Source organism: Nycticebus coucang, chromosome 6 (assembly GCF_027406575.1).
Source record: "Nycticebus coucang isolate mNycCou1 chromosome 6, mNycCou1.pri, whole genome shotgun sequence".
In the NCBI taxonomy this organism is placed as follows: domain Eukaryota; kingdom Metazoa; phylum Chordata; class Mammalia; order Primates; family Lorisidae; genus Nycticebus; species Nycticebus coucang.
The window spans coordinates 80,885,263-81,029,441 of NC_069785.1; the positions used below are offsets into that span (position 1 = coordinate 80,885,263).

Consider the following 144,179-nt stretch of genomic DNA (forward strand, 5'->3'; position numbering starts at 1 on the left):
TCCTTCTCTCCTCTGAATACCTAAACCCACCCTTTCAGCCAGGTGATGTGGCTCACTTTTGTAATCCTTACACTCTGGGATGCCAAGGTGAGTGGATTGCTTGAGCTTGGGAATTCAAGACCAGACTGAGTGAGAGTGAGACACCCGGGCGGTGCCTGTGGCTCAGTGAGTCGGGCACCGGCCCCATATACCGAGGGTGGCGAGTTGGAACCCAGCCCTGGCCAAACTGCAACAAAAAAATAGCCGGGCGTTGTCTTGGGTGCCTGTGGTCCCAGCTACTTGGGAGGCTGAGGCAAGAAAATCGCCTAAGCCCAAGAGCTGGAGGTTGCTGTGAGCTGTGATGCCAACGCACTCTACCGAGGGTGACAAAGTGAAGCTCTGTCTCTAAAAACAAAAAAAAAAGTGAGACCCCCATCTCTACTAAAAATAGAAAAATTAGTCAGGCATTGTGACAGATGCCTATAGTCCCAGCTACTCAGGAGGCTGAGGCAAGAGGATTGCTTGAACCCAAATGTTTGAGGTTGCTGTGAGCTACAGTGACGTCACAGCACTCTAGCCTGGGGGACAGAGTCAGACTCTCAATAAATAAGTAAGCCCACCCTTTCTTCAAGGCCCATTTCAAATGTCAGTTGCTTTCTCTTTGTATAGTTCTCTTATGCCCTCTACTTGATAATGAGCTTCTCAGCCTAGGGGCTAGGTGCTATTCTAATACCCACTAGCCAATCAGTACTTGCCATAGAAAGTAGAATCTAATAATTACCATATCAGCACTGTTAAGTAATGGGGATATAGTAAGTTAAGTACTTTTTAATATATCAGCTCATTTAATCAAATAATATTATAAAGACAGTACTTTTTTTTACCCTTGTTTTATTTTGGCCAACTTCTTTCTCAGTTTTCTTAGATGCTTTCTCCTTTTCCACTGGGCTCTGCACATTGAGAATTCTACAGGCTCAAATCTGGGACCTTTTCTCCTGTCTCCACATTCTACCTCACTTGATGATCTTATCTGTTTCCCTGGCTTTAAATACCATCCATATACTGACAATAGCCAGATTCAGACTATCATCAGTGTCACTTGGACATTTCACCTAATATGTCCCAAACCATTTAATCCTCTTGATCTTCCCATCTCAGTCAATGGTATCACTGCCCAACTAATTACTCAAGCTAGAAACCAGGGAAGTCATCCTTAGTTCCTCCCTCAGCTTCATTCATCGTCTCCTTCAACTGTAAGTGCTATTTGCCTTAACTTTATCTTTAGTCCTATCCTATGTCTTTTCTCTGCTCCTACTCTATTCAAATGCACTTCTAGCTTAGACTCCTGTCTCTGCCTTTCAGCTGGGTCTCCTTCCCTGCACCCTCAAACATGCTCTGCAGTTAGTAGCCTTGGTGATCATCTTAAAACAGAAACCAGGCCAAGTGTGGTGGCCTGTAATCCTAGCACTCTGGGAGGCCAAGGTGGAGAATTGCTTGAGCTTGGGAGTTTGAGACCATCCTGAGCAAGAGCAAGACACTATTTCTACTAAATACAGAAAAAATTGCCAGAGTATAGTGGTACATGCCTGGAGTCCCAGCTACTCAGGAGGTTGAAGCAGGCGGATCACTTGAGCCCGGGAGTTTGAGGTTGCTGTGAGCTATGATGACGCCACTGCACTGTAGTCCAGGTGACAGAGTGAGACTCTATCTCAAAAACAAACAAAAACTAAAACTAAATCCCAAGTCCAAGTCCTTGCCATGATTCTCAAAGTGGCCCCTATCACCCTCAAAAACTCCACATCAAGCCCCTCCCACTTGCACACTAAATTCCAGCCACACTGGTCTTTTCAGAGCCCAGAACCACCAAGCCCGGGTCCTGCAAGGACCTTTACACTATTCCCTCTGTGGAAAAATCTTCCCTTTCTCCCCTGCTTAGCCTAACTCTTTGCCTCCTGTCATCACTTATGTGAAACCGACCTATGTAAATTTGGCCCTCCACCCTCTCTGCCTGTCATTCTTTTTTTTTTTTTTTTTGTAGAGACAGAGTCTCACTTTACCGCCCTGGGTAGAGTGCCATGACGTCACAGGACTCACAGCAACCTCCAGCTCTTGGGCTTCCGCGATTCTTCTGCATCAGCCTCCCGAGCAGCTGGGACTACAGGCGCCCGCCACAATGCCCGGCTATTTTTTGGTTGCAGTTTGGCCAAGGCCAGGTTTGAACCTGCCACCCTCGGTGTATGGGGCCAACGTCCTACCAACTGAGCCACAGGTGCCACCCTGCCTGTCATTCTTTATCACTGTCACCTGTTCCCTCCTTTCCCCACATTTGTTGGAATTTGCAATTGCACACATTTTAGTGTGTTAGTGTGCCTGATTCACCTTGTAGATAACTAGCCCGCTTTATTGAACACGTGGTAGACGCTCAGAATGCTTGTTGGACCAATAAATGAATATGAACTAGTCTGTCCAAGATTTCAGAACTAGTAAACTAGAAAATGGTGAGGAGGTCTGCAAATCCAGGTTGCCTGACTTTGAAGACTTAACCATTCAGGAAACTAAACACAGTCTCTGTCTTCAAGCCCTATTACTAGTCTTTAAAATGGTGCCATAAAATCTGCCTTGAGGAGGTAAAGTTTGTAAAGTCCTTAGCACGGTGCCCTGAGTGCTCAATGAATGGTAGCTAACACTATTTGGGTAGCAATTATTCTCTGCTTTCAAAATGATTAAGCAAAGGGCAATTGATGCTTCAGAGCTAAAAGAGAATAAATAGAAAGGGAATTAGGAGATCAAATAGAGAAATCGAAAATAAACATTGTCATCTGTGAGTGGTATGGCCTAATGAGTCATCTTTCATATCAATGTTGTTCACTTTTTCTTTTTTATAATGGGGTCAACGGAGCTAAAATTCAGAGAGAGGCAGCTTCTCTGAATCTCCCATTCAGCACTTCCGTTATGGCTTGGTGATAAATTCTGCTATGAGCCTTTAAGATGAAAGCCAAACTGGAAAGTTAATTAAAGATAAAAATGGATGCTGTCAATTTTACTGCTGAAATGAAATGCATTTTCTGTGAAGCATGTATTGATAGGATATTCAAATTCAATTTTTCAAATGAAATGATATAAAAAGAAAGATCTCTTCCAAGGGCTATTTCAAAGGCCACAATTAAAATGTAAAAGTACAGACATATTTTAATGTACAGAGTGTTAAGAAAGAAATTTAATTGGCCATGTTTTTATTAGACTGTAATAACTAAATAGTAGTGCATAGAATCAAATATCACAAAAATGTGAACCATGTATAAAACTGAGCTGTCCAAATAGAATTTAATAACATATATATGTCACAGACCAAATTACGAATAGAAAAAACACAAGCAAATAAGGAAATGTCAATTCAACTACAAAACAGAGTAAATCATAATGTATACTGGAGAAATACCAGTTCCTGTTAAAAATGATGACATTGTTTTCTACCTTAAGAAAGAACAATACATGTTCTAAATGTTGAAAGCTTTTAAATCTGGGAGTGATGAATCACATTATGGAAGAATTTTTCTTTTCTTTTTTTTTTTTTTTTGAGACAGAGTCTCACTCTATTGCCCTGGGTAGAGTGCCATGGCATAATAGCTCATAGCAGCCTCAAACTCCTGGGCTCAAGTAATCCTTTTACCCCATTCTCCTGAGTAGCTGAGACTACAGGCACCCCACAACACCTGACGAATTTTTTTTTCTTTCTTTTTTTTTTTTTATTAAATCATAGCTGTGTACATCAATATGATCATGGGGCACCACACACTTGGTTCACAGACCATGTGACACATTTTCATCACATTAGTTGACATAGCCCTCCTGGCATTTTCTTAGTTACTTTGCTAAGACATTTACGTTCCACATTTACCAAGCCTCACATATACCCTTGTAAGATGCACCACAGGTGTGATCCTTTCTTGCTCTTACTCAGACTGGTCTCAAACTCCTGAGCTCAGGCAATACACCTGCCTTGGCCTCCCAGAGTGCTAGGATTACAGGTGTGAGAATTGTGCCCAGCCAGAATTTTTCCTTTGAAGGCAAATATGAATTTTTGTAGATAAAATCCTTCAGCCAATTAGCAATTATTTAATATCCAAAAGTGCAACATTTGTATATGATAGACAACTTATTGGAAATGCAGAAATATATATTGTGTTAAGTAATCTATACTCCATAGATGGTATACTATTGTAAATTTTAAAAAGAAACTTGTGCTTTTAATTTAATATCTACAGGATACAATTGCAAATATTTAATTCTATGCAAAAGATAGAATTGAAATATTCTTACCAAATATATAGCCTGTACCTCCCTCTCAGGCTTTCTCTTCTGGATGTGACAGGCATTTATAGACATTGCTACAACTCTTAAAATGAGTCCAAAGTACGAATCATACAAATCATACTGCAGGTACGGGCCACAAATGTTCCACATACTTGTGGCTACACAGCAGGAGAACTGCCATCCTAGAATGTAATTCATTCATTGCCAATTTAATTGTTCCCAGATTTTTCCCACTTCAACCAAGGGATATTATGAAATTATCATCCGCAAAAGCATGAAAAGCATCAAAATGAAATATATTTTATCTCCATGTGTATTTTGCAAATTGCCAGATAACTCTTTTAGGGAAGTGAGGATAAAATAAAAGATGGAGGTGCTTCTCTAACATGGTTTGGAATCTCTGCTCTAATCCACTCCTCTAATGTATTTACCCACCCAGTTTCTTTACTCATGGAATACTAACTGATGTGAAGGTCTCTCCATAGATAGGAAACAAGACCAGATGAGAAACCTCTTAGCAACACAAAAAACTCCCTCTGAGGGTTAGTTATGTATGGCATTGATTGTTCCAGAGAATTGATTATCTCTAGCCTAATTAGAATTCTAAGCCACCTGATCCAAATCTCTTGAAATTGGAAATCATTTTGTAATTTCCAGTTCCACAGCTGTCTCACACAAGACACACTCTTTCCTTGCCCTTCTATTACATGTCTAATTAATTTTAGGTATTTTGAATTTTTTAAAAACTAAAGAATACTTGAAGTTGTCCACATGGAAGAGGAATATTTTGATCCTGGTTTATATCTGATCTCAATCATTGGTAAACCAGAGTTGATATTACTTGTGTTTCTAACACACACGTGATCTTTTCAATGCTCTGTGAGGTAAGAGATTAGGAAATACAGAAAGTTATTGGGGCTCAGTGCCTGTAGCTCAGTGGTTAGGACACAGGCCACATATACCGGGGCTGGCACGTTTGAAACCAGCCTTGGCCTGCTAAACAGCAATGACAACTACAACAACAACAACAAAAATAGCCAGGCATTGTGGCAGGCACCTATAGTCTCAGCTATTTGGCAGGCTGAGACAAGAGAATCACTTAAGCCCAGGAGCTGGAGGTTGATGTGAGCTGTGACACCATAGCACTCTACTGAGGGCAACATAGTGAGACTCTGCCTCAAAAAAAAGAAAGTTATTGGCATATTGAGAAGTGCACAGTCTTTGATCTCTGGAGTCGCATAAACATGAGTTTGAATCCTAGATGGTCATTCATTCATTCATTTCAACCAATATTGGAGAGTCAACTGCCATATATGCCAAATTCTAGTGAAGCACAGATAATTGTTCCTGCCTTTGGGCAGGAAGGCAGAGAATAGAAAGGTGAATGAGATAATTTCAGAATTGGTTAAGAATTGTTGAGGAACAAATAGAAAGTGATGGAGTAGGGGTGTGGGTTTTACTTTAGATGGGGTAGTCAGAAAATGCCTTTCTGACAAGGTAACCTGAGTCAGGACCAGAGATGGAGAAAGTGCCAAACTGGCAGGGTGCAGGGGAAGAGCATCCCAGATAGAGGGATAATCTGCTAAAAACCCTAAGGGATAAAGGAGCTTGTAGTGCAAGAGGGACAGAGAGGAATCAGGTACAGAGATGGGGGCATGGGGTGAGGAGCAGCTGTAGGTCAGAATGAAAAGGACAGAAAGCAGGGGGTGGCTCATGCCTGATATCCCAGCACTCTGGGAGGCTGAGGCAGGTGGATTGTTTGAGCTCAGGATTTGGGACTAGCTGGAGCAAGAGCGAGACCCCATCTCTACTTAAAAAAAAAAAAAAAAAAAAGATAAAGAAAAAGTACCCAGCCATTGTGGTGAGCATCTGTAGTCCCAGCTACTAAGGAGGCTGAGGCAAGAGGATCGCTTGAGCTCAAGAGTTTGAGGTTTCTATGAGCTGTGACACCACAGCCCTCTACCAAGGACAACAGAGTGAAACTCTTGTCTCAAAAAAAAAGGGTGGCTCAAAGGAATGGGGCTCAGGCCTCATGTACCAGAGGTGGCAGATTCAAACCTGGCCCCGGGCCGAAAACTGCAAAAAAAAAAAAAAAAAGAAAGAAAGAAAGCAATGGCTGATTCAGATTTATATTGAAGATTATATTTGGGGGCAGAAAGAGGGAGTTCTTTTTAAGCAAAGGAATATGAAATTTGGTGTGAAATTGAATATTTACTTAGAATTTTAGAAGTCTGAACAAATAACAATTTTTTAAAATGTTGACAAACATCATAGTATATAATTATAGTTTGATTAATGGCCTGACACAATACACATGGGGAGTTCTCCAACTGAAAATCTATGTGAGGTTTAAGATGTGGTCATGGACTCTGATTTACATACTAAGATCACTCTAGCAGTGAAGGGGAGCACAGGTTGGAGGGGGCAAGAGTGGGAGGCTGCTACTGAAGTCCAGGCAAGGGCTGATGGTCATGTCTTGCAGGGAAAGTTGGCCCTGGAGCTGTGTGACTTGGCACAGGTCACCTGCCTTTCTGAACTTTGGTGTTCCCAATTACACAATGGGAAGATTGCCTCCAAATCACTGAGCACAGAGTAGGCTCTCAGACACTGAGGGCTAGTTACAATCCCTGGCTTACAAAGTGGTGGTGAGAATTAACACTACATGTATAAAGTGCCTGGTACATACTATTCACTCAACAAATGATAGCTTTTGCTCTACTGGATAGAGAAACAGCACTTTTTAAGGGGACAAAATACTTTAGAAAAGCAATGAGAAGGAAAAAATATTTTTAAAATTCTCCTTTCAGAGTATTTTGAGGGCGGCGCTTGTGGCTCAGTGAGTAGGGCGCCGGTCCCATATGCCGGAGGTGGCAGGTTCAAACCCAGCCCCGGCCAAAAAAAAAAAAAAAAACCACACACAAAAAAAAAAGAGTATTTTGAAATAGCTCAGCTATAATTTGCTGAAGGTTACCTTCAGTATACCTTTTCAGCATCTAAACTGGGCCACTATAGATAAGTTCATAGTAGCTAACTCTGGTCAGACCTGGCAGTTTTTATTTTATTCATTGTGTATTTTCCAAAGTAATTGTGCATTGCTTTTTTGTAAAGTTATTTGATTGCTCAGGACTCAAAAGACAGTTTACCCTGGATTCTCCCATTTTGTGTGATTCTTAAGTTTTCAGAGAATGTTATTATATAAGGCTCTTAGGTACAGAATCAAAGACTTAGCTTCTCCTACTGTTAGGTATAAAGGAACTTAGAGGAAGCATTCTTCTGCCAAGATGAAAGGAAGCGAAAATCCTTTCCAACTGTGAGACCTACTTTAGTGGTAACAGATTCATATATATTTACTCAAATAGTCAACCCAATTCCCATTTTTAGTGGACTCTTACAAAAGAAAATAGGGGAAAGTAGACTCTTTAAAATCTCTATCACTAATATGAATGTACAGTATAAAGATGGATTAAAAATAAACCAAGATATCACCCCGAAATTCTACACTTCTAGGTATAGCTAAAAAGTAGAAAACACCCAGATGGATGGATAAATAAAATGTAGTATAATCAAACAATAGAATAAGTTCACAAACTTGCCACCCTGCATTTATGTTGGCAGCACTGTACAAACAACTTGGTAAGGTTTCATAACCTTGGGATATCAGTGTCTCACAGCTATGTTTGTGTGGATGTGTGGCAGTGTCTTGCTGAGTGGTGTTCATTATTGTTGCTGTGTGTTTTCATGTGCTGTTGCAAGAAAGGGCTTAAATTAGAGCAATAAACTAATATTTGTGAATTTCTTATTAAACTTGGCAAAAATGGAAATGAAGGGTGGCACCTGTGGCTTAAGGAGTAGGGCACTGGCCCCATATACCAGAGGTGGTGGGTTCAAACCCGGCCCCAGCCAAAAACTAAAAAAAAAAAAAAAAAAAAAAAAAAAAAACAAGAATGGAAATGAAATCAGGGACCTGTTAATCCAAGTTTATGGGGATAATATCACAAAGAAAACAAATCGATTAAATGTTTTTTTCTGAGAGGAGAGAAAGCATCATTGATGAAGAGAGGTCAGGGCAGCCAGTAATAAGCAGAACTGTTGAAAACATTGCAAAAGATCTCTGCATCAAAATTGTCTGCTGACTGTGAGAAGCCCAGCAGACCAAGTAAACATCGATAGAGAAACAGGAAAATCTTAATTGAAAATATTGGCCAACAGCTCATGGCTCTTGCATCATGAAAATGCACCAGCTTACACGGCACTGTCTATGAGAAAGTTTTTAGCCAGCAAACAAATAACTGTATGGGAACACCCTCCCTACCCATGTGATCTGGCCCCCAGTAACTTTTTTGTTTACCTGAAGATAAAGAAAATATTGAAAGGAAGACATTTTGATGACATTCAGGGCATCAAGGTATGTAATGCAACAACAGCTCTGATGGCCATTCCAGAAAGAGTCCCAAAATTGCTTTAAAAGGTGGACTAGGTGTTGGCATTGGTGCATAGCTTCCCAAGGGGAGCACCTCAAAGGTGACCGTAGTGATATTCAGCAAAGAGGCATGTAGCACTTTTTCTAGGACAAGTTCACCAACTTAATTGTAAGAACTTGTAAGAATGAATCTATGGTATTATTTCTCTAACCTAGTAAACAAATGGGCCAGGTGCAGTGGCCTACGCCTGTAATCCTAGCAATTTGGGAAGCCGAGGTGGGTGGATTACTGAAGCTCACGAGTTCAAGACCAGCCTGAGCAAAAGCAACACCCTCCCATCCCTACTAAAAATAGAAAAACTGAGGCAAGAGGATCACTTAAGCCTGAATGGGAGGTAGCCGTGAGGTATGACGCCACAGCACTCTACCCAGAGCAACAGCTTGAGACTGTCTCAAAATAAATAAATTAATTAAATAAAATAAACAAACAAATGAATTACTGACAAGGCTACAACATGGATGAACCTTGAAAACATTATGGTAAGTGAAAGAAGCCAGACTCAAATGACCACACACTGTGATATGAAATGTCCTGCTGATATGAAATGTCCAGAGCAGGCAAATCTGTAGGGAAAGAAAGTCTATCAGTAGTTAGTTGCCTAGGGCTGGGCAGCAACTTGGGGGTGATGGCTACCCTTAGGGGTTTCTTTTTGGGGCAATGAAAATGTTCAGTAATTGTGGTGATGATTGCACAACTCTGAATATACTAAAACCCATTGAACTGTATGCTTTAAATGAGTGAATTATATGGTATGTGAATTATATCTCAATAAGGCATTTATCAAAAAATAATAAAAATAAATTAATAAATCAATTAAGAAGGATAAACATTTTATTTCATGTAACTCTGAATCAACTCAAGAATGAACAATCCCCAGTCTGAAAAATGGAATTAAATTTGCATAATTAGTTTAAAGACTGCCTTTTACAAATTAACAATTATATATTTAAACTGTAAATCATAAAGATGACAAAATCACAAATGTACTAGAATAGTGTTGATATTTTTGGTATGCATAATCTTTATATGCATTATATTAACAATAAGAACTCTAAATGATAACTTTGCTTACATAAACACAAAAAACCCTTCTGTATATCAGTACCAAAAACAAAATAAAAATACAGATGCTAAAATGGGAAAACATTTGCAACATAGGTAATTTTATCCTGTATGCTAATCTCTCTTTTTTTTTTTTCCTTTTATTAAGCCATATACACATAGATCATGAATACATTTATGGATATGTGGGGTACAATGTGTTGATTTCTTTATACAATTTGGAGTGCTTATATCAAACTAATTAACATAGCTTTGCCTCATTTACTTGATTATTGTGTTAAGACATTTAAGTTCTATACTTGATAGATTTCACTTGTACCCTTGCAATGCTAATCTCTCTCTTCTTGTTTTTTTTGAGACAGAGTCTCACTATGTCACTCTCAGTAGAGTGCTATGGCATTACTGCTCACAGCATTCTTGGGCTTAAGCAATTCTCTTGCTTCAGCCTCCCAAGTAGCTGGGACTACAGGCGCATGCAACAAAGCCCAGCTATTTTTTTGTTATAGTTGACATTGTCGTTTAGCAGGCCTGGGCCAGGTTCAAACTCACCAGCCCTGGTGTATGAGGCTGGCGCCCTAACCATTGAGCTATGGGCGCCGAGCCTACCCTGTATGCTATTCTTTTTTTTTTTTTTTTTGTAGAGACAGAGTTTCACTTTATGGCCCTTAGTAGAGTGCCGTGGCATCACACAGCTCACAGCAACCTCCAACTCCTGGGCTTAAGGTATTACTCCTGCCTCAGCCTCCACAGGCGCCCGCCACAACGCCCGGCTATTTTTTGGTTGCAGTTCAGCCGGGGCCGGGCTTGAACCCGCTACCCACGGTATATGGGGCCGGTGCCTTACCGACTGAGCCACAGGCGCCGTGCCTGTATGCTATTCTTAAAAGAGCTCCTAAATGGGGTGGCGCCTGTGGCTCAAAGGGGTAGGGCACCAGTCCCAGAAGCCAAAGGTCGCGGGTTCAAACCCAGCCCCGGCCAAGAACTACAAAAAAAAAAGCTCCTAAATGAATAAATGAAGTCTTAAAGTTAAATACTCTGATAGAAAATTGGGCAAAGGAGATGAACAGACAGTGCTCCAGAATACAAATGAACAATATCTGGAATAAAAGTGAGAAATAGTTCTACATGTTTTATCCCAATGTGTGATGTGCAATGTTGTTTATAGTGTTTCCCAACGATAGATGTTATTTATACTTGATTTCAGGTTATAACAACAACAAAGACCTTAGAATTTTTAAGAGTAGTTCATCAGGGGCAGTGCCTGTGGCTCAAAGGAGTAGGGCGCTGGCCTCGTATACTGGAGGTGGCGGGTTCAAATTTGACCCTGGCCAACGAAAACTGCAAAAAAAAAAAAAAAAAGAGTAGTTCATCATGTTCACTGAATTTTTTAGATTACATTGTAACTACAGCTGCTCTTTTGGATCCCTCACGCTAGGCTAGCTTCCCCTCCTCTCTGTTCCTTTTACCACAGTCTTCGACTCTCATCCTTCCTTGCCTATTTTGGTAGCCTCCTAACATCTCCCTGCTTTCTGTCTCTCCCTCCTACTCCATCCATCTTCTGGACTCCCAGAATCCTTCTTGTTTTTTTTTTTTTTTTTTTTGAGACAGAGTCTCATTCTGTTGCCCTGGGTAGAGTGCAGTGGTGTCATAATTCACAGCAACTTCAAACTCTTGGGCTCAAGCGATCCTCCTGCCTCAGTCTCCTGAGTAGCTGGGAATACAGGCATCTGTCACAATGCTCAGCTAGTTTTTCTGTTTTTAGTACAGACAGGGTTTTACTCTTGCTCAGGTTGCTATCAAACTCCTGAGCTCAAGCAATCCACCTGCCTCAGCCTCCCAGAGTGCTAGGATTACAGTTGTTTTAAATGAGTTAGAGCAACTGTTTTTCTCATTCATTCAAAAATCTCAGCAGCCTCTACATTGTATAGAGTACAAACTCCAAACTTGTAAAGCTGCCTTCTCATCCTTGTGTATACATTTCCGACCTCATCTCTTTTTTTTTTTTTTTTTTTGTGGTTTTTGGCCGGGGCTGGGTTTGAACCCGCCACCTCCGGCATATGGGACCGGCGCCCTACTCACTGAGCCACAGGCGCCGCCCAGCGACCTCATCTCTTATTACTCCCCAGTGAGCTGTGCTCTAGCTCTGCTCAGCTACTGGACTCCCATAAATATGTGAAGCTTTCCCATTGCCAATTCATTAATTGCCAGCTTAATTGTTCCCAGATTATTTACACTTCAACCAGGGGATATTATGAAATTCTGATCCACAAAAGCATGAAAAGCATGAAAATGAAGTATTCATGTATAATTTGCAAACTGCCAGATAATTCATTTAGAGAAGTGAGGATAAAGTAAAGATGGAGGTGCTTACCCATTCAGCTTCATTTTTCACCATTGTGGCCCCTTCTGCCTTTATTCCCTAGTTTTCAGTATACTGTGCAGCTGTCTGGAGTCTAGCCCCCCTCCACAGTGCTAAGTAGTTGATTATAGCCCTGCCTTTCCTGCAAGACTGCAAGTTAAGAGCTGAGGACATGTCTTACTCACCCGTGTATTCCCATCACCCCAAAATACCAAGAACATGGGAAGTATTTAATAAAGAAATGAATCTACTTTCTGGTCTTGCTTTTCAGAGTTTGGAATATTTTTTCACTGCCAATACCAACTCTTTCATGGAACTTTTGAAGTGCTGAACTGTAGAAATTCCAGTCTTCCTTATTTTCTGATTAAGAAAAACATTATAAGTAAAATTATACACAGGAATATATAATTTTGTCACGATTTATTTTGTAACATGATTTGAAAGCTCACCAAAATGAAATCAACTCAAGAATTTGATGTTTTTAAAGCTTTGACTTAAGATGTAAAACTTACCTCGTTTTGATGCTCTATTTATTTTCACTTTGATGTTCTCTCTCTTGTGAGAACCTACGGGTTTTGCCCAGGTGACTTTAGCTGTTGGTGAAGGGCCCCTATTCGGGTGAGTGTTGCTAAGGCTGAATTTGGGAAGCACCACCCAATACCCTGGAAACCAGAGTCCTGCAACTTGCTTTAGACATGCCACAGAGCAGAGGAAAGCAGGGCTGGGGAGAATCTAGACTGGGCCATCTGTCCCAGAGTGGGGAAAAACCAGTCATGGAGTAGCCTTACCCTGGCACCACCACCTTTGTTTTTCCTCATGACACGGATTCATTTCAACCAGAAGGTGAATAATGTTCAATTTTACCTATTGTTAAGGTAAAATTCTGAAGACTAAAATCTACTGGGCTGTCTTATCCACTATAGCCTTTGAAAAAGATGTCATAACTTTTAGGCAGTGCTGAAGGGGTGGTCAAGATACAGAAAACCCACAATTCCTACTGACCTGAAAAGGGTATTTTTTAGGATTTTATTCCAGCATATCAAGGGTCACTATTTACATATTCATTGATATTTGTTGTCTAAGTGTACCAGTTTCTGTTCCAGGTACTAGGACACAGCTATTGAATAAAAACAAAGTCCCAGCTCTGAAAGCACATATTCCAGTGGGGGAGAAAGACAATGAACAGCCATGCCAGCTGGTGATGAGTACCATGGAGAAAAACTCAGCAGTGTTTGGAGGACAGAGAATATGACTGTACATTTCTCCTTTACACAAGCAGCTAAATAAGGACACATTCAAGCAGAAACCTGGAGATGAGGGAGGTGGCAATACAGTATTCAGGGGAAGAGTATTCCCAAGGCAGAGGAATTGGCAAGGACAGAAGAGGGCTCGGTGGGTCCAAGCAATGGTGAGAAGGCTCCTCGGATTAACCAGAAGAGAGGGAGGGAAGCACAGGCTGCCAAAGGTAGCATCAGGGCCAGGACACAGGGTGCTTCCTGAGCAGGGATAAGGAATTAGACTCTTCCTAAGCAAGATGGTGAGCCACTGGAGTTTTGAGTTAAGACATTGCTGCAACAGTCCAAGTATGAGATAGATGATGGTGTCTCGGTCCAAAGTCCCTGCTGTGGGAAGTGGTTAGATTCTGGATTGAGTACACTCTAGATTGAGTAAACAGGACTTACTGGCTCACTTCTCCATCTCCCTCTACTTCCAGGTGCAGTAAGACTGAAGGAGGATTTTTCTAAGCTGTACAGTTCATCTTCATTACTCACTTTCTGTACTTGTGAGTTTGCATCCTGGCTAAGTGGACTTGGGACACACAGTTCAGTGCCTGCTTTCAGACACTTGCAGACATGCAGAGAACAATGGAAATTCTCAGCAGCTGACACAGAACAAGGTAACACCCAGCCTTGTTTCAGCCCTCATCCTATAAGTGTCCTTATGGTCTTTCTTGGGCCATGCTTTTTGCATTTTGTGCTTTGGTTATTTCAATCTTTAAAATGGCCCAAGTGCTTTTTAGTGTTCCTAAGCACGAGAAGGCTTCAAGGTGCCTTATGGAGAAAATATATTCAAGAATAGTGTTGGTGGCTTTGAGTTCTGTCAGTGAATCAGCAGTATATATTAAATAAGGTGGGGCGGCGCCTGTGGCTCAGTCGGTAGGGCGCCGGCCCCATATACCGAAGGTGGCGGGTTCAAACCTGGCCCCGGCCAAACTGCAACAAAAAAATAGCCGGGCGTTGTGGCGGGCGGGCGCCTGTAGTCCCAGCTACTCGGGAGGCTGAGGCAAGAGAATCGCTTAAGCTCAGGAGTTGGAGGTTGCTGTGAGCTGTGTGAGGCCGCGGCACTCTACCGAGGGCCATAAAGTGAGACTCTGTCTCTACAAAATAAATAAATAAATAAGGTGTCTTTAAGTAGAAACAGACATAAAACAGGTTATGTACTGATCAGTTAATGAAAATGGTGTGACCAGAGCCTCAGAGGAACCTAATCCAGCACTTTCCCTATGCACAATGGTTCATTATTTGCTAATTCAGTGTTTGTGGTGACTTTTTAGAATATAATTACCAAAAATAAATAAGAGTAAAAGAATAATTTAGAAGGTTCAAAAAATCACTGTAAAGGGGTATGGTAAAACCTGAGCCTGCACAGAAAACGGCAAGAACCTGCTATTCCTCAAGAGATTTATGGATTAGGCTGGGATCCCCCTATTTCACTGTTTGACAACAGCTGAGAAAAGGGCAAGTATGGCTGTGTTCTCATCCAGGAATCACCTGAGTTTATGAAATGCTAACGCCTGGGTTCCACCCTAGAGGCTGACGTAATCTATTCAGGAGTACTGCCTCCATAACAAGTTTTAAAAGCTTTCTAGGTGATTTTTTTTGAGACAGTGTTTCTCTATTTGCTCCTCAGTAGAGTGCCATGGTGTCACAGCTCACAGCAACCTCAAAATCTTGGGCCCAAGTGATTCTCTTGCCTCAGCCTCCCAAGCAGCTGGGACTACAGGCGCCTGCCACAATGCCTGGCTATTTTTTGGTTGTAGATGTCATTGTTGTTTGGCAGTCCCGGGCTGGGTTCGAACCGGCCAGCTCCGGTGTATGTGGCCGGCGCCCTAGCTGCTGAGCCACCAGGTGATTTTTTTTAAGTATCACTCTGTCACCCAGCCTAATGCTGTGGCCTCAGCCTAGCTCACAGCAACCTCAAACTCTTGTGCTGAAGTGATCCTCCTGCCTCAGCCTCTTTAGTAGCTGGAATTGAACAGGCATCTGCCACAACTCTAAGTTAGTTTTTCTATTTTTAGCAGACAGTCTCATGCTTACTCAGGCTGATCTTGAACTCCTTGAGCTCAAATTTGAGTGTTCATAAGATCCACATGCAGAGCTTGTTAAGGGCGCCGGCCCCATATACCGAGGGTGGTGGGTTCAAACCCGGCCCCGGCCAAACTGCAACCAAAAAATAGCTGGGCGTTGTGGCAGGCGCCTGTAGTCCCAGCTACTCGGGAGGCTGAGGCAAGAGAATCACTTAAGCCCAGGAGTTGGAGGTTGCTGTGAGCTGTGTGAAGCCACGGCACTCTATTGAGGGCCATAAAGTGAGACTCTGTCTCTACAAAAAACAAAACAAAACAAAACAAAAACAGCTTGTTAAATCACTGGATTCCACTCTAAAGAGATTTTAATTCGGCAGGTATGGAATGGGACACCAGAATTTAATTCCCAGGTGATGCTCAAGCTTCACGGACCACCTTGAAGTAGCATTGCTCTGTATCACTTGTGTCACAAAGTCACAGACACCTCAGTGAACTCGGGTTGAGCAAAGCCCAGCAATGAAGCTGCCTGCAGCCAAAATTAAACTATTCCTGGTTCTGGCTTTCTTCTATGGCCTTAACTTCTCCTACACACCATCTTACATGTGGCTTGGGTTGTCATCTGTGGGCAGCCTCAGACCTACCTCGAGGATCCTTGACACTCTATTTTCACACCTGGATTTGCTCAGCCCATGCGTTCATTCTCAAACCAAACCCTGAAGACACAGCCAGGTAATCCGGCCAGCCCAAGGAAAGTGCCCACCTTTGTGAAAGGACTGTAAGCCACAGTGTAGATAAACCATGAAAAGATGATGTACCTACTATCCTCGGATATTTAACAATTATTGCTACAGAGAGTGTGTTCCATCACCATTTCCATTCTTTCCAAGTTTTATTCAAAAAAGGGGATGTGTGGGGAAGATTAAGATGTCCATGAAGAATATTCATCATCATTACAATAAAGTATTCAAGTGGACAAAAATGACAAGGACCCAATTCAGTAATATGTAATGTCCTATTTTTCCTCTGCACAAGTTAAAAAAGTCAAAGCCTTCTCAGTATGGAAGGTAGACATCTTTTACACTGAAATGGTACCCCAAAGGAGTTATAAAATCCCTGATTTTGTGTCCTATTTATCCTTTTCTTTCTGTTCTTTCTCTTTTTTCTCACGCTCAGCTTTAGCTTCTTCTTCCTCATGTTTTTTGATCAACTGTTCCACTTCCTTTTGTTTGAGAACTCTGATTATAGTCTTCCCATTCTCTCTTGTTAGTGTGGCAATTTCCACTGGAAACAAACACATAACATTTATATTATAGGCAGGCACACTTAGCAAACAAAACTTAACAGGCACTTGTGGGTTACTCTCTCCTCATGGGAGCCTTAGGTTTTGTGCTTATATATGATTCATGGGTATTTTTGGAACAAAACACCTTTGATCTTGTAACTTTTTTTCAAGTTTAAATCATTTTACATTTAAACACTGATTTTACAAATATAAAGGTGAACTAAATTTACAATCTAATTTGTTCAAGCAAATTGCCTTCAAAATTGCAGCTGTATATGAATTTTCAGCGAAGCAGCTGTTTTTCAATAAACTTGGCCAGCTTCACATCTCTTTTGGTCCACCAGACTCATGCATGATGGGAGTTCTCTTGACCCTGTGCACACTGAACCATCCTGGGTTGTGATTCTTCTTCTCTGTTTATAGGGCAACTTTCGATATAAAGGCTATGCCTGATTAAAATTTCTGAAGAATCTCTACAGATGGCATCTCTCTCAATTCTAACCATCCTGCTGCTAAGGTCAATTACCTCAATTAAGCCACTGTGTCTTCATTTAGAAAAGAGGCAGACAACTAACTCATGAGACTTGGTTCCTTTCCTCTGCTGTTAAGCAGTGAGCATCTGCTAACAGGGCTGCAGCCTCAAGCTGTGGCCCACAGCGCCACCACCACCAGGTGCCACATTCCTCTATCTTATAACATTATAATTACCATTTTTACTTAAATATCTTCCATTTCAGCAATCTCAACTTTTTTAGCAGCCATCTGTCACTTCCTTAAAAAAGTACAATCAGCCAATCGTTCTGGCTGTTCTAGCAGCTATGCTGACCAGAAACAACCACTATTTCCTAGTTGGAACCTCTGAAAGCTCAACCAGAATCTTTAACCAGTAATAGCACTTTTTATGGACTTATCAAAACAAAAACATGAAAAACAGCCATGGACAAAAAAAGAAGACTGATACTTAAAGGGGAAGGAATTTTTTTGTAGGGGAAATTGAGTGGTGCCTCCTTGGAGTTAGGTAGTAGACAACAGAGGGCAATCTGCAAGTTAATGGCGTTGTCTAAGGAATATCAGGAGCTAAATTACCCTCAACTAAATCAACGTTAATTTACCACAATTTCTGAAAACCATTATTTACAAATATTATCTTATACAGCCAGACAACTTAAGTTGAATAAAGTGTTTAGAATTGTTAATATGAGCTTAACACAAAAGATTAACACAGTAGTTCTCAACCTGTGGGTCACGGCCCCTTTGTAATAATGAAAATACATCCTGCATATCAAGTATTTACATTATGATTCATAACAATAGCAAAATTACATTTATGAAGTAGCAACGAAAATAATTTTATGGTTAGGGGTCAGCACAACATGAGGAACTGTATTAAAAGGTCGCGGCATCAGGAAGGTTGAGAACCACTGGATTAATACATTCAGAAGAAGAGAAGAGAGTAGCACAACACGTGGGAATGCTGTATTTCTGATAAAGCTTATTATACCAATGTAAAAATATACAGCTACATACAAATACTTTATTATACATACAATCACAGATCTCATGGGCATGAAGTCTTGATAACTGTTAACTAAAAGTAGCCTGAGCCACAATCTCTGAGTACTGAACATCCATTCTCCAAGTCCATAAGCTTGCAATGTAGTGTGGATTGTGGCTCTACAACTTACCAGTGCTCATCTTGGTCTAGTCACCTGATGGTGGCTCTACAACTTACCAGTGTTCATCTTGGTCTAGCCACTGTGTCTTCATTTAGGAAAGAGGCAGACAACTAACTCATGAGGCTGCTGTTCTAATAAACTAAAATAACATGTTAATGGCCTAATAGTAACTGCTCAATCACTTCCCCTCACTCAAGTGAACGAATCAGAGGAAAGGACATGAATTACCTTTTTCAGCAGATAATTTACTAACATCCATGGTCTTATTTAGCACTTTTATAGCTAAGGCAAGTGCTGACTTCAAAGTCATTTCCCCTTCTTTGTAGTCTTGTTTCAACATCGACACAGCGGCCTATAAAACAAAGAATCAACACAGAGAATTTCCTTTAAGTTTTTGCATTTTTTAGTAGTATGAATTGGTTTAGAAGAACAATGCCTGAATTATTATTGGCGTTACAACAGTGATGGCAGAGAAGGTAGATAAGGCATGGGGTGACAAGAGAGGGTAGTGACACTCTTTGAAGGGAGCCTTTAACCTGGGGTCCTCGTCCCCCAAGGGATCTGTCATAGAATCTGGGGGTGGGGGGTTTAAGAACTAGGATGTGAAACAAAACTACAACTTCAAATTGAAGATAAGCATTCAATCACCCAGGATAGCAGCAGTACCTTGTCACCAGCAGAAATCATAGACACACATATTTTCATATCATATTAAGGTTGTTGTGGCTATCTTAAAATATTGTTTACATTTGCTACTTCAAAATCATGGTAGCTATTAGATTTTACAGCACCACAAAGATACTTACAGCACTATTATTGCCAATGCATGTGGCTTTCCACCCCCCGTAATTTCCACTAGGGTCACTCTGATAGAGCTGAAAGCCATAGTGCTTATCCCAGCCAATGTACAGCAAAGAAACACCGAAGGGACGTTTTCCTTTAACAAAGAAAAAAAGCCAAACATAACAATTTAAACTTGGTATCACCACAGTACAATCCCTTGAGCTCAGTGAACGTGGCTAAGCCCTTTTCTGTGAAGTTAAGCATTCATAAACTGCTGTTTGTTCTGGCTGCCACAGATAAGCTCCATTACAAATTCAACATTTGGACATTGCCAGGAGAGGAAATAAAGACTGAGGACAGTGCTGAATCTCATTATCATGTAAAAAACAATTCCCACCCCCAGATTTGAAAGTATTATTTTGGATATATAGGACACCCAAAATAACAATCCGATAGTTATTTTCAATATCCTATTAATAAAATTTATACATGGTGGAAGCAAGTTCATTCACGAAGCATGGATGTATGGTCTAATGTTCTACAGCCCTGCAGGATGACTGTGGTATTAGACAATGTCACACGCATAGGAGGACATCACATGTTCCCAACACAAAGAAATGACAAATGTTTGAGATGATGAATACTAATCACCCTGATATAATCAGTATACTTTATATGTATTGAAACATCATTATACTCCCATGAATATTTACACTGTCAATTTTAAAAAATTAAAAACATGTCTATGAAAAAATGCTCATCATCATTTATCAAGGAAATGCAAATCAAAACCACAATGAGATATTATTTAACCCTAGTTATAATGGCCATTATTAAAAAGACAAAAAATAACAGATGCTAGTAAGGATGCAGAGAAAAGGGAACTCATCACTGCTGGTGGGAATGTAAATAAGCACAGGCACTATGAAAACGGTATGGAAATTTCTTTTAAAAAATTCAAAACAGGCGGCGCCTGTGGCTCAAGGAGTAAGGCGCCGGTCCCATATGCCAGAGGTGGCGGGTTCAAACCCAGCCCCGGCCAAAAAAAAAAAATTCAAAACAAAGGGCGGCACCTGTGGCTCAGTGGGAACGGTGCCGGGCCAATATGCTGAGGGTGGGGGGCTCAAACTGGGCCCGGCCCAACGGCAACAAAAAATAGCCGGGCCCTGTGGCGGGTACCTGTAGTCCCACCTACTTGGGAGGCAGAGGCAAGAGAATCGCCTAAGCCCAGGAGGTGGAGGTTGCTGTGAGCTGTGTGATGCCATGGCACTCTACCAAAGGCAATAAAGTGAGACTCTCTCTCTTAAAAAAAAAAAAAAAAAAAATTCAAAACAAAACTAGCACATGATCCAGTAATCCCATTAGTAGGCATTAATTCAAAGGGAAAGAAGTCAGCGTATCAAAGAGAATCTGCATATACTTTTATCACAGCACTATTCACAAAAGCAAAGATGTGGAATCAACCTAACTGTTCAGCAACAGACAAATGGATAAAGAAAATATGGTATATATACACAATGGAATACTATTTGGCCACAAAAAAGAATGAAATGTCATTTGCAGCAACATGGATAGAACTAGAGTTCATTTTGCTAAGTGAAATAAGCCAGTCACAGAAAAACAAATAATGCCTGTTCTCACTCATATGTGGAAACTATAAAAGCTGATCTCATGGAGATAAAGAAAATGATAAGATGCCAGAGGCTGACAGGGGGTATGTAGGTGGGAAAGGGGTATGAAGTGAGGTACAAACAGAGAGAGCAGCCAGGCATGATGGCTCACACCTGTAATCCTAGCACTCTGGGAGGCCAAGGCGGGTAGACCGGCTGAGCTCAGGAGTTTGAGACTAGCCTGAGATGGAGCAAAACCTCGTCTCTAAAAACAGGTGGGTGTTATGGTGGGATCTTGTAGTCCCAGCTACTTGGGAGGCTGAGGCAAGAGGATCACTTGAACCAAAGTGATTGCTAAAGTTGAGGTTGCTAAAGTGAAACTCTGTCTCAAACATAAAATAAAAACAAAACAGAGAGAAGTTATAAATTCTAATGTTTTGGCAGAGTAGGTGACTGGCTATAGTTAGCAACAATGTATTGTGTATTTTAAAGTAGTTATAAGAGTGGACTTGAAATGTTCCCAACACATGCAAATGATACTTAGTGATGGATACCTCCAATACCCTGACTTGATCATTACACATTTCATGCATGTTAACAAAATATCACATGTACCTCATAAATATGTAAAATATTCTGTATCAACTTAAAAAGAGAAAGTGTTTACGTAGTTTTCAATTTCTTCTTCCAGTCTCAAACAGGTCATTACTTAAACACATGTTTTAACTTTTGGAATAAAATCTCTGAAAAATTCAGTACCTCCAAACTGTGTATAAGCTTGTTTGATATCACACAGTGCTGTAACCAATTGCTCACAAGGAATTGGCTCCTGATACTGTAATAAATACCTAGGATAAAGAGATAGTCGTGTTAACAGTTTTTTCTAAAACACAGATACACTGTGAGGAAAATACCCTGAAAAGAAATCTATGCCATGGGGACAACCTAAAACTCCTTTGTATTTGAAAAGGAGGTTGGAAGGAAACATATATCTACATCCCAATATCCTTATGGTAAATAACATTTTATAAATTTGGTTAAAAAAAAAAATAAACCTGTAATTTTCAATTAATAGACTTTTAATGACCGTAGTCTTTGCAAAGGTGAACTACCCTTAAAAACATCTAATTTCTCTATCAGGTGTGCTATTTAGACTATACCATACCTTTGAGCAATGAGCCTCAGTTCATTAGTCAGAACATTAGCATCAGAAGTTATGCCTGCCACACTGCAAGCCATGTCCCTTAAAGAAAAGACAGACACTGATCTGAGAGCAGGAAAAATGCTGGCAAGGGGCATTTACAAGTATTAAAAAGCACCAAGCTCTAAGAGAAATTCACCATACTTGCATCACAGCTGCTACACCCTTCAGGAAAAACTACAGAAATTTTATCTTTGTAGGAGACATTTACTTGACGTCATTCAACATGAAAGATGAGCAAGTACAACCTTACGTTCTTCAACAGATGTATTTATCACAAGAGCTAACATCAAGAAGCTAAAATAAATCCCAAGAAGATTCAGCAACAAAGAAGAAAAAGATTTTGCTAGACAGATTACCCCATGATTTTGGGTAGTACTCTCACCTCCTAATGCCTGGCTTGATGGAAGTGAAGGTCAAGGATGAGGATGGGTGGGTGTTACAAGTCTGCCTAGGAAGTCCAGAGCTAGTCACCTAATACAAGTGCATTGTGGGTTTTTTGCCTGTTTTCTGAGAGGTGGCCTGGCTCTCCCAATAGCCTAGATACTCACTGTGACTATGTCCAGCCAAGCCTGCAAGCTGCTGAGTGGACCCAACAGAGGCTCAGTGGAGGGATGACACTACCTTGGACAAGTGGATCTAAAGGCCCGGATAACTGGCATTTAAGAGGCCACCAATAAAGGAAAAGACTCTAACTAGCATAGCCAGCTCTCCACTAGCTGGGAAGTTCTACAAATCCAAATATAAAAGAAACCTTGCAAAGTGTACAGGGCTTTGGCTAAACTGTCTTCAGACCTCCAAGAGACCTGTTCTTTTATAAGATTCAGTACAATTCAACAAAATTCCTGAGTAGCTATTCTACACAATACTTTAAGGATCTCCTGTGGTATTTCATTAAACTGCCACAATCCTTCTAGGATGCTCTCAGGTTCAATGATGTTAAAGGTCACACGAGGTCACACAGCTTATACAGATGGTATGGACTTGAATGTCAATCTGTGTGACTATTAAGTCTGTATTTGTGTCACTACACGATGCTGTTTCTCCACTAAGTGGTCATGGACTTAAGAGAAACAATACATAATACTGTGCCTCAAGGTTTCAAGCAAAATAAGTCAAAAGCACAAATTTTCACAAGTAAAAACATAATAAACTGTTCACTTCAATTCCATCATGTCCAATGAAAAGCCCTCCCAAATTATGCAGATTCCACTTGTGTGAGAAAGTGAGATATTAAAAACCTCACTTACTCATTGAGTTTATAAATTTTTTCAGAAAAAAAGACTTCATCAAGAAGCTTGTGGATGTTGCGTCTCTCTGCTGCAAGCAAAACACCATCGTTTGCTAAAATTCCCAAACAGGTGCCTGCATGTCCAATAGCTTCCATGGCATATTCAACTTGGTATAAGCGACCTACAAAACACAAGCAGTGAGAAGCCAGGACTTTCCACTCATCCAAGAGAAATCACCAAGGTCGCCAGCAGATACAAATAAGAGCCCCCCTTTTACTCTGGTATGATGCATGGCAATCGTAATTAATCCAAATTACAAAAAGGATGAACTCTGTTTCTCTACAAGAAAAATTTACTGATTTTTTTCCCCCACAAAAATCTAACACTTTAGAAGAATTTTTACTTGAGGCAGATTTGAACAATTTCTATTTTACCTTCTGGAGAAAATATAGTGGTCCTGGAGTCATATCTTCGAGACTGCAAAGGAAAAACATACAATTGATTCCTACCCTCTGAAAATAAGCCCACAAATCAGTGATAAAACCAATCCTGGTACACAAAGTTCAGTGTGTGAGAGGAAACTGATAAGGAAGAAGACACCATTCCATTTCTTTCCTACAATTTCAATTTTCTCATGCAAGTCCCTAAGTGAAGTACAAGCAATACTCCACCTATTTATTAGGCAACAGTTTATTGGCATGTGTATTAACTCACCATGTTTTCTGAACTTTATATAATAATTCCTGTAAGAAGAAAATTGAATCATCATTAAAAAAAAATCTCAACTTAAAAAGCATTTCCTGCCTTTACAAATCTGTTTTACTGACCCCTTTATTCAGTTAACATTTACAGTGCACTTGCTGACTGCCAGGCACTATGTTAGATGATGGAATACCAAGACAGGTAAAACCAATCCCTGTCCTGAAGAGCTTATGTTAGTTTGCCAATTAGTTGAGAGAGACAGTCGTAGATTATAAAGTAACGGAAAAGAGGCACTACGGGCCAGGTGGAATGAGCGATACAGAAAATGAGAGATGGGGGTAGCAGAAATAAGGCTGACAACGCTCAGGTCTAAAATAAAGAATAGGAGAGGAAAGGAAGCACAGTCCAGGCATGGCAAATTGTGTGAGTAAAAGGTACGGAGGCAAGACAGCTTAGTGGGCAACAGACTACTAAAGTTTTCAAAAAGAATATAAAGAACTCACAGAGTTAAGCCAGTATCAAATGCATAGAGCCCTGATTGTCAAACTAAGAGGCCTTCCCCAGAGAGTGATAAAGGGGGTAGGAGCAGTAATCTTGGGCATCAGGATTTCCATTCTTGGAAAAGACACCACCACTTGCTCAACACGATTTAACAGAAATACCTCAGGGTCCAAAGCCCATGTTCCCAGATACCAGAATATACGAAATCAGGGCTGGAAAAGCAAGCTAGGGGAATCAGGTACTGGTGATCTAGATAAAAACTGAATTTTGTCTTTTGGTCAATAGGGCTCCGCCGAATGATTCTGATCACTCAGGCTGCTGAGAGACTGAAGGAAGGGCAAGTTCCAACAGGCAAGTGCAAGGGAAGGATAGCCCTGAGCAGAAAAGCCTGGAAGACACAAAAGAGACCTGCCACGGGAGATGGGGGGTGTTGATTCGTGCGTAAACACAACTTTCTGTCATCTCCATGCCTGACGCCGCACGATCTTGAGTTCACCTGTGCCTCCAGCACCGCTAACCTTCACCGCCCGACTCTGCGGTCCTGCCCTCCGGCCCCCCACGCCCAGCCCGCTCACCCCGGCCTAACCCCGCCGTCCAGACTGGACCCCTGTTAGGCCGACGGCGGCCGGTCCGTCACCGAGGAGGCGGGTGCAGAGTCATCGTGCCCACGGCTCCTCGGCGGCGGCTGCAGGCCGGGACCAGCTGTCTCGACGTTTGCGGACCCTCGCCCCAGGGACAGAGGCCAAGTCCCGCGGGCCCTTAGGAGGCAAAGGCTCACCGGAGGGAAGACCCTGCAGAGTCCAGATACACAGGCAACTCTTTACTCCGCGCGAGAAAAGCCACCAGCTACACCAGGATATCCGTCGCTAATATGGCCCCCGCGCGTGCGCAGAGTCACCGGGGGCGGGGCGGCCCGGGACGTCCCGGGACGCGGAAGTGCTCCCGGGGGCGGGGCTAGGGCTGACGGCTCTGGCGGGAGCTGGGGAATGGGTGCGCGCGCGGCAAGCTGAGACCCTCCAGCCCTGGAGGGCGTAGGGCGCCCTACGCCGTGGAGCAGGGCGGGAAGACCCTAGCCAAGCCAAAGTGGAATTGCTGTGTAGCTCATTTCCCTCTCCTAAGCTTTGCACTCATTCAGTTTCACTTTCTCATAACCTCTATTCGTAGACCTAGGAGAGCAATAGTGTGGAGCGGTCTATTAATTGCTTATCATTGCTGCCCTGACTTTACCCTTCATCCTGCCTCTTCTCATAAACGCCCTTCTTGAATTTGGCTTCCACGCGTTTTTGGATGTGTAAATTATGGTAGGGCTCACGTGTTGGGGAGAACTTTCTTTTTGATCTCCTCTGCTTTTCAACATGTGGGAAAGGATTTCCCCAACATCTTAGTTAAAGCAATGCTTCACCACCACCATACATAGTAGCATTTTCTTTTCTTTTTTTTTTATTCTGTTGCCCTGGGCAGAGAGTGCCAACGCGTCATAGCTCACAGTAACCTCAAATTCCTGGGCTCAAGAGTTCCTCTTGCCTCAGCCTCCCAAGTAGCTGAGACTACAGGCACCCACCACAATGCCCAGCTGGTTTTTCTTTTCTTTTCTTTCTCTTTCCTTTTCTTTCTATACGGAGTCTCCCTTTTGCTCAGGCTGGTCTCAAATTAAGCTCAGGCAATCCTCCCACCTCAGCCACCCAGAATTTTATTTTCTTTGCCGAAGTTGTCTTGCTTGTTTGTGTTCATTATTCATCTCTCCACCCTTTTTCTTATCCAGCTTTAATCCCATAAAAACTATTAATGTTTTTTTTTTTTTCAGGCTAGAAAGTTGATTAGGTGTAGGGGCGGCGCCTATGGCTCAGTGGGTAGGGCGCTAGCCCCACATCCCGAGGGTGGCGGGTTTGAACCCGGCCGGCCAAACTGCAACAACAACAAAAATAGCCGGGTGTTGTGGCAGGCACCTGTAGTCCCAGCTACTCGGGAGGCTGAGGCATTGCAAGAATCTCCTAAGCCCAGGAGTTGGAGGTTTCTGTGAGCTGTGATGTCACAGCACTCTACCTAGGGCGATAAAGTGAGACTCTGTCTCTACGGAAAATGGGAAGAAAAGAAAGTTGACCAGGTGTTAGGATGAAAGTAAAGCACGCCTAACTCCATTTTGTTGTCTCTTATTCCTGAGAATCAGTGGGAAGGCAAAGCAGGCCTGACTCCATTCTGTTGTGTTGTTACAGTTTATTGCTTAAAGAAACCGGTTCCTGTTGTCTCCCCTGCCCATTGCCTGGTATTTTAAGTGTGCCCGGTTAGAACTGTTACAATTATTAGTATTGTGTAAAAAGTCACTAACTACCCTATGAGGACAACCCTCATGATTATGTTAAGGTGGTCTTCATACCATCCATATGTGGTATTGAAATGTTAAAAGAACAAGCTTGACTCCATTTTATTACTTATTCCCTTTTACCTTCAAAACTAGTTCCTCTCGTTTGCCCTCCCATGGTGTAACTGTAAATGCATTTGCATCGCAGCCCTAGTGATTATAGCTTTTTATGCTCATGCCCTTTACGACCTTTACTTGTAAGTTCCCCTCCCTGCATTTCCCCGCTAGGACATTGTGGTTTGTTCCTATTTTGTAAGGAAGAAAAATCAGGAAATCGCTCTCATGATCATAGCATTGGGTAAAATGACTAATGGCCCTACCTTGTGATTCCCCCTACCCCTATAACTGCTATTTTCATTTCTGTAATAATGCTTGCTTGCCCCCTGGAAAAGTTTTGCTCTATAAAAACCAGAGTCACAGACAACTTGGGGCTGCTCTCAGAAACCCCATGTTGGGACACTGAGGCAGTCACTGGCTGCCTCTTCAATGAAAGGACTCCTCTTTAAATTCGACTTGTCTGGCAGTGTGGTCTTTGAGCGACGCCTGGGCATAACATAGGTCTGGGTTAACATGTAATGTTTGCTGACAGTCTCTCCCAAGAAGCAGTCCATTAGGCAGGGGCATTTGTCCTCTTCATGTTGGGTGCAAAATTATTGACGGATGTGGGCTTTGTTAATAGCTTGGAAATGAGTTGGGAGGTAGGTGATACTGTAAAAACATCCTCAGATGTTGTAACTTACGCCATCTCAGAAGGCCCCTGCCTGCCATCTTAGTTCATTTTGTAGAATTCCGCAATCATTGTTTTTTTGTGTGCGGTTTTTGGCCAGGGCTGGGTTTGAACCCGCCACCTCAGGCATACGGGGCTGGTGCCCTACTCCTTTGAGCCACAGGTGCCACCCAATCATTATGTTTTAAGTGAGAGGTAGGATTTCTTAGGTCAAAAGAGAACAGATCAGTTGAGACAAAAGATCAAAAGAATGAGTTTGACAAGTCTAGATGACAGTTCAGTCTGGCCTGAATGGAGGAGATAATATAGTAAGTAAAGGAGGAAAAGACATTTGAGAGTAGAGTGCCTTTAATGCCAGAATTTTTTGGTGTCAGTAATGAGAGGATTGAAGTGATGTTTTAGGATGATGAGCTCTGAAGATATCCCATCTAATATGTTTGTCTTACAGTATGCCACTGATGCTTTCCATTGAAAAGTTCTATATCCCCTTGCCCTGAATCTAGGTGAACCTGTGACTACAATGGAAGAGGTATCATGTGACTTCCAAGAGTAGGTCATAAAAAGTGATACAGTTCTGGGCCGCACCTGTGGCTCAAGGAGTAGGGCGCCGGTCCCATATGCCGGAGGTGGCGGGTTCAAACCCAGCCCAGGCCAAAAATCACAAAAAAAAAAAAAAAAAGTGATACAGTTCTATCTTCTTTGGATAATCGTTTTCAGAACTCAGGCACTGTGCTATGAGGAAGCAAAGGCCACATGGAGAGGTGTTTGGCCAACATCCTAGATGAGGTCCCAGTTTCACCTGTCAGGTGGGTGAGTGAAGATTCCTCCAGGTGATTGAAGCTGTCACAGGCACCAAATCTCCCCTTGCCTTCACGTCTTTCTAGCTGAAGCTTCAGGCATTACGGAGCAGAGATAAGCTACCCCAGGGCCTATCTAAATTAATAACCCACAGAAACCGGGGCATGCTAAGCAACAACGACAACTGCAACAAAAAAACGGCCGGGCGTTGTGGTGGGTGCCTGTAGTCTCAGCTACTTGGGAGGCTGAGGCAAGAGAATGGCTTAAGCCCAAGAGTTTGAGGTTGCTGTGAGCTGTGATGCCACAGCACTCTACGCAGGGCGACATAGTTAGACTCAGTCTCAAAAAAAAAAAGATAGTAAAATGACTGTCTTAAGTTTTAAGCAACTAATTTTTTGGTTAAATTGTCATACACCAATACACATACGTAACCAGAATTTTCATTTACCTCTAATATGAACTATGTAGGTTAGGGAGGCTAAAAGGTCCAGAAAGTAAAGTTCTGGAGTAGTCCAGAGAGGATAAAAATTTGGACAGAAAAAGACGCTTGGCAAGAGCAAAGAGTCTTCGGCAGACATATAGTATTTGATTCCTAAATCTAGAACTGGGTTTTTTCCTCACTTGTTGAAAGACCCAGGACTTATTACTTGTAGAAGTGTGTTCATTCTTGCAGTTTATTCAACAGATCTTTATTGGATCTGCTATGAGCCTGATACAGTGCTATGTTCTGAAGGTAATATGAAAAAAAATTGTTCAATGTATGTACTATATTAAGTCAGAGAAAAACAACCAATTGGATGGATGGATGGATAGATAGAAGGGGGTGTATTAAGGAAATACATAAAAGAAGCTGAGAAGTCCCACAATATGCTGTATGCAAGCTGGAGAACCAAGAGAGCTACTGGTGTAAGTCCTGGAGTCCAAAGGTCAAGAACATGGAGTTCTGACATCTGAAAGCAAGAGAAGATGGACGTTCCAGCTCCAGAAGAAAGACTGAAATTGTCTTTCCTCTGCCTTTTTATTCTATTTGGGCCCTCAGTGGACTGGATGATACCCACCTACACTGGTGAGGGGGGATCTTCCTTACTCAGCCTGCTGATTCAGTGCCACTATCTTCTGGAAACATCTTCCAGATAAAATAATGTTTTATCAGTAATTTGGGTATCCCTTACTCCAGTCATGGGTGTTCCTTAACCCAGTCAAGCTGACATCTAAAGTTAACTATCACAGCCACCCAAGAGTTTATAAAATACATGGAATTGATTGATTGGAGATAAATTAGGACAAACACCAAATAGTAAAATATTGATGCAATGCAGCAGGTATCTAAATATTGAAATACATGTAGTGGTCAGCAATATTTGCATCAGATGTTGAGTTAAAGGGAATCCATGTCAGCAGAAGCAATCAAGAGGGAAATCTGTGGAGTTTAAACTGGGCTGGAGTAAACTCCAGAAGAGGATAAACACTGGGCTGGAGTAAAACCCAAGTTTCAGTCCACTTTTCTGGTCCCCAATTTCCTGAACGGTTAAGGTAGATAAAAACTACAGTTTTTTAAATTTGAGAAGCCTAACTGCTTCCATATGAATGATCTCATTTGTTCCTCCTAATGTACATGTGCCTGTGCCTGTGAGTAAGGGGAGAGGTGTGTAAGGAAGTAGTGTAGGACCCCCATAATGGTTAACAGCACAATCTGCAGCAGAAAGACCTGATTTAAACAATGGAATCTCTTTAATCCATTTAGTTCAACTTTTTAAGCTCTTATCTGAAAAGAGGAATTGATCCTAATAGTACTTCCTTCATGGGTTGGCTGTGAAGATTAAATGAAATGTGTGTAAAATACTTTGTGCTCAATAAATGTTGGCTTTTATTATATATTGTTAAAAACTAAAAGGCAGGAAAGACAGAGATTTCTAAAATTCTATGATTCTAAAAACCAAAAGGGCTCAATGATTGAATGTGAGAGAGGTAGACAAAAAAAAATGACTCCAATATTTTGAGTTTGGATAATGTGGAATATAGTTGATTTGTTTAGCAAATGCTTGTGATGTCCCAACTATGTGAGAAGGATTGTGCTAAGTACTGGCATTATTCCCTTGTCAAATCCTCACAACTCTATAAATCAGGTAGTACCACTACCTCAATTTTACAAATAAGAAAATTGAGACAGAGAAGTTAACAGTTAATGATACAAGAAAATTCAGAAAAAGGGCGGTGCCTGTGGCTCAGTTGGTAGGGCACCGGCCCCATATGCCGAGGGTGGCGGGTTCAAACCCGGCCCCAGCCAAACTGCAACCAAAAAATGGCCGGGCGTTGTGGTGGGCGCCTGTAGTCCCAGCTACTCAGGAGGCTGAGGCAAGAGAATCGCTTAAGCCCAGGAGTTGGAGGTTGCTGTGAGCTGTGTGATGCCATGGCACTCTACTGAGGGCCATAAAGTGAGACTCTGTCTCTACAAAAAAAAATAAAAAAAAAAAGAAAATTCAGAAAAACACTTATTTTAGCAGAAGGCAGATAGGTATAGAAGCAATGTCTGTTCGTGTATATATAGAAAGAGATACATGTAGATATGGAATCAATTCATATATATAGGAAGAGATAACTATTGAAAGGGTGTTAGAATGGCCAGGGCTCTGGACTTGAGTTATCTGTAGAAAATGAATGTTAAAACCAGAAGAATAGGTAAACAGCCATTTACGAAATCGTACTAAGGGAGACAGGAAGAGGAATCAGTGAAGGAAATGCAGTGGAATAATTAGGGCGAAGTATATAGTGAGCTCCAGTTTACCATGGTCATACGAAAAGAAACACAAATTATAGAGAATTTAAAAATATCTGCTTAGGGTGGCGCCTGTGGCTCAAAGGAGTAGGGCGCCAGCCCCACATGCTGGAGGTGGCAGGTTCAAACCCAGCCCCGGCCAAAAACTGAAAAAAAAAAAAAAAAAATTAAAAATTAAAATAAAATAAAAATATCTGCTCAGGGATATTCCTAGTATCAGCCTGAAGGCTAACCATTAAATTCAGGTCTAGGCTCAGGGGTTAGATCCAGCCTTGTTTGGATGTCTTTTATCTGCTTCCTCGTAGTTTTTGTCTTCCAGCATCTCTCTCTGGAGTTCCAGTTTCAACTACCCTCTCCAACAAGTTAAAAAATTTCTTCATAAAAAAAAATACAAATAGAATCATACAACATTGGGCGGCACCTGTGGCTCAGTGGGTAGGGCACCGGCCCCATATACCCAAGGTGGCGGGTTCTAACCCAGCCCCGGCCAAACTGCAACAAAAAAATACCCGGACTTTGTGGTGGGTGCTGGTTGTCCCAGCTAGTGGGGAGGCTGAGGCAAGAGAATCGCCTGAGCCCAGGAGTTGGCGGTTGCTGTGAGCTGTGTGACGCCACGGCACTCTACTGAGGACAATAAAGTGAGATGCTGTCTCTAAAAGAAAAAAAAAATTTCTTTGAAGAATACCTTCTGTGTTTCCTTCTAAGGCATCTTAGTGTGTGCTTTCTCCAGCTTTTTCTAGTGTACATTCATTCTGCAAATATTTTTAAAGACTCTTCTGTGTGAAAGGCACCATAGCAGGTGTAAGAAGAACAGATGGGTAAAAATAAATTTTACAAGGTCTCTGTTCTCCTATAACCCTCAGGCTAGATGACTGTGAACCATGATCCATTATGCAAAGTGTTGTGTTATGGAAAAGACATAGTGCGATGGGATTCCAGAGAAAGGAGAGATCGGGGAAGGTTTCATAGAACTGATGATAGTTAGCTAGGTTTGTCTGTACATATGTCCAGCTATTTAAAATACGTGAATATATTTATACATATATAGCATGTTCCTTTCAAAATTTAAAAAAGGCATTGATCTCAGGGTGAACAGACCTAGAGATTATCTGATTCAAAATATCATATATGTGTTTTATACCACGTACACCCACAGAGAGACATGCTTGCTTATGCAGTACTTTCTGTAGTTTAAAACATGGTCATGAGATTGCTTGAAGACCTAGGTTTCATGTGCTTTGTCATATTCACAATCAACATATTCCATCAATTCATTTTTAACTATTTGGGAAAATCCTTTGATTTGGTCCTATTGGGTTTTTAATTACCCAGGTTAATGTGAACTTTTACCTAGTCACATGGAGATCCCAGATTCATAGGACTTAGCAGTTTCAAACCAGATTTCTTCCACAGCTTTCTGGCCCATGTCAAACATTTGCTGTAAGTGCTTCCACCCGGTTTTCGCAGTAATCATGAGATAGTCTTTGTTCTCTGGGTATAGCTGGCAGGAGTGTGCAGCTATGACAAGTGACTGACAAAATCGGCTGCATACAAGTAGAAACAAAGCACCCCTCTCTGCAGCTGTCAGGGGGATGATACTTTCAAATCCTGCAAGGACATGCCCTCCTACTTGCATAGGACTCTTGCTCTCAATCATCATGTACATGATGGTGATTGCCACTTCAAATACATAGTAGCCACAGCTCATGTCACTGAAGTCTAAAATCCCAGACACGTGATACTCAGCATCTCCACAGGCTGACTTGCTAGAATCTATTAAAATGTTATGGTCATTAAGGTCTCCATGATTGATACCTGAAAGTAGAAAAATCATGGGAAAACAGTTAATTTCATGTCCCAGTTCATCCTCTTTCCATTCTCTTTCTTAGGTAAGGTCATTCAAATAATTTGATAAGCAGTCAGAGATGAAGGGCTAAACTATATTTTTCTTGAAATAAAATAATTTCCTCTGAAACGGATAAAAGCAGTTAATTTTAGGTTTCTGTGTTCGCTCTTGCTTTTGCTTCTCATCAATAAAAGGCCAGAAGGTGGAGACTGCAGTCATTGCAAATACCTGATTTTGGTTATTAGATGAGTAAAGTGAAAAGGAATACCACTCAAATAAAAAATGTTTAAAAAGAATATAAACATGATCGTATTTTTTTTTTTTTTTTTGTAGAGACAGAGTCTCACTGTACGGCCCTCAGTAGAGTGCCGTGGCGTTACACGGCTCACAGCAACCTCTAACTCTTGGGCTTACGCGATTCTCTTGCCTCAGCCTCCCGAGTAGCTGGGACTACAGGCGCCCGCCACAACGCCCGGCTATTTTTTTGTTGCAATTTGGCCGGGGCTGGGTTTGAACCCGCCACCCTTGGCATATGGGGCCGGTACCCTACTCACTGAGCCACAGGCGCCGCCCAACATGATCATATTATTATGATGGGCAAGGAGTTTTAGAATGGGCCAGGGCACATTGGTTTGCTGGGAAAGGATCTTAAGTGTGCTACAAAAATTTTTAAAGATAATTAACAAAATTATTTTTGAAAGAAGTTCAAAGCACAGTAAATATATATATATATATGTATATATATATATTTTTTTGTAGAGACAGAGTCTCACTTTATCACCCTTGGTAGAGTGCCGTGGCGTCACACAGCTCACAGCAACCTCCAACTCCTGAGCTTAGGCGATTCTCTTGCCTCAGCCTCCAGAGCAGCTGGGACTACAGGCGCCCGCCACAACGCCCGGCTATTTTTTTGTTGCAGTTTGGCCAGGGCAGGGTTTGAACCCACCACCCTCGGCATATGGGGCCGGCGCCCTACCCGCTGAGCCACAGGCGCCACCCCTATATATATTGTTTTTATCAACACAATTTAAGTGTGCTGCGGAAGTTTAACTATAGGTTCAAGTATTCCGTGAGTTGAAAAACACTGCCCTAGACTCTTGTCCTTATATATGAGAAGATATATACTAGAGTGTTCACTATCGTATCACCTATGTAGCAAAAAAATGGGAAGCAATGTAAAATTCCATCAACAAGAGAATGGACTGACAACTTACAGTATGTTCAAATGAATTTTGGTATATTCATATCATGGAATACTGTTGAACAGTAAAAACTGATAATCTAAATAAACTAGAACTACATATGTTAATATAGCTCAATCTGAAAAACATGCTGAATTTAAAAAGCATGATAATACACAGTGTGATGTCACTGATAAAAAGTTTAAAAAATGAAAAATACTATTATAATCAATTTGTAACTCATTCATATGTAGTATGCAAATTTAGTAGATAGGAGGTATCACATAAAGTTTAGGGAGCCTTCAAATGTTGCAATTTTAAGAAAAGTAAAATATTATTTATAAAATAGCAGGAACAAATGTAGTAAAGTTTTAAGATTTGGTAAAGCTAAATTCTACTTCCATACTTTTCGGATAGTATGAAATTTGACAATTTAAATATTTGACTTGGGGAATACTCACATTCTCGAAAATGACTTAATTTGGTCATCACTTCCTCCTTGAATAGCTGAATGACCTGCTCGACAATCTCTCGAGTTTGATTCTGGTCCAAGGTGTGCAGATATTTCTCCAAAAGAGGAACATTTTTCAGATTCCAGATGAAGTTCTTCCGCTGAAGACTACTTAACTTTGGGTGATGGAATTTCTAAATCAAGAGCAAGAAACTCTTAGCTGCTTGACAGAGTAACTACTACTGAGAGATTTGCTGTGTGCTTCAAAGAGACCTGGGAGTGCCTGATGGAGACAGCTGGCATTTCCTCATGGTCATTGAATTGCTCCATTTACATTAATCCACAAAATACAGTAAGACCTTCATATTTATAAAGGACCTCATAGTTAGGGGAGCACATTTCCATCTCACTTGATCCTCAGAATTGTATGAAGACATCCATAGCTGACTCAGACCCGTAGCTCAGTGAGTATGGTGCCAGGCACATACACCGAGGCTGGCGGGTTCAAGCCCGGCCAGGGCCTGCTAAAACAACAATGACAAATGCAACCAAAAAATAGCTGGGCGTTATGGCAGGTGCCTGTAGTCCCAGCTACTGGGGAGGCTGAGGCAAGAGAATCACTTAAGCCCAAGAGTTTGAGGTTGCTGTGAGCTGTGACACCACAGCATTCTACTGAAGGTGACCATAGTAAGACTCTATGTCTCAAAAAAGAAAGAGAGAGAAAAAAAAAAAAGACATCCACAGCTTACGGAGGAATGAGAGGCAACTCTAAAGAACTCTGTTCTCACCCACATGATCTGACACCCTCCCCGCACCCCCACCTCATCTTCATCTTCTACCTTTGCTCACTCTGCTCTCTGCTCCAACTGCACTGGCCTCCCACCTGTTCAGGGAACATGACTGGCATGTTCCTACCTCATGGCCCTTTGTATCTGCTGTTTCTTCCAGGATGCTCTCCCTAGGTATCTACATGGTCTTTATTCAAAAAACACCTTTTCTGTGAGAACTGCCTGCTCACTTACTCCATCTAGAATTTCAACCCTTATCAGGCAAAATTTGCTACAAAAAAAGAAAAAAAAATAGTTTCAACCCTTTCTCGAGTATTTTGTATCCCTCTTCTTTGCTTATTTTTTCTTAGTGCTTATGTTGTCTAGCATTTGCCATAATTCCCTTAACTTAGTTTACTGTCTTTCCTCACTAGAATATAAGCTCCACAAAGAAGCAAGGGCTTTGTTTTATGTCTGCTCACTGTTGTACCCCCACACCTGGAACTGTGCCTGGTATGGTGAAGGCACTGCTCAAGCAACATTTGATCAACAAATGGATGTTCTTAGAATAAAAAGTTCTGGAATTGGAAGGGCCTTTAGACTTTGAGCACTCTGTCTAAAGTTCTAAGTGACTCTGACCATTGCTGGACAAGAGGGGAAACTGAGAGAGGGATAATGACTAGTCACCATGGAAGTGAGGAAGGACATGGGTCTTCTGACTTACAGTTCAGACCTCTTTCACAGAGTGAGTGATAAAAGGTGGCTGGGTGGTCACCCAATGGAGTATCTTTCAAATTTTTTAACCATGACTTGTAGAAAAAAATATACACATCATAGGTTGGGCATGTGGCTTGCACCTCTAATCCCAGTACTTTTGGGGGCCAAAGTGGGAAGATTGCTTGAGCCCAGGAGTCTAGGATCAGCCTCGGCAACAGAGTGAGACTCTGTCTCTATACAAAATGAGAATTTTAGCCACGCATGGTGATGAGCACCTGTCATCCCAGCTTCTTGGGAGGCTGAGGAAGGGGACTGCCTGAGCCCAGGAGTTTGAGCCATGACCACTGCACTCTGACTTGGGCGACAGAGTGAGACTTCACCTCTTAAATACACACACACAACCAGTATATATATCACAACCCAGTGTATATAGAGGCATGAACATATAAAGAAAAAGTCCTGGCCAGGCATGGTGTCTCTTGTCTGTAATCCTAGCACTCCGAGAGGGCAAGGCAGGAGGATTGCTTGAGGCTAGGAGGTTGAGATGAGCCTGAGCAAAAGTGAGACTTCCTCTCTATAAAAACCATAAAATTAACTAGGCATTGTGGCACATGACTGTAGTCCCAACTACTTGGGAGGCTAAGGCAGGAGGATCTCTTGAACCCAGAAGTTTGACTCTGCAGTGAGTTAGGATGATGACACCACTGCACTCCAGCCTGGGCAAAGGGTGAGACTCTGTCTCAAAAATAAACAAACAAATAAATAAAATAAAAATACAAAAGTCTCGGTAAACAGTATTCAGATCATTACATATGACATATTCTGGTGTTTTACATTGTCTTCTATTTCTTTTTTTAAAAAAAGTTCCCCCAAATGATCTTGTAATTGTGATTTCACTAACATGACCTAAAGTTTGAAAACCTTCCCCTGATGCTTGTGTTGTCACTATCATATCTTCACTGCGTGGTTCTGTAGCCCCTTGAATACTCCCCATGAGAAGCACCATTGAGGTAGCTCTGCATTCTTTTGCTGAACCAAATCTGCCTCTGCGATAGTGTTCATGGCACTGGTTCCAAATGTGACCTCCAGGGCATCTGCAATAGGATTGGTCCTCCAGATTTCTGAAGACAGCACTTCTATTCTCTCAGAGTCCTCTTCTGCAAATTAAACCTTTCTGGTTCCTTCAATTATTCCTCACGTGACAAGGTTTTGAATCTCCTTACCATCTTTTATGTTAAATGCCACTAATGATCACAAAAATACTCTGCATGATGAACACTGAAAACACTGTTAGGAGCTGTTACTTTTGGAGAAGGGGATTATCACTAGGAATGGAGATGATGATAGAGAGGAGAACAACCTTTCAGTATTGTTGGAAATTTTACGGTGTATATGTAATGTAATTTTACCATGTATATGTAATACATTTATTTATTTAGACAGAGTCTCACTTTGTCAACCTGGGTAGAGTTCCCAGTTCTGTCCCATCTCTCACTTGATTCCTGTTAAGGCTCTACTTTTCTTCTCTCTCTACAGCTCTGGCCATTCTACCATGTTGAGTAGTTAATAGAAAAGAAAAAGGAAAAAGATACAGCTCCAGCCAGATATAAAGGAAGCAGGCAGGCCGATTCTAGAGTCACTGGAGGAACACAACATGAAGGGAGGAGAGGCCGACATGCTTTGTGTATGGTGAGAAGCCTTAGCTTCCACAGATCTCAACGCTCCCTGGCCCTGTTTTTTCCCTCTGCCCGTTCCTTCAGCTCCTTGCTTCAGTTCCTGGCTGTAACGTTTTCCCTTGACTAATACCAGGGTGTACCTTACCTTCTTCAGAATGGGGTTGTGTCCCAGCAGGACAGGTTGGAAGCCATCAGTCTTGCTCAACGTTCCTTTTCACATAAGCTTAATGTTAAATCAACCACCAATCCAGATGCTCTGCCTCCTAAATACGTTTTGAATCTTTTCTTGGTTCAAGCCCTCAATCAGCTTTTACCTGACTACTGTGCTCGCTGGCATACTCCCTGCCTTCAGCCTGGCTTTCTGCCAATCTACCCATCATAATGGCAGACAGGATATAAATTAGAGTGATATACATTAGAAATCTTTGCCTACTGAAAACCTTTCAAAGCCCCTTACTTTCCCTAAGACAAAATCTAAACTCCCTAGTATCCTATATTATATTTCATAATCTGGCTCTACCCTACATTTTCAACTTTATCCCCTGTCTGTTTCAAGTACAATTCCTATTATGAATTATTCAGATGTTCTGGAATGTGGATGTTGTAGTGCAATGATTTTTCACATGTTCTTTTCCTTTAGCTACAATGCCCTTCCTCCTTTTCTCTACCTGCTTATAGATTCCTAACTTTTAATAAAGAGATCAGATAGTACTATTTTTTTTTTTTTTTGAGACAGAGTCTCAGTATATTGCTCTTGGTAGAGTGCCTTGGCATCATAGCTCACAGCAACCTCAAATTCTTGGGCTTAAGTGATTCTCTTGCCTCAGCCTCCCAGGTAGCTGGGACTACTGGCACCTGCCACAATGCCCAGCTATGTTTTTTTGTTGTAGTTGTCGTTGTTTAGCAGGGTTCGAACCTGCCTGCCTTGCTGTTATGTGGCCGGCACCCTAACCACTGAGCTATGGGCTCCAAGCCCTAGCTGTTTTTTCTTTTTAGAGACAGGGTCTTGGTCTTGCTCAGGCTGGTCTTAAACTCCTGAGCTCAGGCGATCCACCCACCTCAGCCTCCCAGAGTGTTAGGATTACAGGTGTGAGCCACTGTGCCCAGCCCCAGATACTACTTTTTTAAATGAAGCCCTCCTATGTATATGTTTGACCCTGCTAAACACCAAGGACAGAAGATCATAAACAAGATGTAGACATCGTCCTCAAGAAGATCACTGCATCTTATAAAGCATATGTAACAGGAAGCTCAGCTATTCAACAAGTAATTATAATACCCCTGTGGTATTCATGCCCTTGTGTAGCTTTTCCCAGTTAGTGGTCAATGGTGTATTAGGTAGCATGATTCAAGGAGAGGCTTGATAAACATTTCCATATTAGGGCTTATCCTCTTGGACCTCTCTCTTGGAAGTCAGCAGCCATACCGTAAGGATGTATGGGTCATCCTGCAGGACGAAACATTACGTGAGGAGAAAAGGCTGCTGGAGGTGAGCACCCTGATGAAATCTAGCTGCATGGTGACCCCAGTCAACACCAAGTAGAAAAGAGTGGCTTGGTCAACCCACAGAATCGTGAGAGATAAATCATTATTGTTTTAAGTCAGTACATTTGGGTGTGACTTTTTTTACAAAGCAATAACCAGAACATAGTATAGTAAATACAGAGATAAAAGGATGGATAAGGATCAGAAGTAGCAAAGAGAAGGAAGCAGTCATCTCTGTGCAGCAGGGAGGAGACAGGGTCGGGGAAATTTCACACAGGAGGTGACAGGGGAGCTATGTGTTGAAGGGTAAGAAGGAGTCTTCTGAAGCAGGGGAAGGGGGCATCCTAATGGAGATAATGGTATATGCAAAGGTTCAGATACCTAAAACAGAAGAGCACATTCAGGGAACTACAACACCTTCTACTGATATATTGCTGGTGAGAACTGTATGAAAAGGGAGACACAGGCCACAGGCTGGGGAGGGAGCAGGGCTGAGGCCGCCCAGGGATGAGACCATGAGAGGCTTTGTTCACCACACTGAAGACTTTACCTAGTTAGCAGTGAGAAGCTACTGAAAGGTTTTAACCATGGAACTGACACAGTCAGATGGGTAATTTCAAAAAGTCACTCTTGACTGATGTAAAGAATATAGTGGAGAAAAAAGAAAACTAGATATAGGGCGGCTATAGCAGTACTTCAGGGAAACTAGGATGGTTGAGTGAGGAATGGAGAGAAGGAGACAGAATATTGAGACATCTGAGAAGCAGAACTGACAGGATTTAGTCAGTGATTAGAAGTGTTTTACTCATAAACTGTAAATTTTGGGGGAGGGGCAGGGTCTCGCTCTGTTGCTCAAGCTGAGTGCAGTGGTGTGATCATAGCTCATTATTGCCTGAAACACTTGAGCTCAAGAGATCCTCCTGCCTCCGGAGAAGCTGGAACTACAGGTTTATACCCAAGTAATTTTTTTTTTTTTTTTTTTGTAGAGACAGAGTCTCACTTTATGGCCCTTTGTAGAGTGCCGTGGTATCACACAGCTCACAGCAACCTCCAACTCCTGGGCTTAAGCGTTTCTCTTGCCTCAGCCTCCTGAGTAGCTGGGACTACAGGCGCCCGCCACAACGCCCAGCTATTTTTTTTTGGTTGCAGTTCAACCAGGGCCGGGTTTGAACCCGCCACCGAGGGGCCGGCGCCTTACCGACTGAGCCACAGGTGCCGCCCAATACCCAAGTAATTTTTATAGAAATGGGGTCTTGCTATGTTTCCCAGGCTGGTCTTGAACTCCTGGGCTCAAGCAGTCCTCTCACCTTGGCCTCCCAAAAAGCTGGGATTATAGGCGTGAGCCACAGTACAGTGCCCAGTGTTGTAATTACTTTCTTTTTTTTTTTTTTTTTTTTTAATTTTGGCCGGGGCTAGGTTTGAACCCTCCACCTCTGCCATATGGGAACGGCACCCTACTCCTTGAGCCACAGGTGCCGCCCTGTAATTACTTTCTAAAGCATTTATCTGTCCCCTGGAACAGATTCTGGGACAGAGCCTGTGTCTTATTATTCTCTCAGTACTTGGCATGGAAAAGGTACTCAGTCAGTGCTTGTTGAATAAAGATAGATGTTTTATGGGTGTGTCTAAAAAATACCTGTCATATAGGATTTACTTCTATAGGACAAAACAAGTCATTTTAACCCATTTGCAGCTTAGCTATTGCTTCATACAGAGCTCCAGCTAATTATATCTTATTTGCATGAAAACTTCAGGCTTCAGTTTGTGAATATAGACTATTTTCAGTGAACAGCATGAAAAATATAATTTCTAAAACTGAAGTAATTTTGCCAATATGCCAGTAAAGCACAGAGCTGGGCAGAAGGTAGCCTGTCGTAAAATTCATGCATTTTGTGCCCCATTCCCTTTATAACACACCTTAAAAGCACCACACATAGAAAGAAAATCAGATCCTAAGTTTTTTGGGTTTTTTTTGTTTTTATTTTGAAACAAGAGTCTCACTCTGTTGCCCTTGGTAGTTTCGTGGCATCATGGCTCGCAGCAACCTCAAACTCTTGGGCTTAAATGATCCTCTTCCCTCAGCCTTTCGAGTAGATGGGACTACAGGCACCTGCCACAATGCCTGGCTATTTTTTAGAGATAGTGGCTCACTCTAACTCCTGAGCTCAGGCAATCCACCTGCCTCAGCCTCCCACAGTGCTAAGATTACAGGCATGCAATCCTGAATATTTTAAAGAATGAAATAACAGGCTCGGTGCCCATAGCTCAGTGGATAGGGCGCCGGCCACATACACGAAGGCTGGGGGGTTCGAACGGGGCCTGGGTCTGCTAAACAACAATGACAACTACAACAAAAATAATAGCTGGGCGTTATGGCAGGGGCCTGTAGTCCCAGCTACTTGGGAGACCGAGGCAAGAGTATTGCTTAAGCCCAAGAGTTTGAGGTTGCCATGAGCTGTGACACCATGGTACTCTACCAAGGGTGAAAGCTGGAGACTGTGTCTCAAAAAATAAAACAAAACAAAAGACTGAAATAACAAATAAAAATTCCTTATAGGGAAGTGCCTGTGGCTCGGTAGGTAGGGCGCAAGCCCCATATACAGAGGGTGGCTGGTTCGAACTGGGCCCTGGCTAAACGGCAACAAAAAAATAGCCGGGTGTTGTAGTGTGTGCCTGTAGTCCCAGCTACTGGGGAGGCTGAGGCAAGAGAATCGCCTAAGCCCAGGAGTTGGAGGTTGCTGTGAGCTGTGACTCCACAGCACTCTACCAAGGGCGATAAAGTGAGACTCTATCTCTAAAAAAAAAAAAAAAGAAAAAATTCCTTATAAACAAAATGAAACCCCAAATCTTACCTCCAGTGTCTTATCCAGTTTGGCAGCTAGCCTTCCAATGTCATACAACAGCTGGTGGCTGACCGGAACCTCAGCTACGGGTCTTCCTGGGAGGTAAGTCAGCAGCCTCACCAAGTAGCTTTTGACTTCAGAGCCACTATCTAGATGGATGGAATGATATACCCTGTCAACTATTCTCAAAGACAAGCAATTAGAAGCCATTCAAGTATGATATAATATAGTAGAAAAAATAAAACTAGAAATCAGGAATTTTATTTTATTTTTTTTTGGTTTTTCGCCGGGGCTCGGTTTGAACCTGCCACTTCTGGCATATGGGACCGGCGCCCTACTCCTTGAACCATAGGCGCCACCCCGAGAAATCAGGAATTTCAGAATCCAGCTCTGTCCTATGTAAGCTATGTGATTATTATTGAAAAGAACAGAAATTACAGAACAAAAGAAAAACATGTGCTAACCTAAAACAACTCAGAGGGATTCTCTAAGGCAGACCTGAGTGGATGAAGCAAGTAGGTAGAAGTGACAACCTTAACACCATTGGAATTAGCCATTTTTGTACCAAAACTATAGCCCAACTCTGCTGGCCTTACCTCTATACAGAAATTACCCACTATGGTAAATAAATGCAGAAACACACACTCTTTCATAAATTTACAACTGCAGACAGAGATACAAAGAAACGATTTCTAGAATCACAGACCTCTCAGGAGCAAATTGAATTACAGCCTCGGTTTGCAACACAGGACCACAACCATTTCTCAGAGACCATAACAGGCCTCAGGTATTTGAAGCAATGCAAATTAAAAAAGAAAGGATGAACAATGAAGAGAGAAAAACATGGCTAGGATTTCAAACCTTTAAAAAAATTAAAAGAGGTGGATTTTAGATTGTTGCTTAGAGACCTGAATTAGGTACATCTTAGTATTTTAGCATTTAGAGGTGAAAAGGACCATCTTAAATGAGAATGTGTAGCTTTAGGAATGATAAGTGGTGTGCCTGAGGTTACATAAAGAATAATGACAGAGCTGGGATCTAATTACTCCTAATTTTTAGTCTTATGTTTTTTCTACTATATCTCAACAGCAGAATGTGCTGGTCTGACTGCATAAAAATATTTAATTATTTTTGTGATTTAAACCCCTCCTAAAATGTTCCCCTAATGCCAACAAGTCCCCTTAGTTACTAACCATAAGCACCTCTTTCTAAGCAGAAATTTACACCAGATTCAGCTCTAAACGTTTCTACATCAGAAACCCAATTTCCACCTTGGCGATTCTGTGGCTTCTCCCAAACACTGAAAAAATAACCAGTGTACATTTGGAATTGTAAACCTGTTATTGACATCTCTACTTGTAGCCCAAATGCAGTAATATACATGGACAGGTGACAGACTGGCAAATTGGTCAGCCTCTTACCTACAGACACGAGAGAAGTAATGTTGTCTCCTTTAGTTTGACACACAGAGGCTGTTGGAAAGCCAGCTGCTTTCAGAAACATGATGATGTGACTCTGCACTTCAATCAGGTCTGGATTTTTGCTAGTTTCGGTGTTGCTGATTTTGAGGACATATTCAGTTGGGCTGTCTGTAGTGTCCTTGGTTCTTGAAGTACATACATGAAAATTTTGGTCATCATAGCTAGGAAGAGGCTGGATCTTGGAAACTTTAAACCCAAATACTGATTCCACTAATGCACAGGCTTGTACTTCACCAAAAGTTGGTTTGGAAGGAACCTGTGATTGTTGATCAATCCCACTTGACATGTCTAGGGGAATAAAAAGACAAACCAAAAAGGGGACATATAAATATATTTATTTAAATGATTTTTTTTCTCAAGATAGACCAATAATGTTTTTCTATACTGATCCTGTATTTCCTTTTTCTTTTCTTTTCTTTTTTTTTTTTTGAGACAGAGTCTCACCATGTTGGCCTCCGTAGAGTGCAGAGGCATCACAGCTCATAGAACCTCAAACTCTTGGGGTTAAGCGATTCTCTTGCTTCAGCCTCCCAAGCAGCTAGGACTATGGGCGCCCGCCACAATGCCAGCTATTTTTTGTTGCAGCTGTCATTGTTGGTTAGCTGGCCCAGGCCAGGTTTGAACGCACCAACTTTGGTGTATGTGGCTGGTGCCATAACCATTGTGCTAGGTGAACCAAGCCTGTATTTCTTTTGATTATTAATTTTTACATATAAAATTGAAAAAAAAAATCAATTCAGTAAATAAGACCAAGAAGCAGCTGTTTTGGCATATGAATAAAAATCCATGTACTATAATTTTTTTTTTTTTTGAGACAAGGTCTCACTCTGTTGCCCATGTTGGATTACAGTGATATAACTGTAGCTCACTACAGTCTCAAACTCCTGGGCTTAAGTGATCCCCCTGCCTTCAGCCTCCTGAGAAGCAATGATTATAGGTGGTCACCACCATACCTCACTGATTTTTCTTATTTTTTGTAGAGACAGGGTCTTGCCATGTTGTCCAGGCTGTTCTGAAACTCCTGGCCTCCCAAAGTGCTGGGATTACAGGTGTGAACCATTGCACCTGGCCACCATAAATAATTTTTTAATTGGTTAGCTGGCCTAGACCAGGTTTGAATGCACCAACTGAAGGTATATTCCCAGGGATAAAACACAGATCAGGAAAGTACCTTAGTATCATCTTGCCCAATCCTTCTTCCTCCTCATCAACTTTACAGGAGAAATATAGGTCCTAAGGTTACATGACTTGCCCAAAGTTACATAGTAAATTACAAAACGCAGCTCTCCAGACTCCTAATCCACGATCATGCCCTTTTGATTAGGTTACCATCATTGCTTCTCGGCCTTTTGGCTAAGATCAAGTGTGATTAGGTTACCATCAGTCTTGGGTTAAAAGTTAAATTTAAATGCGGTGATCCTCTAGTCACAGTTTTGTGAAATTATAAGGATCACCAGCTACCTTATCACATATATTTCAAATATAAAAATGTGAACCAATGTGCAAAGTATTGTGTGAGGCACTGTGGGAGATAAGGTCTGAGGGTGCTGTAACATCTAAAAAGTTAACTCACAGTCACAGATATGCTAAATAACCAAAAAATTAAAAGCGGCTCAAAACAAGTTATAAGGCAGTAAATAATAAAGTGACTCAATGTCAAAGAAAGCCTGGACTTAAGTATAAACCTGAAATGACTGAACTAACACTTAAGTAACTGAGTTCACCTTAATTTGTAAAGAGTATGTTTTCTACTGCTAAGAGGAATAGAGGCTTGAAACAAGAATTAAGATCAGTTACGAAAAGGAAAGTTACATTTGAGTTTTTGGTCAATGAAATTAATAACTGCCAAAACTATGACACAGAGAGGGGAGAGAAACTACTATAGCCTAAGGAAAGGTATTTCTGAGAAGATGGATTTGAGGCTGGGTACCTGTAGCTCATCGGCAAGGGCACTGGCCACATATACTGGGGCTGGCGGGTTCGAACCTGGCCCAGGCCTGCCAAACCTCAATGACAACTGCAACAAAAAAATAGCCGGGTGTTGTGGCGGGCCCCTGTAGTCCCAGCTACGTGGGAGGCTGAGGCAAGAGAATCATTTAAGCACAAGAGTTTGAGGTTGCTGTGAGCTGTGATGTCATGGCACTCTACCAAGGGTGACGAAGTGAGACTCCGTCTCAAAAAAAAAAAAAAAAGAAGATAGATTTGAATTAGAGGGCACTGTTTTGTTTTTTTTTTAACCTGATAATCCCACTCTCAGCTCCACATTCTTGGCTTATTTCCAGAGTTCCCAGGTATCAGTGAAAGACCATGTGAGGCTTCTGAACATCCTTCAGGATGTAAATATTTGGTTTTACAATCCAAAGATCCTTACAATCTCACCTCCCTCTTTCCCCCAAAATAGTTGTATTCTAATCTTTCCTTCATACTAAGTTGTAAATAATTGAGAACATTTTGGAGGTGAGGTACATTTTAAGGTATGATTTTGACTGCTGTTCATGGGATACAGAGTAGAGCTGTTGCTTCTGAAAGGGATGGGGCACAGGAGAACCTTCTGAGAGGAAAATGTTCTATAATCTGTGTCTTTACTTGGTTTTGGTTACACAGGCATATACATTTATCAAAACTTTACTTAAGGCTGGGCAGGGTAGCTCACACCTGTAATCTTAGCATTCTGGGAGGCCAAGGTGGATAGATCATCTGAGCAGGAGTTGGAGACCATCCTGAGCAAGCATGAGACGTCCCAGAGCAACATTGAGACCTCATCTCCACTAAAAATAGAAAAACTAGCTGGGTGTTGTGGCGGGTGACTGTAGTGCCAGCTACTTGGGAGGCTGAGGCAAGAAGGTTCCTCAAGCCCAAGAGTTTTTGTTTTTCTTTTTTGGAGACAGAGTTGTTGTAGTTGCCATTGTTGTTCAGCAGGCCTGGGCCAGTTCGAACCCACCAGCCCCGTGTATGTGGCCGGCGACCTAACCACTGAGCAACAGGCACTGAACCTTTTTTTTTTTTTTTTTTTTTGGAGGGGGGACAGAGTCTCACTTGGTCACCCCAGGTAGAGTGCCATGGCTTATAGCTCACAGCTACCTCATACTCTTTGGTTCAAGTGATCCTGTTGCCTCAGCCTCCCAAGTAGCTGGGACTATAGCCACCCACCACAACACCTGGCTATTTTTAGAGATGGGGTCTCGCTCTGGCTCAGGCTGGTCTTGAACCTGTGAGCTCAGGCAATCCACCCACCTCAGCCTCCCAAGTGCTGGGATTACAAGTGTGAGCCACTGTGCCCAAGAGTTTAAGGGTGCTGTGAGTTATAACACCACAGCACTCTAGCCAGGACACAGAGTGAGACTCTGTCTCAAAAAATGAACCAAACAAACACAAATAACTTCACTGAAATACTAAGTAAACTAAGACCTGTGACTCCTGCTGAATGTGAAGTTTACCTTAAAAAAAAAAAAAAAAAAAAAGAACCCTTCTGAGACATTGGTTAAGAAGAAGAAGGGTAGATCTTAGGACCTACTTGGTTGGAGCTCCCAAATCAGGCCAAATGCCCCTTATTGTCTATTGTCTGTCACAGCAAAGGTGAAACTTTCTTGAGTGAGAAGGAAGGAATAACATTCAGGGAGGTATACTGGACTCTCCTGCATGATCCCCTCCCTGCCTCAGTCCCAGGACTACAGCCTGATGAGTCCAGTGATTATAAGGAGTCAAGCCACCTTCTGTGGCCTTACTTGATCCTCCTACCCAGAGTGATTTCTTCAGCCTCTGAACTTGCATAGCCGCCTATGCTACTGGTTGGTTTCTACTATCTGTTATACTTTATGCATTTTTTCTAACCAGAGCCTTTGCTTTCAGAAGTGAGTTAACCTGTTCAGATTCTGTGCGCTAAAGATACTGTGACAAGGCCTGAACGGAGTTTCAAAACAATCTTGGCACCTGAAACTTCTGGGAACCAGTATACCTTATCACACTGTATTTGGGATTAAGACTTCACATGGACTTTTAACATTCCTCCTGGATATATGTAAACTGGTGAATATGAATTGAAGCATTAACTTCAAGGTGAAATCATGGAGCAATTTTACAACTCCCAAAGCATTAAGGATGTCAAAAATAATTCTGAATTTGATATGAATAACAAGTTCTTAAGGAGGCTGGGTGCAATGGCTCACACCTGTAATCCTAACACTCTGGGAGTCTGAGGCAGGTGGATTGCTTGAGCTCAGGAGTTCAAGACCAACTTGAGCAAGAGTGAGACCCAGTCTTTACTAAAAATAGAAAAACTAGCCAGGTATGTGGCTGGTGCCTTTAGTCCCAGCTACTCAGGAGGCTGAAGCAAGAGGATCACTTGTGCTCAAGAGTTTGAGATTGCTGTGAGTTATGATGTCATGGCACTCTATCAGGGCAAGAGAATGAGACTCTTTCTCAAAAAAAAAAAAAAAAAAAAAAAAAGTTGGAAGGAGCCTTAGAGGCAATTGGTGAAGGCCAATCTCCTTCCTAGTCCAGAGGCATTCCTGTAAAATCCTGGAATGGGGCTTGTTGAGCTTCTGGACAGCCTTGTTTTCTGCAGTAGTTCAAAGTCACGTTGATGGCAGCTCTGGCCATCAAAAGGAGCTCAATGTAATAAAAGTTGCTGTGCTCATAGAAACAAGGCATATTTTCGTCCCAGTTCTGGTACTTTAACCTCTGAAACTTTGGACTAGTCAAGTTGCCTCTAAAAGAGGGTAGGACTAGATCGTCCTTAAAAGTTCCATCTGGCTCTAAAATTCTATGTTTCTAAAGTTTCTTTATTTTTGAGCTTAAATTTGCCTTTTTTCTTTGTAAAAAAGGACTTCAAATCATAGAAGTAATGGCACAGATCAAGTCAACTCCTGTAAGTAAATAAATACAAAGAAAGATACATGTTTATTAGAGATGTCTGTCTTAGCCAAATGTCTCCTGTGTGTGGAGGGAGGAGGGGAGTTCAAATCCTATAGATTTGTTGGTTTATATATCCTGCCAATAGTATTTTACTTAGAAAAAGAAAAAAAATCCCTCAGGAAGCAAGTGTTTCCACAATGGCAAGGATTGTGCCAGAACCTCACAACCTTTGTCCTACAACCAGGGGGGCTGGACCTTGCACCCTACACTCTGTGCAACGTATGCCAGATAAGAAACAGAAGTCATTCTTTTTTTTTTTTTTTTTTTGGTTTTTGGTCAGGGCTGGGTTTGAACCTGCCACCTCCGGCATATGGGACCGGCGCCCTACTCCTTGAGCCACAGGCACCGCCCCAGAAGTCATTCTTTTTTGAGACAGAGTCTCACTTGGTCACCCCTGGTAGAGTGCCATGGCGTTATAGCTCACAGCAACTTCAAACTCTTTGGTTCAAGTGATCCTCTTGCCTCAGCTTCCTAAGTAGTGGGACTATAGGCACCAGCACAATGCCCAGCTATTTTTAGAGATGAGGTCTTGCTCTGGCTCAGACTGGTCTCGAACCTGTGAGCTCAGGCAATCCACCTGCCTCGGCCTCCCAAATGCTGGGAATACAGGCGTGAGCCACCGCACCCGGCATAAGTCATTCTTTATTCTTTCCTGTTCCCCATTCCCAAAGTGGTACAATGTATAGCAAATTCTGCCCTAGCATATTTATCAAATCTACCTTTCTTCTCCTGCATCCCCTTTTGCTGTGTCCCTTCAAGGTAAAGATTTACCCGTACCCAGTAAATGTCCGTATTTCCAGCATCTAACTTGATTCCTTATTCAGTATTAAATAATGACCCAAGGGTTGCCTTCACTCACAGAGCTAGCTGTTAACCCTCAAGGGGATCATGAAACAGTGAGGGGGGTAGGGAATCTAGAATCTGTAGTTTTTCAACAACAACCATGCACTAGTTGGTGTCTTCCTGCAGGGTCCAGGAGAAAGAGGGATGGCTGAGGGGGCTGCAAAGGGGTTGTTGACCTAAGAGTCAGGAAAATACTGGAGCAGGACACACTAGTCAGGCTCACACGTTACTATATTAGTGAGGTCTAGTGGAGCCTTAGAAATTGTGCCCATGGGACACCTGGCTCCGAGTGTCAGGAGCCGCACCTGCCCTCTGCCAGCGCCTCCACACAGATCTCAGGAGGGTTGGGCCCGAGCCTGGCCCTTTCGGGAGGACCGAGGACTCTGGGCTCCAGACTCGCAGAAAGCCTCCCAGTTGTCTGGGCGTCCCTCCCACCCCTGGGGAGGTTTGGGGCTCGCTTCTGCTTTCCCCACCTCTGCTCACCAGCAACGACCCGACGTTCCGGCGGTGGACGCCGCTTGCCAGCAGCCGGGTACTCTGGCCGCGCCCCGCACGAGCGCTAGGAGGTTGTGCGGGAGCGGCAGAGCCTCGGGCTGCCCCTCCTCCAAGCCCCGCGAACCCTGACTTCTGATTGGCTCCTTCAGACCTCTCGCCGCCCAGTCAGAGAAGACTACTGAAAGGCGGGGCGCAGCCAGGCTGACCAGGGCTTTCCCGGCCCTGCCCAGGAGCCTGTGAAGTGAAATTCAGAGATCAGGCTTCTGATTGGCTTTTTGCAATCCGCCCCCGCCTTCTCTCGGTAAGTGCCGCAGTTAGAATCCGGCTACCTTGTCACTAACCGGACTGCTTGTTTCTGATTGGCAATCTGGGGTTAGGCTCCGCCCCTCCCCGCCGTGAGTAGCCATTTAGCAGGCTTTCGGCCTCGCGGTTCCGCCCAGTCCGCTAGTCAGCTAGGCCACGTGGACCGCAGCTCTCAGCGTTCAGAGTGTGGCAAGAGGACTCATGTCCTAGCTGTGGTTCCGCCTTCTACTGGAGGCACGTATGCGGGAGGCCGCCTTCGAATGTGCGGCCCGGGGTAGACGAGAGCCCAGCACCTGCGAGGGTCCTGATCAGAGGTTCTGACAGGCCTGGCCGCGGTCAACACCGACCTAGCCTTCCGCGTGTACTGGAATGTTGTAAAGGTCTTACTTGTCGAATGTAAGGTCTACACTCTCCTTGCACAGACAGGAAGCTGAAGCCTAGGTGACACAGACCCTGGTCACCCAGTTCCCAGCTTTGCCTCTTGGCACAGCACCAGCATTTCCTCTTTCCCCGACCCATTTAATTCAACATAATAGATGGTAGAGGGAGAGTGAAGGCTGCCCCGACGGGTTTCCCAGGGGGCTGAGGTCACCACGGTTCAGGTTTCCTGTGAAGAATTAGTCATTTACACTGAGAAGTGGAACTGGTAACTGGGTCAGAATCTTTATTTAGGTAGAGCAATCGCTCTCCCTGCAGTAAAGTCTGCAGAAACCACATGATTTTCAGAAGGCTGCGTAGGATTCATGGATAACAGCCAGATTAGCTGGATGATCTTTTTGTTTTTTTGAGACAGAGTCTCACTTTGTCGCCCTCGGTAGAGTGCTGTGGCGTTACAGCTCACAGCAACTTCAAACTCTTGGGCTTAAGCTAGTCTCTTGCTTCAGCTTCCCAAGTAGGACTACAGGCGACCGCCACAACGCCTGGCTATTTGTTGTTGTTGTTGCAGTTGTCATTGTTGTTTAGCATGCCTGGGCAGGATTCAAACCCGCTGCCCTCTGTATATGACGGGCACCATAACCACTGTGCTACAGGCGCGCCCTAATTGGATGATCTTAATCGTCAAGAGCACAAAGCCTTGTTAAGTAGCTTGATGCCCTTCTCTAGAAGTCCAACTAGGACTTCTCTGGTAAGTCAGAGCACTGTCTACTGGAAGAGAGAAGAGTTCTAGACACTGGTCCACTCTTACCTGCAACTTGGTCTCTATTTTGTTTTTGCTAATGCTTGTACTACCCTTTCCTTTCTGTCAGAATATAGCACATTCTGGTTATCTGTAGTCATCCTGATCGACTTGGATGAATCCCAAACCTCTACAACCTCCTATTGAAGGAGACCTCTATTTCAACTTTTGATGTTTTTTTTTGGCCAGGGCCAGGTTTGAACCCGCCACCTCCGATATATGGGGCCAGCGCCCTACTCCTTTGAGCCACAGGCACCGCCCTAGATTTGATTCTTATCTGATTCATTTCTAATATCCAAGAAGCAGGGCTGTCTTTTTATTATTTTATTTTGCAGTTTTTTTTGGGGGGGTGGGGTGGGGCCGGGTTTTGAACCCACCACCTCCAGTATATGGGGCCGGTGCCCTACTCCCTGAGCCACAGGCGCTGCCCCTTTTTATATTTTTAAAATTTATTATTATTATTATTACTTTTGAGACAGAGTCTTACTATGTTGCTCTTGGTAGAGTGCTATGGCATCACAGCTCATAGCAACCTTCAATTCTTGGGCTTAAGTGATTCTCTTGCCTCAGCCTCCCAAGTAGCTGGGACTACAGGCCCCTGCCACAACTCCCGGCTATTTTTTTGTTGCAGTTGTCATTGTTGACTTTAGCTGGCCCCAGACTGGGTTTGAACCCGCCAGCCTTGGTGTATGTGGCTGATGCCGTAACCACTGTGCTATGGGCGCAGAGCCAGGGCTGTCTTCTTAGAGCCTCAAGGGTGACATAATGTTCCATTCCTTTAGGTTGTCAAAAGTAATTTTAACTTGAATTTTTTGTAACAAGAATTTTAATCCCATTGGTCTCCTTAGACCCCTTTACCTGTTATTCCCTCAGCCAATTCTTGAACTCTCTCCACTTCTCACTGTTCCACCTTTATTGGTCTTTTTCTACCCCTTTTAGGATTAGGGAATAGGACTTAAAATTGAATACGGAAATTATGAGGATTGAAGAGACAGGGCTACTACATCCACATGTAGCATATTTTGTTTTTATTTATTTATTTTTTTTTTGTAGAGACAGAGTCTCACTTTACGGCCCTCGGTAGAGTGCCGTGGCCTCACACAGCTCACAGCAACCTCCAACTCCTGGGCTTAGGCGATTGTCCTGCCTCAGCCTCCCGAGCAGCTGGGACTACAGGCGCCTGCCACAACGCCTGGCTATTTTTTTGTTGCAGTTTGGCCGGCGCTGGGTTTGAACCCGCCACCCTCGGCATATGGGGCCGGCGCCCTGCTCACTGAGCCACAGGCGCCGCCCCACATGTAGTATATTTTGGCATGTGTATATTTCCACTCCCTGCACCTTCTTTAGAAATATTGTACTTTGTAAATTGCCTTTTTAAACACTTCATTTTAAAAATCCTCATATAAACCTTCTGTGCATTTTAAATTATGTCTTTATGATAAACTATGCAGAGTCAGATTACTGGGTGTAAGAATAAACACTCTGAAGGCTGTTAATACACGCTGCTACATCATGTTTTTCTTCAATAATGCCAAAAATGGATGTCATGATAAAAAGTTGCACCAATCGGGCGGCGCCTGTGGCTCAAGGAGTAAGGCGCCGGTCCCATATGCCGGAGGTGGCGGGTTCAAACCCAGCCCCGGCCAAAAAAAAAAAAAAAAAAAGTTGCACCAATCTAAGACAGGAAATGTCATAGTAAGTTGGGCATAGGAGAACGCGCCTGTAGTCCCAGCTACTTCAGAAGTTGAGGTGGGAGGATTGCTTGAGCCCAGGAAGTTGAGGTCACTGTTAGCTATGGTAAAGCCACGGCATTCTAGCATGGATGACAGAGTGAGACTCTGTCTCAAAGAAACAAAAACAAAACACCTAATAGCCCAGTAATTTTATACTTCCTTAAACTACTCATTACAGGTTGTTTAAAATTCAGGGCTAATACCATGAAAAACTAAAATGTTCACAGTGACAACACAAGTGTTATTATACAAGCAGATTCTGTGGGGATTACATATACATCTACTTTTGCAATACAAGTACACTGAACACAGGCTTTGGAGCTTAATGTTTTGAAAAACTTATCAGTCAAACAACTCAAATTAAAGGATAAAGTTGAAGTAGCTAATGTATAATTAAAAAACAAAACTGGCATCAAGTGAAAACTAAACCAACTAAATGCAACACTGATGATGGTCTGTTTCGTCAAAGATTGGATAAGCCTGGGCAGTGCCTGTGGCTCAAGGAGTAGGGCGCTGGCCGCATATACTGGAGGTGGTGGGTTCAAACCTGGCCCTGGCCAAAAACTGCAAAAAAAAAAAAATTTGGATACGCCATGCTTATGTTGATATTAGCCTTTGTAATGCAAACTTGTAGGACCAAGTTGGACTCCTTAGAAGGCTTTAAAGATGTGCCTGCCAGTTATGGTTTATGAATGCCAAAGTTTAATAAATGGACCTTAATAATTCATCTAGTTTGTAATTAAGAGTGGGAAAAAGGACTTACCTTTTTAGATATGTGGAGAGTCAACCATATTTTCAAAACATTCCTTTAGGGTAGAGACCTGTGGATGACCTGCTTCCTGAGCACTAATGAACAGGCAGCAGAGTTGAGGCGGGTGGATTGCCTGAGCTCATAGGTTCTAGACTAGCCTGAGCGATAGCAAGACCTCGTCTCTGAAAATAACCAGGCGTTGTGGTGGGTGCTTGTAGTCCCAGCTACTTGGGAGGCTGAGGCAAGAAAATCGCTTGAGCCCAAGAGTTTCAGAGTTTGAGGTTGCTGTGAGATATGATGCCATGGCACTCTACCAAGGGCGACAAAGTGAGACTGTCTCAAAAAACCTAAACAGATGAGGGGTGGGGGGCAGGTAGTCCCCCTTAGTTGGTCCTATAGCATAGAAACACAGGAATGCTTAACACCTTCAAGAAAAGGCCATTTCCTCTTGGAATACACAGTTAACAGTAGGCTTCCAATTCTGTCCTGAACGGTCGCTTTAACACAAACCACCTCCATAATAAAAGGTGGTTATGTACAATGTAATTTGTGAAAGGTCCATTTATTCAGGAAAACCAAAATCAGTGGATATTAATCCATAAGCTAAATGGAGGCAGACTTCAGTTCAAGATTAGTTTTTTTTTTTTTGTAGAGACAGTCTCATTTTATTGCCCTCAGTAGAGTGCTGTGTGTCACACAGCTCACAGCAACCTCCAACACCTGGGCTTAGGCAATTCTCCTGCCTCAGCCTCCCAAGCAGCTGAGACTACAGGTACTCACCACAATGCCCAGCTATTTTTTTGTTGCAGTTTGCGGGGGGAGGGTTTGAACCCACCACCCCCTTGGGATATGGGGCCAGCGCTCTACCCACTGAACCACAGGCGCCGCCCATTTTTTTTTTTTTTTTGAGACAGGATTTTGCTATGCTGCCCAGGCTGGAACACAATGGCCACACTACACTTTGAACTCCTGGACTCAAGCTAATTCTCCTATGTTAGCCTCCCAAGTAACTGGGACTACAGGTATACGCCACAAAGACATTTTAACCAAAACTTCAATCAGTAGGATGCGTTGCCTAGTGCAGTACAGAGTATTTGAGAGATGTTTTGAATTTTCAAGATAAGACGATACTATTTGTACAAGTGATCCTGCTTTGGATGAAAAATTAGTCTTTCAATTCTAAATTGTGATTGTGCGAATCTAAGTATTTATTGGAACCCCTAAATCATATTCAACTTTGTTTCTTAAGGCCATCCTTATTTCAAGTCTTTACCTTGGTTTTCATTCTCATAAGCCCCAGAGTGGAAAGGAATTGCTAGATTTAAATATCAGAATAACTATGATCCACATTTGGGCAGTCATTATTAGGAATAACTAATGTCTAAACATTTAGATAACATGTTTGAAGAGAAATTTCTGGATAGCATCCCATTTCTTTTTAAGTCATGGTGTTTTATTTTCAATTACCACAAAATATTTTACAAGAGTCAAATGTGATAATACAATTTTCTTTATTAAAAATAATTTACAGCATCAGTAATGTATACACAATTGTCATCAACTGAACTTGCCTCCAATATATTTCTATACAATACTTAACATTATTGAACTTAAAACTGTTACACTGTTTTGTTGGCTTTAAATAATAGACAATGATTTGTAGTTACTTGAGATATATGGTTTCATAGCCACATATTATGTGTATAATTGATATAAATAAACATTGACACTATCATCCTTTGGGGGGGAAAAACACTGAAAAAGCCAAAGTCCATCCCTTCTCCTCTCCTTATTATTCCAAATCAAACTAAGATAGGCTCAATATCCAGTCTCTTAGTATCTTCTAAACCTAAAGGCAAAAGAAAGGTGTCTTTTAATTTAACCACAGAAAAATGTCACTCAAATAATTTTGCCTCATTCTGTCACTCATCACTGAGAGAAGACAAATGCACTCAACAGTGTAATCATATTTCGATCAACTGTGATTCTGATGTATGGCTTAGCTTTACTTTCTTCCTTTTAAATACAACTGCAGTTTGATTACCAGCAAAAAACTGAACAATGTGACTAGAGGGATTTTAATACCTCCCATATTCAAGTACCAACATGAAGATAAAACAGAAACAATGACAACTGCCCTCTTACAAACTTTTTAGGTGTAATAATGGCAATTCAGTGGCTGGATAACATTTTCACTGATTTTATAGGAGTAGCAAAAGCCAAAGGTATGAAAATGGCAATGATATGTAGCATTGTGTTTTAAAAAGATCTTTAAAATGTTGCTGTTTGTAACAAACCTTTAAGTTTGTACTTTAATCTCACAACACTTACTTGCTTTTTGTGTGTGTGCCGCTTACACTTTCTTTTCACAAAATTTTTATTTATTTATTTTTTTGGTAACAGAAAATTATCTAGATACAGTCAACAAAGTAGATAAGACAATAAAAAAAAAAGTAGCTAAGACAAAAAAAAAAAAAAAAACCAACAGATGCCAGATTTTTGCAAATACAGCATTTGGCTAGAAATACAATTATTAGTTAGACACATTGGACCATACATCCATCACTCTTTCCCAACTTAAAACCATGTTTGTTAAACATTTGGTTCATTGTATATGAGCAAAAAATGAGAACTTTTTGTTCCTGAAATACAAGATTTACTTGTATTATTATTAGACTAGGTAGACTGGAAATGTAAATGTTAAATTCACAGCTAGCTGGCTTTATCATTGTCTCCTGGATCCAATGTTAAAGATGAATGCCTGTGCCTCTGCCCATGGACTATATACATGGTATAGAGCATGCCTTCAAAATAATAATAGATTCTCCCCCCACATACCATCGGGAATTACCATTTTTTTTTTTTTCAAAGCACATAACGGGTATCTTAACACTGAATTTGTTAAGATCTCCATCCCTAACTCATGTTTTCCTATAAATTAAAAACACGTGCACTGACAGATATACAGCATATATTGAAAACACAATATAACTTGAAAGTACCCAAGAAAATATTCTCTAGTCCATCTTTTTGTCTAAGCACATATTTGCAAAATATTTTCAAAAGAGTGATTGATTATGTACAAAGTTCTCAGTGGTGTTCATCCACTGGTTTGGTAGTTTCAGCATTTTAGCTTAAAACAAATAATTCTTTACTCTGCAATGTGAGCTAATTCTGAAATGCAGTAACATTAAGTAGGTCATATCAAAAAAAAAAAAAATCACTATACTTAACCTTTACCCTGCTAAGTTTAACTGCTTAGTTTCAAAAAGGTATAGAACCTTCTGGAATTAATTACTCAACTTTTCTTTTTAAAGATGCCAATGTCTTTTTGACAAAACATTTCATGTGGTGGACAGACACATACCGAGACTATATGGTATTGACACAGCAACACTTAAGTGTTTTATCCTTACAGTTAGCTTTGGTTAAAACAGTAATGTAACAAAACTATTAGAATCATGCATCCCAGGTAAAATAATGATTGAAAATGACAGGAAATCAATTTAATTAAGAAATAGCAACACTTAAAAAATGCTTAGGGTTAAGCACCTATATAATTTAGGGTAGATAATTTAAAAGTCTAGAGTAAATCAGTTTAGAGTTTAATGATTAAATGAATTCTTATCAACTATAAAATGAGTGTGGAATTGTAGTTAATAATATCTAAAATATTAGGTTATAGGAAATTATAGTATCACACAGGGTAAGCAAAATACTTTTAACCCAATTAATATAATGCCATTTGAAGATTGCCAGAGGGTCACAGTGGCAAATTACTAAAAAATTAAGGGCTGTATCACACATAATACATATTGAACCTCCATATTTGGCCATCTCCTTAAGTTTACCAGACATGTACCACATATACAGTAGGCCTAGTTCCTTATGTTGACCACCTCTGTATGTTGACCAGTTTCCTACAGTCCCTTGGGCAGTAACTTACAGAGATTCGACTGTATTTCCATTGCTAATACCGTGGTTCATCTTCAGATGTGGAGGAAACTTTGGCTGGATTAGACAGAATGATTATGATGTGGGGCAGGTTTTATCACTTATAGTTAGACCAAGACTGAGGATAAACCTGACTTATATGACAAACTAAAAAAGCCAAATGTGTCCAGCTCAATTCTGAAAAAGAATCAATAAAAACCCATTTATAAATCAGATTCCAATGCCAATCATTTTAGAGTCATAATCTGGCTTCTTATATTTCAATGTGCTACTCTTAACCAACAAACAGTAGTACAGTTTTATAGGTGCAAAACTAACTTCAGGAAGGTTATTCAAACATGTATAAGAATCTTCAACACAAGTTCAAATCTGCCTTTATTTACAAAATGGTCTGATAAAATATCTCCCCCCCATACTTACAGGTCTCTTCCACAACACACTTCACATGTTGATTTTAGCAATGTTAATAGCACCATTCGTGTATTATTTAAAATCAAGAAGATTTCATTTCAGTCACTACTTTGATTCATAATCATTTACATCCATGGAGGAGATAAGTGAGTATACTGGGACTATCTGCAGCTCCATGGTAAGGATTCCTGGGTCCAGCAGAAAAGGCTTCACAGCTACCAGTTATGGAAGGTACCCATGGTGAGTAGATACTATGAGAATTTTCGTGCCACAAAGTTTAATAATCCTCCATGTTTGTACAACATTATTTCCACATCATTTTCAAACGAAGCAATCACGCTGAACACTTTTCCAGTGCTTGTCTTTAAACAAACAAAAACACCTTATATGAGTGGTAAAATCTTCCGAGTGTTACTTAGTGATTAAGAATATTTGTCTCAGTCTACGGCCATACCACCCTGAACGCGCCCAATCTCGTCTGATCTCGGAAGCTAAGCAGGGTTGGGCCTGGTTAGTACTTGGATGGGAGAATATTTGTCTCAAAAAAAAAAAAAAGAATATTTCTCTGTCTTTAATGACTATACTTGCTACATATGCTGTCTGATTTTCCTGGTTCTAATTTCATACATTCTGATTATCTGTAACCCTTCTGCTTCTTGAAAAACATCTGAGATACCTGACCGTGAACTTCATAGCTAGGTAGAAAAATAGTTATTTTCAGCCCTAATTCTAAATGACAAGTCTACTATACTGGAACACTAGATCAAAGCATGTCAATTTTGACACTGAGGAAGTTATACTCACTACTCATATTCACTTTACACCAGGTATTTCAACGCACATAATAACGCCCACTTTTTCCCTTTATTTCCTTAGTTGTAAAATTTGTGTTTTAAACTGTGAATGTTCAACTCCACCTTCTCTTTGCATATGCCTGGGTTAAACTTAGATCACCAAGAGTTCAAAACCAGGAAAAGAAAGCTGACACAAGTAACTGGAAGGCAAGATACCCTTCCAAAGATCTTTTTTCTGGACTAAATACCCTATTCTTTCTACTTTTCTCCAAAGAACATGAACTACTTTAAACACAAGTTTTAAGTTATGTTCCATTTATAACCATTGAGTACAGAATGCACAATCATGTATTTGAGAATTTTAGAGATACCTGAATATTTAATGTAATCCCAGGAGACAGCTCTCGAGGAAATGTTAAAGAAAATGTTTCTTTGCCAGAGAGGCCCAAGAAATCTGCATTTTCTCCTGGAAGGAACTGTAGTGGAGCTATGCCAATTCCAATCAAATGATCTTTGTGTATTTTTTCATAACTTTCAGCCAAAACAGCTTTTACACCCTGTAACAAACATGCATTTTATTTTTTCTAATCACTGTAAACATTGGTTTCACTGAGCATTTAAAGGGGGAAAAAAAACACTTTTAGTTTAATACCTCATAAGAATCAATGATCTATTAAAGTATTTACAGAAGCCTTTTAAAAGATTATTTTTCTGGATTTTTAAGGCATTCCCTGAGTTATTTGGGATCCACCCCTCTTCCCACCACTCCAGAGTTAAGGCTGCCTCTGCCCACCACACAGAAAGAGCTCTATAAACAGGGTGGTTGCTTAAACATGACAGATCTAACACACGTATTCTTCAACACTCACTCTTGAAATGCCACTGAAATGAGGGAATAAATAAGGTATAAACTTAAAGGAACAAAGGGAATAGGATGAGAGATTTTATAAATATTTAAAAGATAGGTAACCGACTTAGACAATGTTAAAACTACAGAATGATAAACTAAAATCAGGGTGATACCAACAAGGTCTGAGTCAATTGCAACACAAAACCCAGGAAAAACTTGAGACTGAGAGGCATGAGATTCTCAGAACACTGGAATACTGATTATATAAATCAAGCCTATAAAAATCAGATTTCCAGTTAAATCCCCACTCTAGAAGCGTAAAGGTTAATTCTCTGGAGAAAATGAGCCGGAGAGGCTCTAGACTTGTGCTTTGCAACTTCTTTTCCAAACCATTACTGTCTCCTAAGGAGGCTTTTTTTTGAGACACTCTCAAGTGGTCGCCCTTGGTAGAGTGCCATGGCATCACAGCTCACAGCAAGCTCCAACTCTTGGGCTTAAGTGATTCTCTTGCTCAGCCTCCCATGTAGCTGGGACTACAGGAGCCCACCACAATGCCTGGTTATTTTTTGTTGCAGTTGTCATTGTTGTTTTAGCTGGCCTAGGCCGAGTTCAAACACTCCAGCCTTGGTGTATGTGGCTGGCACCATAACCACTGTGCTATGGGCACTAAGTCCATTAATTATTTTTGAAAGAAGTTCAAAGCACAGTAAATATATTCTTTTTTTACTCTTTTTATCATCAACACAATTTAAGTGTGCCGTGGAAGCTCAACTATAGGTTCAAGTGTGCTGTGAGATAACACTGCTCTGAAAAAAAAAAAAAAAAGAAAAGAAAAGAGCTACTTGAAAGGCTGAGGCAAGAGAATCACTTAAGCCCAAGAGTTTGAGGTTGCTGTGAGCTGTGACGTCGCAGCACTCTACTGAGGGTGACACAGTGAGACTCTGTCTCAAAAAAAAAGAAAAAGACACTGTTCTAAGTTCTCAAGAGTATTTGCACTTTAAAGGAAAAATGAAAGATTCAAGAAGATGAAGTTTTCATGATATACTATGAGGGCTGTGTTCTGGTTAGCCTTTTTACAACTAACTATACTTGTAAAGAGAAGCGCTTGTTAGTATGAAATAGCAGAAAGCACATGCCACATAATGGCCTATATGCCTTACAACAAGTAAACAGTCTCAGGAGAAATGTTTTCCTGGCCAAGGGCCAGGTACCATAATCTCCTCCCATGAGGGTGGGGGAGAGGTGAAACCTCGCCTACTACCTGAGTCCCTTAACGCCTGATGGAGCAAATCAGAGAAAATTAAATGAAAAGGAAGCAAGTAAAACTACCAATAGGTATAAGTAATTATCATAAAATAAAAGTTTAAGACAATCTCTTTCCCCTCTACCATACTGACTTTTTCACTGATAAAGGTTTAATCAAAATCACAGTATTAAAACACAATTAACTAGATGAATACAAAGTACTAGCTAAGATCACTGAAATAAACAACCTATAAATATGAGATTCATGTAAGTATTAAAAAATTCAAATAGGCAAAATAAACTTTGACAGAACGTTATTGACAAAACAGAATATGTAAAACCCTTTGAAGCTTACAATGATAAATTTTAAGAGTCAATACCAGTAAATATGGTCCTTTGGCAGCCCAGTCTCTTGAGTTTCCTGAACCATATTTTTTTCCTGCTAAAATAATCAGTGGAATACCTTCTTTCTGGTATAGCTCTGCAGCCTCAAATACATCTAGCTGTAGATTAAAACAAACACAAAAATCTTTAATACAAAATTTTTATCCAGTTAACAACTGCCTAAATACTTTCTATATATCCTTACCATCTGTCCTGATGGAAAATGAATTGTTTTGGGAGTTGGCTTTCCAATAAACTTATTAAAAAGCTTGATATTTGCAAAAGTGCCTCTTGTCATCACAGCATCATTACCTCTTCGGGCTCCATAAGAGTTGAATTCTCGAGGGGTAAGGCTACAAGAAAGTTATGAAAGTCAGTTTTCAATCCAGATGGAAACTAATCACATGCTATTGTATTACTGAGTTGTAAAACATATTCAAAAACATTTTTTAGTTAGGGAAAATTTCAAGCATGTACAAAAGTAAAAACAATAGAATAGTGAATGTCCAGGTACCTGTCACCAAGCAATAATGATCAACTCAATGGACTCTTTGTTTCTACTACAGTCACCTCCATTAGATTATTTTGAAGCAAAACTCAGAAATCTTATTATAACTCTATTTCAGTGTTTCTCTAAAAGATAAGAGACTCACTCTTTTTTTCCTTTCGTAGAGAGACAGGGTCTCACTATATTGCCCAGGCTGATCTCAAATTGAGATTACAGCTATAAGCAGCCACTGTGCCCAGCCTTGCTGTATAGACTCTTTAAATATATCTTCGGGCTGGACATAGGTGGCTCATGCCAATAATCCTACCACTCTGGGAGGCCAAGGCAGGAGAATCGCTTGAGGTCAGGAGTTTGAGATCAGCCTGAACAAGAGAGAGACCTTATCTCTGCTAAAAATAGAAAAAATTAGCCAGGTATAGTGACACACACCTTGCCTGTGGTGCCCAGCTATTTGGGAGGCTGAGGCAAGAGGATCATTTGAGCCCAGGAGTTTGAGGACGCAGTGAACTATGATGCCACTGCTCTTCAGTTTGGGCACCAGAGCGAAACTGTCTTAAAACACAAAACCATCTTAATGTAGACATATTAAAAAAACCCACAATAATTTCTTTGTATCAGATAGCCAGTCAATATTCAAACATCCCTAATTTTTCTCCCTATTTTTTTTTAAAGTTGCTTTGTTCAAATCAGGATTCAAATGCAGTTCATAAATACATTCAGTTGATCTAAATTCTAAAGTCTCTTTTAATCTATAGATGACCCTAAAACAACACGGGTTTAAACTGATAGGGTTGCCTTAACTATTAAAAAAGAAAAAAAAAGTTTTTTTTTTTTTTTTTTTTTTTGAGACAGAGGCTCACTATGTTGCCCTTGGTAGAGTACCAGGGTGTCACAGCTCACAGCAACCTCCAACTCTTGGGCTTAAGTGATTCTCTTGCCTCAGCCTCCCAAGTAGCTGAGACTACAGGTGCCTGCAACAATGCCCGGCTATTTTTTTGTTGCATCATTGTTTAGCTTGCCTGAGCCGGCAAGCCTTGGTGTATGTGGCCGGTGTCTTAACCACTGTGCTATGGGTGCCAAGCCCCCAAAATTTTTAAATTGTTTGGGATTCACTGAGGGCACAAATAATTAGGTTATACCGATTGCATTTGTTAAAGTCTCTCTTATAACTGTGTTCTGCCCCCAAGAGGTGCGCTATACACCGTGACTCCCCAACCCACCCCCTCCTTCCCTCTTCCTGCTGTGTGACTATTTTTCAATCAAATGCCCATTGAAAATACAGTATTTGTAGGACCCAGAAACTCACATATACTAAGGGCTAACTTTCCATGTATGTGGGTTCTGCAAGACTAAGAGCAGGATCAAATATGCACAGATTTGGCTATAAATGGGTGGTCCTGGAACCAACCCCCTACACATACCCCGGGACAACTGTCTATGTTCCCTTTCCTCTCTGTCTAGATTGGATTTACTGCACCTCCACTGTACCATTTAACATGTCCTTCTGTCTTTTGTATTTCTTATAAACTAGATGTCAGATCCAGTGGTTTGATAAAATTTCACGTTTTTAATTTCTGGCAACAAGATACTCAGGAAGCAGATGATATTCAATTGTCTTTTTCTGGAATGTTATCAGCAATTGATCTGCATGGCCTAGACTGATTATTTCAAATGAGACTGCAAAATGGTGATTCTCTAATTCAATCATTCCTTCTTCATTTGTTAGTTGGAAAAATTCTATAAAGATAAATTCTCCTTCATCAAGGATATGGTTACCCCACATAAGAAAAGCTTGTTAAAGAATTGACTGGCTCAGCACCCGTATCACAGTGGTTACAGCGTTGGCCACATGCACCGAGGATGGGGGGTTCGAAACCAGCCTGGGCCAGCTAAACAACAATGACAACTTCAACAACAAAATACAGCTGGGTGTTGTGGCAGGCACCTGTAGTCCTAGCTACTTGGGAGGCTGAGACCAGAGAATCGCTTAAGCCCAAGAGTTGGAGGTTGCTGTGAGCTATGACGCCATGGTACTCTACCAAGGATGACATAGTAAGACTGTCTCAAAAAAAAAAAATAAATAAATAAATAATTTGACTGTTTGGCTTGGTGCCTGTAGCTCAGCAGCTAGGGCGCCAGCCACATACGCTGGAGCTGGCGGTTCGAACCCAGCCCAGGTCTGACAAACCACCACGACTACAAAATAGTTGGGCGTTGTGGCGGGCGCCTGTAGTCCTAGCTATTTGGGAGGCTAAGGCAAGAGAATCACTTGAACCCAAGAGTTGGAGGTTACTGTGAGCTGTGATGCCATAGCACTCTGTGAGCTGTGATGCCATAGCACTCTACCTAGGGCGACACAGTGAGACTCTGTCTCAAAAAAAAGAATTGACTGTTTACTAGTTTCCAAAAAAAAAAAAAAAAATGAGCTGGTTCCCTATCATTTTCTAAAATTAATGTGATTATTTTTGTGTTTTTTCCTTTATTATAATTATGAATGAACTCATGCATTTAAATACGCTGTTATGCTTCAGTCCCTTCCAGTTACTTTTTTTTTTTTTTTATTGAGACAGAGCCTCAAGCTATTGCCCTGGGGAGAGTGCTGTGGTGTCACAGCTCATAGCAACCTCAAACTCCTGGGCTTAAGTGATTCTCTTGCCTCAGCCTCCCGAGTAGCTGGGAATATAGGTGCTTGCCACAATGCCCGGTTAGTTTTTGGTTGTAGCTGTCAGTGTTTGGCAGGCCTAGGCTGGATTTGAACCCACCAGATCTGGCACCTTAGCTGCTTAAGGTACAGGCGCCGAGCCACCGGTTACTATTCTTATTAATGTTCAACATGCCCCATCTTTGTGCAGTAACAAATTCAAGCTGGATGCTGCGCAGAGTTATACATTATTATTACATGTCAAATCCGACTACAGAGCACTGATCTTTATAAAATATTTCAGTGAAAAATCTTGTCATCTGAATTGTTCAAGCATCAAATTAAGCATTAAAAAGTAATCAGGCAGCAGTATTACAACTTTTGCTTCTTGCAAAACTTTGTCTCTGGTGTCAAAATAGTCCATTGATAACAAAGCAATTGTATATTACTAATCATGTATAAATGAAATAAGATTTGACTAGTTGCAGATATTTTCAATATATATGGCCTTTAAATTCATGTTTATTGTTCCCGTAAAATCTCAGGTTTAAGAAGTAGAAATTCATTGTTTTTTGATTTGATATTAGTCTCATGTTATGTGCATTTTATAGCCCATACAATATACATTTAGATTCTGTACTCCAATAATGATCAGGCTCCGTTTGGTAGGTCAAACCAAGTTGACTTTTCAACAAAGTACCACTAAAAAAGAAAAATTTTATTTCTAATCAGTTGTTTATATAGACTATAAGGGATCGATTTAAAACAGTAATTTCAATTTCTAAGTTATAAGCAAAGACAGGTGAAACAGGTGACCCCAGCTCTTGTTTAAATCGAATGCAACAACAGACACCTATGACAGCACGTTTACTGGATGAAAAGAACATGACAGTTGAAGCCTCTTAATCAGTGAGAAAGAAGACAAAACAAAACACCCTAAAGCCACACACACATACCCTCTGTTTGTCAAATACTTAGCAGCAGCACTATTCCTAGCGATGCTTCCAGCAGGTGATATATGATCTGTTGTAACACAGTCTCCCAAATATAGTAAGACATGGGCATTTTCAATAGGCTGGAGTGCAACTGGCTCTTTGGTCTAAAAAAGTAAAAAGTTCAAGGCATTGAACTCTTTGCAAGATCTTAGCTGAAAACAATCTTTAAAAGATCAAAGGCTAAAACAGTACTTACAAGTTTATCAAAAAATGAAGGACATCTGATATAAGTAGACTTTAAGTCCCATGGAAACAAAACTGAATCTGGTGCTTCTAAGGAATTCCACCGTTTATTTCCCATCTGTGAATATGGTTTTAGTTAATAAACCAAAAGAAAAATAAACATTTCAGAAAAAGTGGCTTATAAAAATGATCAGGGGAGGGTGGCACCTGTGGCTCAGTGAACAGGGCACCGGCCCCACATACTGATGGTGGTGGGTTCAAACCCAGCCCAGCCAAACTGCAACAACAACAACAAAAAAAATAGCCGGGGTGGCGCCTGTGGCTCAGTGAGTAGGGCGCCAGCCCCATATGCCAAGGGTGGTGGGTTCAAACCCAGCCCCGGCCAAACTGAAACAAAAAAATAGCCGGGCGTTGTGGCGGGCGCCTGTAGTCCCAGCTGCTTGGGAGGCTGAGGCAAGAGAATCGCGTAAGCCCAAGAGTTAGAGGTTGCTGTGAGCCGTGTGACGCCACGGCACTCTACCCGAGGGCGGTGCAGTGAGACTCTGTCTCTACCAAAAAAATAAATAAATAAAAAAAATAGCCGGGCGTTGTGGCAGGCGCCTGTAGTCCTAGCTACTGGGGAGGCTGAGGCAAGAGAATCGCCTAAACCCGGGAGTTGGAGGTTGCTGTGAGCTGTGATGTCATTGCACTCTACCAAGGGTGATAAAGTGAGACTCTGTCTCTAAAAAAAAAAAAGATCAGGGGAATAAAATAGCATGTAGATCAGAATGAAAAAAAGGGGCTAATCCATTTGGAAAGAAAACTAAAATAGTGAATTCTATAAAATAACATTATTTGGACAGAATAAAGATCTGTTCATCAAATTCCAGCATACCAGATCTTCAGAAACACCATAAGTGGTAAGTTTCAATATAAACTGAACATAAAGACTTTGAAGTCCAAAAAGCTCAAGAAATTAGAAAGATTTACATACTACACGTATATTGCTAAAGAGCTTTAAACACATGAGGTATGCTGTTAATTTTTAAGAATTTTATCACAGAGAAAAACCTCTGCTCTTTCAACATATTTGTTCCCACATCCTCGCCTTCAAACTATATCCAAAAATCTCACCATTTCTCACTACCCTTACTGCTACCCCAATGGTCCATCTCACCAACATCTTTTACTTTGGACTGCTGCAACTGGTCTTCCAGTGGGTCTCCCTGTTACCTGACTCAGGGTATGAGATTATTTGCTTCTCTTTTTTTTTTTTTTTTTTTTGAGATAGAGTCTTATTATGTCACCCTCGGTAGAGTGCCATGGTGTCACAGCTCACAGCAACCTCAAACTCTTGGGCTTAAACGATTCTTTTGCCTCAGCCTCCTAAGTAGCTGGGACTACATGCGCCTGCCACAACATCCTGCTATTGTTGTTGTTCTTATAGTTATCACTGTTGTTTAGCAGGCCCGGGCAGGGTTCAAACCTGCCAGCCCTGGTGTAAGTGGCCAGCCCCGTAACCACTAAGCTATGGGCGCAGAGCCCAGCCTCAAACTCGTTAACTCAAGCAATTCTCTAGCCTCAGCCTCCCAACTAGCTGGGATTATGGGTATACACCACCACCCCTCGCTAACCTTTCTTATCTTTTGTAGAAACAGGGTCTCACTACATTGCCCAAGCTGGTCTGAATTCCTGGCCTCAATTGATCCTCCTGCCTTGACCTCCCAAAGTGCTGAGATTACAGGTGTGAACCAATATGCCTGGCCGAGACTGTTTTTTTTTTTTTTTTTTTTGTATAGACAGAGTCTCATCCTATGGCCCTCGGTAGAGTGCCGTGGCTTCACACAGCTCACAGCAACCTCCAACTCCTGGGCTTAGGCGATTCTCTTGCCTCAGCCTCCTGAGAGACTGTTTTTATAATGGCCTAAAATTCCCTATAACTGGGGCTCCATTTTCTCTTGGACATCACTTCCTACTAGCATCCTTACTCAACATGCTCTAGTCACCTTTTCAGTAAAGTTTCTTCCTTAAGGCCTTTACCCTGATTGCTCCCTTTACCTACGAAGCCGTGCTCTTTGTTCAGACATATGGCTAACTCATTTAAAACTTTGCTCAAATGTCATCTTTTCTACTATCCTATATAAAAATGCAATCTGCTCTTAAAATTTTTCACAAATGACCCTCTTTACTTTCATCTAGGTTTTCTATAGTACTTATTAATTTTTAACAAATATTATATAATTTACCTAATTTTTCTCTTTACAATTCACTGTCTGCCTTTCCCCATGAGAATTCTGTGCTTTGTTGTATTCCAAACACCTGGAAGAATATCTGGCACATAGCAGGGGATCAATATATGTTTGCTAAGTACTTTTTATGCCCTCATATTTATATTCTGTTCTTAAAAGTTCATACATATGTATCTGTCTGTATGTGCATAAAAACATCTCTGGAAAGATGCTGAAGATATCACTGGTTGCTCTACAGAAGCAAAGTAAAGGGGCAGGAAATTGGTGGGAGAGAGAGTTCATCACTTGCTCATTTCTTTTGAATTTGAAAACATCTAAACAGGAGTGACAAATACAAGTGGTTTCTATGAAGTGTATTCATATTCAGGATGCCAAATACAAAGGGTGCCAAAAATATATATATACATTTGAAGAAAGGAAAAACTATTAAAATTATAATACTCAATATATACCAAGGACAAAAGATGAATACAAATCACATTTGAGCACCTCTTGTAACTGCATAAGTCAAATGTGACTTGAGCATTAAAATTTTAAGTTTTTTTCCTTTCTTAAAATGTGTACTTACACTCTGTGTTTGCTATACACTTCCAACAAGTAAATAAAATCAATTGTAATACAAAGCCATTCCCTTTGTAATTATAAATTCCACATATAAAACAACTATTACTCATTAAAAAAATTGTGTATACACAACAATAATTTTTTTTTTTTTTTAATGAGATAGTCTCACTATGCCTCCCTTGGTAGAGTGCTATGGCATCACAGCTCAAGCAACCTCAAACTCCTGGGCTTAAGCGATTCTTCTGCCTCAGCCTCCCAAGTAGCTGGGACTACAGGTGCCTACCACAACACTCGGCTATTTTTTTGGTTGCAGTTGTCAATGTTGTTTTAGCAAGTCCAGGCCAGGGTCAAACCCACCAGCTTCAGTGTATGTGGCCGGCGCCCCACTCACTGAGCTATGGGCGCCAAGCCCACAATAATAGATTTTAATTTTTATTTTACTTACAAAGATGCATGAAATAAAAAGACATGCAACTTGATTAAACTATTAAAAGAAACAAAAGACTCTTACCTCTATTTTCTCTTTTAATGTTTTAAACATGGATAGTATAACATATTCTTCTTCTACCTGATGAACTTCTTCTCGACTAGGCCAAATATCATGCAGGTAAATGTTTTTGCCAGCAGGGCCAGTACCTGGTTAAATAATTTGAACAAGATATTAAGCAAAAAAAAAAAAAAAAAAAAAAAACTCTCTCAAAATGTTCACAACTTTTCAAAGACATATCATAGAAACCACGTAAATTATTCAACAACAGGATGCTTTGGCTGGAAGAACTAATTACTTGCAATTTTATTTTCTTCACATGAACACAGAAATTAATAACTCTGCATTAGTATAAGTTTTCCTGAAATAATTTGAAGAATGGACAGTCTAAGAAACATTTCAAAAATATAGCAACTTCTGGGGGAAACGTTGTGTGCGAATATACATATACATAAAGGAAAAGATACCTAAAGGCTCTGTCTGGAAATCTATATTCACTGTGCCTGCTATGGCATAAGCTACCACTAAGGGTGGAGAGGCAAGATAATTGGCACGAACACAATCACAGAGGCGACCTTCAAAATTTTTGTTTCCAGATAAAACTCCACAGGTAACCAAATCACCCTGAAAAAAATAAAAAAAACACACAAACATACACATATTCAATCCAAGAGATGGCACAAATTTAGATAATCATAAACAAGCAATATCAATAGTCTGAGGGCTAAGTAATCAAAAAACACATTAGTGGGCGGCGCCTGTGGCTCAGTCAGTAAGGCGCTGGCCCCATATACCGAGGGTGGCGGGTTCAAACCGGGCCCCGGCTGAACTGCAACCAAAAAATAGCTGGGCGTTGTGGCAGATGCCTGTAGTCCCAGCTACTCGGGAGGCTGAGGCAAGAGAATCACTTAAGCCTAGGAGTTGGAGGTTGCTGTGAGCTGTGTGATGCCATGGCACTCTACCGAGGGCCATAAAGTGAGACTCTGTCTCTACAAAAAACAAAACAAAACAAAACAAAAAACACATTAGTAATTTTTAGATAAGGAATTATCAATCCTGTAAATAAACTAAAAAAATCCTAAAAAAGCCCCCCAAACCAAAACTAATTCCTTACATTATCAAGGAATAATCCCAGCACTGTGAGAGACTGAGGAGGGAGAATTGTTTGAGCTCAGGAGTTCGAGACTTGCCTGAGCGAGAGTGAGACCCTGACTCCTAAAAAAATGAAAAACCCAGCCAGGCGCTGCGAGGAGCACCTATAATCCCAGTGGCTTTTGGAGGCTGAGGTAGCAGGATGCTCACAGCCCGAGTCTGCGGTTACACTCTGCTCAGGGCACAGGGTGGGACTCTGTCTCAACAACAACAACAACAATAACAACAAAAAGGAATTATTTCAAGGACCTAGAAATGACTCTGAATCATTTTAACACTCACAAGTTTCTCTTCCCTACAGGTATAAAGACTATATGGAAATATAAATACATCAATATATATTTTCTAAAATTTAATAACAAAATGTAGTTAAGAAGTCATTTAACTACATTTAAAGTGGCCTGGTGATCCACACTTTTTACCTGTTTTACTGCATTTAAAACTGCTTCTGATAAGGGTGCTGTATTTCCCACACATGTTGAACATCCATAGCCAACTATTTCAAATCTGCATTTTAAAAAACAAATGTGACTGGATAGCACATCACAACATTCATAAAGAAAGGACAAGTTTTATCTCTTAATTCCATCACTGCAATAAGATTATTTAAAAGAATATTTCTGGCTTGGCGTCCATAACACAGTAGTTATGGCGCCAGCCATATACACTGAGGGTGGCAGATTCTAACCCAGCCCAGGCTGCTAAACAACAATGACAATTGCAACAAAAAATAGCTGGGCATTATGGTGGGCACCTACAGTCCCAGCTAGTTGGGAGGCTGAGGCAGGAGAATCACTTAAGCCCATGTGTTTCAGGTTGCTGTGAGCTGGGATGTCACAGCACTCTACTGAGGATGACATAGTGAGACACTCTGTCTCCAAAAAAAAAAAAAAAAAGAATATTTCTGACACATGGATTAACCTTCATCAATAAATTAATTTCACATCATTTTACTAATCAAGTCTAACTCAGAGGCATGCTATTTGTATAAACCTTCCAGTGCCACGACATTTAGGACATTCCCTGTTAGGTCAACAGCACCTACCCTGTTTTCCTGAAAATAAGACAGTGTCTTATTTTAAGGTGTGCTCCCAAAGATGTGCTAGGTCTTATTTTTAGGGGACATCTTAGCTTTCCTGCAAGTAGGTCTTATTTTCGGGGAAACAGGGTACCATACTACATAAGAAAATCCCTCAAATACTACTTGCTAGAAGTAAGAATGACCTTTCAAAAATTAATATTGAACTTCCATCCAAATGGGTTTAAACTATAAAATATCAAGAGGATTTGACTATAATAATCTACCAAAGGACCCAAAATAGGCATTGTAATTGGGTTCCCAGATAGAAGTAAATGTTTCAATTCTAAACCAATTAAACCCAAGAAAAGTATCTGACAATGATTCTAAGATGATCTAACTATAAAAAGAGGTATAATCCAGGCAGCGCCTGTAGCTCAGTGGGTAGGGCGCCAGCCATATACACCCAGGCTGGCGGGTTCGAACCCAGCCCAGCCAGCTAAACAACAACTGCCAACAACAACAACAACAACAAAAACAACAACAAAAGAGGTATAATCCTCTAAATTACTTCAGGTGCTATTCTAAAAGCAAAAACATAAAATTGATCATTTTTGCAATGGAATTAATGATATATGTAAGATAATCCAAACTATATACTGAAGACACATCAATTTTTTTTATTAGCAAAAAATACAAAAATTATTTTTTCAAAGTTCAGGGACAGCTTAACTTATATAGTGTATGTCCAATAACCTCACAAAACTACATTAAGACAATTTACTCCATAAATACAACCTGTAAAATTTCACTTTTTTCTGATCTCAATTCATGAAAATTATGTACTTATTGGTACTATTTCTTTAACCGTGTATCACTGTTATTTGATTTTACTTGTTTTACTACTGAGGATCAATTATCATGAAGCCAAGATCATATCTTCTAAGTAGCCAATGAGCACCTTGGTCATTGGATATATCCAATAAATATTTGCTGAGTGATAAGACCTCAAAGATTGTGTGACAAAAGGTAACAAATATAACTAAACCACACTTTTTCTGTCATATCTTTGTATGTGAAAAGTTTCAACAAGCAGTATTGACATCTACTGAATACCAATGTCAATTAAAATAGTAACTGTCACTTACCCAAGCTTACTAAGGTACGGCAATACTCCACTTGAACTGAGGTAATGTGTCACCATCCCACTGCCTGGAGATAAACTTGTTCTTATATAAGGTTTAACATGCAGACCAGCTTCAACAGCCTTTTTAGCCAAAAGACCTGCACAATCAACAAACAAAGACTTAAATAGGAGGTGAGAAAAGGTTTATTTAATAGACTTGTCTCCAGTTCAGACTGGAACAAAAGTTCATATTCATAAATTTACTGTCATTATTTTGTCCATTTTATCTACTGATTTGCTTCATTTAAATACATTAAAAATTATAGTAAATATACCAGCCATTATGTTGTAAATTAGTAAAGTACAAGATATATACACATATATGCATATATAGAGTAGATATTAACTGAACCATTTTTAAATGTCCTAATTACAGTAAATTAAGGTCAATTTAACCCTTATTATCCATAGTTTTATACAATGAATTGTTCACATGTGTATATAAACAGATTTCACTTGAGATTTTTTTACTTCTTTCATAACTCTCAATGAAATCTAGCATACTATTTATAGTTAACTTCTAATAATCAAGAAACAGCTGCTACAGCTGCTAGACAAGATGTTCACGCCTGTAATCCTAGCACTCTGAGAGGCAGAGATGGGTGGACTGCCTGAGCTTACAGGTTCAAGACCAGCCTGAGCAAGTGTGAGATCCTGTCTCTAAAAAACAGCTGGGTGTTGTGGCAGATGCCTGTAGCCCCAGCTGAGACAAGAGAATTACTTGAGCCCAAGTTTGAGGTTGCTGTGAGCTATGATGCCATAGCACTTTGAGGGTGACAAAATGAGACTCTGTCTCAAAAAAAAGAAAAGAAACAGCTGCTAATTAACTATATACACACTAAACAAAAGCAGATATGACCTAAAATTAAATCATGTAAGTTATAGTAAAAAAGAAAAATTACCTTCTGTGTAATAAAAACAAAATTAGTAACATAAATCAAACTCTTTAAGATCTGATAAAAAAAATCTGAGAAAGTCTCTGAATATCAAATGTTAGATACTGATATTCAAACATAATCTAAAAAACAGAAAGTGAATAAAATGGGACACACATAATCATTTAAGAGAAAAAAAGTATGGCCGTAAACCATAACCTACCTGCAGCAAGCATGACAGATGGATTGCAATTATTTGTACAACTAATAACTGCAGCAATGACCACTGACCCATGGGACAGCTTGTATTCACTTCCTTCATAATGAATGGAGACAATATCATTTTGTTTTTCAGCTGCAATTTGGAAGCCTTTAAATCCAACCTACATAAATTTGCACGAAATATAAATGAAATATTCTGGATAAGGATAGGGAAAAAAACTGGTAAAAAAACAACAGACACTAGGCATTGATAAGTCCCAACTGTGAGTGATGTAGGAGGCCTATAACATAATTTGAATAGTTATAATAGGAGTCACGGGCAAAATTTTTATTATTCAAGTGAGTCCAGCCAACTACCCAGAATCTGGATCTTTTTTATTTATTATTATTTTTTTGTAGAGACAGAGTCTCACTTTATGGCCCTCGGTAGAGTGCCACAGCATCACACAGCTCACAGCAACCTCCAAATCCTGGGCTTAAGCGATTCTCCTGCCTCAGCCTTCCGAGCAGCTGGGACTACAGGCGCCCGCCACAACGCCCGGCTCAGAATCTGGATCTTATTGGCTTTGTTGTTTTTTATTCATTTCTATTTACAATAATTCTCAAGAAATGATACAAGCTATTTTCTATTAGAAATGGCCCTTAGTATTTGCTCCGAAACGATCTTATGTGTGTGAGTGTGGTATGGATGAAACATAATAGGCTATGAGTTGGTAATTATTGAAGCTAGATAACTATATGGCAATTCAGTATATTATTTATTTTTGTACAAGTTTAACATTTTCCAAATAAGGAGTCAAGAACAAATCATTAAAAGAAAGGCTTTGAAGGGCAGCGCCTGTGGCTGAAAGGAGTAGGGCGCCGACCCCATATGCCGGAGGTGGCGGGTTCAAACCCAGCCGTGGCAAAAAACTGCAAGGAAAAAAAAAAATAGCTGGACGTTGTAGCGGGCGCCTGTAGTCCCAGCTACTTGGGAGGCTGAGGCAAGAGAATCGCCTAAGCACAAGAGCTGGAGGTTGCTGTGAGCTGCGACACCATGGTACTCTACCGAGGGCAATAAAGTGAGACTCTGTCTCTTAAAAAAAAAAAAGGCTCTGAAAAGAAAGCCAACTACTAGTTCTCATAATAAAACAGAGAAAGTGACAAGTCTGACGCCATGATTCTAAAACTCCCCAATGCCAAAGAGATTACTTGTTACTCAGTTACATTTTGTCAAATTTTATAAAAGTAATTAGTGTCATAGTTTTGTTCCTAGTATAGGAAGTCACAAAAGCCTGGAATGGTGCTATCTAATAAAACTTTCTGTGATGATATAAATAGTTATTACCTGTGCTGTTCAATGTAAGAGCCATAGTCACATGTTTCTAACCAGCATTTGAAATGAGGCTCATGTGACTAAGAAACTCAACTTTAAATTTTATTTCATTTTAATTAGTTTAAATTTTAATTTAAATAGGCACAATCAATCTCTGACTCTCACACTGAAAGTAGTACTAGCTCACCAAATGAAGGACTTATGGTGTATACCATAATCTATAGAAAGGAAGCTGCAGACTGAGCTTATGGGTCACCTTCTTGGTTCCTTATTACTCAACATAAAGCATGTTGACAAATGGTAACAATACAGAAACCTACCTTTTCTTTTAAGCAAGCCTGGAAATCACTTTTCATATCTGTCACAGCAACTCTATCCTGAGGTCTTTTTGGACCACTAACAGAGGGAACTATTGAATTGAGATTAATCTGGATCACCTAGGAAATGAGAGAGAAGAAGAAGACAAGGAAGCAAAATTCCTAAGAACAGGTTTCAATTCAAGTATTACTTTCTGAAGCAGAATGAGGGATCATTTGTTTTAATGCAATCTGTTTTAATGGCAAAAATAAGGATTTTTAAAACAAGCCCATTTAAATTTATAAAACACAACATGAAAATTTTCTAATAGCAAGACTAGCAGATCAGTATATAACCAAACTACCACAATACTAATCATAATGTCCACAAAAAAAAACTTATGGTTTCCAAAGTGTGTTTTTCCCCACAAAGATAAATACTCCTAACAGATGACCAGTGATAAAGTAGATTCCCATACCAGCTATGGTCTTAGTGCCTCTGAGTGCTAAATTCCCCCCTTCCTTGCCTGCTTTGTGATCACGGAGGTAACTGTTGGTTTTTTGTTGTTGTTTGATTTTTTATTGTTGGGGAATCATTGAGGGGATGGAGGTAATTATTATTATTTTTTTTTTTTGAAACAGTCTCACTTTGTCACCCTTGGTAGAGTGCCAGGGCATCACAGCTCACAGCAACCTCCAACTCTTGGGCTCAAGCGATTCTCTTGCCTCAGCCTCCAAGTAGCTGGGACTACAAGTGCCTACCACAATGCCTGGCTATTTTCTTGTTGTAGTTGTCATTGTTGTTTGCCTGGGCCAAGTTCGAACCTGTCAGCCCCAGTGTATGTGGCCAGCGCCCTAGCCGCTGAGCTATAGGCGCCGAGCTGAGATAATTGTTGAATGAGCATTTCTCCTTTGTTAGCTTGCATGATGGGAAACCCGGACAACAGAGGGTGCTGGAGGGACACAGCAGAAAAAGGTGGACCAGGCTTTTATTCCTTGATTAAGAAATCATATTTTGGCAGGGTACAGTGGCTCATACCTATAATCCTAGCACTCTGGATGGCAAACGCGGGAAGATCCCTTGAGCTCAGGAGTCTGAGGCCAACTTGAGCCAAGTGAGACCCTGTCTCTACTAAAAATAGAAAAAATTAGCCAGATGTGGTGGCAGGAACCTGTAGTCCCAACTACTCCTGAGGCTGAGGCAGGAGGATCCCTTGAGCCTAGGAGTCTGAGGTTGCTGTGAGCTAGGTGGATGCTGCAGCACTCTAGCCAGGGTATTACAGAGCAAGACTCTGTCTCAAAAAATAAATAAGATCATATTTTGTTAAAATCCCACTTCCAACTAGGTCTCTACTTATTTCTTATGCTATTTCTACAATTTTCTTCGTGAATAAATTTTATTTTATCCAATTTTATGTGGATAAAACCAATTTGAAACTTTCTCTTCACTATAGTTTTCATTATTATTTAATAGCCATGTTTATTCTGAATTATCTTAACCATCTTTATTGTACTTTCATTTAACAATTCAGGTGATCCAAGTCTTTGCCCTTAAGTATACATTTAAGGAGTTTCTTTTTTTTTTTTTTTTTTTGTTTTTGGCCAGGGCTGGGTTTGAACCTACAACCTCTGGCATATGGGCCCGGTGCCCTACCCGCTAAGCCACAGGCGCCGCCCATTTAAGGAGTTTCTCTTGAAATCCACATCTTGATGATTTTAGTTTTATTTCTTAATATGGTGGGTTTTTTTTTTAATAGGCAAATTTATGTCATTTTTATTCTACCCAGTGTAATTTTTCCATCCAACTTTTCCATCCAACTCCAACATATTCGTTGCAATATGTCTTTTTAAAGAACATGGACAAAGCACTAGATTCAGTAAATAGAGGTGAAAGGAACCAGAAATGATCAAAGAAGTTAAAAAGGATTTGCCCAAAGCATTACACAAATTCAATTCCTCTGGTTCTATACTAAGCTCTTCAATACACCTATATGTATTCATTTATTCACCTAAAGTGTTTATTAAATATTTACTAAATGTCAGGCACTGTTTTAAGAGCTGGGGATACAATGCCAAACAAAACAAATTTCCTGTCCTCATGGAGCTTACTTGTATTCTAGTAGAGGAAAGACAGACAAGCATACTGATTAACAGATATTATCAGGTAGGAATACGCTATTAAGAAAAATAAAGCCAGGGCGGTGCCTGTGGCTCAAGGAGTAGGGCGCTGGTCCCATATGCTGGAGGTGGTGGGTTCAAACCCAGCCCTGGCCAAAAACCACAAAAAAAAAAAAGAAAAAAGAAAAAAGAAAAATAAAGCCAGGCAAAAAAAAAACAGATTTTCCCACAAAATAGCTTAACATTTAACCAAACCTATGATAATACCAAGATATTATAGACTTGACATATTCCTAGAAAATGAATTTTATTTTATTGAAAGTGAATTCTGCTTATTTCAACATAAATTTCCAAAAGATAAGATAAATTTGCTTATATTGTAAAATATCTTTGAAACATTTAAGACCACATAACAGCATCTTTTTAATAAAATATAATTTTGCAAACTATAGCCATAGACCAGATACAGATAATCAAAATGGATTACTTTGGGAAAAGTATTACAGTACTCTTATCATAAAATAGAAAAAAATTACAGCAAGAATTAGGAGTTAAGATTACATTTTAACACTAAAAAAAATCACACTTGAAAAAAATGTTACAGAATTCACTACAATAAAAATTTTTGTAAAATAAAAGGACTGGGTCACAAGTATATTTCTTAAATAATAGCTATCCCTTTTAAGTATTTACTATGTGCCTAGAATTATTTTATGAATTTGTATTTAATCTAAGAATCCTATGACGTATACATTATTGTCATACTTAATTAAGAGATGAAAAAACTGAGGCAGAAAGGCTAAATAAATTGCCCAAGGTTATACGGAAGATAGTTTCAGAGCTGGGATTCAAACCTAGGTGATTAGGCTCTGAAATTTACACTCTTAATTACTATTACCATGGCTTAATTTGCATTTACCTGGGAGTATTCAGGTTCTCCTGAAGAATTCTTATCATTTCGAAACAATTTCACAGCTTTAAGGTATGTTTCCATTGACTTGAGTTTGGCTTTGTCAAAACCTAAAAAGATGAACAAAAATAGCAAACTCCAGTTAAGGAATTTTGAAATCTTTTTTGCAGTTTTTGGCTGAGGCCGGGTTTGAACCCACCACCTCTGGTATATGGGGTCAGTGCCCTACTCCTTGAGCCACAGGCACCGTCAGGAATTTTGAAATCTTTGAGAGAAAAAGAGTCCTGAATTCTAGTAATGCACAAGAAACAAGTATTACTTATATATTTATTTAACTTTCTCTTTCTCTCCCTGCCCTTGAGAATCCACTATCTGAGAAAGCTACATGGAGCAGCCACATGTGGGTATTTTGCCTGACAGGCTTAGTCAAGACCCCAGCTGATAGCCAGTATTCACTGTCAAGACATGGAGAGGAACCAGCCTTCAGGATTCTAGGCATTAGTTTCAAAACTTGAGGTTTTTTTTTTTTTTGTAGAGACAGAGTCTCACTTTACTGCCTTCGGTAGAGTGCCATGATGTCACAGGACTCACAGCAACCTCTAGCTCTTGGGCTTCAGTGATTCTCCTGCCTCAGCCTCCCGAGCAGCTGGGACTACAGGTACTTGCCACAACGCCCGGCTATTTTTTGGTTGCAGTTCAGCCGGGGCTGGGTTTGAACCCGCCACCCTCGGTATATGGGGCTGGCGCCCTACTCACTGAGCCACAGGCGCGGGTTGAGGCCCAGGCTTCATAAAGCAGAGACAAGTTGTCCCCATTGTGCCTCGTCTGAACTACTGAACCAATGAAACTGTGAGGCAATAATTATTGGTCTTCTAAGCTGCTACATTTTAGGATAATTTGTTACAAAGTAACAGATCGCTAATAACCATAATGCAGGTTAATACTCAAGGAATGAGTTATCTCTAGCCATTTCTCTCTTGAATGTTCTACCAACAAAAATCCGGAAGTTTTGCATTTTATGGGGACCATTCCTCTCCAGGGTTCCACATGACCAGTTATCCATTTTGCCATCTGATTCACTGACTTATAATAATCTGCCTCCAAGTGAAAAATACTTGAATATATCCCCTCACAGTATCTATGATTAGACCTAAGTAACTCAGCAATGGTCACTTCACAAAATTAAAGAGAGATCATACTTTTTAAAGAATATTGGCCTTACGAAATATCAATGCATTCTAGTTTTGCAGGCACTATTTCATTTATTTCAGATTAATATAAGGGTACAATTAAGTTACAATGTTTCCATTTGTTAGGCAGAGTCCCTATTGTAGTTGTGTCCTGCACCCAAGAGGTGTGCCATATACCCTTACACTGTGCTCATTAAGTGAGAACACAGTGACCCCCCCTTTCTCATCCCTAGTACTTTCAATTTTTGTAAGATTTGCAACCTGTAGCCTTTTGCTGCTTTTTGCAAAATTATGTGCTTCTTGTTCTTTAGATAGAACACTGATTCTAAGTCCTTTCATCTGACGGCTCCTCTACTCCTGGATGTAGAAGGGAGCAGTTGTGAACATGCTCAAGGCTGACTTGCATTAAATTGCAACCTCTGATCACTAAGAAAGAGTGGAGGTGGCCATCATTATGGGGGAAAAAGTGAGGATCAGTGGTCTGAATAATTGCTTTAAATCGCTGTTGGGTCAACATGGAACTAGGGTTTGAGAAGATAACACTCTTCAAAGACATCTGATACAGTGGAGAGCCACTGTTTATAAATAAGACAATTTCACAGATAACACGTATCTGCATGTAAGATAGAATTTATTATAAAATGTAGTTAGGCAGATAAAATGTAGTTAGGCAGACACAATGGAAATGTAACACATTTATTCTAAAGATCTTTTTCTTACCTGTATGTTCTAAATGTTTTAATGTCACATTGTCAACAGGGAAAAAGCTGAGGATAGCACCATACTCTGGACACATGTTTGCTATTGTAGTTCGATCAACTATAGATAATTGTGAAACTCCATTTCCAAAAAACTCAACAAACTTTCCAGCCACTCCTACTTGCCTGAGGTGCTATATAAAGAGATATATAGAAACAACAAAATCAGCAATGGTAAGATTAGTATGGATTTCCTGAAAACTACATCTAATTTTTAACCAATACTAGTGATGAAACATCAACTTGTTCTGGGTTTGTAGGTATTCTCAGATAAATAATCAATAGAAGTGTGGTCCAATGCCACTGAATCAGGGCCTGGCTGGGTATGATGGTTTGTGCTGGCAGTCCCATGTACTCTGAAGGCTGAGGCAGAAGGACTGCTTGAGCCCAGGAATTTGAGGCTTCAGTGATCCATGACGGTAGCACTGCACTCTACTCTGTACAACAGAGTGAGACCCTGTCTCTTGAATGAAAGAAAAAGGAAGGAAGAAAAGAAAAAGAAAGAAAGAAAAGAAACCACAACAACAATAAAAAAATTAATAAAGACAGACAGACAAGGACCTGACAGCTCAAGATGGCTGAGTCATACTTTAATCTCTCTGAAATTAGGATATTTAGACTCAATGGTGTGTGTACTTAGCTGATAGTGGTGTTTTTTTTTTTTTTTTTTTGTAGAGACAGGGTTTCACTTTATGGCCCTCGGTAGAGTGCCGTGGCCTCACACAGCTCACAGCAACCTCCAACTCCTGGGCTTAAGTGATTCTCTTGCCTCAGCCTCCCGAGCATCTGGGACTACAGGCGCCCGCCACAACGCCCGGCTATTTTTTGGTTGCAGTTAGGCCGGGGCCGGGTTTGAACCCGCCACCCTCGGTATATGGGGCCGGCGCCATACCGACTGAGCCACAGGCGCCGCCCGATAGTGGTGTTTTTAAACAATGGTGGCATGTTAGATTTATAAAATACTAATATATTGATGAAATTACATATTTAAATAAAAATTAATACTGGCTATAAAAATTTTTCAAATTGTAACTACTGATTCAAATATTTACATTATTAATAATTATAGGTAAATTCCATTTCAGTAGAATTTTTAACACATTATCTCACACTTAATTTCTTTTTACAATAATTTTTCTTTGTTACTATCAAGTAACCCAAATCATTACTCATCTTTTCTAACTTGAAAAATAGTCTCAGGTTGGTACAAGCAAAGTATCTAGGGAGATGAATAAGAATGGTATTACACTCAACCCTAGGAATAATATTAAGTCCTAACATTTTAGAGGTGCTAGGGACTATTTAAATCTAAATTCTTTTTTATGGATCCAGAAACTCAAACCTTACATAAAGACATTTCTTTGTATTTATGATTATATATTTTTTTGAGAGTTTAAAAAATTTTTATTTATTTATTTATTTACCTTCTTACTTATCTTCTTAAGCTTTCTTTATTTTTACTGTTAAATCATAGCTGTGTACATTAGTGCAATCAAGGGGTACAATGTGCTGGTTTCATATACAATCTGAATTGTTATTTTTTTTTAAGATGAGAGAAATACAGATTAGATACACCAAGCCAAATGCTATTTTCATCAAATTAAGAAGGTACCACAAAATTTACATTTTGGAAGATAACACGATTGATTCCCCCTATAAAGATCATGAACAGAACAACAAAAAAAAAAAGCAATAACATATTCAATAAACGCAAGCATACATAATTTTTGTGTAACAATGAACTAATATGTCAAAAACATAGACAGTAATGTTGCTACAGAAAAACACAAGAGAAGTCTAAAAAGCAGCAATAATTTCAGGATGTTGGAGAACTGATTTCTCTAAAAACAGAATGGGATATTCCTTTTCTTTTAGGAATAATCCTGCAATTCCCAACTTCTTGATCTTTTGGTACCATATACTGAATCAATCATTTCTTTAAGATGTCAATTCTTTTTTTCTATTTAGGGAAGAAGGATCAATCCCAAATGCTGAGGGAGGCATTATCATTTTCTTACCCTGTAGTTTTCTGAAAGACTTTAGACCAATAATCTAACAAAAAATGCTGAGATGCTGGAATCCAAATTGGGATTATATGTGGAAGGAACACTTTCCAGGTACTTACAATGAATAAAATGGGACTTAATCATTAAAATAAAGTTAGAGAAAACCAGAAATTTGGGATGCAGAGTTACAAATCATTGTTCACTAGGAAACCCTTGAGCATACATATTAATATGGTCATCAAAAAGCTCAGTCGATGGGGCAGTGCCTGTGGCTCAAAGGAGTAGGGCGCCAGCCCCATATGCCAGAGGTGGTGGGTTCAAACTCAGCCCTGGCCAAAAACTGCAAAAAAAAGCTCAGTTGATGTATTAAAGGCATGTAGCCAATATAAATTAAGAGAAAAGGTTTCTTTTCTTTTTTTGTCGCCCTCAGTAGAGTGCCACAGCGTCACAGCTCACAGCAACCTCCAGCTCTTGGACTAGGGTGATTCTCTTGCCTCAGCCTCCCGAGAACCTGGGACTACAGGCGCTCGCCACAACGCCCAGCTATTTTTGTTGCAGTTGCCACTGCTGTTTTAGCTGGCTGGGGCTGGGTTAGAACCAGTCACCCTTGGTATATGGGGCCAGCGCCCTACCCACTGAGTCACAGGCGCCCGCCCGAAAAGGTTTCTTTTTAATACTTCAAAGAAATGTTAAAAGAGTAATAGAAAAACCTGACACATCACATTTCTAATTAACAGGCAAATAATTCAACAAAAGTAGACAGAATCAACCTTTGCCCAATATGATTTTTTTAGTTCATTTAGACTACACATATTTTTTGAGGCAACAAGGCATTAATAACACATAATGTTTAAAAGTTTGGACTCAAGAACCTGATTACTATTCAATCCAATGACCTTTAGGTACATCATTAAACCTGTGTCTCAATTTTCTCAGATTTAAAATGAGGACAGTAATAAATAGTACCTGTCTCATAGGCTTGTTATGAGGAATAAATGAGCTGCTTATGTCAAGTGAACAATGACAAAACAAAATTTTTTATACTTACTAGTACAAAGTAGTTGTTATGTTTGCTGTTATTATTATAACTACGATGACAACATCAGAGACCTGAGGATGCAGTGAGGAACCCAAATCCTTGTTTTCACAGGACTCCTTCACTTAGAAGTCACACAGCTACCACAACTTTAACTTACCTTTGTAACGCCAAGAACAACATCTATGGATGTAACGAAGGCATTTGATGTCCCAATTAACTCACATCCAACCACTTCCGGTAAAGTAAGAGAAACTGGTAGACCAAGCATAACTGCTTCTGTTTCAATGCCTCCGACCCCTAAAGTAATAAAGACAAGTATATTAGCACAGTGTATTTAAAGATAATTTTAGCTATCTCTATATATCTGCATCTCTAGATGTTTCACAAGCTTATCTTACATAGTGCCGTACAGAGTTGTTACACTGCTATTAATGTGGACACTGAACCCAAGCCTTCTCAAAATGATGACTCCACTTGCATGGTTGAAAAAAATGGATATTTTACCTTTATATTGAATTCAGTAAACATTTAGTGAATATTTATTATGATAGGCACTGTACTATGCTCAAGGTATGAATAGAGCCTAGTTCCTGTCAACTTCAAGGAGCTCAATTTAATAAAAAAGACCCCCCCATGAATATATATAACCCCCAGTAAAGGGGTTAAGTACCAAGATGGGGGAGGGGGTACATTTAACTCAGTGAAATTAAGGCTTTTAGAAGATACCTGAGGTTAGTCTTAAAGAGTTAACAGTAACCTCATTTCAATAATAAAAATGATGATCAGTGGAGTGGATTCTGCCAGAAGGAATAGCCTACACAAAGCTGCAAGGTACAAAAGAGCACAGCCCACTCAGGTAAATAAATGGTTAGTCTCTAAGATGGGTGGGGACCGTGTACAAAGGGGCTTCATGCTATAAAAGGCAAAGGAACGTATAAAATGCTAAGGAATTTGAATTCATAAAGGCCAAGAGAAGACTCATGAGAACTTTAAACAAAGAAATAACCTTTGTAGACATAACATCACTCAATGACTTCATAAATGGTAGTGCTGTGCTGGGCACTGTGCAAATTCCTATTGATAAATCCTCTTTTACCACACTGCTCACAAACCCTTGAGTTAAGATTTTGTTGTTGTTGCTATAATAAATGAAAAAAATGGAGCCTCAGGGAGGCCATAAAGACCCACTACTTGTGATCTTTTATAATGCTCTTGATATCCTCACCCCAAAAGAAATTAAATATATTTGGTCATTTACTTACCCCATCCCAGAATTCCCAAACCATTGACCATGGTTATATGTGAATCTGTGCCAACTACACTGTCTGGAAAAAGAAGGTCCTCTTCTTCAAAAACCACTCTTGATAAATATTCTAAGTTTACTTGATGAGCCATTCCAGTTCCAGGAGGGATTACAGCTACATTCTTAAAAACTCTTGAACTCCACTGCATTTTGTTTAAATTTTAAGAAATACAAATGTTAGTACATTCTATGGATTTGTGCTCACAAGCTATAAAGGAATATTGACACTTAAAAGCTATAAAGGAATATTGACACTAAAAATATCTAAAACAATGTTCAATATGGTAAATTCAAAGTTCACATCACATACTTAAACACAAATATACAGATACCAAACCTAAACATACTTGTTTTGTAGATGACTGAAACAAAGTTAGGTCAAATAAAAATGTTCAAATTGTCCAGATAAACAATAGCATTCAACTGTGTCCCAAGGATTCTCAGGGTGGGAAGGAAGGCAGACCCAATGTACAGGGTCTCCCTCTAAACTCTCTTAAATTAGAGCCACTGTGGGCTGGGCGCCATGGCTCACACCTGTAATCCTTGCCCTCTGGGAGGCTGTGCAGGTGTATTGCCTGAGTTCAGGGGTTCAAGACCAGCCTGAGCCAGAGCAAGACCCTGTCTTTAAAAACAGCCAGGCACTGCGGTAGGTGCCTATAGTTCCAGCTACTTGGGAGACTGAGGTGAGAGAATTGCTTGAGCCCAAGAGTTTGAGGTTACTGTGAGCTATGACATCATAGCACTCTACCGAGGGTGACAAAGTGAGGCTCTGTCTCCAAAAAAAAAAAAAAAAAGCCATAACAAAGTCCAACAAACTAGGGCCACTGTTTTGTTTTCATCTTTCTTTATACACAGCAGTTTCCAATAAGACTTTATTTGAAGAAACAAAAAGGTTCTACTACTATAAAGCCTTTAAATACTACCAAAGATATGAAAGTTGTATCAACATTTTATAAATTCCAATACAAAAATTCCCCTGAATCATTTATACCTTGAAAAACTGAAGCCTCTCTCGATTTCTGCCAAATTCTACTTCTTGATTTTTTAACACTGTTTCAGGTCTAAAAGAAAGAAGGGCTGGCATTTAATATATGTATTACAAAAAAAGACTTGCCTTGTTTCTTTCTAAGTCATCATTTGTATGTGTATATATATATACAGGCACATTAAAATCCTAGGAGGAACAATTTATTAGACTTCTCAGGATTATTTCTTTGCCAACAAGTTCTGCTTTAAATAATATATTAGAAAGCTATAGAAAGGAGTTATTATTTTATACAGCATAAGAAAGTAATGCCCACACTAGCATATAAAATTGTACTTAAATCATAATAAAAATAAATGCTAAGCTTTGTTGGGTTTTCCAATGCAAGAAAGGAGGGCAGTAGCTTATTCAACAATAAGCATGTATATTTCTCTCTATTTGGCTCTTGAGTCAGTTAAACAAGGGAAGTATTGATGGACAACATCTCAACATCATTCTACAGTTTAAACAAAGTTCCCAGCAAAAATCTTTTATTTATTTATTTATTTACTTTTTGCAGTTTTGGGGTGGGGCTGGGTTTGAACCCACCACCTCCAGCATATGGGGCTGGCGCCCTACTCCTTTGAGCCACAGGCACCACCCTTTTCATTTTGCCCCAAATCAAAGGCTCTATTTTATGTATAAGTAACAGTGTACTTTATGTGGATTATAAATATATTTTACATGAATTATTTAAGAGACAAAAACAACTCACCTCTAAGCAGTAAATAGTACCAATTTTAAAAACTTTTCATCTAAAAAATATTTTTAAAAAATTATTTCAAAGAGCTTTAAGTTGTTTATTTCACCTGCCAGCTGGTAATTAAGTGGCAACTGGAATGTCAGCATACCTTAAATTATACATGACCTCCAGGTCAACTTTTTTTTTTTTTTTTAAACAAATCGCTTTAATAATTCATGGCTCAGTGATCTTTTGAAGCTTTCTCAGGACCTCAGGTAACACAGCTTTCTAGAGCCACTATAATTATTGTACCTTTCCATAACACTTATTATAAATACATTTATTACATGAGGTAATAAAAAAAAACCTGACTTCAAATTAGGCAGTAATTTCAAGTGCCAAATGTTATCCTCTCACCTTTTAACCCCTCAATTTCTTGTTTCCATCTATAATCAATACTTTACTGATGTACTAAAAAACATAAAAGAGTTACTGTTTTCATACAGCCAGGGACTACAATATAATCTATCTTAATATTTTGTAATTTAGAGTCAAAATTGAAGGGAAATGTTACACAAGATTGGATTTTTAGCAATAAAAAAATAAGCTACTAAGTACTTCAACACTCTGCCAATTATAAAGAAAGGACCATATTAAGGTCTTAGAAAGGAAGAGCACATGATGAAGTCACTATAACCTGAGGCTTTATGAAAATACTCAGCCTCAAATTTTAGAACTAGAAAAATCTAGTTCAGAGACAAAGGGAACAATGCATTATTTAGCACTTAACATAATAAGAGAAGGTATTATTCTTAGCTATTCTAAATCTTAATGTGTTGAATTTTTTAACTGTAAAGTATAAGTCATTTTTTACTAAATTAAAAAAAGTCTATTAACAGTAGGATAAACATAACTCTTATAAAAATAAGACTCTGGAAACTTTATAGCATGCAAAATTTCAAGACACCAAACTCCTTTTCTTATTCTGAAAAAATTACTTATTGGGAAATCTAGCTAAATCCTAAGAATAAAATTCTTCTTTTAGGTATGTTTACTACTTTCCATAGTACCATATAGGAAATCACTTATTTAAAAGGGCTTATTAGATTTAATAATAATTACATCCTTAACATAGTAGTCTTTATGCAGTAGGAAAAAAATATCAAAAATATATGTAGAAAATTCACAAAAGAAATATAAATGACACACACAAAGGGTACAAATGCACTAATAAAAAATACATAATTTAAAATGAGAGCCCATTTTTCTGCCTCATTAGTCATAAAAATGAAATATATTTACAGATAAATCTTAAGGTTTGCTTCCTAAAGAACAGAATTAGAGAACAGTATTTTCATACCATCATACTAATTAAATTTGCCGCTTTCAGTAAAATAGAAAAATAGATATAAAAATGCAATCTAATACATAAGTATGAAGACAATGTAATAGGAATTGGGTGGGAAGGAGAAAAACATGATTTCCTTAACTGAAAAACAACCTGGCACTAATAAATATTAACAAAACAATTTCATACTCAGGCACTGGTTGCAAATGAAAAGGACACAGGATGGGTGTATTCTCAATCTGCGAAGAAAATGTTCCTGAGTTCCGGCCTAGTTCTCCAGCATCACATGATCCTCGGCAGGTAGTCTGGCCTCTGCAGGGGAGCTTCTTAGGCTGTACTTTAAGTGGAGAGAGCTTTCCTGCTTTCTGCAGGTCACCACCTCCAGGATTTGGCGCATTCTGTATTGCACTATCATTCCAAAAAAGAAACAAAATAAAGCCATTTAAAATGGACAGAAATCCAGCTCTTCAGAAAAAAGAAACGTACACTAGTAATGCTATCTGGAAGTAACTAAATGATGTTCAAAGACAAATGTATCATTTAATTCAAGTTTCAAAAGCAAATCTTATATTACGAAAAATAGAAACAGGTAATTAACACTTACAGAGAAGAAAACATAACCCTAAATGTCTCATAAAATCATTTTCATATACTCTATACCAATTAAAATAACTTTTAACAAGACTTTTAATAACTTTTAAACAGACTCCCCCACCACCTAACAACTTAGAAGGTCAGAGCTACAGTTTAAACTAGAGGGCAAAATCTATCATGAGTTACAATGAATTGTAATCTTTCTGCTACTCCAAGAAATGTAAAAATGAAAGCTGGTGCAAATATATCTTCTCTAGTATGATCTTAGTCAAAAGGGCCTTATAAATAAAAAAAACTTATTTCAATGTTAGGAAAACAGCTTTAGTGAGCTCAGTGTTTTCAGTCACCATTAGTTGAAGACATTCATGGCTCACATCATTTTCTGTGAAAGGTAAATAAGTTGTTAAAAACAAAACAAAAAAAGTGAGTTCAAATGTTCACTCCATAGTAGGGCTGAGTACATTGTGTACTTTTTCTTCCATTCTTGAGATACTTTACTAAGAAGAATATGTTCCAGCTCCATCCATGTATATATGAAAGAGGTAAAGTCTCCATCTTTCTTTATTTTTTTTTAGAATAAAAACAAAGTTTTATTGATGTAAATGTACACAGCATGATTTAATAAAAAAATAAATAAATTGGAAAAAAAAAAGCCCAAAAAAAACGAAAAACAAATGTTTCACTCCAGAAAGTACGCTCTAAGCTTATACATAAAATGGCAGTAGAAATGTACAAACTGATGAAAATAACTTTAAACTTAGACCAAGTACACAAAAAGTCACTAATTCATAAACTTGCACTCGTTTTTCCTTTTCTATGCTAAATACTAAATATCGCACACTTTCCTTTTCTATACTAAATGCTAAATATCGCACACTTTACTCTGGTGTTAATTATCTTTACTCCTTTTCCTTTTATACTTCCAGTGGGTTGGTTACCAGTTTCTGGCATTAATTATCTCTATTCCTTTATATACACTTCCAGTGGGTTAGTTACCAGTTAACTTGGATGGCTATAAATATCTGTATTGAAGTACCATTTACTGAAGTCAATTTGTAAAGAATGGTCAACTGTAAGATCGGCTGGACAGGCAGGATGGACTTTCTTAGGGTCACCTCCAAGAGTTTTCACTGCCTCTCTCATAGCAGCAAAATCCACCAATGCCGGTATTCCACTAAAAATAAAGAATAATCAAAATTATAGTTCTAAGTATTCTTATATATGCTTAATAAATAATTAACATGCATTCATCTTTATATTCCAAAATTATCCCTTTTGGTTTATATTCATTCATCTTTAATAGTGTACTTATATTACACAAAATTAGGTGCATCTTGGTTTATTTATTTTTTTTTTAGACAAGTCTCAAGCTGTCACCCTTGGTAGAGTGCAATGGCGTCACAGCTCACAGTAACCTCCAACACCTGGGCTTAGGTGATTCTCTTGTCTCAGCCTCCCGAGTAGCTGGGACTACAGGTGCCTGCCAAAACACCTGGCTATTTTTTGTTGCAGTTTGGCCGTGGCAGGGTGCGGACCTGCCACCCTTGGTATATGGGGTCGGTTCCCTACTCACTGAGCCGCCCTGCATCTTGGTTTAATGAGAATTAACATTAAATATTATTTGACAGCTTGAGTGATTGGGGTGGATGTACCAAAATCAAACTAGAGATGATTTTTGGAGGCATAAGGAATTTGAAGGAATTATCTATATTCTTCTGTCTTATATTTCTTGATGCCCCCTTCCCTAGTTCTAGTCCTTTTCCCCTAGTGCCTTTTGTTATCCCAAAGCCATCCGTAAGTAGCCTTGACATTTTACATTCATCCACTCACACATCCAGGCAACTATATAATAAGCATTTACCAAATGCTTGCAATGTGCTAGACACCAATTGTACAAGGCCAAATAAGACATAGCTCTGGTTCTCAAAGAATTTGTAGGGAAGATAAAGTTTGCAGAATAGTATCATCAGTACTATAATAGTGGCATATAGGGAGTACACAGAGCAGTGGCACACAAACCGGACTTGCATGGGTAGGTGGGGAAAGGGGATATTCTAGCCAACTCCTACACTTCCTTCTAAACTCAGCTCAAGGTTAACACTTCCAGTAAATAAGTGTACACTGTACACTGTACACTTTGTCTGTACACTCAGATCAGACAAAGTCTTTCAGGCTACTGTAAAGACTGGATTTTATTCTTAAGTGTAATGGAAGCCAAATGGCACATGGAATAATGAATATGATCTGATTAAGCATTTTTAACTAAGTCACTCCTCCTACTGTACGAAGAAGAGACTAGTGACTCTAAATGTGAAAGTAAGGATACCAGTTAAGAAACTATTGTAGTCCAGCACTCTGTGAGGCCGAGGCAGGTGATCATCTGAGCTCAGGAGTTTAAGACCAGCCTGAGCAAGAGTGAGACCCTGTCTCTAAAAATAGCTGGGTGCTATGGCAGGTACCTGTAGTACCAGTTATTAGGGAGGCTGAGGCAAACGAATTATTTGAATCCAAGAGTTTGAGGTTGCTGTGAGCTATGATGCCACAGCACTCTACTGAGGGTGACAAAGTAAGACTCTGTCTCAAAAGAAAAAAAAAAAAAGAAGAAGAAGAAGAAAAGAAAAAGAAAGAAAAAAAAAGAAAGTAACGAAAGCAGTTATATAGTCCTGGTAAGAGAAAATGGGCCTAGAACCAGGATGACAGTGGTAGAGATGGTAAACTTATTGGGTGTTTAAGGAAAAAGAATCAAGGCTAACTCCTAGATTTGGGGCCTAAACAAATGGGAGTCTGTGGTACCATTTGTTGTGATAAAGAAGACTTGGAAAGAAATAAGTGAGGTGACATGGTTCGGGCCATGGAATGGGGAGATGAATTTGCTTCCCTAACACAGATCTTAGCTGAGAACCTTAGGCATGTCATGCATCTTTCTGTGCCTCAAGTTCTTTCTCTGGAAATGGGCTTAGTATGGAATTTCTTTGGAAGGATGACTGACCATAAGACTAGTGCCTTGCATAAACTTAAGAAGAATGACACATTAGTTAAGAGAACAACGTTGGTGCCAGACTACCTGGACAGAGTTCTGGCTTTACCATTTCCAGCTGTGTGACCTTAGGCAAATTATTTGACCCCTCTGTCTCTATAGTTTCAGTAAGGTATCTGTCAGTGAATAAACAATATGCAAACAAATGATAACCAACACTGCTAGCAATATTTTAGGCACCGTTATAAAGACACCACATATGTGAATGCTTTTCACCGTCATGACTGTAAGGCTGGTACCATTTTATACATAAGGAAACCAAGGCACAAGTTAAGTACCATGGCTAGGGTCAAGCAGCTGATTAAAATTAGAGCCAGGGCACATTGTAAATCGACAATGTTGGCTGTTATTATGAATAACAGTAATAATCTCTCTCCCCCACCAAAAAAGAAATAGGTGGACAACCAAGAAATCAAATTTTGGACACAGTAAGAAAAACCTACTGAGAAACCTATTGGCTATAAATGACCACAAGCAGGCAGTTAAGCAAAACACTTTTTGAATAAATAGTTTAAGGAACAGGTGTCTAATTTTTAATGAACTGCTTTAGTTTAGAAAGGCCAATTTTTAAAAATTATAAACTAACCTTCAAAATTAAAAACAAAAGAGCCATCCATCCATCAGGGAGTTTGAATTAAAAAAAGAAAATACTCGGAAAATTAATTCACAAAAAATAAAAATATTACTTACGTAAAATCTTGAAGAACAACACGGGCAGGGAAAAAGGGCACTTCAACATTGCTTTGTTTGGTTTTCCAGTCTAAAATGTTCATAACATCTTCCTTTTTCATTAAAAAGTTATCACAATTTCGTACAGCAGCTTCCAATAGGACCCGTATCGAGTAAGGCAGAACATCTAATTAAAAAGAAAATATCACTATAATAAGGGACAACAGTAAAAAGTAGTAGACACAAAAACTGTTATCTTAATTTAAAAAATTCACTTTTTAGTCTAACAAACATGAACTGGAATCATTTGTGTGTGTGTGTGTTTTTTTTTTTTTTTTTTGAGACAGAGCCTCAAGCTATTGTCCTGGGTAGAGTGCCATGGTGTCACAGTGCCATGGTGTCTCAAACTCCTGGGCTTAAGTGATTTTCTTGCCTCAGCCTCCCAAGTAGCTGGGACTACAGGCGCCTGCCACAACGCCTGGCTATTCTTTGGTTGTAGTTGTCATTGTTGTTTGGCAGGCCCAGGATGGATTTGAACCCGCCAGCTTTGGTGTATGTGGCTGGCGCCTTCGCCGCTTGAGCTACAGGTGCCACCACCATTCGTGTTAATGCCAGGTTTTTTGTAACATCAACTTTCCTATATATGAGTCCAAGGCCATGGAAGAAATAAAACCCTTTCCACAAGAGCTGCATTAATTTGGGAATATCCAGACTATAACCTGATAATGACAAATAAATACTTGCTACATTCAGAAAATACACAGAAATATTGAAAAGCACAGAATATCAGAATTAAATACAATAATGGAGACATCCTTTCATAATGTGCACATAGAGGATAATGGTTAGACAGTCTGAACTGATGAAACTCAGGGGCACAGAACCCTTTTCTCTGCATACTTCCTCCTCCACCCTACACAGTGAACAGTCAGCATATTTCTCCAAGACTTCAAGTTTAGCAATTCCAAAAGCAACATTCCCAAAATGCAGCCCCTCACGCACAGAATCACAAAGAAAGTAAAGTACAGTCAGTCATCAGTACTGTTATTTTGAAAATGCTGCATGTACAAGAAGAAGAAAGCAAATAAGTACTTTTGTTACTATGGCTAGAAACCAGGGTTTTCAAGAATAATAATATATAAGTATAAAATCAGAATAGTTAATGAGGGCTAAAGTAATATTCCTTAAGTATTTTTTTTTTTGTTGTTGTTATTTCATAGGAGGGGCTGCATTTTGGGAATCATGCTTTTGAAATTGTTAAACTTGAAGTCTTGGAGAAATATGCTGACTGTTCACTGTGTAGGGTGGAGAGGAAGTATGCAGAGAAAAGGGTTCTGTGCCCCTGGGTTTCATTAGTTCAGACTGTCTAACCATTATCCTCTATGTGCACTTTAGGTAATACCACTTTATGTTAAAGGATAAACAATTCTTAATGCCCAAAGTATGTTAAAAGTAGAGGTAGCAGGCTCGGTGAGGTGGCTCACACCTCTAATCCTAGTACTCTGGGAGAAGGCTTGAAGATCCCTTGAACTCAGGAGTTTCAGACCAGCCTCAACAACAGCAAGATTCCATCTCTAAAAAAATTAGAAAAAAAAAAAAACAAAAAACAACAACAACAACTAGCCAAGTTGGGGTGGGGCCTGTGGCTCAAAGGAGTAGGGCCCTGGCCCCATATGCCAGAGGTGGTGGGTTCAAACCCAGCCCCAGCCAAAAACTGCAAAAAAAAAAAAAAAAAAAAAAAAATTACCAAGTGCTGTGCTGAGTGTTTGGGACTATTAAGAGTTTGAGGTTGCTGTGTGCTAGGTTGACAACATGGCACTCTAGCCTGAGCAACAGAGTGAGACTCTGTCTCAAAAAAAAAAAAGTATAAGTAGTAAAATAATCCTTTTATAAATGTTCTTTTGTTAGTTTGTAGGAAGGACTGTTTTCTGGGAATGACCTCTGTTAATTCACCTCTTGGAGCTAGACAAAGTCTTGTAATTAGTTATTGGAACAATGGAAGGAGAAGAGGAAGCGTGAATGGTAGGGCTCTTTGCTAGTAGTATCCCCTTATTTAGAAGATGTATGTTTATCCTTTAACATACAGGATAACCATAGGTCTGCATATGCATTTTTGTGAAATATCTGTGTTTATTGTGGTCAAAGTTCATTCCTTATTTTGTAACATCTAAGTTTTATAGATGTCCCGAGGTATGATAAAAAGCAGAGGTAGTGAATTAGCCAATTTGCAATACCTCGTTATAACTGATAGAAAGGTACATCTTGGACAGAAAATTGTTGGACCACCTCTGAGCAGTATGTATCAGGATCTGTTCATTAGGATGGCAGTAAATGGGCAGAGGAAGGATAAAGGGAGAGATGTATGTAGATGTGTACGTATTTACATCTTGATGATAGCCACTGAGGTATGTGCATCTCCTTTTAGCTCTACCATAGGAGAAAATTACATTAAGTAATTTAATGGAAACAAAACTTGCTAATATTTTAAAAGTGTCAATCTGTTAATAAATTCTCTAAGATAAAATTATACTTAGTGTAATACTAAGTGTACTTAGTGTACTCTATTGCTTTATGTCTCATTTTTAAGTTGAGCATTAAGGGAATGCAGTATTTTAAACAACACTGCCAAGACTTTTATCTAGAAGCCTGTTGCCATTTTTGTCTTCTATGAAATTTTTGTCCCCAAGAAAGGCAGGATTACATTTTTTTCTAACAGACTGAGTTGGTGCAGTGTTTTCTTGGTTACCAAAATACTCACATTGGTATTTTGATATGATACCAAAATACTCATATTGGTATATTTACCAGTAAATATTCATAATGTACAAAAACCATAATACATATTGGATGAATCCTTCTTACATAAAATTGCATGTTGTATATACATACACACAGAACCTAGAAGGACATGTTAAACGGCTAATGATTGTGGATGACTGTTCTCTGTTCTTATGTTTTTCAGTTCCTATAGTGCACATATTAACTTATAAAAAAATCAAAGTTACTTTAAAAACCTGGAAAAAAAAAATTAGAGTGGCTACATTTTAAAAAATCATTACAGGGGCTGGGGGCAGGCTCACATCTGTAATCCTAATACTCTGGGAGGCCAAGGCAGATGGATTGCATGAGCTCAGGAGTTCGAGGCCAGCCTGAGCAAAAGCGAGACTCCATCTCTAAAAAGTAGCCGGGTGTTATGACAGACACCTGTAGTCCCAGCTACTTGGGAAGCTGAAGCAAGAGAATCACTTGAGCCCAAGAGTTTGAGGTTGCTGTGCGCTAGGATGCCACTGCACTCTACTGAGGGTGGCAAAGTGAAACTCTGTCTCCAAAAAAAAAAAAAAAAACCCAAACCCATTACATTTCAATTAGAAACATAAGCATGAACTCATGGTTTATTTTTTTCTTTCTAAAACATACTGATTTCTTAGCTCTGTCCATGGAAAATGCCTAGAAGTATGACATCCTAATAGTAATGAACCCCTAAGCAATTCAGCTTGCTGTCTCTACATATTATTTCCCATTAAAGCAAACAAACAACTACAAAAACAAAAAACATCCTACAAATTAAAAGAAAACAATTTCTTGGCGAAATGGTCGATTCTGTCTGGAGAAGAAATGAGCCTCCAACATCTTATTTCAGAAACCAAAGAAGTTATCAAAGACTAATAGGGATACTAACAGATCAATTTGAGCATCAAAATGAATAATGACGAAATTGACTGAAATATGCCCAAAATATAAACAGCCCTTAGTTCATAATGACTCAATAAAAACCTTTATCGATCACCAATGGTAGTTGCTAGGGAAACAACTCTGAAAAATGACAAATAAGGGGGAGGGAGGAATAAATCATTAACAATGCCTTTCCTGGGCGGCGCCTATGGCTCAAGGAGTAGGGCGCAGGTCCCATATGCCAGAGATGGCAGGTTCAAACCTAGCCCTGGCCAAAATAAAAAAACAAAAAAAAAACAATGCCTTTCCTGACTTTAAGTAACCAAATACAATGGAACTTCCATAGCTGACCACTTCCTTAACAGACACATGTACATATCAGTACAACAGGCCCAGTTCTTATGTTGACCACCTCTGTATGTTGACTAGTTTGTTACAGTCCCTTGGATGGTCAACTTACAGAGGTTCTACTTAGTTAAGGGAAAGTTCTTTGTTATAGAAGAAGTACATCTAATAAATGTAGAAAAAATTATATAATTTAAAAAATCATCAATGTATAATCCTTAATGAAATAATGGATCCAGATAATGATCATATATGAATGCTAAAATGATTAGCTTAAGGGCGGTGCCTGTGACTCAGTGAGTAGGGCGCTGGCCCCATATACCAAAGGTGGCAGGTTCAAACCTGGCCCTGGCCAAACTGCAACAAAAAAAAAATAGCTGGGTGTTGTGGCAAGCACCTGTAGTCCCAGCTACTTGGGAGGCTAAGGCAAGAGAATCACCTAAGCCCAGGAGTTGTGAGCTGTGTGATGCCACAGCACTCTACCAAGGGCGATAAAGTGAGACTCTGTCTCTACAAAAAAAAAAAAAAGAAAAAAAGATTAGGTTAAGATGTAAATGGGGAACTCATAAGGAATAGGTCAAAATGATTACACTTATGCTCACTCAGCATCACCAAAAGTGAGACCTTAAAGATATTACCTGCTTACTGATGAAACAAAAAATACATATACCAACCAGAAAGGGTTCTTGCAAAAATAAACACATAAATAAATCTGAATCTAATCAAACTTCTAGCTCTAACTTCCAGTTAACAGGAAATAGGAAGGATAGTGGAACAATAAAATGAAATCACAAAGAAGTCATCAGCCAAATCCAGAATATGGTACACTCTATAAGAATAAAGAACCTGTTTTCTTCAACATAAAAATGGCATTGAAAAGGGAAAGAAGAGGACTATTTCAAATTAAGAGTCTTGAGAGGATAACCAAATGCTGTGTGTTGACTCTATTTGGATACTGCCTGAACTTGTACAAGTGTAAAAATATATTTGAGATAACCAGAGAAATCAGAATATGGACTCAATTTTAGATATTAATTACGTAATTTTGTTGGGTGTAATAATGACACTATGATTTTTTTTTTTTTTTTGGATATAGAGTCTCACTCTGTTGCCCCAGTTAAGAGTATAGTGGTGTCATCATAGCTCACTGCATCCTCACACTCTGGGCTCAAGTGATCATCCTATCTCAGCCCGAATAGCTGGGACTACAGGTGAGGCATGCACCAAGATGCCCTATTAATTTTTTCTAATTTTCAGTAGAAATGGGGTCTCACCCTTGCTTAAGCTGGTCTCAAACTCTTGACTTCCAGGGATCTTTCCACTTGGGCCTCCCAGACTGCTAGGATTATAGGCATGAGCCACTGTGATTTTTTTAAAAGTTCTTTTATATTACTATATTAGATGTATCCACTGAAGAATATTTAAAGGTTAAAAAATGGTGGAATATTTGAAACATTGGCAAAATATTGACAACTTATTGATGACAGAGGATTATTATACATTCTCTCCCTATTTTTCTTTTTCCACTAAGAAAATATTTATAGGCTGGACATAATGGTTCACACCTATAATCTTAGTACTCTGTGAGGCCAAGATGGGTGGATTGCCTCAGCTCAGGAGTTTAAGCACAGCCTGAGCAACAGCAAGACCTCCCTGAGCAAGAACAAGACGTTGTCTCTACTAAAAATAGAAACACTAGCTGGGTATTGTGGCAGATGCCTGTAGACCCAGCTTTTTGGGAGGCTGAGGTGAGAAGATCTCTTGAGCCCAAGAGCCTGAGGTTACTCTGAGCTATGACACCATAGCACTCTAGGTGTGACTCTGTCTCAAAACATATATATGTTATAAAAATATATATTGTTATCTATCATATATGTTATAAAAAATGTGTGTATATATTTTTTGACTTTTTGGGATGTTCCAACACTAGGAGAACAAATCAGACATGGTCTCACTCTTATGAAGCTGGTGGCTACTAGAAAATTCAGACCATAAACAAGTAAATGAAATAAGTATTTAGAAACAGTAGCATGTGCTATGAAGGAAGTGAGTAGGGTTCAGTATAGAAGGTAACTCCCCTTAGATGAAGTCAGTGAAGGCTCCTTTGAGAAGGTGTGATGGCTTTTTTTTTTTTTTAAGGCTTTATTTTCTGTAGAGTGCTTATAGAGTAGGTTCATAGCAAAATTAAAAGGAGGGTTACATGGATTTTCCATATACTTCCTATCCCTGCAAATGCACAGCCTCCCCCATTATCAACATTCCCCACCAGAGTGGTATGTTTATTACAACTGATAGACACATCACAATGACCCAAAGCCCACAATTTACATTAGGGTTCACTTTTAATGCATCTGCCTAGTTTCACATTTGAAAATCTTTACACACGTAAATTAAGGAAAACATAAATATAGTTGTAAGTAAAGAGGAAAAACAGCCGGGCACTAGGGCTCAGGCCTGTAATCCTAGAAGACTATTTGAGGGCAGGAGTTCAAGACCAGCCTGGAGAACATAGCAAGACCCTGACTCTACAAAAAATTAAAAAATGTGAGTGCGATGGCATTTTCCTGTAGACCTAGCTACTCAAGATGCTGAGGCAAGAGGACTGCTTGAACCTAGGAGTTCGAGGTTGCAGTGAGCTATGATTGTACCACTGAATTCCAGCCTGGGTGACAGAGTGATACTTTGTCTAAAAAACATAAAGTGGGGGGTGGGATACAGAAACAGAAATAGTAGAATCAAAACCTGTATTTACTATTTACTACAGGTGCCACCTTAAGAAAGAGAGTAAGTTTGTACGTGTTCTCATTTTAAACAGGAATGCTAGCTACCTAACCAAGATGTGAATACCATGTTTCTCATCTCATCTGTCGCGTACAATGTAAAACTCTCAAATTCTCAAACAAATTATGAGAAATAGAGTATACTAAGACTTTACGACTTTTGTATTTACTTGGATGGAGTGAAGAACATTCTCCTTAGTAAAGTATCTCAAGAATGGAAAAACAAGCATTCCAGGTCCTTAATACTAATTTGAGACTGGCAGATGAACAAATACAGGCCCACAGGAAAGGAAAACTCAAATTCAAGAAGGGCAGACTCCGGAGGGAGGAGGAGGGTTTAGTAAGCTAACAGTACAATGTAGGAGTATATGACATACCGCTTGCATCAAGGACTCAAATACAAGCCAGACTTTTCCTAACCAACACAATGTAATCTAATAGTATGTGCCCTCATATTAATTAAAAAAAAATTAAATAAAACTTAGCAGCTTAAAACAGAAACACCAAAAAAGAAGACACTTAACAGATATTAGTATTCATCCTACCTCAATTACAAATATAATAAAGCCCGCCGAATGAAGAAAAATTTCCAGGGAAAATTTTTTTTACAGAGCATTTGGAGATGATGGGGAGGAATATATTACCACAAAAGTTAATACCCAAGATTAACCTTTTTATTTGGCTTTTTATTCTGGAAAAATAATCTCAGGAATATTTTTTGTTTAAAGTATCTTCATAAAAAGCATTTTGTCAGATTTCTAGTTAAACATGGTAAACAACAGAAATTATTTCTACTCCCCCCCGAAACCTAGTAAGATAACAATAAAGAAATACAAAGGTTATAAACCTGTTAGAAAAAAAACAGATGGCTAGGCAAAGCCAACACAAATTTTGGAAAAAGCAAAGTGCATGGATGATAACTGGTAAAGGAGTGACAGAAAGCTAAAATATAAATGTCTACAGGGAGGGAGAAGGCAAAAAGGTAACCAGAAACAAAGATTACAATTCAGGATAGCCTGATACTTCTTAAGAGGAGTGTCAGAAGGTAGAACAATGCCTTCAAAATTCCAAATGAAGGCTGGGGAGCAGTTAACAATCTTAGCACTTTGGGAGGCTAAGCTGGGAGAACTGCTTGAGGCCACCAGGAGTTTGAGACCAGCTTGAAAAATAGCAAGACCCTGTTTCTACTAAAAATAGAAAAATTAGCCAGGCCTAGTGATCCGTGCCTTGGGAGGCTGAGGCAGAAGTATCCACTGAACCCAGGAATTGAGTTGCAGTGAGCTATCATGAGGCTGTACTCCAGCCTTGGCTAAAGAGTAGACCTTATCTTATAAAAAAAAAAAAAAAAAAAAAAAAATGAAAATGATTTTCAACCTAGAAATTCATACACAGGTAAGCTATCAATTAATCATGCAGTTTCTCAAAAATTTATTTCCCAGGCACCCTTTGTTGGAAGATACGCTCTATAAAACTAGAGTAAACAAAAACTAGAAAACCATGGAACTAGGAAAGTCTCCAACACAGGAGAGAGAACAGAGATTCTTCTAGGGTGTGCAAGCCATAGTGTAGTCATTCCCGAATGCAGAAGAAATTAATGGACAGATTACCCACTTATAGCAGGAGGAATTTAGTTCTTTTGGAGAATTTGGAGATAAATTATTGAGAAAGACATAGAAAACTAAGCAAACAAAAGAAGACAATCCATCAATTACAGGAAAAATACAAAAGTATACGAGAAATGAGATGCAACCACTGGCTCATTTACTTTGAAGAATACTTACAGTGATAACAATATGAACAATGAATATTGAGTTCATCAAAAATTATGACAAGCCCATGGAATATTATGCAGCCTTAAAGAAAGATGGAGACTTTACCTCTTTCATGCTTACATGGTTGGAGCTGGAACATATTCTTCTTAGCAAAGTATCTCAGGAATGGAAGAAAAAGTATCCAATGTACTCAGCCCTACTATGAAGCTATAACCCAACTATAGCACAAGAATATGGGGAAAGGGCCAAGGGAGGGTAAGTGAGGGAGGAAGTCAGGGTAGAGGGAGGGTAATGTGTAGGGCCACACCTACGGTGCATCTTAGAATGGGTACAGGCGAAACCTACTAAATACAGAATACAAATGTCTACATACAATAACTAAGAAAATGCCATGAAGGCTACATTGAACAGTTTGATGAGAATATTTCAGATTGTATATGAAACCAGCACATTGTGCCCCTTGATTGCACAAATGTACACAGCTATGATTTAACAATAAATAAAAGAAAAAAGACAAAAAACAAAAAAACAAAACAAAAAAAATTATGACAAGCCATAATAATTTTGGCTCAGGGCCTTTTAGGAGGTTACATTCAAGGGTTGGCTGAGAGTTCTACATATGTCCATATATACGAGATTACTTTCCACAGTATAAAGTTAATAAAATCTAAAATTGAAAAATCAAGGAACAGTAGTATAAGCAATTTAATACTATGGAGGAAATTACTAGAAGAAACAGTTAAAGAAATTGAGATAGTATTCTTTGGGGAACAGAAATTGGGGGTACTGTTCTGGTTATAATATTGGTGGAGGTTTTTAATGATCACTTGAAAATTAAAAAGCAACTGTCAAATAAGAGTGCTATGAGAAAAAACTAATCACAATGTTAACCGACATTTCACTACCCCGTTTCCCCGAAAATAAGACAGTGTCTTATTTTAAGGTGTGCTCCCAAAGATGCGCTAGGTCTTATTTTCAGGGGACATCTTATCTTTCCTGTAAATAGGTCTTATTTTCGGAGGCTGTCTTATTTTTGGGGAAACAGGGTATTATGAAGCACTATCACAAATTTGTCTAAATTCATAATAATGACTAGAGGTCTACTGCAAAGAAAGATGCAAATAAATAAACCATCCCCTCTCAAAACAAAAACCTTTTTTCTTATGTCTCCCTGTGGCAGCCAGTCTCCAAGATGCTATCAATACATCTTGCCTTGTGTTATTCATGTTCTCAGGTAATCAGCATGGAATCACTTCTGCTTGTGTGATCAGCAGAGTAGCAGAGATGAGAATATGACTTTCAAGGCTAAACTATAAAAGTATTCTGGTTTGAGCATTCCTTTCTCAGATTACTTTCTCTGAGAGAAGGCAGCAGCTGGTTATCAGACAATCTAGCAGCTCTGAGAAGAGGTCCACCTGGAGAAAAACTTAGGCCATCATTAGGGAGCACCACCCTGCCAGCCATGTGAGTCAGCCTTTAGAAACAGATCCTCCCACCTTAGGCCTTCAGTTGAATGCAGCCCCCAACCAACACTTGGCCATAACCTTCCAAAAGGTCCCAAGCTGCAGTTCTCAAATCCTGACCTACTGAAACTGTGAGAGATAATACATGTTTACTGCTACTTTAAGCCACAAAGCTTTGGGTTATATATAGCAGTAAGTAATGATTTTCTTCCTCGACTTTTCTAACACTAACATCTGCAGTTATAGGACATACTACGGGGCAGGTATTGGGTGATTTGCATACATGATCTTGTTTAATCCTTAAAATAAACCAATAGGTAGCTATTCTACTAGGAGAGCTGCAACAGCAGAAAGTAAACTAGCAGATGTGAAGAAATGGACACATGCTTGGTTTGTTTTTTAGCAACATTAATTTTACACCCCCACTTTTCAACAGGTAGGAAGTTCAGGAAGGCCCTTAATCTCTTTCTTCCTCCCAGTTCTCCCAGGCCCACCTTCACACACACTCAGAAGAGTTCCCTAAACTTCCAAACCTCTCTGATCCCCACACTCATCACATCCATCAACTTACTTTCTCCCTTACTCATCAGCACCTGCTTGTCCATGTATCTCAACTCATGCAGTTAGGTTCTAGACGGTCAATTTCTCACTTCCCCAACCTTATACTTAACTTGTCTTTTTGTTCTTTTATCCCACCTGCCCAAGAAAATACCAATTCTGTTTTTTTTTTTTTTCCTAGTTGGTCCACCCATATTCTTTTCTGCTCTAGAACTATTCTTGTTTTTAAAAATAACTCTATTGATGTACGTTTCACATATCTTATATATTCACTGTGAACCGAGTTTACGGTTTAGTGAGTTCTTTTTAGTAAATGCACCAAGTTGTGCAATTAACATCATAAATCAATTTTAGAACATTTTTTTCTAATGTACCTCAAATTCCCATTTATTGTTAATCCTCATCCTCCCTCCTCTCTAACCCCAGGAAACCACTAAGCTACTCTTTGCGTTTTCTAGATATTACAGACAAATGAAAGTATACAGTAAAGTCTCCTGTAGCTCGCTTTTTTTCACTAAGCGTGCTTTTAAGGTTCATCGTGCTGTAGCACGTGTCTGCAGTTAATTTGTTTTTATTGCTGATTAGTATCCCATCGGATACCAAATTTTGTCTATTCATTCACCCAAGGCAGGACATTTAGGTTGTTTTCAATTTTCAGAGCTATATCACTGTGAACAGAGGCAATGACTACCTTTGCTCCAGACTATTTTTTCAAAGACATGTATATATAGTGAATAGCCTTGGAAGACAAAATAGTGTCTCCCTTTAGGGCAAAGAGCAGGCACCCTTACTACTCATTATATAAGATCCTAAGCCACACTTCCTTCTCTGTAATACAATCACTGTACATGCTGTTGTTACTTGGGCCCTCTTCAACATCACCCTACAAAAACTGGAGTTGGGAAACCAACACAAAGGCTGGTACTAAGGATAACCCTTTGCTGTGGGTAATAAAATGTTCCTTGTCTCTGATCCAGGAGTCATGTGCCTTCTGCCAATATCCATGAAATTAACTTGTTAACTTGCATGGAGGTAAAATTTCAGATGCTTTATACTTCTTAACACTTTTTGGTAGCTCTGTTTTGTTTTTTTTTTTGCTAACTTCTACTCCTTTACCTAATCTTTAAATGTAGGCATTCCTCAGAGTTCATATCTAGGCTCACTTCTTTTCTAACTTTATACTGTTTCCCCTAAGAGTTTAATTCCTCCTATAGCTTCAATTATAATTATCTTTACACCAATAATTTTGAAATATTTTTCTGCAGCCCAGGTCTATATTATGAGCTCCAAAACCACACTTAATTGCCCCTGAACATCTCTACTTAAAATCTATTATGTTCCCAAATTCACTAGTATCTAAGTTGAACTGTTATCATCACCTTTTGTGTTTCCTAACATAGTAAATAGCACCACAGTCTGTCCAGATGCTCATGCTGAAACATCTAGGCATCTTCTTTGACACCATTCTCCCATTTTTTAAAAAATTTGTCTTTTATCATCACTACCTCCAAACCACCAATACACCGTCTCTCACCTTGGTTTGACAGGTGGTCTTTCCAATCCTATTCCTGCCCCATACAAGAGGTTTTCAAAATGTGGTCCCATGATACAGGACCCTGCAAACCATCTGCAAATCTCTGAAGGCAACTGAGATATTATTTACTTCTTTTTAGTATTTTGACACTTGTGCTGATGGTTCAAAAGCAATAGTGAGTAAAACTGCTGATTCTTTAAGCAGGACTCAAGATCATGGCACTAAATTATACTAGGTTGAGTATCCCTAATCCGAAACTCCAAAATCTAAAATGTTTTAATGAGCATTTCCATTTAGGGTCCAATAGATGTTCAAGAAGTTTCGGATTCCGAATTTTCAGATTAGGGATATTCACACTCTATAGTACTGATACTCTGTGTGTGTGCGGTTGTTTTCTTTTTAAGAAACAGGGATCTTGCTATATTGCTTAGGCTGGACTTGAATTTGTGGGTTCAAGGGATCCTTCTGTCCTAAATTCCTAAGTAGATGAGACTACAGGCACACAACACCAAGCCCGGATCTTCACATTTATACAAAATATCAGTTTCACTTAAGAATGTCTGATGAAGCAGAAAAACTGTTAATTTTATTAAATCTAAATTGCTGAGGTCAAGTCTTTTTAATATTAGGTGCATCAAAAATGAAATGTACACATACAGCATTTCTGCTCAATATCAGAGTACAATGGTTGCTTGAGGAAAAATACTTGTATAATTGTTCAGGTTGCAAGCTAAAATAGCCACTTTTTCAAAGAACACTGTTTTCATTTGAAAGAACAACTGACAAACTATGGTTTTCAAATGTGGGTATTTGGCAGACAGTTTCTCAAAAATGAATAAAATAAGCTTGTCTGTTCATTTTCTAATTTCTCCAGTCTGCTTATCACATTCATTAGTCTTTGAGAAATAAAGGTTCATTGAGTTATGCAACTTCCAAACGTGGACACATTACATATGGAATCTCTGTAAGTTGACCACCCAAGGGAATGTAACAAACTGGTCTACAGGACTTCCACTGAATACATGTGGTGCCGTGTCCAGTTTATGAAAATTAGGGACAACTTAAGGAGTTGGTCAATGTAGGGAGGTGGTCAACTATGGAGGTTCTACTGTATTATATTAAAAAATACATACACATTTGTTAATTTCATCACAACTCTCTCAATGTGGAAACCAGAGCTCCTATGAATGACTGCAAGCTCTAAAAGCCTCCTGCCTGTGCCTGTGCCTGGACTGAGGCACTCCCACACAGAAGGCCCACTGTCCTGCCAGTGCCTGAATCTATCTGCAGGGCACTTAAAGGGTCACACATGAGCATCTACTCTTCCTGCAAGCCTCCCCATTGCCCATGAGCTCTGAAGGGCTCTTGCACTCTACCAGTACACACACACAATTGCTACATCCCCTGCCTGCAGTCCAGAGGGTGGCCTAACTGCCTGACCAGCAACTCTAGACCAGCTCCAATCTGGCCAAAACCAGCATGCTTCTCTGCTGTATTGAGGCCAAACCATACCTTCTTCAATGAGTTCTGAACACCTTCCAAGTTTGTCCTTCCTTGGGTATTCTATCCTAGCCCTACAGTATCATATATAGTTTACTTACATCCTATAATAACTCTTTTATCATAGTTAATAATTATTTATATTAAACTTCCTGTTTAACCTCTTAATGTGGTTTCTATCCTGACTGAGCCCAGACTGCTGCAACATACTAAGTACTGTACTTCACACATTTTCTATGTATCTCACCATGACTAAACTGCATGCTTTCTTAGCACAAAGATTCTATCTTAGCCATCTTTCATTTGCTAGAGATATGTGCGTGTTCAATAAATATTAGCTAAATGAATTAAACAGTGTTGAGAGATTCAAGAAACAAGTAGAAAAATGGACTGGATTACATCTGCCTCTTTTAATCAGCAATTTCTAGAATTCTATAAACTCAAAATGCTAATCCTTTAAGGAATGGTAATAAAAAAGATATGTGGGAACCAGGATACTGGTAACTTAAACCGGCCAAGAATTACAATTTGTGTTATCATACTTCTGAAAGGAGCTGACAACAATAGATATCCTTTTGATCAATTACTTAGTGGAAGATCCAACAGGTGGTTCAGGCTCTGAAAAAGTCTGCTATTTTATATGGGAGGCAGCTGATGAAAGGCACAAGACTTTCAGGCTCCCAAGACTACAGACTCTCAAGGCCAACTGAGATTAGGTAATACAGTGTATCTTTCAGCACAGGGGTCACAAACTTCTGCTCCGAAGACATGTATTTTTTCCTGCTAAGTTTTAACATTTTAAAATTAAAAGTTTACTAGCCAAGTAGTGGGCACTGCAGTTCAAGCTACTTGGGAGGCTGAGGCAAGAGGATCACCTGAGCCCAAGAGTTTGAGGTTGCTGTGAGCTGTGACGCCACAGCACTCTACCAAGAGTGAGACTTGTCTCAAAAAACAATTTAAAAAAAGAAAAAAACAAAACAAAACACAAACACTAATGAAAGCTGATGAGCAAAAAGAAGGTCTGTGCATAATCTGCACAATATCTGACACCAAAGATAAGCAAAATAGGCCGCAAATGCTGTGCACATGGCATGCATGATTCAGTGCACATGGCTGACGGTTTGATTACTAACATTACTAAGCTGGGAATCAAGGGTATTTTTGGTCTTGAAATCAGAAGACACAGGTCTAAATTTCCTCCCTTAAAGGATATGCTGTGACTTCAGACAAATTACTTAAGATTTTTAACTTCGTTTTCCTCATCTGTATAAAGTGCATTTAGAACTATCTTCCTGCCTACCATGAAGCAACGTAGTGAAGTAAAAGGTTTTTTTTTTTGTTGTTGTTACTTGTAAAAAATGGAAAATTCTAGGTTTAAACATTAGATGAAGAAATCACCCATAGGGATTATCAGTATCAACAACTGGCTAGTAAGCAGGCATCTGATAACTAAATATGACAGGGAAATACACCAGACTGGAGGAACGGGGAAACACTCAAAGACTGAAGCCACAAGCCCCAACGAGATGGTATCTTCGGAGTCCAGACTGGGAAAGGGGGATAGGACTAGAGCAAGAACCAGCTGGCATAGCTTCAGGGTGAATCTAAAAACCCTGCTCCAGGCCAAGACCAGGAAATCGGTCCCAGAAGGCCCTGAAATCCTATTAGACCTGGCAGCAGGATTAACTTATGCCCATGTCTGACTAGAGTCAAGGTATTGTTTTTGTTCCTAACCAGAACCAAGCTGGACAGGATTGATTTCCAATAAAGAAACTCAAGAAAACTGACCTTATTACTTTTTTTTTCTTTTTAAATTACACTGCCATTGAGAATCAAAGGAGGCAAAATAGAAAAAACATTACTGCTTAAGCCATTTTTCTTCATTCACTGACAAAGGTTGAGAAAACATGAAAAATAATGCATATGATTGACAAAGGTGCAGAAACATTTCCTCCTCTCGTTCACAACTGGTAAGAATGTAAGCATGTACACCGGGTTATCTCCTAACCTAACACGACAGATGCACTTCATAGTGCCTGTCCAAACTGTGACCCATGGAATGGATAGTTCTCAGTCCTGCTGCCTGCTTGGCTACTGCACTGAGTCAAGAGCCAATCCCTCAGCAGGTCAATAACTAACAGCCTACTGAGAAAGAGACACCAAGACAATTAGGTTCACCTCTCAGAAATTTATCATCAGGACACAAAAAGACTGAACCAGAAAGGTATTAAGAGGTAAGCCAGGAACTGAAGCTGTCATTTAGGTCCTTGTACAAAGTGAAAGGCAGAGGAGGCTTGTCTGCAATGAAATGGAGGAAGCAAGGGTGGAGGGAGGCAGAAATCTAAAGCCCCTGTGAAAAAAATAAAGAGATTCCTCAATTCTAGCACTGATTTTCTTGAGATCGAGACGCATTCCATTGGTCTGGGAGCTCTGCATCACTGTTCACTTGCGCCAGTGGACTGCCTGTTCCTTACTGTCAAAGGGCCTAATCTAGAACAGAAATTGGCAACAAACAGAGAGTGAAAACGAACAGACAACAGATGCTTCAACAATATGTGGAGGGTTGGCGAGCGAGTGTTTATATATGGAGAAGGATTATATTAGGTAAAGGTAATCCTTAGAAATTATAACAAACTACTTCATGGCTTACCCAATCCACAGCCCTCTCCACATTTCAAGGAAGAGACAAGATTAGAAAACTGGTGTCTCTTTCAGCAGTAACTGCAACAGCAATAGACGCCTGACAAGTGTAGTCAAAATAGGTTAAAACAATAGGTGAAAAAGTTACCTAGAGGTACAGCCTTACTGGGGAGGTAATCTAGCCATAACATACAAATGGTCAGCAACAACCATACTGGGCATTATAATATACAAAATGAGGAAGTAAAGCGGGCTGTGGAGATAAAGACTGGAGTAGATTCAAAGAGAAACTGCCTCTGGCTTAGAAATTCCAGTCCCCACGAGGCCTGACTATCCCTTTTTTTTTTTTAATGCCAGTTTAGTGTTGCTTGACTATCCTCCTTTCTTCCCTTGCCTTCAGATGTCTAGAAACAGCAACATCTTTTTTACTTGAGTGATTTTTTTTTTTGTTCCTTAAAGTTCAAAGATAAAGATTAGAACAGACAAGTGTATATAGTAAAAGCATAAAAATAAAAGTGTATGATGAGGGTGGAGGGAATAGCACACTTTCAACCCAGCAATTCTATAAAATAAGTGTGAACAAAAATTTAAATAGCACAGATAGTAGCTTTATTTATACATAGAGGAAAACTGGTAGCAATCTCCAAATTCAAAGGTCTGTTAACTAAATCATGTTGCATTTATACCAACAATATTGTACAGCCTTTTCTACCCCAACTTATGCTCCCTGACTCAGACACCAAATAGACTCAGATAGCAAGGGATACTTGTATTCAATGACATGAAAAGATGTTCATGATATATTAAGTGAAACAATATATATATTTGTTAAATATAGCACATTTACATGTTTTTATATAAACATAAAAATAAAGATTGTTTCTACACTGTCTGCAATGTTCTTGCCTTTCCATGATTTTTATAAACAATAAAACCTCTACTAAAAAATACAGATTTTCTTTCAGAGGCTACAAGGTAAAATTTAGACACCAAGTCCTAGCTCTATTGTAGGACTGGGTGGTATTGTGGTTAAAAAAAGCAAGCAGTCAGGAAAAAAAAAACAAAAAAACCCAAAAAAACAAGAAAGAGAGAACGGGATAAGACAAAGAATAGGGCCTGGGGCTTTATACCAGTGAAAGGCCTCACTGCTCAACAACTGCTATTCTTTAAAATAAACTTTTCATTCTAGCCAGGCAAGTCTCTTCCCTATTTTCCCCTTCCCACAACACATTCATTCATGTTTCCATTATGCTGTTCATTCTAATTCTCTGGTGTTGCCTGTTCTCAGTCATGCCCTCTGCTTCATAGTCCCTTCTTCTTGGTCCCTTCAAGAAAGCAGTCTCTGACTATCCAGGCAAGAGTGATTTCTCCCCCCCCTTGAACAACAGCAATAGTTTCAAATTCAGAGATCTACTCAAGTGTCACTCAAAATCTTTACATTGCTAGTCTGTGCAACAGAGTGCCAGACAGGTAGCTCCGGCACATTAAGAAGTAACTCCATACAACTGAAATCTTAAAGACCAAAAATGTAATCAATGTTCTCAGATGTGTTCACTTCCATAAAGATAACTCGAGTATAAATTTGGGAAGCAGAAACATAAAAATAGCAGCAAAAAGCATTAGTGAAATAACTTGTGTTGTACCCTATCTAAAGACAGAATAAGAGAGGGTTTTAGATTGGTGAGGCAGATAGTCTATGTTGGTTCACTCACCAATAATTCCCAACCACTTCTCCCTTTCCTCTCTCCTCTCTAAGAGCTGTAAAGCTAAAATACAGAAGTCCCATTCCTTTGGCTTTCTGTGGTTTCAGTTACCCACAGTACAGCACAGTAAGATATTTTGAGAGAGACCACATTCACATAACTCTGAATAATACAGTATGTTGTTATAATTATTCTAGACTCTATGAGCTATTGTTGTTAATCTCTTACTGTGCCTAATTTATAAATTAAACTTTATCATAGGTATGTATGTATAGGAAAAAGCACAGTATATATAATAGGGTTGGTGCTATTCAGGATTTCAGGTATCCTCTGGGGGTCTTGGAATATGTCGCCTGCAGACAAGGGGGGACTACTTACTCCATCTTTCAGCCTTTTTGAAGCCAAAGGTGGCCACATTGTGGCCCAAGAGCCAAAAGCCTCTTAGGGAGGGCTATTTTTTCTGTTTTGCCTTTCCAGCTGCTCAGAACAAATGTAATGCCTAGAGGTACAGCAGCTACTTTGCAACCAAAGAATAAAAACAAAAGGAAAAGAGCCTGGACTCTTGCTGAGATTGATGCTACACAGCTCCAGTCTGCAGATTTCTTATTTCATGAGAAAAATAAGCCCCTATTGTTAAAGTCACTGGACAGAAAGTTTTCAGTTCTTTGTAGCTGTAGGCATTCCTCCTGACATAGTAGTATGAAGCTTAGAACAGTGCTTCTCAACCGTCTTTCCTCTCCAACATGTATGAGGATAGAATACTTTCCCTTCCTTAACAGTTACTCAGCACAGCATTGATTCTTAATGTGGAGGCATGAGAATATGGAATGAGGCGGAAAAGACAGTGGCCCTGAACCTTGGTAACTACTAAAGCAATGTCTCCTTGTAATGTCTCAATCTGGTTCCTCCAAAAATGCAATAAGAATTTTCTGTTCTGATGCTAAACAAGCAAAATACTTTCTATCCAAGTGGCTCCTTTCTTTCAAAGTCAATTCTTTCCAATTTTATTCCCTCTTAATTACTAAGAAATTACTTATGTAATTTGTTTTTTGAGACTGAGTTTCACTCAGTCACCCTGGGGTTGAGTGCCATGACATCCTAGCTCATAGCAACCTCAAACTCCTGTTGGAGTAATCCTCTTGTCTAAGCATCCTGAGTAGCTGGGACTGCAGGTGCCCACCACAACACCCGGCTAGTTTTTCTGTTTCTAGCAGAGATGGGGGTCTCGCTTTGCTGAGGCTGGTCTCAAACTCCTGAGCTCAGGTAATCCACCTACCCTCACCTCCCAGAGTGCTAGGACTACAGGTGTGAGCCACATTACCCGGCCTACTCACATAATTAACAAATTTCTCATAATAACCACTCTGAAAAACATTGGTACTGACCCCAGAGAAATTAAAACCAAATTTCTGTTTTGAAGGCATTTATATTTATAAATAGTCTATTACTGCATTTATCCATGGTTATAAAAATTCTAGTATGTATTATGTTTATGTACTGATATACTCTGTACAGTTAAGTACAGATGTGCATGAAAACTTATTTCCATCAGAGATAATTTAACTTTTATATTAATTGTTCTCTTTAATGCATTTTATAATTATTTTTGATAGTCTCCTACTGATCCCCTAAGTCTGAGAAATAAAGGACATCTTCAAGTAAGTACACTTCTATAAATTATCCACAGAAGACATTTATACTCAATTTTTAATATCTCATATGTTCTTTTAATTTATTAAAATATAAAATCTGTGTTAAAAAACTTCCAGGCCAGAATCACTAGATATTTTGAGAAGTAAAAGGGAAATATGACCCTTCTTATATAGAACAGATTTACCTGTTTTCCTTTCAAATTAATGTAAACTCATCAGTGAAAGATATTTATCAGTAAGAAAAGGACCAACCTCTCTTAACAAACATCTCAAGACAAATCATTACAACAAAACATGCAAGGTAAAAGATATTTTTCTTGTTTTGGCAAACTGTTTATTTTTAAATGGTAACCTAATTCTAAGAGGATTTTCTAAAATAGTCCAAAATAACCTAACTTTAAGGGTATATGTGAAACTCAGTAAATGTAGAATGTAAATGTCTTAACACAATAACTAAGAAAGTGCCAGGAAGGCTATGTTAACCAGTGTGATGAAAATGTGTCAAACGGTCTATAAAACCAGAGTATGGTGCCCCATGATCGCATTAAAGTACACAGGTATGATTTAATAAAAAAATAAATAAATAAATAACCTAACTCTCATGGCATATAGCAATCTAGAATATTTAAATTCATCAAAATCTATAGGAAAAATAACAGGAGCAATATTCTTAATTAAATAATTCAAGAAGGGAAAAAACAAGATTAAAGAAAAGCTCCCTGCAAGAGTGATTACAATAGATTTGGCATTTGATTTATCTTTTCATGTCATTTTCACTAAAAAGTTACAAGGACTAATCATTCTTCCAAACAGGTCTTCCCTTCATTGGCCTAGTGGAGAAAGTTACTCAGCTGTCAGTAAAGTCAAGACTTCCATCCAATGCCAACTGTCAAATTCACCCTTCTGAGACCACTGTAAAAGGTTTGGTCAGGGTGGGTGCAAGTGAATGCCATTTGAACCAGTAAAAGGGATTTAAAAACAAAAGCAAGTTGATGTGAAGTCAGGGTAAACCATGCTCAGAACTAGAGAACAACTCAAATTAATGGGCCCTATTGATGATTTCTATTCAAAGGATGGCATAAACAATAAACTATTCATTTTGAAAAACAAAATATACATTTGATTAGTGTAGAATATCATCAGTCAGATTTTTCTAAAAATTGCATTGGTAGTTTCTTTGGGGAAGAATGTCATTGCTTAATTTAGATGTTTAAATGAGAAGTTAAGGGTATGGGCTTACATCTTCCTCAAACAAAAGTTGTCCCAAGCATTTTTCTAACATGGTAGAAATATGTGTAGTTGTAGTTGTACCTTCTACAAAACGGTGGAAATAAAATTTCTTCAGGTCATGTCGAGAAATGCATTTTAATTATTAGAAACTTATCAAACCCAAGTAAATGTAAAGCAACATTACCATACTTGGTGCCTCCAAGTTTAGATACATTGAAGAACTTCTTATGTGAATTGTCATTTAATGTTTCAATAAGGTACTCAAAGCCGTATCCTGGAAAAAAAAAAAAAATATGCCATTAAACCCAGCTACAAAGTATCTTATTCAAAGTGAAAACATCTGGAAACTAGCTTTGTCCGACTTTCTACAATGGTAGAATGTTCCATATTTGCGCTGTCCAATGAGGTAGCCATTAGCCTATCGGGTTGAGCACTTGAAATGTGCCTACAGCAACTGAGGAAATTAATTTTTAATTTTATTTAATTAAAGTCATACAAGGCTGGTATCCACCATATTGGATAAGGTAGCTCTAATTTGTCAAGTAAAAGCTAGTAAGATAATTTACTCCTGAAATGTGTTAACAAAGAATATCTAGAAAGGGACAACGAGAATGACTTAAATAAAGATAGGGATGTTTTGAAAAGACAATGTCCTGAAAGTTGCATAAAGTACAAAGCAATTTGAAAACTCCAGTATGTTAGAGGGACTGATTAAAAATAAAAAGACCAGGTGGTGCCTGGGGCTCACTGAGTACGGCACCGGTCCCATATACGGAGGGTGGCGTGTTCAAACCCGGCCCCGGCCAAACTGCAACAAAAAAATAGCCGGGCGTTGTGGCGGGCGCCTGTAGTCCCAGCTCCTGGGAAGGCTGAGACAAGAGAATAGCCTAAGCCCAGGAGCTGGAGGTTCCTGTGAGCTGTGACGCCACAGCACTCTACCGAGGGCAATAAAGTGAGACTGTCTCAAAATAAATAAATAAAAGACGGATTTTTACAGAGCATTCAACAACACAGACAAAAATCAAAGCCAAAGCAAACCAAAAACTTCTCAAGTAATAGGTCTTAACTTAAAAGGGAACAACCCAATAGTTAGGTAAAATAGCCCCTAAAAGGGACACGTCCTTCTGGTTTTGCATTAACTGAAGCTGAACTACAAAGTCAAAGACCCATGGGTCTCAATTGAATGTGCCCCTGCTCCTAACGTTCTTGGGAGAAGTGGCGGAGAGGCAGCCCTGAGGTTTAAAAGATCTTTTGTGCAGACTCATTGCAGTCAGTGGGCAGGACCCTTAACACTGCTAGGACTTTAGTCCAAAATGAGAAGAGATAAGTACAGCCTACTTTAAGAACATGTGGGGGGATTTTGTTTTGTTCTGTTGTAGCGAGAGACAGAATGGGAGGATACTCAGAGCTGCAATAGTCGGAGAACTGGCTGATCAACGTACAACCTTGACTGCTCCTCATTCGAGTTCCAGAGGCAAAGAGAGATGGAGGGGCTAGAGGCTGAACGGTGGAATAAACTAGCCGAATGAGACCCAAGAAAGGAGACGCTGGCCCCCACTCGCATCTCTCGCAAATGGGGGCGGGTTGTGAAAGAGGGTGGGCCTCTCCCTACCCCTACCTAGTATTACCGACAGAGTCCAGGAAGCCCCTGGCAGCCGAACAGGGGCCACCGGGGTGAGATGGGTCCAGGTCAAGGCCAGCAGATGAACCGACGGCCCGGCTGGGGTCGCTCTGGGAAGCGGGGTGGGGAGGTCGGGCTGCCAAGGCCTAGACGCATGGAGTGCGGCCCGGCAGGCAGGCCCCGAGGGGAGTACGATCTGAGCCCTGAGGGCCCCTGGCGCCCGCCAGACGACTCGAGACGAGAAAGGAAAGGAACACGGTGCCCAGACAGCGCGCGTTTCCAGGTGCCAGACCCAAGTCGGCAGCCTGAAACTGACCTGCACTTGGGGCGTCCATCGCCGGAGACCATATTATCCCTGCGGGGAGGGGGCCAGCTGGGGAAGGAGGGAGAGGCCGGGGGGAGGGAAAAGAGGGGGAGGAAGACAGGCGGACTAGCAAGGGAGGAAGTAAGGAAGCAGTCTCGCGCAAACACCGCGAGATCCACAGAGCAGGCCCCGGATCTGCGCTCGCGGGATTTGTCGTCTAGCTCCCGCGAGATCTTTGGACAAGACAACAAAGACGGGGCGGAGCTAGTCTGGAGATGTCTTCTTGCGCAGTCGCCATTGTTTTCGCTAGCTGGGCGGAGCTCGGGGGAAATTAGAAGGTTGGCGTTGCTGGCCTGGCCTTTTGGCGGTCTGATACTTAACTGTGGCGTCAGGTGTCCCATTGGGATTCCTGCAGGTGTCTTCTAGAGTAGGAGTCCGAATTAGAACTCCCAGGAGATTCGCTTTCCCCTGACAATAAAGGCTACGTTAGCTTATCATAAGTGGGTAGTTCCCATGCGAAGGTGGCGGGGGACTTAGGCACTCGATTGTTGAATGAATTAATTTATCTTTTTAAATTTCAGATTAATATGAGGGTACAAAGGATTAGGTTACAGTGTTTGCGTTTGTTAGGTAATGTCTCTGCTGTAGTTGTGCCCTCAGCCAGGAGGTATGTCGTATACACTAACACTGCCCGTGAAGTGAGAGCACATCAATACCTCCCCTTCCCTTCACCTCCCTCTCCCTTCCTCCCTACCCTTCCCCCCAACTTGAATTAAATTGTTTTCCATACACTCCCACAGCTTCAGTTTCTCCCTTTCTGATGACTTTCCCAGCAGCAGCTAGTCATGCTTAAGCCTCTTCATCCTTCCCCTCCTCTAGTCCCTACATTCTCCATCTTCTGCCTTATCTCTGGTTGGCAGCCAACTTAGCGGAAAGAGTGGTTTGCCCTCGCCCTTATCCTATTCTTTATCCCTCTTGCAGTCTGTGTTCCACCCCCAGAGTTTGACCAAGGTCAGTCATAACTCCACTTGCTAATCTCACATTTCTCAATCCTTACTCTTACTGTTCTTTACCCTTGTTGAAAATTACTCTTCCATCAGCATCTGTGACCCAAAACTATTTTCTTTTTTTACTTTATTCCTAAGATTACTCCACCTCAGTCTCTGCTGGTTCCTTACTCTGTCCAGCCTTAAAATGTACTGGCATTAAGTGTACCCCAGGGCTGTGGCCTTACACTACCTCTCACTCTCCATTTTTTCTGGCTCATCTCATGCCCTCCTCTGGCATCAGAAATTAATATGTTGATCCTTCCCAGTTTTCCTGTAATTGAAGCCCAGAGGTATATGCTGTTAATGCAAAAGAAGCCATACTCTGTAAAATCATTTAAAGAGGTTTATTGTGAGCCACATTGGAGAACTATAACCTGAAGCCATGGCCAAGAAGCCTTGAGCAACTGGACACTCTGTGGTTGGGTTACAGTTTGGTTTTATACATTTCAGGGAGGCAGTAATTACAAATAAAGTCATAATGAATCAGTACATGGTTTAGTTGGGTGGGACATCTCTAAGTCGGGTCCCCAGGTTATAAGCGTGCTTGAAGGTTCTTCAGTAGACAGTTGGCTGAAAGAGCTAAACTTTGTGGAATAGACCAGGAATCAGTAAAAAGGAATCCTGGAGTTAGGATAGTTAATCAGAGACAAACTATAGGATATATATGTCTTACATAGTCTTGGGCCTGTGTTGAGTCACAAAGGACATCTCTAAGAAGGGAAGGGGACATGATGAGGCAAGTCTAATCTCCTTTCTTACTACTAGCAACTCAGTTTTAGAGGATCCCCTTGGCCAAGAGGGGGGCCAGTCAGTCTATAGGGGGAAACCTTAAGATTTTCTTTTAGTTTACAATACCCTGGTACCGGTTGGATGTCTCCTCATCCCAGAGTCAAAATATCCAACACTACACTCAAAATTTCCCTCTCTTAAACCCTTATTCCTTTTGTATTGCTGGCATCAGTAAGTGGCACCACAATCTACTGGGTTGCCCTAGCTCAAAACTAACATTATCTTTGATTCCTTCACCCTCTTTCTTTAATCATTGACCCAAGCCTTGTCAGCTCAAACTCCAATATATTTTCTTTATTTGTTCACCTTTTTATATTTTGCAATATGCCCTTTACTATCCTGACATGAAATTCATAAATTAACTTACAGACAATAAATTCATATGTAATTTAACTTACATACAATAAAATAATCACTATAAAGCCCTAACTGTATATAAAGGAGAAAAACAGGAAATTTTGGAAAATAGGAATTTATTGGGAAAAAAATACGTATAACAATATATAGGTATATGGGTTTGTCGACATTAGATGACATAATTGTGGTCAGATTCTGGCATCTACTTATAATGAATGAATCTGGTTTTAGGGAACATAAGCTAATATTCAACTGGGTATAGTCAACACTTTTTATTTACATATGACATTTCAAAATAAGGACCAAATACACACACATATAGCATATGTATATATATATATATATACACACACACACATACAGGTATATATAATATATACATATAGCATGAATGGTGAGCTTAAATGGAGACTAATCAAAATATATTACACTGGTGCCTCAAATATTGGAATGTTGTCACTGTTGATGTAATTTCCTGAAATGGTGAATAACTCTTGATAAAATTCTAAACAAGACAAAATATAACCTTTCCTCTTTTTATGCAATTGTATTCCTGCAAAATTCAGTGTATATTAAGCCATATATAAATTACTTTTGTTTTTATTTGAAAATAGGATTAAGTTCTAAGCTCAGATAATTATAAACAAACTTGTTGGTTTTTTATGTTTATATATATTTTTACTAACTGAATATCTGACAGTATGTTCAGTGGGAGTGTTTTATTTATTTGTGGTGCAGTTCTGTACCGTGGAGTTTGGGCAATCTAATATTCATTAAATGCTGAAAGTGTCCCCACATGGTAACAACCAAAAATACCTTCTCATTTTCTCAATGTCCTGCTTCCATTGAGAAGCACTAACTTAGATCAATCATTATGTGTGGCCCCTTGTGGCTGGACTCACTGTTGTTTTAAAAACCGTTTTATTGAGATGTAATTCACATGCTGCAAAATTCTTCCATTTTTAAACCGTTTTATTTTGTCATAATTGTAGATTTACATGCAGGCATATTAAATAATAAAAAACCTGTATAGTCTTCACCCAGACTTCCCTAATGTAACATAGTATAATATCAAAAGGAGGAAATTGACATTGATAGAATCATTCTACCTTATTCAGATTTCAGCAGTTTTACATGCACTCCTTTGGGGGGATGGCTTGTATTTTTTCACATATACAGATTTGTGTGACCACCACAGTCAGGACACAGAACATTTCTAAGGACCCTTCATGGGTCTTTTATAACCCCACCTACTTTCTGCTTAGGCTGCCTCTTCATCCACTGTGCCCTAGTAACTACTAGTCTGTTCTCCATTTTGAATGTCATACAAATGTATGTTTCTACAATACAGTTTTTGCAAGTAACAGTGAGTCTGTCCGTCCTTCCTTCCTTCCTTCCTCCCTCCCTCTCTCTCTTTTATTTGTTTGTTTGTTTATTTATTTATTTATTGAGACAGAGTCTCACTATGTTGCCCTCAGTACAGTGCTGTGGTGTCACAGCTTACAGCAACCGCAAACTCTTAGGCTTAAATGATTCTCTTGCCTCAGCCTCCCAAGTAGCTGGGACTACAGGCGCCCGCCACAGCGCCTCACAATTTTTTTTGTTGCAGTTGTCGTTTGGCAGGCCCGGGCTGGATTCAAACCTGCCACCTCCAGTGTATGTGGCTGGCACCCTAGCTGCTGAGTTACAGGCACTGGACCATTTTCTTTTATTGAGACAGAGTCTCACTCAGTCACCCCGGGGTTGAGTGCTATGGCGTCATAGCTCATAGCAACCTCAAACTCTTGGGCTCAAGTGATCCTGTTGCTTCAGCCTCCCAAGTAGCTGGGACTTCAGGCACCCTCCACAACACCTGGCTAGTTTTTCTATTTATAGTAGAGACGGGATCTCAACTTGCTCATTCTGCTCTCAGAACTCCCGAGCTTAAGCAATCCACCTGCCTTAGTCTCCCAGAGTGCTTGGATCACAGGCATGAGCGTCTGCGCCTGGCCCTTGGTACCTCTTTATATTAGTGTCCTGGACAATGTCCAGGCTGGTTCATTTTTTTTAAATTAAACTTTTCATTTTGGAAATAAATCAAGAATACAGAAGGATTGCAAGATAATTGCAATACACCTTCTTATATACCTTACCTAGATTTATTTACCTATTATTAACATTTTGCCACATTTGCTTTATCTCTCTATATACATGTGTACTACATATTGCATAATAAGATCCTCATTATTTCTTTATTCTAATTTTTCTCCCTGAACTACTTCAGAGTAAATTCCAGAGATTATGACTTTTTAGCATTGAATACTTCATCGGGTATCTTCTACCAACAAAGACAACCTCTCACATAACCACAGTGTAGTGATCAAATTCAGAAAACTTCATACTATGTGATACAATCAGTTGTATCTAATCAATAGAGTTCACATTCAAATTTTGTGAATCTGAATCAAGTTGTATGAATAATCCATATTCAAACGTTGATAAAATTTACAATCCATATTCAAAATTTGTTAATGTTTGTCAATATTGTCCTTTCTAGAAATTTTTTTCCCAATCCAGAATCTAAATCAGAATAAAGCATTGCATTTAGATGTTATATCTGTTTAGTCTCCTGTAATCCAGAAAGGTTCCTTAGCCTTTCATTCTCTTTTATGGAATTGACATTTTTAAGAGCATTGGGCCTATTGTTTTGCAGACTGTCATTTAATTTGAAATTGCCTGATTGTTTATTCATGATTAAATTTGGTTTATGCATTTCTGGTGGGAATGCCACATGAGTGATGTGTCCTTTTTAGTGCCCGCCTGTTGGAGACGGCTGATTCCACTTAGTCCCTTTAGGTGCAGCTGAGCCCTCTCTTAACTTAAAAGCAGTACAGCAGAATTTAAGGCCAAGTCCTCAGGATTCTGGGGGCCATGTTTTCACCCATCCACAACTCTGCAGTGAGATGGGTCTCAGTTATTGCAGGGACTGAGGTTGGAGACTGCCATGGCCTTTCTAAATCTTCTCAGTATGATCTTTCAGTGGCTAAGCCCTGAGTGCTGCCACGTTCTTCCAATCTCTGTTTTAGATCTATACAGAGAAAGCCTCTTTGGTTGACAGTCCCAAAATAAATGTCACACCTTAAAAAAAAATCAAAAGCAGGGGCAGCACCTGTGGCTCAAAGGAGTAGGGCACTGGCCCCACGTGCTGGAGTTGGTGGGTTCAACCAGCCCCAGCCAAAAAATCTGCAAAAAAAAAAAAAAAAAAATCAAAAGCATGGGGTGGTACCTGTGGCTCAAGGAGTAGGGTGCTGGCCCCATATACTGAAGGTGGTGGGTTCAAATCTGGCCCCAGCCAAAAACTGCAAAAAAAAAAAAAAAAAAAATCAAAAGCATGATAAGTGAATATGCCTGCCATTCTGTGGCTCACTTTCTAAGCTGCTGTTGATCCTGATCGTGGGGCCCTTGACATATGAAATGAAAAGGAACCATTGTACGCTCAAATCAACATACGTGTTCTGCCTGTCTAGTCAAGAGGAATGTAGATAAGAGTTTTTCTCTTTTCACCCATAGAAGAGTAGACCATGCATTAAAAGCTTTTAGAAACCTCACTGAACTCTCTATTTCCAGCAGATGGTTAAGAAGGTTGATGCAAGCTTGTGGTGGAGGACACTATTCTTGAAACTGTGAGAGCACATAAAGTACATAGAAAACTCCCTTATTCCTCAGACCCCAATTCCGTTTTCTAAGGGAAAAGATGGAATTACCATCAGTAAAATGACATGAAAACATAAATTTCAGAACTGCTGCTTGGGTCGAATTGTGTTCCCCAAAATTGTATGTAACCTTATTTAGAAATAGAATCACTGCAGGTGTAATTAGTTAAGATAAGATCATACTGGAGTAGGGTTGGTCCTGATCCAATGACTGGTAACCTTATAAGAAAACAGGCACATAGACACACAGAGGAAAGGTGGCCATGTGAAGAAATAATCACAAGCACAAGAGAGTGCTATAGGACTGTGAAGGCAGAGACCAAGGGGATGGGTCTACTAGCCAAGAAGAGAGGCCAGGAACTGCTTCTTCCCACAGCCCTCAGAAGATCCAGCACTGCCAACCCCTTAATTTCTGACTTCTAGCCTCCAGATCTGTGAGGCAATATATTTCTGTTGTTTGAGCTACCCAGTTTGAAGTAGGAAGTTTGCAGCCCTAGGAAGCTAATGCAAATCCCTTATTGGAATACCAAAGTACTGTGGCAATTGTGCAGTACTGCAGTTAGGAGACCTGGGTTTCAGCCCTAAATTTGCTTTATGGCCATATGCAAATGAATGAATCTGTCAGGCCTCAGCTGTAAAATTAATCTGGTGAAGGAAATCGTCCTCTATGTTCAGGAGTGATTTTATATAGCCTATGATTGTATGTTTCCTCTTTCAGACCATATACCATCTCCCTTGTCCTTCTCATCAAAGAAACCATGATGTCCTATCTACTTAGAATTCCTAAATATCTCTTGGTGTATTTCCTCTCCTGCTGCCTTAGATTGGGTTCTGATCATTTCTTGCCTGGACTATTGTGTTAGGTTGAACTAAATATTATCAATATTTGACCATTTTTGACAAAACAAATGGTGATATTATAAGGTTCAAACTAATAGTTATTTTCTAACTGGTCTCCCTGCTTCAGGCTTGCCCCCTCCCCTCCCATCATTGTTCCAATTACCCTTTACAACTCCACCAGGATATTCTTTCTGAAAGGCTAATATGATCATGTTTGCCTAGTATGCTTCCAAGTCTTCCCCACCAGTTACAAAATGAAACCAGAACTTTCTAGTCTAGCCTTTGGGGGCTTTGGGGGCCTGACCCTCACCTACTCTCCAGAATTACCTCTTCACCCACACCCTATTTTTACCTAATACTGCATGCATACAGAAGGAAGCTTCATATTACCTTGAGCCTTTGCAAACTCACCACCTAACTTCTGGTTGCTCCCTTGCCCCCAAACAGCAGAAGCTCCTCTTCATGAAGCTTTTACTGCTTCTGTTCACTCCTCTCCCTGCAACCCTGAGCTCCCCCTTTTTTGCACCCAAACCTACCATGTTTTGCTCTTACAGCACTTAGCCCACCATGCTGTAATTCTTGGTCTGTTCATTCACTAAACTGTGAGCTCCCTGAACACAAGGACTAAGTTTTTACTCTGTCTCCCTATCTCTTCACACAGGGTCTGCAGTATGACAGTTGCTTCAGAAAGTCCTTTGAATAAATGAATGGATAAGAGAATGAATGAATGAATGAAACTTGATCCTGCATATAATAATTTCCAAATCTGTATAACAGGCTCGTTAGACATAAATAGATTGAATCATAAAATGATTCATCTTTCAACAATAATTTTCTATAGGAATTCTGTAAACAGCAAGCTATACTAGTGGATTGAAAAATCTGACTTGAATTTCAAACTTCAATTGATAAAAACTTGACTTTTATAAAGTGGTGACCTGAACACTTTGGTTTGGTTCAACCACCATTTGAGTATTATCTACTACATTCAAGAACAATGAGGAGGATGATACCTGCCTTTGAGAAGCTTATACGTAGATAATGTTAGTATAATGATAATAAAAATAATTATGGCTAACACCTCTTAAACCTAGTTAAATGCTTTACATGTATTATCTCATTTCTCCAAACGCTCCTAGAAGAGGTTGTATCAGTTAGGATGTTCTTAGCTTCAGGTAAAAGAAACATCTTTCCTAAGTGTGTGGTAAGAAAAGAAAAAAATAAAATAAGCATCCTGTTCAAAATGTCTTAAATACAATATTCAACTCCAAGTGACATAAATGTGGGCCACTGCTTGTATCAGGTGAAGTATTTATATTTTCTCGGAAATATTCAGCTGAGGCTTGGCACAGTGGCTCATGCCTGTAATCCTACCACTCTGGGAGGCTGAGGCAGGTGGATTGCTTGAGCTCAGGAGTTTGAGACTAGCCTGAGAAAAAGTGAGACTTCCATGTCTAACAAATAGCAGGGTGTTTCGGGGGATGCTAGTAGTCCTTGCTACTTGGGAGGCTGAGGTAAGAGAATTGCTTGAGCCCAAGAGTGTTGAGGTTGCTGTGAGCTATGATGCCACAGCACTCTACCAAGGGCAACAAAAAGCATAACAATGACAAAAAAAAAAAAAAAAGAAAGAAAGAAAGAAATATTTAGCCAAAGGCTGGATGTGGTGGCTCACTTGTGTAATCCCAGCACTCTGGGAGGCCAATGCACATGGATCTCCTGAGCTCAAAGAGTTCGAGACCAGCCTGAGCAAGAGTGAGACCCCCTCTTTACTAAAAATAGAAAAACTAACTGTAGCCAACTGCATGGGAAGCTCCCTTGTAGAATTAGAGAAAAGTGGAACTTGAGCAGTTTTGTCAATGGCTTACCTGCCAGGAAAGAGCAATCTCATTGAATAACACGCATTTCTCTGATGGCTGATCTCAGCTAGGCCTATGCTAAGGGCTGTGGACACAGAAGAGATTAGGATGGCGCCAAGCTTATCCCTCAATGTGGGGGGCCATTGAGGGGAGCACTATGAGGTAAACAGACAATGTGTTGAGAGAGTCAGAAAAGAGGTTACTGAGAGGCAGTAATCTTTTAACTCTGAAACTTTGTCGTCAGCATCTTTGTGGACATTTTGATCTCCATTTGCTGTTTTTCTTGCCCAAATTACTCTGTCTCTCTTTGGCAATTCAACCCTTCCCCAATTCCTATTCACAGGTCTCTTACTGGATCCAGTATTTGGATAAGAAATTAGGGATATAACCTAATTAGGAAGCAAAAAATCACAGCAAGACTTGTGGGGGCTTCTGAGAAAAGGAGCCTTTATTTTTTTCTCTATAAGTTGTGGGAGTGAGGTGTGACATCTGGAACTACTGCAGCTATTTTACCACCATAATGGTGAATTTGGAGCTGTGAGCCCCACCATTGGATACCTGAGAATAAAGCCAAGATTGTAGAAGATAAAGACAAGAGAGAGAAATTCTGGAGCCTGGATGTCACCCTTCAGCTCCCAAATCAAGCCTTGCCTGTTCTGTAGAAGAACTTACTTTGAATTTCTTTTCAGTTAGGTGAGCCAATAAATGCCTTTTATAATATTAAATAAAATTTATAGGAAACCGTTGGTTTGGACTGAACTCCTGCATTAAGCCCAACAGGCCAAACTAAAGTGAAGTTATTTATGCTAAAGTTAAAGGCCACAAAGCCTAAACTTGGTTGTTGACCAGACCTTCTAAGTAATTAAGAGAGAGAAATAGCCAAATCCCTAAACAGGCCAGTTTTAGCAGGCATGATAAGGAAGTCCCCTCTGCTTTACTCTTTACATGGAATATAACTTTGAAACAACCAGTCTGCTTCTTGTCTTCCATTTCTGCTTTTTTTAGCCCTTTTCTGCCTATAAAGCCAACCTCTGTTGTTCAGCTCATCAGAATATTCATTCTACTTTATAGTGTCAAAAGACAAAATACAACAAATTTAAAGATCTCTATCTAAATACCAATTATAGGGGGGCGGTTTTGGTGGAGGGAAGGTAATGAGTGGGGCCACATCTATGGTGCATCTTAGAATGGGTACAGGCGATTGCACTAATGTACACAGCTATGATTTAACAATAAAAAAAATTTATTGAGATAAAAAATAAAATAAAATAAAACAAAGTGAGAAAGAAAAAAAAATAAATACCAATGATATTCTTCGCAGAAATAGAAAAAGCAATCCTAAAATTTATATATAACCACAAAAGCCAAAGACATCTTGAGCAAAAAGAATAAAGCTGGAGGCATTATATTACCTGACATCAAAACATGCTACAAAGCTATAGCAACCAAAATAGCATGGTATCAGCATAAAAACACACATAGACCAATGAAACAGATTAGAGAAGCCAGAAATAAATCCATGAATTTACAGTCAACTAATTTTGACAAAAGTATCAAGAACGTACATTGGGGGTAAGGGACAGTTTTTCAATAAATGGTGCTGGAAAAACTGTATATCCATATGCAGAAGAATGAAAGTAGACCTCGATCTCTCACCTTATACAAAAGTCAAATAAAAATCAAAAGGCTTAAATAAGAGACCTGAAACTATGAAACTACCATTGTTGAACCAAACTGGGACCTACTTGTTAGCAAAGCCAGACACTGAAGCCAAGAGTTACAGAGGGAGAAAGAGGCATTCTTACTGCATGGCATCATGCAAGGGACAGGTAGCTACCACTTCAGCCCAAACTCCCTAAAGGCTTACAAGCAAAGGTTTTTAAAGGCAAAGGTACATTATAGGAAAGCAAAAGTCACAGGAAAAATTAATACACGAAGGTTATACATTGGCATGGCCCCAAAAGGCAGGATATCCTGAAGTGAGGATTTACACGTCAGAGGTAGGTGGATTCAAGGATTCTTGGATTAGTGAAAAGGAATGTTATGATGAGTATGATTTTCTTTAGACACCTCAGGGAGAAATTTAGAACAAAGAATGGTGATCAAAGTTCAACTCTTTAGTTCCCTCTAACTTGCATTTTCTATCTGGTGGGGGTTTCTGAAAAACCAATCAAAAATATATCTTTTTGTTTCCGTAAGGAACCAATATACTTTGTGTTGCTTGGAGAGCCACCGTTATTACTATCTTCATGCTCATCAGGTTGCTCATTCACTTTTCAAGGATATCTAGGTCCCCAGAACCTCCCCGAAGAGATTCAAGGGGGAAGTTAATTTCCATACTTGGGGAAGAGGGATCCAGCAGGCCTCTGAGAAGGGTCCCTGACTCCATCTCACTATTAGAAGAAAATATTGGGAAAATCCTTCAGAACATTGGTCTGGGCAGAGTTTTGAGGATGACATAGTAAAACTCTGTCTCAAAAACAAAAAAATGAATGGATAAAGAAAATGTGGTATATATACAAAATGGAATATTATTCAGCTATAAAAATAATGAAATTCTGTCCTTCACAGCAACACGTATAGCATTGGAGGGTATTATATTAAGTGAAATAAGCCAGGCACAGAGAGACAAGTATCACTTGTTTTCATTCATGTATGGAGGTAGAGAGTGGAATGATGGTAGCCAGAGCCTGGGAAGGATGAGGGGTGGATAAGAGAGGTTGGTTAAGGGGTACAACAGTGAGCAGAGAGGATGGTGGTTTCGATTAGGCTGATACCCTAGAAGGGGTGGAGGTACCCCTTTTACCCCTACTCTAAGAGGCATACCTTCTTAGATAGAAGGTATAAGTTCTAGTGTATGATAGCACGGTAGGGTCACTACAGTTAACAGTAATTGATTGAATATCTCAAAATACCTGAAAGAGAACATTTGGAATGTCCCCAACACACACACACAAAATGATAAATGTTTGAAGTGACAAATAACTTAAATACCCTGATTTGATCATTACGCTTTGTATGTAAGAATCAAAATATCTCATTCCTTGGCTCTTGGCTCTCTTCTATCTTCAAAACCAGCAATGGTATCACTTGGACTTCTGTCCCTGTCCTCGCACATAGATCTCTGACTTTCCTGCCTCCCTTTTTCAAAGATAAGGAACCTTGTTGTTGCATTAGGCCCACTTGGATAATCCAGGATAATCTCTCCATCTCAAAGCCAGCTGATTAGCAAGCTTAACTCTATCCTAAGACTTAATTCCCCTTTGCCATGTAACAGAACATTTTTACGGGTTCAAGGGATTAGGACATGGATATCTTTGGAGAGGTGGGGGAATTATTTTGCCTACAGCAGGGGGTCTATTCTAGTATAGATGTGTATGCAGCACTCAACGAGTCATTCCCATAGACATTTGACTCCACTTGGAGGGAATCAAAGAAGAAGATGATTTCTGAACCAAATTCATTTAAAAACAGTTTGCTATTTATTGAATACCTCAGACACTGTCCAGACAGGGTTGCATAAACTATTTGCAATATTCATGATAACTTTGAAGATAAATGTTGTTATTAGCTCTGTTGTACAGATAAGAAAACTGAGGTTCAGAGATATGGAAAAACATAATCTCTCATTACCATTCACTTCATTGGTTGGTAGAACTGGGAAAAGTCAGTTTAGATAAGAGCAAAAGAAAAAAAGTCTAAAACTTGAGGCACCTGCAGGGAAGTTAGGTCCATAAGAGGCCCTGCATTATAGTTTCCCAGATGGTTAGAGGACAGTACCTGGTGCCAGGAGGTATGTTTGGGGAGAGAGAGAAGAAGGGTGCAGAAACTAAAAGGAAATTGGGATGGTGTGAAAGCCACGTTTTCTTTGGTTTACAGATTTCATAAACATTTAAAGACATCAGAGCAAGAAGAGAAGACGAGAAATTGTCTAGTCGATTGGCTTTATATATGGGTATAGGGCTTGCTGAACTGTCCATGGTGAATTATCCAGTGAAATAATGACAGAGCAGGAATGGGAAACCACATTCGGCTTCCCCAGCCCTGCATCCCTTCTCAGAATGCAGGCCAACGGCCCGGGGTTTGGTTACAAGCCGAATCCTCTTAGAATTACTCCTCCGATCTCAGTTCTCTGAGGACTCTTCCATGCTGTATTTTAGGGCAAGCCAAATAGTTTGTGCCTAGAAAATAGGTGAAATTCATGAGTTACAGCTGGGGCCGCTGTTAGGCATAGTAGCCTCTAGGGGGCAGCAGCACACGGCATTGTCTCTTGAAGTGGTATAAACAGAGACAATAAGCACAGCGCCTGGCTTTGACGCCAGTGGTTAATGGAACACTGAGGGAACAATAAAGGAATGAAGTTCCCGCTAGACCTAAATGGCGATGACAACGGATTGGTTTTTTCCCACCCTTTAAAAGCTGCCATTCTACTAGGCTAGATATCTATTCTGAATGAGGCTGCCCCTATCAAAACATCTCAGTAACTCTTCTTTCAGAATGACCTTCAGGGTTGAGACTGGACTAGAAGGGTCCACCTTGAGGATGACTAGTTTGTTTGGAGGCCGTTCATCTAAAGCCGGTAAGGTTAACATCTGACTTTCCCGGGTGCCCTGTGTCTGTGTCCTACAAACTTTCACTCTTCCCCCGCTGGTAGATGTATCGGCCTAATCCAAACCACCATCCTCTCTGCCCAAGGCAACCATCAGAGGGATGCTAGTCTCAACACAACCATCAGAGGGATGCTGCCAACGTCTCAGCCAGCTAGTGGCATCCTCAGCTCAGAACTCCGTGAGGGCTCCCATCTCACATGGTCCTCCAAGGCCCTACACAAACTGACTCTCCTGTCTGACCTCACCTCTACCCTGCCTTGCTTGCTCTCTCTAGTCTTCCTCCTTTCTCTTTGCTGTTCCTTGAACACCTTTAGCCCTTAGCAGGTCCCTCTGCCTGAAATGCTCCTCTCTGATAGCCACCGACTTGCTCCTCCACTTTCTCTGGGTCTCTGTTCCAATTTGCTGAGCTCCGTGAGGTCTTCCCCAAGCAACCAACATATATGACTATTAAACCTGTGAACTCATTCTAGGAAAAGTGCTACATACCTCCCTGCTGAATATTACCACAGTCACCTTCAAAGTGCTCCCCCTTAGGAAGCTAATCACTAATGCCAGTGCCTAGTCCGCCCTTCATAGCAATTCTGAAACTCTTTTTCAGGAATGGTCACCAGAGTTGTTGTCATATTGCCCTCGATGTCCTGAACGCCATCAAAATATCTTCCTTTCAATATTTCTTTATCTTCAAGTTAAGAAAAAAGTCACTGGAGGCCAGATCAGGTGAGTAGGGAGGGTGTTCCAATACACCCTGGCTAAAAACTCCCTCACAGACAGTGCTGTGCAAGCTGGTGCATTGTCATGATAGAAAGAGCCACACCTTTCTCATGCCAAGATTTTCTTGTTTCTTTATCAAGGTTTACCTAGTCCGCTATGCTTCTCAGTCAGCCGGCAGTTTTGATGTACAACTTGATGAATATTTCATCAATTCTGCTCATTGCTGGCTGCCCTGACCTCTCTTCATGAATTATGCTCTCTCCTCTCAGAAAAACATTTAGTCCATTTGTACACTGCTGTTTCTTCATGGCATTAGCCCCATAAACTTGAATTAACATGTACCCAATTTCACTTTCACGCTTGCCGAGTTTAATAAGAAATTTATGAAAGTTTGTTCATTGCTCTAATTCATGCTCCAACATTCTGCCACAGCTCACAAAAACATGCAACAATAATGAACGTCATTCAGCAAGACACTGCCACACGTCCACACGAATAGAGCTGTGAGACATTGATATCCCAAGGTTATGAAACCTTACGAAGTTGTTTGTACAGTGCTGCCAACGTAAGTGCAGACCTCTTTTGACAAACCCCAGCACTTCTTATATACATTATTCTGCTTTATAATGATCTAACATGTACATTTAACTCATTTGTTTTTTTGTCTATCTCCTACTAGAATGTAGGCTCCACGAGGGCAGGACCTTGGTTGCTTTGTTCACAGTTAAACCTCCTGCACCTGGAAATGGCACATGGTAGGCATTCAGTAAATATTTCTCGAAAAGATGCATGAATCAAGTAACCCTGCTGGCAAGCTCAAAGAGAGACTGGTTTCTCTGAACCTCAAGTGGAGAACATTGGAGACAAGGATACCTCTGTTAATTCGGGTCACATCCACCACTGTGACTTCCCTTCAGTGCACACTTGCATTTTCAAATTGGAAAGGTTTTTCCTGGTTGAGGGTATGCCTGTGGGGTTAGCAGCAGTGGTGGTAGAAAATCATTCAAGCAGTAACAAAAGCTGAGGTTCCTTAAATCCATGCAGCGGAGAGCCCGAAAGCCCTAGGGAAGACACCTCCTCCCCGGGCCAGATGTCATGTAATCTCATGCTTTTGCTCTCTTACTTTTAGTATACAGAGCACTTTCGTGCATTGTTAAAAGAAGAAGCTTTGTCTCTGAAAATGTGGTGACTTGGTCCTGACATCCAGAGAGAACTCTGGGCAACTGACATTGTGTTGCAAGGAAGGAACTGAAGTTTGGCTCTCTGGTCCCTTAGCTCAGAGCACACCACATCCTTCTTCTTTGCTCTCCCTTTCCTTACCTTTGCCATCACCCTATTTAGGTCTGAATTACCCCTGACCTCTTGATGGGTACTGTCTCTGTACCCCACAGTGCGGCTGGACTTGCAGAGGAACCAACTTTGATTACATCTTTTATTTCCTGTTCAAAACCTCCAGCCTGTGCACAAAAGGCTGAAGTCCAAACTCACTAGGTTGATATGTGAGTCCTCTGGTATCTGGCTCAGGGCCACCTGTTTCCATTCTTGTCAATGTTTTATCTTCCTGGATCTTATGTGTCATCTAGGCTTAGCCATCTAACAGTTCCTGAGCTTCCCCACGTCCTACTTTTCTACCCCTGCCCCTGACTTATCTCCCTTGCTGGACACCACCTCTATCCACTCTGGCTAGGCAAACCCAGCCATCCATCATCACGAAGTCTTCCTAGTTCTCTTGACATAGATAAACATCATTGTCCAAGCCTTCTTGACAGCTCTTCTTGCAAACCCATGGCAGGGCCCTTTCAGACCAGGCATTTCTGAGCAGAAGGGAGATTGGGTTGGAAGGTTTTGGCAGGGCTACTGCAGACCCTTTAGCACCACTACTTCACCTCAGCCCCATCTCAGAACCCCTCTCCCAACCTGGGGGCCTTTGAATTTTCAGAGCCCTGCCCTATACCTTCTGTCTGCTCCTTGTGTCAAAGATCATGACCTGTTCTTGGTTCAACCCCTCTTTCCTCAGTGGAGCTCAATCCTTCATCATTTGAACATCCATCTCCCAGAACTAAGTATGTCTGTAGTACTGAATATTTTCTACTTTTCATGTAATACAGCTCCCAAACACAAAGGTGATACTATCTGTCCCAGACTAGAGGAAAAAGCTGGCTGTACTGGGATCTTACTGAAAGATAGTGTTATGTTATCATGCAATATATCGGATATAGGAAGGGTCTGAAAATTAAGTTCACATACTCATCCTAGAAAAAGTGCTATATACCTCACTGCTGAATATCATCACCTTTGAAGTATCTTCCCTGGGAAGTTATGCACCAACATCAGCACCTCGTCCACCCTTCAAAGCAATTTTGGAACTCTTTCTGGAATGACGAGCAGAGCTGTCTTTGTATGACAAACAAAACCACACAACAATAATGAACACCACTCAGCAGGACACATGTTGATGCAAATACAGCTGTGAGACATCGATATACCAAGGTTCTGAAACCTTACTGAGTTATTTGTTCAGTGCTACCAATGTAAGCACACAGTGGCAAGTTCACAGACTTAATTGTCAGACCTGGTACCCTGACAGGTCTGATAGTCATTCCAGAAAAGGAGTTCCAAAATTGCTTTCAAGGGTGGACTAGGGGCTGGTGTCAGTGTGGAGCTTCCTAAGGGGAATATTTTGAAGGTGATTATAGTAATATTCAGCAAGGAGGTATGTAGCACTTGTTCTAAGATGAGTTCATAAACTTAATTGTCAGACCTCTTATAGGTATCCTTCAGAGGACATTTAAGGATCATTTTGACTAAATTAAGTACTGACTTTAGAACCTGCCCTAGGTAAGATGTTGAATGTGTGAGATCATTAGGGATTAGTCTCCATTTGGAGGAATAGCAGACCTGCATAGGTAGAGAACGTCACAAACCATCTCCTGAACCCCAGGCTGTCTCCTGCAGTAGTGGAAGAGCCCACCATGAATCTTCAAATCAGACCTGAGCACTGGGAGGAAGCTGGGAGCTAGCTCCCGGACACAACAGTGTTCTGGGGCTGGGAGAGAGAAAGTGACTCATGAGAGAGCCTGAGGGAGAAGGAGACAGGTGAGAGCCAGCTTCCTAGTGATTTGTGGGGCAGAACTCTTTTATTAGCCTCACTAGTTGCCCTTTGAAAGAATAAGAAGGAACACAGGATTGGGAGAGTTCATGTGGGAAGCATCAAACTGTCCTCAAATTGATAGGTTGCTTCAGTTCAGCTCTAAATCATATGCCTTAGGAACAGTTTTATGGCAATATGTGTTCCTGCAACAGGTCCTAATGGGCCTCCAGCTGACCTTTAATCGACTTTCTCAGTAACTCTTACCTTATACGGGGGTCTCTGCCTGAAAAACTGCTAATATAAGAATGGTTCTAGGGCGCCTGTGGCTCAGTGGGTAGGGCGCTGGCCCCATATACTGAGGGTGGCAGGTTCGAACCTGGCTCCGGCCAAACTGCATCAAAAAATAGCTGGGCATTGTGGCAGGCGCTGTAGTCCCAGCTACTTGGGAGGCTGAGGCAAGAGAATCATCTAAGCCGAGGAGGTGGAGGTTGCTGTGAGCTATGATGCCATATCACTCTACCGAGGGTGACAGAGTCTCTTAAAAAAAAAAAAAAGATAAAAGAACGGCCCTGTGGGGCACAGTAGCTCACACTAGCACTCCGGGAGGCTGAGGAGGGTGGATTGCTTGAGCTCAGGAGTTTAAGACCAGCCTGAGCAAGAGTGAGCATTGTGACAGGTGCCTATAGTGCCAGCTACTCAGGAGGCTGAGGCAGGAGGATCGCTTGAGCCCCAGAGCTGGAGATTGTTGTGGGTTAGGCTGATGGCATGGCACTCCACTCAGAGCAACAGAGTGAGACTGTCAAAGGAAGAGTCTCAAAAAACAAACTAACAAAACAAAACAAAAAACTATTGAGATAAGCCACTCACCAAAGCAAAGGCAGAGAAAGTTTGGCCTTAAAGAAATGGCAGGGGCAACTATTCCTCAGTCTCCCACTGAGAAGAGCATATTCACAGTGTCTTAGCAAAGGTGAAAAATCACAGACAGTTTGCAACTCCCAGGCTACTGAGAAGCTGTAGAAATCAATTAATTGAAAATGCATTATATTCAGTGTGCTAAATTGGTCACCAGAGGGAGTCTAGATATAATAGGATCTTTGGCTAGAAACATTATGACAGTTTGTATTTGAAGAGCTTTTTCCTCCCTCTTTCATCCATAGGGCTCTCAGCACCTTGCCACCACCTGCCTCATTAATGAACATAATACCTCAGTGAGCTAGGCAGGTGGCCAGCTTCATTATCCCACTTTTTAAAGAAGGGCACTTAGAGGTCAAGTGACTTTTTTTCATATCACGTTAATTAAAACCTTCTGTAGCTGTTATTTGCAAGTTTATGGGCTCCTTAAAAGCTTTGTCGGTGATTTCAAAAGCCTAATTTACTTACTGACTGCTTTGACACACCCATTAAGAGGAGTCAAAAATGAAATGAAACAGGGCATTTTTGTCCTCATTTTTGTTATGCACAAATGTGAAAGTATTTGATTAAAAAAACTAACTCCCTCAGGAGGTAGGATTTATTCATTCACAGAGCTTCTTGGTTTCCTATTTTAAGTAAATATTATGGACTATACAAAGACTGGGAACTTGACCCCAAGAAACTACATTCTAGTTGGGAAGGGCTGTAGGGGTGGGCCAAAGGAGGATAAAGCCATTTCTGGCTGGGTGATGTGTAAATGCTTTGCAAATAGATGGCAAAGGACAGGAGAAAACAAAGCAAGGCAAGCAGCCCACATTCATTCTCTACCATGGGGCCTGCTGAGGACCCGGCCAAGTGGTATAAGATGCTCTCGTCTTGGTCCTGGCTCCTACTCTGCTCCCTAGCCTTCTTATGGATTCTGGTGCAGGCCACTTCTTTCCAGAAAATTCCATTTTCAGTCTACAGATGGGGAAACGTGATTCTTTACCTCAGCCTCCCAAGTAGCTGGGACTACAGGCACCCGCCACAATGCCCGGCTGTTTTTTCGACATAGTTGTCATTGTTGTTTTAGCAGGCCCGGGCTGGGTTCGAGCCTGGCAGCACCATTGTATGTGGCTGATGTTGTAACCACTGCTCTACAGGCGCCGAGCCTGCGAATTGGTATTTTTAAGAAGTGCCCCTTTAGGCCAGGTTTAGGAAAAAAATGTACATTATTCTGTAAAAATCATTTCAGAATATGGCTTGGCACTCACAGCACAGTATGGCACCAGCTACATACACCCGGCTGGTGGGTTCGAACCCGGCCCGGGCCTGCTGAAACAACAATGACAATATTATCTGTACTCTTTAGGTGCCTTGGTGATATTAACTAAGTGAGGCTAAAATGCTAATTTGTGAAGTCATGATTCTTGAAGTCAATGAAACTTTCATTGTATTCTCCAATTAATAGGTCTGTAACAGCTGGGTATTCTTCAAATGATTCGCATATATCATCCTGCTCATCAATGACCTTTGCTAACTGGGGAAAATGTTCATCCAAAATTTCCTTTTGAAGAAGTGTTTTGAAAACAGATTTTTTCAAAATGCTTGGATTTTTTCCCACGTATTATACACAGACTTAGTTTTGCCCTGCAAAGAAATTTTCGAGTTGTTTTGATGTGACATATCACACAGAAATGCTGTATCTTTTAATAATTCACATTGCTGATTCTGTTCTTCATAAAATTTAACCTTCCTCACACAGATGAAATTTCGGCCAATACCTTTCCCGGCAATAGCCAACACACTTTAGAATGATACTTACAAATCCACACTGAATACCTCATTGTTCAACTTTAGCATGTTATGAAACTGACAATGCCCCATGCTGTGTTGCATTTCTGGGGCTATATGTAGTTAATAATACTTACAACTTGTTGAGAAGTGTCAGTTAAAACAGTACCTTTAGCACAGAGAGTTTGCTGATGCAAGGTACAATGAAAAGAGATCTGGATTTTATTTTTAAATCTGTGCAATAAACCGTTTGTGTTTTTCTGTCTTGGAAGGTGCACTGTCTGTACATACACTTACCAAGTTTATCAAATTCAGCCCAACTTCATGGTATTTATCTTGAAACTTGTTGAAGATATCTATTCCCTGTATTCTGTTTCCTATAGTACCCAAAGTAACTCTTCACAGAAAAGAAAAATTTGTTATGACCCGAATCAAGTATAAAACCTGCACCGAGTCAGTAGTATTGGTTAATTAATCCAGAGTGATTGAATAATATTGTATATGTCAATTTTTCCTTTTTTTAAAGCAAATATTCATATGCTGTTTATTGAAGTGTGACTTATTTTTATCACATTATAAATTTTCCAGACATCAAAACCATCAAATTTTCCTTTTTAAGTATTGCACAAAGTTGTTAAGTTGAATGTTAACTCACGCTGCCAATCAATTATGGTTCTCCTTGAAAGAGGCAGTTGTTTGTACTTTGAAACATTATCAGAGTCTGTGCATCCTACAACTTACACAAAGCATTCTTTCACAATTTCTGTATCACTAAATGGCTTCCCTTTTCCCCCAGAATATATAAACTACTTTATAAATTGCTTCAGTAGCATTATTTCCAGGTCTTATTGCTGCTTGAAAGAATTGTCTTTGCTTTCGCTTTTTATCTTTTAATTTCTGCAATAAACCTTATCATACCCCTCCCTCTAATTTAAAATATTGTGGTCCTTTCAAGTATTACAATACTGATGAACACTGAATTTCTTTCTTTCCTTCCTTCCATTCCTTCCCTCCTGCCCTTCTTTCCTTCCCTCCCTCCCTTTATTTCTTTCTTTTTACAGATTCTTACTCTGTCACCCTGGGGAGAGTGCCATGGTGTCATCATCATAGCTCACAGCGACCTGAAACTCCTGGGCACAGCAATCCTCTTACCTAGTTTTTCTTTTCCTTTTTTTTTTTTTTTTTTTTAGTAGAGATGCAGTCTTGCTCTTGCTTAGGCTCTTCTCTATGTTCAAGCAATCCAGCCTCCTGAGCCTCCCAGACTGCTAGGATTATAGGCATGAGCCACCACGCCCAGCTAGCATTGTATTTCTTTAGTGCTGATATTGCAGTATCATAAAGCAAGCAAATTATCTTATGTTTAGCAGAAACAAGATAATATTGCAATTCCCAGTCCCCGTTTGAAAAACCTGTTTTCTTCCTTCAGTGTTCTCTTGTTCTTCTTGGACATGATGAGCTGTTAAGCAGACAGAATAACAAATACTATTGAGCTGTGCAACTAGTCACAAATTCTACTTCAATGGGAAACACAGTGCACTGTTGTCAAAATCTGATAACAGACTGGTGTACTCAACCCCCATAAACTGAACTCTTGACAACCAACCTGGTGCAGTAGTGGTACCAGCCAGGTGGGGGAAGCTGGAACTAAGTCGTGAGTGTAGCAGCCAATGTTTTAATTGTGTCGGTCAATCTGGGAGGATTATTTCACGGAAACTTATTATATTCTTTGGTATTTTAAATAATTTAAAATATTTAAATATTAATTTAAAAATAAAATAAAAACAGATGAACGAGAATGTATTAATAAAAATAAAAAGATTTGTTCTGTAACATTTGGATTCAATCAAAAGGCTTCAGTTAAGGGCACATATGGCCTTAAGGCTGAAGGTTCCCCACCCCCATCTTAAATGAAGGGAAGAATTTTGTAGTCTCATAAGTAGGAATTCTGTCCCACTTGGTATGTTAAACTTAGCTCAAGTCCCCACTTTGTACCAGGCAGTAATACTCTCTCCTTAATTCCATTAAGGCCTCAGCTATTGTCTTTACTGGGTTTAAGCCCAAGATGATATGAGCTCTGTGCATCCTGTTTGATGCTCACAACAATTCCATGAGATGATGATGATGATTACTTGAGATAGTCTCATTCTGTTGACCTGGGTAGAGTGCTGTGGCATCACAACTCATAGCAACCTCAAACTCTTAGGCTCAAGTGATCCTGTAGCATGAGCCTTACAAGTAGCTGCCTATCACTTATTATCTCAATTCGAAGGATGAGGACGCAGAGGAGAGACACAGAACAGTAGATGTGCTGGTTTGGTTTTAGCTCAGAGCCCATAATCTTCCGACTCCCTCACGCTGACTTGTTGGTTCAGAGTCAGACAACCAGGACTTGCATCCCAGCTCACCACCACTTGCTGTGAAACATGGAGAAAATTCTCTCCCCTCTCTGCTCTCTATGTAGAGTTGCCAACTGCCATGAGTTGAGGTGGGGGGGGGGAGGGAGAACAGGGCAGGAAAATAATCTAAGAATGTCTAGACCACAATCTTTTCATTGGTCATTGGCGTGAGTAAGTAGCAAAGCAAAATGAAACGCTTACTCCCTAAAACACAGGCGGCAGCACCTCTCCACACCTTACCTTCATTCTGTCCTGAATTTCGGGGGAAGTAGGGGGAGGGAAAGTCCATTTTTCAAGCATTTATTCAACACATGCAAGGTGGGCCAGCCTCATCAAGAGGCTTTCCTTGTCCTAGGAACAAATTGTGAAAGCAGGTGGAACTAGTTATCCTTTTTGAGAGAAACGGCACAGGAACTTGCTCAGAGGCCCTGAAAGATGAGAATGAAAACCAGATTCCACAGGGTTGAGGGAGTAAGTAAATGAGAGTTCCTGTTTAGCTTTAGAAACTGGGGCACACGTTTCAAAGAAGGGAGAGGAAATGGGGCATATACAGTTAGTGACTTGCTCAAGGTCACGCACCCTTTAGGACTTGAACACAGGTCCCTCAACTCCCAGGGCGATGCCCACCATCACCCCAAACCCCTGGCAACCAGCCAGTATGCTTTATCCCCTATCCACATTTCAGAGAGATCTGGGAAGGCCCACACTGCCGGAGAGAAGGCAGTGGACTGGATTTAAGTCTTGATGACACTAATAGGATACATCTGCTGGGCTTCCTAATTTAATTGGGCTGTTATTATTTGCATATTGACAATACTGTTGAATACATTACCTTTGAAATTTTGGCTAAAATGACTGCATTTTGTTTTATCATTTGTTGGAATCTGCAGAGACAAAACTGTACTATAAAGGGATAAATGAAAAATTCCAAAGGGTTCAGCCTGGGAACACATGGCTTTTTACCCAAAGCTTATAAAACATCTCCATCCTTTTAAGCCCCTCTCAGCTGTGACAGCACATGGAGTTTATTTCCTTAGGGAAGCTTGGAGGCTGGCAGTCTCTCAAATGTGGCACTCCATGTCCATCACAGTTCTGGCTGTAATCGATCATGGGGCCGAATGGGCAAGCTGTGCTGGGGCAAGTCTGGCGGTGCTGCAATGTGGGGGAGGCAGTGGTGAGGAAACACAGGCTGGGGCATTGTTGAATTGTCTCAGCTGTCTTTTGTCATTACTGCTCATGGCTTGGGTCCAGGCGTCGACTGTAGTTTGAACCAGGATGCAAAGACTGGGTGCCAAAGCTTTGGAGTCCAAATAAAGTGGGTTTAAGTCCCAATGTTGCTTATCAATGGGCAAGTCACTTCACTTCTCAGTTCATCAACAAAGTATGAACAATATTAATAAACACATTGCAAGGCTGTTAAGAGGATTAAATGAGATAATACATGTAGACTGATTAGCAGTTTATAAGTGGTAGTGAATATGATTACACATGTTTTGTCCAATCCAGGCGTCCTCAAACTTTTTTTTTTTTTTTTGAGCCAGAGCCTCAGGCTGTCACCCTGGGTAGAGTGCCCTGGCATCACACACACCTCACAGCAACCTCCTAGGCTTAAGCGAGTCTCTCGCCTCTGCCTCCCAAGTAGCTGGGACTACAGGCGCCTGCCACAATGCCCGGCTATTTTTTTTTGGTTGCAGTCATCATTGTTGTTTGGTGGGCCCTGGGCTGGATTCAAACCCACCAGCTCAGGTGTATGTGGCTGGCGCCTTAGCCACTTGAGCCACAGGCACCGAGCCGTCCTCAAACTTTTTAAACAGTGGGCCAGTTCACTGTCCCTCAGACTGTTGGAGGGCTGGACTATAGTTTCAAAAAAAAACTATGAACAAATTCCTATGCACACTGCACATATCTTATTTTGAAGTAAAAAAACAAAACGGGAACAAATACAATCACAACGCCTCATGTGGCCCGCGGGCCGCAGTTTGAGGACCCCTGATCAAATCTATGATGTTATCAGTTGCAAAAGGCACCATTATTTTATGTACCACTTAGAAAAAGAAAAAAAATATTGTCAATTAAACTCTGGCACAGGCTTTCTTCTGCAGAATACAGTACTTATGAAAGAGCTCTCTGACTTACTTGACATCAATATTTGATAATAGTACCTTTATCCACATATAAGAAAATGTAAGCAAAATGAATTCACTTCAGAAGCGCGCAAATCTTTTGAATCACTTTTTAATTCAGCATCACTAACAAACATATTTTCCATGTAATATCATTCTCTGAGCCATCATCAGGGTGAGTGATGGACCATTTCTTAATAAGCATCTTCCCTACTATCTCCAGGTTTTCCTTCTGAGTCACTGATACCCATCCACAAGGTTTTCTGCATGTGTGCAGATAGCAAGAGCTCTCTGATAGCCATGTGCCAGCCAGGACCTAAGATGCATCCTGAGTTCAGAGACTCAAAATGTGTAAGTGTCAAAGTACGGCTGGGTGTGGTGGTTCACCTGGGGCCTGTCATCCTGTCAGCTCCCTGTCACCCTGGGAAGCTGAGCATGTGGATTGCCTGAACTCACAGATTAGAGACTAGCTTGAGCAAGAGCGAGACCCCATCTCAAAAAATAGCTGGGCACTGTGGTGGGTGCCTGTAGTCTCAGCTACTGGGAAGGCTGAGGCAAGAGAATTGCTTAAGCCCAGGAGTTTGAGGTTGCTGTGGCTATGACACCATGGCACTCTACCAAGGGTGACAAAGTGAAAGTCTGTCTAAAAAAAAAAAAAGAAAGAAAAGAAAAGAAAAACAAAATGTTAAAGTACGCATTTTAGAATAGTAAAATATGATATTGCCAGTGTGTTAAAAACAGTTGTAAAGTGTGTTGTGAGATATTTGTAACTACCCTGTTTCCCCGAAAATAAGACAGTGTCTTATTTTAAGGTGTGCTCCCAAAGATGTGCTAGGTCTTATTTTCAGGGGGCGTCTTATCTTTCCTGTAAGTAGGTCTTATTTTCGGAGGATGTCATATTTTTGGGGAAACAGGGTAGCAATAATTAAAGCTTTGAAGTTTGGGAGTGGCTTATTTTAAAAAGTAGGGTATTCATTATTACTCTTCAAGGCACAGTTACTGTGAGTATTATTACTATGACACTACATGACATTTTCTAAGTACCATTCATTGAGATAAATACTTTACATAAATTACTAACACATTTAATTCTCACAACAACCATATGAAGTAGAAAAATATTATATAAAAAAGTATTATAACTCATCTTACAGATGAGGAAGCTGAAGCAGAGATAGGTGAAATGAAATGTCTAAGACCACACACCCCTAGTTTGTTTCTAGAATCTCACCAGGATAGCTCAATCTTAGCACTACTGAATCTTGGCCCACTACTGGGCCAGATGAACCTTCGTTGTTGGAGATTGTCCTGTGCATTGTAGGGTAATTAGCAGCACCCCTGACCTGCACCCAACTAAATGCCAATAGCACCTGTTACTCGGGTGAAGCAACCAAAAATATATCTCTAGACATTGCCATATGTCCCCTGGGAGAAAATCACTCCAGTTGAGAACCATTGCATTGTACTTGATGCCTTTGGGGAGCCATTGTGGAAGCCAGATCCTAGGCCCTTCTGCAGAGTTTTATTTAAGTCGATAAGTGATGGGAAGAACCCAAGACTCTGGCCATGTGGCGGGTCAGCCCCAGCGGGATCCACGTAGGCCTGCAGAGAGTTGGCTGCTGTGGCAGTGGCTGAGGAAGAGCCAGTGATCAAGGGTTCATAAGATAGGTGAGACCAAGAGAATCTGGGAGATACATCAGCTGTGTCAGACACAACAGCCTGAGAGAGAAAGTAAAGTCTGTTTTGCCCTTCAGACCAACCCACTACTCTTTGCCCCTTCTCAGGGACAATCGCTATCACAAATATAATACATATCCTTTCAGTCTGTTTTTTATTCTTTATTTTTATCCTTTTATCTGTTCTTTATTTTTATCCTTTCAGTCTGTTATTTATCCATGATAAATACATAGAACTGACTTTTCTTTCTTTTTTTTTTTTTGGTGGTTGTAGTTTGGCGGGGGCCAGGTTTGAACCCACCACCCTTGGTATATATGGGGCTGGCGCCCTACTCATTGAGCCACAGGCACCACCCTCTTTTCTTTTTTTTTGAGGTAGAGTCTCACTATGTCACCCTCAGTAGAGTGCTGTGGCATCACAGCTCACAGCAACCTCAAACTCTTGGGCTTAAGCCATTCTCTTTCCCCAGTCTCCCAAGTAGCTGGGACTATAGGTGCCTGCCATAATGCCTAGCTATTTTGTTGTTGTTTTTGTTGTAGTTGTCATTGTTGTTTGGCAGGCCTGGCTGGGTTCAAACCCTCCAGCCTTGGTGTATGTGGCTGGCGCCCTAGCCGCTGAGCTACAGGCGCTGAGCCAAAACTGACTTTTCTATGGGAAGTTTTATATAAATAGGATTTAAATTTTGTATTATATGGTAACTTTCTTTTTTCACTCAACAGTATATTTTTAGATCTGTTCACAATTTATATATAAATATATATTTAGCTTTAAATCATTTCCTTTAACTTCAGTGAAATGTTCCATTAAACCATATTTTACATAGCCATTTTGTTATTGGTGGTCATCTGAGTTGTTGATTACCAACATCCTGCAGTGAACATCCTTGGATATGTTTGCTTGTGCACACACTGCACGAACTTCTCTTGGTCATATACTGAAAGATTGAATTATAGGTTCATAGGCAGTGTAATTGAAATGAAATGTTCCATTTCATCAGAAATGGTTCTATGTTGGATCTATATTAATTTATACTTTCACCAACAATGTGCAAAAGTTAGCCTTTTGTGTACCCTTACCCAACACTTGATATTCTTCAGAATTTTTGCCAATGTGAGTGAGTCTCTTCCCACTGGGGGTGGGTCCAACATGTGAATAAACATCATCCATCATGTGTGTCTCAGAGGAGAAAAGGCTGAGAGTCACTTAGTCTGTGAGAACAGTCATGTTTGACCACAAACATTCAGAGGTTTAAAAGTTGATGAATTGCTTAACAACTCCTCATGGCAATTCACCTTAGCCAGTGAAACACAACCTGCTCATAGAATTAACTGCTGTGATGAAAGGACTTCCCAGAGGATTTCATAAATGTGGCCTGAAGTTTGCCCAGCGGGTCCCTGAGGATGGTCCTCAGCAATGCAATAACATTGGACCTGGAGGTCTGCCCTCAGCCCCACCAGGCTCTGCATTTGGCAGGTGTGAAAGGAGAGGCAGCTCCAGACCAGCCCTGTGTCTCCCCCAGTGCTTGACCAGGAAATGGTAGGGCAGATGGGGGATGGTCTGCATCTCTGCCCATCAGGGTGGAGTTCAGGGTTGGCCTAGCAAGGCAGCTTCAGGTGGGGAGGGCTGCCTGTTTCAGCCCCCTTCTGCACTGGGACGCCCAGATCTTCCAACCCTTCCCGGCTCACCTGCTCCCTCCTGGTCATGAACCTCCTAGCCTCACAGCTACAGTCTATAGGTGTTATGAGAGCACAGCAGGAAGCCCAGGAATCAGAGCTGGCTCACACTTCCCCTTGCCACTCAGTGCTAGCAGCTGTGTTTGCACAACAGGGGCAATTCCTTCCCTCAGGATCTCTGGGGTTACTGTGAGGAGCAGCGCACATCAGGACTCAGAAGGCCTTGTGGGACTATCAAGTGTGTAGGTGACAGGTTAAATGGGAGGCAGCGTGGTTTAGTGGAGGGGCCTCCAGTTTGGCTGTTCAGTGGCCTAGTTGTCACCACTTAACCAGCTGAGTAACTTCAGGAAGTCTATCCTCTCTCTTTGGGCCTCAGTTTCCTCATCTATGAAATTAGAGCACCGGAGTCGATTAGTACTTACAAAACTGAAGTCCACAGAACTCTCGAGGGTTCTGGGTGCAGTGTCTCATTCCTGTAGTCCCAGCAGTTTGCAAGGCTGAGGTAGGAGGATCTTTTGAGCCTATAACAGTGTTTTTCAACCTTTTCTATCTCACCACGTACTTACGTTACACACTTAAATTATGTTGATTTTAAAAAAAGAATATACTTACTGTACTTTGAATTTCTTTTGAAAATAATTTAATTAATGATCTTTAAAAAATTTCATGGCACACCTAAGATCCTCTCATGGCACGCCGGTTGAAAATCACTAGCTTAGAAATTTGAGGCTGTGGTAGGCTATGATCATGCCACTGCACCCCAGCATGGACAATAGATAATATTGTCATCTCCAAATAAAATTTTTTAGTTAAAAAAAAGATAATCCATGAAGAAGGAGTTCCATTGCCTGCTTAGTCTGGGAAACCCTGAATGTGATACCTACACTGAAGATGGTGCTGAAAGGCAACATTGAGAGGTCCTGAGCTGTGCCAGAGGGTTGCAGATGTGGCTGTTGGGTCGCATTTGTGTCATGAGGTGGCAGAGAGAAGACAGGCTGTGTTATGAGATCCATGGATCTGATTATGGATCCATGAATGTTTGAATGATTAATAGTCGGACACTTGAGAAAAGGTTCTGAGACATCTTACAGGAAAGAAAGTTGGTGTTTCCCAAACATCTTTGGCTTTGGAGTCCTTTTTCTGTTGAATGAACGATGGCATGTTAACATCTCTGAAGTCAGGGATGTGTCTTACAATTGATGTATCTTTAGAGTCTTGACATATGGTTTAATAATAGCTAACTATGTTGGGTGTCAACAAAGTGCAGGTAGACAGTAAGTATTTAATAAGTTAGTAATTACTTAATTTAGTATTTTATTCAATATTCCCAGTAATCCTATGAATCGGGGACTGTTATTCACCCTACTTTATAAATGAGAATACTGAATCATTGAGAGGCTAAGAAACTCACCTGGGAAAACACGGGTGATAAATAGTGAAGCCGGGGCACATGCTCTGCTGAGGCTTGAACTCGCAAACATAGTTTACACTGATCTCTCAGGTCCCTCTGGAATGCACTTTGTGATTCAGTGACCATGAAAGACATAAGGCATGGTCCTCAAAGGCCTTGAAAGCGCCATGTTCCATTAGAAAGAGTAGAGTCATAAATGAACAGAACCCTTCTGGGACTGTGCTCCAAAGACAGGACAGAGGGCCCCAGAGTGTGCTTAGGCTAATGTGAGGAGCTGCAGGGTAGTGGTGGGGTGTTGGTGGCAGTGGGAGAGATGTGCCCAGCAGGCATGGAGCAGAGGGACGGTGAGGATCTGGCCTTCGAGCAAGGGCTTCTGTAGGGTAGATTTGTATGTCAGAGGAGAGACCAAGCTCCTGACCTACTTAATAATGAGGATTCCACCCTACACTTGGGTCCTGGTCTGAACTTTGCAAACCCTTTACCACCCTGACAGCCCTGCAGGTGGAATTACTGCCGTCACCCATGTTTGCATGTTTGCTCAGGCGAAGGGGAAGTGAAAACTGCGAACATCTTCCTGAAGCTCTTTCTCCTTGGTGTCTGCACAGGTTCTGTTTTTCAGACTCTGCAACATGCAGCGAAAAAGAAAATAG

At 40.3% G+C, this 144,179-nt stretch overlaps 3 protein-coding genes and 1 non-coding gene across 6 annotated transcripts; 1 reads left to right on the forward strand and 3 right to left on the reverse strand.

Moving 5' to 3' along the window:
- Window positions 1–16,367: 16,367 nt before the first annotated feature.
- PSMA4 (proteasome 20S subunit alpha 4) lies at window positions 16,368–25,394 on the reverse strand. The gene is made up of 9 exons (XM_053594206.1): window positions 25,265–25,394; window positions 23,998–24,026; window positions 23,718–23,760; window positions 23,302–23,464; window positions 22,016–22,093; window positions 21,610–21,698; window positions 19,264–19,394; window positions 18,686–18,809; window positions 16,368–16,780 (listed from the first exon to the last, which is right to left on the reverse strand). The coding sequence occupies exons 2-9, from the start codon at window positions 23,998–24,000 to the stop codon at window positions 16,626–16,628; spliced, it is 786 nt and encodes a 261-aa protein (XP_053450181.1). The 5' UTR covers window positions 24,001–24,026; window positions 25,265–25,394; the 3' UTR covers window positions 16,368–16,625.
- Window positions 25,395–25,968: 574 nt separating this feature from the next.
- On the reverse strand, window positions 25,969–49,958 carry HYKK (hydroxylysine kinase). 3 transcript variants are annotated; one of them, XM_053594205.1, is made up of 6 exons: window positions 49,834–49,890; window positions 45,832–45,920; window positions 43,534–43,881; window positions 42,122–42,261; window positions 34,635–34,818; window positions 25,969–32,961 (listed from the first exon to the last, which is right to left on the reverse strand). In XM_053594205.1, the coding sequence occupies exons 3-6, from the start codon at window positions 43,877–43,879 to the stop codon at window positions 32,501–32,503; spliced, it is 1,131 nt and encodes a 376-aa protein (XP_053450180.1). In that variant the 5' UTR covers window positions 43,880–43,881; window positions 45,832–45,920; window positions 49,834–49,890; the 3' UTR covers window positions 25,969–32,500. The 3 variants fall into 3 exon arrangements, with proteins under 3 accessions (XP_053450180.1, XP_053450178.1, XP_053450179.1); XM_053594203.1 differs by lacking the exon at window positions 45,832–45,920 and having other exon boundaries at window positions 49,834–49,958; XM_053594204.1 differs by lacking the exon at window positions 45,832–45,920 and having other exon boundaries at window positions 49,824–49,945.
- Window positions 49,959–55,303: 5,345 nt separating this feature from the next.
- On the reverse strand, window positions 55,304–114,747 carry IREB2 (iron responsive element binding protein 2). The gene is made up of 22 exons (XM_053594184.1): window positions 114,582–114,747; window positions 112,829–112,918; window positions 91,817–91,982; window positions 89,126–89,263; window positions 87,685–87,903; window positions 85,433–85,502; window positions 84,401–84,584; window positions 83,296–83,435; window positions 80,056–80,227; window positions 78,155–78,255; window positions 75,142–75,258; window positions 73,508–73,667; window positions 72,372–72,507; window positions 70,628–70,712; window positions 69,521–69,677; window positions 69,078–69,202; window positions 65,788–65,892; window positions 65,553–65,695; window positions 61,653–61,800; window positions 61,444–61,566; window positions 59,340–59,525; window positions 55,304–58,536 (listed from the first exon to the last, which is right to left on the reverse strand). The coding sequence occupies exons 1-22, from the start codon at window positions 114,598–114,600 to the stop codon at window positions 58,426–58,428; spliced, it is 2,895 nt and encodes a 964-aa protein (XP_053450159.1). The 5' UTR covers window positions 114,601–114,747; the 3' UTR covers window positions 55,304–58,425.
- A 28,295-nt stretch (window positions 114,748–143,042) lies between these two features.
- On the forward strand, window positions 143,043–143,181 carry LOC128589508 (small nucleolar RNA SNORA17). The gene has a single exon (XR_008381070.1). It is a non-coding gene; the product is annotated as a small nucleolar RNA SNORA17 (small nucleolar RNA).
- The last annotated feature ends 998 nt before the right edge of the window (window positions 143,182–144,179 follow it).

Bases quoted from the DNA above. Each gene is read 5' to 3' on its own strand.
- HYKK (XM_053594203.1), bottom strand. From the start codon at position 43,879: ATGTCAAGTGGGATTGATCAACAATCACAGGTTCCTTCCAAACCAACT. The intron at 34,819-42,121 runs GTAAGATTTGGG...CTCTTGATTTAG, and splicing joins AACTGGATAAGACACTGGAG to AAATTCCATCACCCAAAGTT. The intron at 32,962-34,634 runs GTGAGTATTCCC...TTCTACTTTCAG, and splicing joins ATTAAGTCATTTTCGAGAAT to GTATCAATCATGGAGACCTT.
- PSMA4 (XM_053594206.1), bottom strand. The intron at 23,465-23,717 runs GTAAAATAGAAA...TGTGTTTTGTAG, and splicing joins CACTATATTTTCTCCAGAAG to GTCGCTTATACCAAGTTGAA. The intron at 22,094-23,301 runs GTAAGTGAGGTT...CTTTTCTTTAAG, and splicing joins AAAATTTATAAACTCAATGA to GGACATGGCTTGCAGTGTGG.
- IREB2 (XM_053594184.1), bottom strand. The intron at 91,983-112,828 runs GTAATGTTGCTT...CTTTTTAATTAG, and splicing joins ACTTGGAGGCACCAAGTATG to ATGTTCTGCCTTACTCGATA. The intron at 70,713-72,371 runs GTAAGTGACAGT...TTTAAAATGCAG, and splicing joins CCGTACCTTAGTAAGCTTGG to ATTTGAAATAGTTGGCTATG.